General features: G+C 51.2%; 9 protein-coding genes and 1 pseudogene across 14 annotated transcripts in view; 7 read left to right on the forward strand and 3 right to left on the reverse strand.

Moving 5' to 3' along the window:
• Lcn15 (lipocalin 15) overlaps positions 1 to 577 on the reverse strand; it is a 2,555-nt gene extending 1,978 nt beyond the window's left edge. Inside the window, exons 1-2 of the mRNA XM_045134617.1 lie at positions 482 to 577; positions 5 to 144 (exon numbers count right to left, since the gene is read on the reverse strand). Of these exons, the coding sequence (XP_044990552.1) occupies positions 5 to 144; positions 482 to 577 (236 nt within the window). The remainder of the gene's footprint in view (positions 1 to 4; positions 145 to 481) is intronic.
• A 14,413-nt stretch (positions 578 to 14,990) lies between these two features.
• LOC101607524 (ficolin-1-like) lies at positions 14,991 to 18,233 on the forward strand. Its single transcript, XM_004654095.2, has 10 exons — positions 14,991 to 15,091; positions 15,286 to 15,399; positions 15,486 to 15,539; positions 15,822 to 15,857; positions 16,209 to 16,244; positions 16,678 to 16,713; positions 16,869 to 16,996; positions 17,479 to 17,608; positions 17,726 to 17,860; positions 17,986 to 18,233. The coding sequence occupies exons 1-10, from the start codon at positions 15,004 to 15,006 to the stop codon at positions 18,231 to 18,233; spliced, it is 1,005 nt and encodes a 334-aa protein (XP_004654152.1). The 5' UTR covers positions 14,991 to 15,003.
• A 3,824-nt stretch (positions 18,234 to 22,057) lies between these two features.
• On the forward strand, positions 22,058 to 24,220 carry Tmem141 (transmembrane protein 141). 2 transcript variants are annotated; one of them, XM_045159683.1, is made up of 5 exons: positions 22,058 to 22,174; positions 22,373 to 22,499; positions 22,685 to 22,768; positions 23,198 to 23,305; positions 23,852 to 24,220. In XM_045159683.1, the coding sequence occupies exons 2-5, from the start codon at positions 22,472 to 22,474 to the stop codon at positions 23,863 to 23,865; spliced, it is 234 nt and encodes a 77-aa protein (XP_045015618.1). In that variant the 5' UTR covers positions 22,058 to 22,174; positions 22,373 to 22,471; the 3' UTR covers positions 23,866 to 24,220. The 2 variants fall into 2 exon arrangements, with proteins under 2 accessions (XP_045015618.1, XP_045015614.1); XM_045159679.1 differs by having other exon boundaries at positions 22,433 to 22,499.
• A 5,717-nt stretch (positions 24,221 to 29,937) lies between these two features.
• On the reverse strand, positions 29,938 to 30,451 carry LOC101610407 (annotated as a pseudogene).
• A 1,629-nt stretch (positions 30,452 to 32,080) lies between these two features.
• Ccdc183 (coiled-coil domain containing 183) lies at positions 32,081 to 41,344 on the forward strand. Its single transcript, XM_004654096.2, has 14 exons — positions 32,081 to 32,150; positions 33,058 to 33,179; positions 33,576 to 33,653; positions 33,868 to 34,035; positions 34,500 to 34,604; positions 35,852 to 35,974; positions 37,315 to 37,440; positions 37,523 to 37,577; positions 38,021 to 38,121; positions 38,774 to 38,934; positions 39,149 to 39,317; positions 39,403 to 39,513; positions 39,587 to 39,683; positions 41,119 to 41,344. Exons 1-14 carry the CDS (start codon positions 32,081 to 32,083, stop codon positions 41,235 to 41,237), a joined length of 1,605 nt encoding a protein of 534 aa, XP_004654153.2. The 3' UTR covers positions 41,238 to 41,344.
• An 80-nt stretch (positions 41,345 to 41,424) lies between these two features.
• On the forward strand, positions 41,425 to 76,444 carry Rabl6 (RAB, member RAS oncogene family like 6). Of its 4 annotated transcripts, none has more exons than XM_045147137.1 (15): positions 41,425 to 41,792; positions 55,019 to 55,153; positions 56,108 to 56,155; positions 59,885 to 59,937; positions 61,034 to 61,125; positions 64,690 to 64,830; positions 65,146 to 65,251; positions 70,801 to 70,904; positions 71,955 to 72,289; positions 72,526 to 72,673; positions 73,470 to 73,676; positions 73,768 to 74,038; positions 74,355 to 74,541; positions 75,344 to 75,402; positions 75,518 to 76,444. In XM_045147137.1, the coding sequence occupies exons 1-15, from the start codon at positions 41,663 to 41,665 to the stop codon at positions 75,713 to 75,715; spliced, it is 2,214 nt and encodes a 737-aa protein (XP_045003072.1). In that variant the 5' UTR covers positions 41,425 to 41,662; the 3' UTR covers positions 75,716 to 76,444. The 4 variants fall into 4 exon arrangements, with proteins under 4 accessions (XP_045003072.1, XP_004654154.1, XP_045004229.1 ...); XM_004654097.2 differs by having other exon boundaries at positions 74,370 to 74,541; XM_045148294.1 differs by having other exon boundaries at positions 41,656 to 41,792; positions 55,024 to 55,153.
• A 144-nt stretch (positions 76,445 to 76,588) lies between these two features.
• On the forward strand, positions 76,589 to 84,155 carry Ajm1 (apical junction component 1 homolog). 2 transcript variants are annotated; one of them, XM_045146083.1, is made up of 3 exons: positions 76,589 to 77,893; positions 79,378 to 79,461; positions 79,547 to 84,155. In XM_045146083.1, exon 3 carries the CDS (start codon positions 79,605 to 79,607, stop codon positions 82,533 to 82,535), a length of 2,931 nt encoding a protein of 976 aa, XP_045002018.1. In that variant the 5' UTR covers positions 76,589 to 77,893; positions 79,378 to 79,461; positions 79,547 to 79,604; the 3' UTR covers positions 82,536 to 84,155. The 2 variants fall into 2 exon arrangements, with proteins under 2 accessions (XP_045002018.1, XP_045002424.1); XM_045146489.1 differs by lacking the exon at positions 76,589 to 77,893 and adding an exon at positions 79,041 to 79,159.
• A 474-nt stretch (positions 84,156 to 84,629) lies between these two features.
• Positions 84,630 to 86,955, forward strand: Phpt1 (phosphohistidine phosphatase 1). The gene is made up of 3 exons (XM_004654099.3): positions 84,630 to 84,867; positions 85,445 to 85,569; positions 86,703 to 86,955. The coding sequence occupies exons 1-3, from the start codon at positions 84,708 to 84,710 to the stop codon at positions 86,793 to 86,795; spliced, it is 378 nt and encodes a 125-aa protein (XP_004654156.1). The 5' UTR covers positions 84,630 to 84,707; the 3' UTR covers positions 86,796 to 86,955.
• Positions 86,956 to 88,361: 1,406 nt separating this feature from the next.
• On the forward strand, positions 88,362 to 97,684 carry Mamdc4 (MAM domain containing 4). The gene is made up of 29 exons (XM_045137036.1): positions 88,362 to 88,494; positions 89,034 to 89,144; positions 89,214 to 89,387; positions 89,481 to 89,606; positions 89,795 to 89,925; positions 90,009 to 90,093; positions 90,224 to 90,349; positions 90,566 to 90,703; positions 90,790 to 90,878; positions 90,972 to 91,145; positions 91,379 to 91,463; positions 91,547 to 91,735; positions 91,855 to 91,983; positions 92,081 to 92,212; positions 92,312 to 92,436; positions 93,427 to 93,538; positions 93,652 to 93,768; positions 93,844 to 93,978; positions 94,080 to 94,216; positions 94,282 to 94,501; positions 94,572 to 94,709; positions 94,798 to 94,916; positions 95,002 to 95,092; positions 95,252 to 95,398; positions 95,567 to 95,701; positions 95,817 to 95,944; positions 96,019 to 96,127; positions 97,205 to 97,380; positions 97,498 to 97,684. Exons 1-29 carry the CDS (start codon positions 88,449 to 88,451, stop codon positions 97,543 to 97,545), a joined length of 3,672 nt encoding a protein of 1,223 aa, XP_044992971.1. The 5' UTR covers positions 88,362 to 88,448; the 3' UTR covers positions 97,546 to 97,684.
• Positions 97,685 to 98,839: 1,155 nt separating this feature from the next.
• On the reverse strand, positions 98,840 to 103,944 carry Edf1 (endothelial differentiation related factor 1). Its single transcript, XM_004654101.3, has 5 exons — positions 103,797 to 103,944; positions 100,673 to 100,724; positions 100,157 to 100,317; positions 99,823 to 99,916; positions 98,840 to 99,065 (listed from the first exon to the last, which is right to left on the reverse strand). The coding sequence occupies exons 1-5, from the start codon at positions 103,872 to 103,874 to the stop codon at positions 99,004 to 99,006; spliced, it is 447 nt and encodes a 148-aa protein (XP_004654158.1). The 5' UTR covers positions 103,875 to 103,944; the 3' UTR covers positions 98,840 to 99,003.
• Positions 103,945 to 119,459: the final 15,515 nt, after the last annotated feature.

A 119,459-nucleotide genomic window follows, 5' to 3' on the forward strand; every position in this document is an offset into this window, starting at 1 on the left:
TGACCCTGGAAACTCCATGTGGACATTGAGGTCACCCTCCGCAGTGGCATTGACAGCCCTGGTGGACATCAGCATGTGATCCTTCTTGCCCAGGAAGACTTTGCAGTCCGACACGATGGCCCCAACATACCAGAGGCCTGAGAACTGCAGGATAAACTCTGTGACCACAGGCCAGCCGCCAGCAGCTGGACCTCCTTGCCCAGAAATCCCAGGGGTAAGCCAAGAGCCTGAGAAGCATTCTCCTGGTCAAGGTCACACAGTGAAGGTCTGCTTTGGGATGGACAGAGATCTCTTTTTCCCCACTTTGGAGTGGGCCTTGTGATAACCTATTTCAGGACCTAATGGGCAGTGGGTCTAAAGCATTCCCCTGCTGGACCCACAGCAAGCCCAACACAGACAGTGGCGATTCCTATTCCCAGCCAGTGTGTTTCCAGCTAGGACATAGCCCTTCCCCACTAGGGCACGGCAGGCGGCCCGGTACCTTCTGAGCATCAAAGTCAGGCTGCAGCAAGACCTCGACTGGAGCCGCAGGCGCCCAGAGCATCACCAGGACCCAGCTCAGCAGTACTGGCCCCATCCTGACACCCGCCCTGCAGTCCACACACCCAAGTCTCCAAGCCCCAGTAGCACGGGCTTTATATAAACCAGCACAGCCCTAGGCTTCGGGTTGAAAAGCAAGGAGGAAGGCACGTTGGAAACCCAGCAACCCCCCCCCCCCGCTTTGTCCATTGTGTGGCACAATCTCTTATGTGTTCCCTCTGGCTCCAGGGGTCACTTCCTGGAGGGCTCCAGACACGCAGGCTCTCACCTGACACACTAGCAGAGGAGTTGAGCCCCAAACGTGCTGAGCACATCACGAGGCCCAGGTCCAGCCTAGATGGCTGCTGAGCATGGCAGAAGCTTCCTCGCGTTGTCAGACCTCACACTCCGCCGTCCGGCCTACCCCGGGGCTGAGGCTCAGTATCTTGGTGTGCTTCTGGGACACGGACAGGCTTGGCTCTGCCCTGGCCAGCAGCTCCCCACCCCTGAGGCATGGGGGAACCCACCAGTCCTCCTTCCCTCTGATGCCAACTCAAGGCTACGGTCACCACGGGCCAGGTGTCTGGCCCTCATTCAGGGGAGCCTGTGACAGCATGACTTTGAGAGTCCTGGACACCCTCTCTCTAGACCCTTCCATCCCCCACAAGCACCCCCCACAACACGAACACACACACGCACAAACACACACACACAGCCACCAGCTGGGCCTCCTACAGGAGGGGCTGGGCGGCACTCAAAGTGGATTATGATATCACTGGCCACCTTATCACCAGTTTCGGAAGTCTGCAGGTAGGAATGACGCCAGGGAGGCGCCAGGGCTGGTGGAGCCAGGAGCCAGGGAAAGTCCCTCCAGGTGACCTCTGCCAGGGACCCTGAGCCAGGAGCAGTGCACGGCCTCCAGGCATATCATCTAGACCCCTCTGGTCAAGGGTGAGGGCCCATGGAAGGGGGCCAGCACCACAGGTCCTCCAGAGTGGAAAGGCCACTGAGTCAGAGAAAGACCCCCGACCCCAAGTGGGGAGGTAGGGACTGCTCATCCGTGTCACAGGATTGAAAGCAGTGAAAACCTTTCAGAAAGGCTAATGGACTTGAGTCAGACTCTATGAAGACCTCTCAAGACTCAAAAAACAAGCAACCCAAAGACTAGAGATATGGCTCAGTGACTAAAGTGCTTACCTGCAAAGCTTACTGACCCGAGTTAGATTCCCCAGTATGCATCTGGGGTTTGTTCGCATGTGATTTGAGAAGACCTTTCACCAAAGAAGACATCCAAATAGAAAATAAATTACCTGAAGGGCTGGAGAGATGGCTTAGTGGTTAAGTGCTCACCTGTGAAGCCTAAGGACCCTGGTTCGAGGCTCGATTCCCCAGGACCTACGTTAGCCAGATGCACAAGGGGGCGCACGCGTCTGGAGTTCGTCTGCCATGGCTGGAGGCTCTGGCGCGCCCATTCTCTCTCTCTCTCTCTCTCTCTCTCTCTCTCTCTCTCTCTCTCTCTCTCGCTCTCTTTCTCTCTCTGCCTCTTTCTCTCTCTGTGTCTGTCACTCTCAAAATAAATAAATAAACATTAAAAAATCAACTGAAGAGGCACCCAACACCATTGTTCACTGGGGACACGTAAGTTGTCACCATGTTGAGACCCAGCTGCACAGCCATCAGAATGGCTAAAAATAAAAAATTTAGATACTGTCGGTGCCCATTGGGGGTGGTACGAAGAACAACTAGAGGAGAACAGGAGCCCGCGGTCTGGAAACATGCCGGTGGTCCTCCGAGAGGCCCCAGTGCTCACCCTGGATAAATGAGAATTTATGGTTACCCCCAACCTGCACACGGCCGTCTGCAATCACTACAATCTACAGGAGCCAAATGCCGTCCACATCCAGCACGCCTCAGCCCATCCCAGGCAAATGAAACTCCTTGGGAATAAACACATGGACCACTGGATCCCACGGCAGGGTCAGGAAGTCATTTTTTCTACTTGTCTGAGGCTGAGTCACCGGGATGATGGGGCCGTCGATGACTGACAAGTGGCGGTTCTGTGACCCCGTGCCTGCCTGTCCCTGAGCAGCTATGTACCGCGGTGGGCGAATCCTACTGCCTAGGAACGGCACCATGTTTGTAAAGCGTCTGTCTTCGTGTGCCGTGTAGTAATCATGAAGCAATCACGTCTGAGCATGTTAAGTGAAATTCCAGAGCTAAGCACCTTGCCTGTGTTAAATCGTGCACTGTTCTGCATTACTATGATGACTTCCCACAAGGTGTCAATGCACCCAACCCAGCACGTGCATCTCCCCTTCTCAGGGTAGCCACGCTGTATATGCTACCGCCCAAGTCAGCGCCAGCTTTGGACTGTAGCAGGAACATGGTGTTTTGTTTTTCAATAACTTTCATTTTACTAAACATCGTCCCCAGTTTCGAGAGTGGTGGTGCTGAGACAGCTTATTGCAGTGCATCTTTACCGCATTTGCTCTATTTCATTACTAATTGTTAATTTCTTGCTGTTCCTAGCTTATAAATTAAATGTATATAAATATAAGTAAAGGAGAAACTACATTTTATAAGGGACTTAACACTGTGGTTTCAGGCATCCACTGGGGAGTCTCAGAACATGTCCCCTGTGGACAAGGGGAACTGTATATAAGCACTCTCCCCTCCTCCTTCTTCCTCCTCTCTCCCACCTCTCTTTCTCTCTCTCTGTCTCCCTATCTCTTGCCTTAACCATGAAACCATTTCTCCAGTCCTCTTCCTCTAGCCTCCCTCCCTCTCTCTCTCTCTATCTCTATCTCTCTCTCTCTCTCTCTCTACACACACACACACACACACACACACACACACAACCCTAGTCAGGTATAGAGGCATACATCTATAATCCCAGCATTTGGGAAGCCAAATTCAAGTTCAAGACTGACCTGCTTTATAGAGAAAGAACCTGTCTCAAAAACAACTACCAGGGCTGGAGAGGTGGCTTAGCAGTTAAGGCACTTGCCTACAAAGCCAAAGGACCCAGGTTCGATTCCCCAGAACCCACATAAGCCAGATGCACAAGGTGACACATGCATCTGAAATTTGTTTGCAGTGGCTGAAGGCCCTGGCTTGTCCATTCTCTATCTGCCCCCCTCTCTCTCCAAAATAAATAATAACTTTTTTAAAATGCCAAAAAACAAAGAGCCATATCCTTAGTTCAGGGTCAGAGAGGTCCAAAGGCTAGAGGCACGGTAGCTCTTAAGGACAGCATTGAGAGGTCAAGTCCATGACCACGTCACAGGTCTTTTGAGAGCTACAGCACCCAAGGTCACGACCTCCAGTGACAGGACTGTTCCCCATGAGATCAAAGCTTCAGGAGAGAGAGAACTCACATCGTCAAAGACAAAGGTCAGACAGCAGCAGCTACAGAGGTAGCAAGTGCCACTGAGCCTGGATCCAACCCTGAGAGTTGTAGGGAGAGCTCCCAGCTAGCAGAATTACTGCACCCCAGAGCATCGCTGGCCTTGGTTTGAGGAGCTCCCACCAGGAATCTTCAATGCAGTACTGTCATCTCTTCTTTGGCTTCTCCACCCCATGCTGATCTCCAAAACTCCATTCTTCTCTCAGTGATGGGCGGGAGCCTCACACAGCATTCATCTAGTGCAGCTCTGTTTTAAAACCGCTTGGTTATCGTAGCAGCAAGCAGAGAGCCCCACCCACATCTCCAGCCCCTTTCTCCTGCCCACCAGCCCTCTGTCCCTTCCACCCTCTCCCAGTGCCTTCTGTTCAGTGTGCTACTTCTCTCCTGCAGGCTCCTCCTGAAAGCCGCGTCTTAGAAGCAGGATTCCCAGGCCCCCAAACTCTGCGTGCCCACTCTGTTTCCCGGCCAGCACGGGGCATCAGCTGGAATTACCTCCTTCCTGTGTGTAGCACCTGTGTGTGTGTGCACTTGCACACACATGTGTGCGTGCATGCACACGCTATGAACTGTAAGTACACTTTTGTTTCCCCAGCCCCTAACCTGGAAATGTGGAAAATGGTCCCTTACCATCCACTGGAAGAATGAATAATGGATGGATGGTGACTTGTTATCACTAAAGCCTAGAGTCTCCATAGCATGGCAGCACTCGCAGCTCGTGTGGCAGCGTCTGGCCTGGTCCACAATAACATCTGGTGCTCCAGGACCTGGACCCTGTCATTCAGAGCCCACACCCTGCCCTCGGTATATAGCACAGGGCAGGGCCTCCATCACGTCCTGGTGGTCGCAGCTCGCTCCCTGACAGGCAGCATAGACCAGCGCACTCCCGGCTGCATCCTCAGGAAGCAGGTAGGCAGAGCTTGGGACCAGCAATAGAAACAAGTCCTTTGGCACAGTGCTTACACCTGGACCTGGGAGAATGGCTGGCAGGTGCAGTCCCTAAAATGACCTCAGGGTGGCAGCATAGTGCCTCCCATAGATTCCATCAGGGGATTGAGGGAGGTTACCATTCGTGGGAGGGTATGGTGTTCTGCCTCCCATGTCTCCAAGCTATGCTGTGTGGGGGCGGAGGGGAAGCACCCAGGGATAAGCAATGATGACCTATGCATCCTTCAGTCCAATCAGAGGTGTGAATCCACAGGAACAATATGAGGCCGAGGAGGTAGCTCAGAGGACAAAGTGCTGTCCACAAAAGCATGAGTGCTTGAGTCTGGATCCCAAGAACCAGGAAAAAGCTGGACACATAGCAGGTACCTGTAGTCCCAGTGCAACCTACAGAGAGATGGAAGGCGACCATGGTAGGATAAGTGGAAGACCACAGGCCCCTAGTGATGAGAGACCTTGCTTTAAACAATGTGCAAGGTGATGAATGTATGTGGAACTATGGCAAGTATTGAGTGAGACTCCTTAGGGCAGGAGAGGCTGCTGCTTCTAGACTGAAACGACTCCAGGGAAATACCTCCACACGCAACATCCAGGTCTCTGTTGGGGAAGATGTATGTGGCTGTGATGCCTCAGTGTCCGGAAGGCTTGGTTCAAGACAAACTAGCTGGACTTGGTATCAAATACCATGTGGTACTGAAGGCCATGGGATATGGCATTCCATGAGGTACAGCGAGCCACAGGGCTTGTCACCAGCCAGGCCCCAACACACAGAAACCAAAGAAAATCGCCAGCCTAAGGAACTCTGTCTCTGCCAGCTGCCACCAGCGCCCTCTGCTGACCATAAAGAGACAGACAGTAGCTGCCTTGGCCATGCTGGGCTTCCTTCCTGCTGCCCTCCAGTCTGTGTGAGATCCCCACTCCTCTGCCTGGGGAGCTCTCTCTGCCTCTCAGTACGTGCTCATCATTTGCTAGCAAATCAGGAAGGAACAGATACAAACCACGTGTCTTTAGACTCAGTTGTGGCTGTATGAACCACAGTGGGAATTTGTCTGAACACTCCTCTCCTGCAAAGTAGGTCTGTGTTCCTCTCCCAGCAGCATGCTCCAAGAGGTCTGGACACTTCCACCTTACTCCAGTATTCTTTTCTTCTGTCTTGTAGCTTAGACTGCCACTTAGAAAGCCCAAGGAGGGACTGGAGAGATAGCTTAGCGATTAAGGTGCTTGCTCACTTGCCTGAGAAACCTAAGGACCCATGTTCAACTCTCCAGATGCCACGTGAGCCAGACTTACAAAGGCGAGGCAAGTGCAAGGTCGCACATGTCCACTAGGTGGCACAAGTGTCTGGAGTGCAATTGCAATGGCTGAGGCCCTGGAGCTCCAATTCTCCTCTCTCTCTCTCTCTCTCTCTCTCTCTCTCTCTTTTCTCTAAAAAAGAAAAAATTTTTAAAAGCCCAAAGGGTACTGTTGCAGTTAACTTCTCGTTGTTGGGACAAAACACCTACCCAGAAGCAACTTATGGGTTTATTTTGGCTTACAGTTTTGAGAAGTTTCACCATGGCTGGGAAAAGGAAGCTGAGTGACCACATCTTGCCCAGAAGCTTGCAATAGTAAATGGAACCAATAGAACTTAAGTGGGAAGGAATTTCTCCTGACTTACAGGTTTTCAAAAATATTTTTTAATATTTTATTTATTTATTTATTTGACAAAGAGGGAGAGAGAGAGAATGGGCATGCCAGGGCCTCCAGCCACTGCATACGAACTCCAGACATGTGTGTCCCCTTGTGCATCTGGCTAATGTGGGTCCTGGGGAATCGAACATGAGTCCTTTGGCTTTGCAGGCAAACACCTTAACTGCTAAGCCATCCCTCCAGCCCCCAAAATAGTTTTATTTATTTATTGTGAGGGGAGAGAGGGTAGGGGGGGTGCCAGGGTCTTTTGTCTCTGCAAATGAACTCCAGACACATGTGCCATTTTGTGCATCCAGCTTTACTTAGAAACTGGAGAATCAGACCTGAGCCAGCAGACCTTGCAAAAAAGTACACATTTAGGGCTGGAGAGATGGCTTAGCAGTTAAGGTACTTGCCTGCAAATCCAAAGGATCCAGGTTCAATTCCCCAGGACCCATGTAAGCCAGATACACAAGGAGCACATGCAACTGGAGTTTGTTTGCAGTGGCTACAGGTCCTGATGCACCCATTCTCTCTGTCTGTCTCTCTTCTCTGTATCTCTTTCTCTCTCTCTCTGCTTGCAAATAAATAAATAAATAATTTTTTTAAATATTTAAAAGAAAGAAAGTGCATATTTAACTGCTGAGCCATCTCCCTGGCCCTAAAGTTTTTATTTTATTTTATTTTACTTTTCTTTATTTTATTTTATTTTAACAATGGTAGGGACAGAACCTAGGGCCCCATGCATACTAGGCAAGAAATTCTACAATTGAGCCACATCCCCAGCTCAGTTTAAAAATTAAAAAATAAAATTTAAAAATATTTTTTGGGAGCTAGGGAGATGGCTTAGCAGCTAAGGCACTTGCCTGCATAAGCCTAAGGACCCATGTTCCAGATCCCACATAAGCCAGACACACAAAGGTGAGGCAAGAACAAGATTGCACATACCCACTAGGTGGCACAAGCATCTGGAATTCGATTTCATTGGCTGAGGCCCTGGCGTGCCAATTCTTTCTCTGCCTGTCACTCTCTCTAAAAGAAAGAGCTTTTGGTTTTGGTTTTCTGTTTGTTTGTTTTTGATATAAGTGTGTGTGTGTGTGTTTCTCTCTCTCACATAAAGAAATAAACTTTTTTTTTTTTCCTTTGGTTTTTCAAGGTAGGGTCTTGCTCTAGCCCAGGCTGACCTGGAATTCACTATGTAGTCTCGGGGTGGCCTTGAATTCATGGCAATCCTCTTACCTCTGCCTCCCTAGTGCTGGGATTAAAGGTATGCACCACCATGCACAGCTAAGAAATAAAATACTTTTAGAGACTAGAGAAATGGCTTAGTGGTTAAGACACTTGCCTACAAAGCCTAAGAACACAGGTTCGATTCTCCAGGTCCCATGTAAGCCAGATGCATAAGGTGGTGCATACATCTGGAGTTCATTGCCAGTGGCTAAAGGCCCTAGAGTGCCCATTCTCCCTCTCTCTTTCTCTCCCTCTCTGCCTCAAATAAAAATAAAAATTTTTAAATAAAATGTTTCTAAAATGTAAGTGTGCATAGCTATAAAGAGTTCACACAAACATGCACTCCCAGTGGGAAGTCTACCAGATTTTTATCTTAATGCAGAGTCCAATGTCTTATTATGTTTAGTCAGAGTTTGCCTACACATTCATGTGATTGGCCAATCTTTGGCTTCAAAGGCTGTTGACTCAAGAAGGGATTTCCACTAAATGACATCCTCTAGAGATGAGTTTCCTCATCTTCTCTAACCCCTTGATCAACAAAGACAGACTATAGTTCATATTTCTCACACTGGGGAGGTACAGTCTTCCTGATGTTCTGATACAACCCCTACCCAAGCTTCTTCAGTGTCTCTGTTTAGCTGACTTCAGTTCTGATTCTTGTTTTTTTGTTTTTTGTTTTTTTTTTTTTTTTTTGAAGACAGGAAGTTTTTTATCTATATCTTGGGGCTTTGATATCTACAGATCCAGGCACACACTGAGTTGCTTCACAGCCTATAAATCTCCGCTCTGGACAGAGAAATCGAAATGGCAGGTGTTCACTACCTCTGGTTTGTTAAACCCAAGTCTTTTATTTTATATTGTTATTTTGGTTTAGTTATTTGAGAGAGAGAGAGATGTGAACTTTTCCCTGAAAAGTGCTATATCTGCCTCCCCTACTTCTAACAAGGCACAATGGACTGATAAAAGCTACTGTGTTTACCGAGATGGAATGTTGCAAGACCAAAGCCAAATTGCCTTGGACTATCTTTAGCCCCTCAATAGCCATGTATTGGCCACCTCTGTGTCTGACCTAACATCCACGTGACTATCGGCTGATCAGGTGTGACCTTTAGGGGATGTACCATGTAAGCCAGACCCACAAGGTGATGCAAGCATGCTAGGTTGCACATACACGCAAGGTGGCACATGTGTCTGGAGTTCCATTGCAGTGGCTGGAGGCCCTGGTGCACCAATTCTCTCTCTCTCTCTCATTAAAAATAATAATAATAATAACCAGGCGTGGTGGCGCACGCCTTTAATCCCAGCACTCGGCAGAGGCAGCGGTAGGAGGATCATCATGAGTTTGAGGCCACCCTGAGACTACATAGAGAATTCCAGGTCAGCCTGAGCTAAAGAGAGACCCTAACTCAAAAAAGAAAAAAATACAAAGAGAAAGAGGACTGGCCAGCTTCACCCACTCAGCACAATGGATGGAGATATCCTAGCCTCCCAAACTCCCCGTGGGGCTGGCCAAGGGGTCTATCTAGTGCTCTGTCCACACTTGTTTCTTTGCCGTTCTGACCATCCATCTGTCCCGAGCCCACCCCCTCACAAATATTCCTTACACTACACTGTATATTGGAGCCAGTGGCCTGGACCCCAACCCAAGAGAGTCCATGTCTGAAACCCTACAGGAAACGCGGAAGCTCAGAGGGGTGGTTTGGGGAGTGTCTCAGAGAAGAAAGTGAAGCTGGACATTCTGCAAAAAGTGGGGATTCCTGCTAGACAGCGCTGACCCCTGGGGGCCAGAGGAGCATGCGGGGAGGCATATCCGCCCGACCGACCAGCAGAGAGGGAGCACGACAGGACTACACACAGAGATTGCAACGGGGACAGCAAGGCTCCCCAGAGAGCAGCCAGGCGGCCAGGCTTGATGGAGGAGGTGAGAGAGGGCTTATCAGCCATGGGGACCTGACTGGCGGAGAGTAAAGCACGGTGTGCCTGGAAGAAGCGTGACTGACAGCTGGCAAGATGGCACTCGTCAACCAACTGATCCGTGAGAAGAATCAAGACTGGGGGCCCAGAGCAGTGACCCCCCCCCTTCTAGAACTCACTACTGAGCTGTCTGTGGACACTGAGCCATTGTCCAGGCCTTCCCTCCTCAGGGATCCCAGCTCTCAGAGAGCTCTGCTGTGGTCCTGGACTCCACTGCCACCCATGAGACCAAGGGTGCTCAGCCTGAGCCTTACCCAGGGTTTCCAAACACTTAGCTGGAATTTGGGGTCTGGGAGGAAGCTATTAGCAAGCCTGGGAAGTTTTTTTTTTTTTCTCTTTTTTCTTCTTTTGAGGTGTGTGTGTGTGTGTGTGTGTGTGTTGCATTCATGTGTATGTGCCTATGTGATGCCCCAGGCACTTGCCTGTAGAGGAGTGCTTTCACCTATGGTGGCCCGAGAGGAACACTACGTATCTTCTTACTTGAACCAGAGTCTCTAATTGATCCAGATCTTGCCAGGTTTGGAGTTGGGTTTTTTGGTTGGTTTGTTGGTTTGTTTGTTTTGGAGTTGATTTTTGTTGTTTTGTTTTTGCAAGCGCCAACAATTCTCTGACCTCTGCTACCCACTGGACTAGGGTGACTGGTGTGTGTGGCCCCGCCCAGCTGTTTATATGGGTCCCAGGGATCAAATCTGAGCAGTCTCTTGGGCATTCTCCTGCCACAAGAAGTGCTCTTGGGCTGGAGAGATGGGTTAGCAGTTAAGCGCTTGCCTATGAAGCCTAAGGACCCCGGTTCGAGGCTCAATTACCCAGGACCCACGTTAGCCAGATGCACAAGGGGGCACACACATCTGGAGTTCATTTGCAGTGGCTGGAGGCCCTGGCACACCCATTCTCTCTCTCTCTCCCCCCCCACCCCTTCTCTCTCTGTCTGTCACTCTCAAATAAACAAAACAAAGAAAAAGAAAAAGAAGTACTCTTAACCACTAAGATGGCTCCAACAAAGATGCTTGCTTTTCTGATGACTTTAAGGGATCAGCTGTGGGGCAGGAAAAGTCACAATCAGCAGGAAGCTTGCTCTGAGAGCAGGCGCCAGTGGGGACAAAGAAGAGGGAAGTGGACTCTTCCAGGCTGAGGACAAAGGTGAGAGAATCTAGGGCACAGGCAGGAGTCACCCAGAAGTCACTGGATACGGCTCACCCCCAGGAGGAGGCGGTGATGGGGCCCCAGCAGGAAGGAGCCTCGGGACCCCCTACTTCCCTTTATGTTTTCATCACCCACTGTGGCCATGCCTTGCTCTTGAAAATATAACTTCCAGTTTTAAAAACTGTTTGTGGGCTGGAGAGATAGCTTAGCACTTAAGGCACTCACCTGCAAAGCCTAAGGAGCCATGTTCAACTCTCCAGATCCCACATAATCCAGACACACAAAGGTGAGGCAGGAGAGATGGCTTAGCGGTTAAGGCATTTGCCTGCAAAGCCAAAGGATCCTGTCTCATTTCTCCAGGACTATGTAAGCCAGATGCACAAGGAGGTGCGTGCATCTGGAATTCCTTTACAGTGGCTGGAGGCTTTGATGTGCCCATTCTCTCTCTCTCTCTCTCTCTCTCTCTCTCTCTCTCTCTCTCTCTCTCTCTCTCTCTCCCTCCCTCTTTCTCTCTCTCAAATAAATAAATAAAATATATGTTTTTTAAAAAAGAGTCTGTTTTGCCGGGCATGGTGGCGCACGCCTTTAATCCCAGCACTCGGGAGGCAGAGGTAGGAGGATCACCGTGAGTTCGAGGCCACCCTGAGACTCCATAGTGAATTCCAGGTCAGCCTGGGCTAGAATGAGACCCTACCTTGAAAAAGAAAAAGAAAAAGAAAAAAAAAAGAGTGTTTTGTAGGGTGTGGTGGCATACATTTTTAATCCCAGCACTCAGGTAGGAAGATCACCATAAATTCGAGGGCACCCTGAGACTAAATAGTGAATTTCAGGTCAGCCTGAGCTAGATGAAACCCTACTTCAGGGGGGAAAAAAAGGGTGAGGCAAGCGCAAGATCGCACATGCCCACTAACTGGTGCAAGTGTCCGGAGTTCAATTGCAGTTCAATTGGTTGAGGCCCTGATGCACCAATTCTCTCTCTCTCCCCCTCTCTGGCTCTCCCTCGTGTGCTCTCTGTAAAAAAAAAAAAAATGCTTAAAAAAAAAAAAAATGAGGGCCAGGTGTGGTGGCACACACCTTTAATCCCAGCACTTGGGAGGCAGAGGTAGGAGGATCTCCATGAGTTCAAGGCCACCCTGAGAATACAAAGTGAACTCCAGGTCAGCCTGGGCTAGAGTGCGACCCTATCTCAAAAAAATAATTTTTTATGTTGTTTTTGTTTGAGAAAGAGAGAGAGAATGGGCATGTCAGGGCCTCTAGCCACTGAAACAAACACCAGACACATGTGCCATCCTGCGCATCTGGCTTACATGGGTACTGGGCAATCAAAACTGGGTCCATAGGATTTGCTGGCAAATTCCTTAACTGCTAAGCCGTCTCTCCAGCCCCAAAATATAACTTCTGTTATAAGTGACGGTGTCGGCAGTGAGGAGCTCTGGGCAGGGCTCTGGGTCAGTCCGCAGATGGGCGCTCAGTACAGGTGTCATGCTTTGGAGAGCACTGTCCCTGGAGCAAACAAGCATTGTCACCTTCGTCAGAAATAGCTATGACTAGCCAGGCGTGGTAGTGCACGCCTTTAATCCCAGCACTCGGGAGGCAGAGGTAGGAGGATTGCCATGAGTTCAAGGCCACCCTGAGATGACAGAGTTAATTCCAGGTCAGCCTGGACCAGAGTGAGACCCTGCCTCGAAAAACCAAAAAAAAAGAAATAGCTATGACTAGCAAGAGACCCTCAAGACTGTGCCTGTGAACACCCCTTCATAGAAGGGGGGGATTTGGAGAGTCATTGGACACCCACCTGAGGTCTTGACCATGCCCTCGGAAGCCTCCTTCCAAGCTGTACGTAATTCTGCCCCTGTGGCGTGTGGTCTCGTGACCTCAGAATGTGCTAGGCTATAGAAGATGTGTGTGGAAGGTTAACTGAAGAGGGAACTCAATCGATGCAGCTATGAGGAGGTCAGGTGCTACAATTACTTTGGGGCCACCTATGTTCCTGTAACGAATCCCTCACCCCTGATCTGTAAGGACGCCCAATAAACCCACTGGTGCCAGTTGTGGTGGCACCCAGCAGGAAATTGGTGACGAGGAGGAGGCAGGAGGATCAGGAGTTTGAGGCCAGCCTTGGCTACACGTTAAACAGCAACAACAGTGGCTCACTAGGTTAAACTCTGGTAAAATCGTATTTCATCTGTCTGTTTGGAAGGAAGAGGGCCTTGTCAGCATTTCTCCAGAAGAGGCTTACCACACCGGAGTCCCACACATGTGCACCCCACAGGTGCGGTTATCTCTGTTGTTTTCTCTCACTCGGAGACAAAGGCACTCTCTAGAAGTCACACGGCAAATGAGGGACCCTCTGAAGGTCAAATAAGTGGCTGAGGAGACTGGGGCTCTAATCCTGTTCTGGCCCCTTCCCAGGCTGCAGGGGCCCAAAGCCTCCCCAGGTGGCTGGCACACAGGGCTGGAAACAAGAAGTGAAAAGTGTTGTGCCAAGACCCCTGACCAGGAGCCAAGTCCCCCGGTCACCCAGGAGTCACCCAGGGAACCGCCACAGAAGCCGAGACACTCGAATGCAAAAGCAACAGGTTTCTTTATTGTAAGCCTAGGCCTGGGCTCCGTCCCCACAGTCCGGCACAGTGGTAATGAGGGAGAGAGCCCCTTTCTTTTGGGGGAAGGGGTTCATATAGGAATTCGAACAAAGAAGTAGGGGATAGATACATGATTGGTTGATTTAAACAGTTCTGGTTGGCTTGGGGTTTAGGGCAAAGTTGGGGGCAGGAGCTAGGGACACTCCAGGCAGATGAAGTCAACTCCACTGTCCTTGAAGTGGAGATTCCTCAGTTTCTTATCTAAGCAGGTGGCCAAGGCCTGAGGGCCCCCCACAGTGGAGTGTTTCTGCAAAGTCCTTGAAGTGGAGATTCCTCAGAAACATTAGGGGGAAAGGCAGCAATTAAGCAAGCAAAGTTTACAGAAGCAAAAGGTCAGCACATTGGCCAGCTAGTTCTCTATCTAAGTCAGGCCTGGGCCTTTTTTTAAAATGGTTATATTTGGTCTCATAAAAAGCACTCGGACAAAAGTCACCATATCTGAGCACAGGTCCTCCAAGGGATCTCCAGACACCGTAACTGCCCAGAGGCCAATAGAGAGCAAGCTGGCTGGCTAGGAAGCCAGGCACTAGAGCCAGACAGTTTTGAGGCTACAGGTCAGCACCCAGGCTGCAAAAAGAATTAATACTAAGAGGTGGAGAAGTAACTCTTGTGTGAACTCCACACCCCAGCTGCATAAGCTACCAGATGGCATCCTCTCTGGCCCCCTGTTACCAGTTTCTCAACCACTCCTGCCTCTCAGGTCCCTGTGTGCACCCTGCTCACTAGTGACAGCCACTGTGACCCTGCCATCCCCACCCCAGACAGGCCAGGCCCAGCCCCTGCAGTGAGAGAGCTTTGAGCCACGTGCCTAAAGTATGCAGGGCAGTCAGAATGGGGGATACGCCAGCTTGGGGGTCCAAACCCAGCTCCCAATATGCATAATAGACAACCAGTGCTTCACACCACCTAAGCTGGGGGCTGCATCTATCTGCTGTGCACACTGGAGGGGAGGCCGGGAGCTCTCAGCGCAGCCTGGTTTCTTGGGCGTCTTTGCAGGTGGCAGTATTTCCCAAGCACCCTGTTTCCTAAGCTTCCAAGGAGGCTGCTGTCTGCCCCTGTCTTCCCGAGCTAGTCTTCCCATTGCCGGGTCTCCAAATTTGTTGAGGGCAGCAGCCCCCACTACAAATGAGAGGCAAAAGAGGAAGGTGACGAAGGAAGAGGAAGTCAGAGGAGGAAGAAACATAGATGGTGGCATCCTCACACCCTCAAGTCCCCAGCGCTGGCTAGGCCAGCATCACACCCACCTGCACGTGGTTCCTGGGAGGCAGAGTGGGTGGGGGTTCTGTCCACTTGCTGGAGGGTACTGGATGATGACGCCTAGGAAGTGCTTTGCCTGCCCTTGACTTGGGTCTCCTGATTGGGAGAAGCTGAGCTGTGAGGAACCCAAAGAGGAAGGGACCTACACCTCACACCTCATTCTAGCACAGAGGACCCAGCTCTGGAACCAGGGAGACAGGGAGCAGCTACTCTGCCCAAGGAATGGGGTGGCCTGTCCTGTGGGCCCTTGGGGCTCTCTTGTGCCTTTGTGCCTCCCAGATCTTGGGTCAGGAGGGAAGCACCTGTCCAGGTGAAGGGGCACACATGAGCACACACACACACACACACACACACACACACACACACCCCTGCACATGCCTTCAGTGGGGCAGATGGAAAGAGCTAGTTTGGGCTGGTACCATATAGCCTTGGGGTGTAAGTAGCTGCAGGAAGAGGTGCTTTGCAGTGCTGTCCCAAAGCTGCACTCACTTTTGCTCTGTGCAGATGTCAAGATCTTGGGTCTTGGGGCCCAGGACAAGATGGCCATCATTCAAAGTTGCCCTGGCTTTCCTGGCCCACCAGGGTCCAAAGGGGAGCCTGGCAGCCCTTCTGGAAGAGGTGAGAACCTGGATGGGCAGTGTACTTCCAGCACCTCTTCAACCCCACCCATGGGATGGGGTCCAGTTCAGTCTTTGTGCTTGCAGGAGACCGAGGACCCCAGGGCAGCCCAGGAAAAATGGGGCCTCCTGGCAACAAAGGTAAGAGGGACCCTTCCCACAGGTCTGTCTGCCATAGAGGCAGCATCAGTGACACCTTATCCCCTGTATTCTCCTCCCTGTGCTCTGCCCAACTCCATTCCTGCACCTCCTAGAGGGCTGGGTGCTCAGGACTCCCAGAAACTAACTAACTAACTCTCTCTCCCTCTCCCTCTCTCTCTCTCTCTCTCTCTCTCTCTCTCTCACACACACACACACACACACACACACACACTCCCTTTTTTGTGGAAGCCAGCACTATGAAAATGTACCTTCTATTCACAGGAGAGCCTGGAGCCAGAGGCACCCCTGGAGTCAAAGGTGAGCCTGGTGACCAAGGCCATCTTGGGAGGGGACAGGAGTGGCAGCTCCAGGTGAGACAATCTAAACCTAGGGTCTCGCTGGTTCCAATGAGAGCCTTAAGCACAGAGAATGGAGGCAGGGAAGCAGTGCCTAGCAACAACACCCCAGAACTTCCTAATGGGCACTCCTGGGAGGGGCCTGTAGTTCTCTGTCCCCACCATACATACCTAGGTCTCGTTCTGGGGGCCAGAGTGTTGGGAGCCCACAGCCCAGAGGCAAGGCTGAATGCAGCTGCAAGGGGCACAGGGCAGAGGGCATGAGTGGAGCTCGAGCTCTGAGACAAGGCTATCACTCTGTACCTCTCTCCAGGGGAGAAAGGTGACCAGGGGGCCACAGGATCCCTGGGTGAGTACATCCCAAGTCTCCCCAAAGACTTGCAGCACCCTTACCCTGCAGCTGTGAGCTACAGGGAGACCTGAAAGCAGAGGTGGGACACTGGTATCGATGACGGCAGAAAGACCCCAACACTGAGGAGAGATAATTCATCCCCCACCTGCCCACCCTCCCTACTTCAGGGACTAAACCAGCCTGGGGAGTCCCATAGCCCCAGTCAGCCTCCTGGCCAGCAGCTGGACCTATTCTGACTCTGGACGGGGTCAGAGAGGACAAAGCCCAGAGGGCCCTGAAGGATCATGAGCTAACAGGGGTGAGGATGGGTGTGCTAGGGTCCGCAGCGCTAGACATGCCACAAGGATTACGGGCTTTGGGGTACTAGGGGGAATATATCTGTGCTGGGGAGGGGCCCAGGAAGATAAAGATGCTCATGTCTCGTGCCCAGGTGAGAAGGAGCTGGAGAACACGCTGTGCCAAACGGGTGAGTGGCCTCTGGGCCTGCCCTCCCACCCTCGCCAGTGGAAATACAGGGCGGGACCCCACAGTACTGCCGCAAGTTGGATCCTCCAACTTGCACGCCTGCCCCTGGAGAACACCCCAGGTGGAGGCCAACCCTCTCCCTGGCCCACGGCACAGGGGCCCGGAGCTGCAAGGATGTGCTGACCCGGGGGGTCTTCCTGACCGGCTGGTACACCATCTACCTCCCCGATTGCCGGCCACTCACCGTGCTCTGTGACATGGATGTAGACGGTGGCGGCTGGACCGTGAGTAAACAGCCTTGGTGTGGGGCGTATGGGGTTTGCTCATGGAAGCCTTGCTCAAAAAAGAAAAGAGAAAAAAGAAAAAAAAAAAAGGCAGAAGCCAGGGAGATGGCAGAGTGGCCAGAGAAAAATGTACTTCCACAAGGGGAATCCTGGATATTCATAGACCAGAATGTAACACTACATAGTGGGTGGTGAGTGGAGGGGAGGTAGAGGGTAGCAGAACTGGGTCATGACAGGTGCATCAAAACACCTGAAAACCAAAAAAAAAAACAACAACAAAAAACACCTGAAAACGCATCCCACACTGGGCTACTAATGCCCATTCATCACCTGTACATTCACCGGAGCCACCTATCTCCTCACCCTCTGCCCTCACCCACTAGCCGTCCCTCTGTGGGAACAAAGAACCAGGGCATGGACAGGGCCCTGGGTTCCTGCTCCCCAGGTGCTCACACTCACAGGCTGCCCTGCCCGCTGCACAGGTTTTCCAGCGACGAGTAGATGGCTCTGTCAATTTCTTTCGAAACTGGGAATCCTATAAAAATGGCTTCGGCAATCTAGGCACTGAGTTCTGGCTGGGCAATGATTACCTGCACCTGCTTACAGCCAATGGTGAGGAAACTGACCCTGCGCCAGCCCTGGCTCCCACCAGCCAGCCTGGGCTAAGCCCTTCCCCTCCCTCCCTCCCTCCCTCCCTTCCTCCCTTCCTTTCTTCTACCATGTGACTAGGAAACCAGGAACTTCGGATCGACCTGCAGGATTTCCAAGGTAAAGCCACTTTCGCCAAGTACAGCTCATTCCAGGTGTCTGGAGAACAGGAGAAATACAAGCTGATCCTGGGGCAGTTTCTCGGGGGCACTGCAGGTAGGTCCCACAGACAGCTGGAGGCCCTTGTCCAGAATATGCATGGGCCCCTGTAAGCTGACCCCTTGCCACCCAGAATGGGCTCTTCCTGAACCTTGGGAACTGACAGATGGCAGCCTTTCCAGGAGACTCTCTAACGAAACATGGGGACATGCCATTCTCAACCCACGACCAGGACAATGACAAGAACAATGGAAACTGCGCATCTTTGTTCCATGGGGCCTGGTGGTATCATGACTGTCACCAGTCCAACCTCAATGGACACTATCTGCTTGGTTCCCACGAGAGCTACGCAAATGGCATCAACTGGCTATCTGGCAAGGGTCACCGCTACTCCTACAAGGTGGCTGAGATGAAATTCCGGGCATCCTAGGCCACGGGGGTGGGGGTGGGGGGAGGTGCGTGGTGCTGGTGGCTGGTCCCACCCCCACTACTACAGCAATGCCCAGGCCAGGTGGGGAGAATGAGGGAAGAAGTCGTGTGAAAATGAAACCCACTTCCATCTCTTTCTTTCCCCCTGCCCCTCCCCTCTCCCGTGTACTCCCACTCCTTTCTGGACAATGCCCGGCACGTGGCCAGAGTGTGAGAACTACTGATGAATACCTGACACTAATAAAGGTCAAAGAATAAACCAGACATGGTGGCGCACGCCTTTACTCCCAATACCTGGGAGGCAGAGGTGGGAAGATTGCCATGAGTTTGAGGCCACCCTGAGACTACATAGTGGATTTTAGGTCAGCCTGAGCTTTCAGAGCAAAACCTTACCTTGAAAAACCAAAATAATAATAATAATAATAAAATTAAGGTCAAAGAAGCAGAGCTGGTAGCCTAAGAACCCCTCAGAGGGTCTGCTGGAGTGAAGGGCATCAGGTAAGGGAGGCTCTCACATATCCCTGACAGCCTTGAGGCTAAAACCCAGGGAGCCTTTTTGTTGGGTTGGTTGATTGGTTTGGGTGTTTTGTTTGTTTGTTTGTTTTGGTTTTTTGTTTTTTTGTTGTTGTTGTTGTTGTTGTTTTTTGAGTTAGGGTCTCACTCTAGCCCAGGCTGACCTGGAATTCACTATGGAGTCTCAGGGTGGCCTCGAACTCACGGCAATCCTACCTCTGCCTCCCGAGGGCTGGGATTAAAGGCATGCGCCACCACACCCGGCTTAGTTTGGTTTTTTGATGTAGGGTCTTGCTGTAGCCCAGGCTGACCTGGAATTGACTATGTAGTCTCAGGGTGGCTTTGAGCTGCCTCTGCCTCCTGAGTGATGGGAGGAAAGGCTGTGCCACCATGCCCAGCTTGCCAGGGAGACTTTAAGACGAGCTTGACCTCTGGGCAACTTGCCAGAGCACCAGAGAAGTAAAAGCAGAGCCTTCCTTCCGGGGCTCACTTCCAGGAGCAACCCCACTGCGGAGCGGGAGGCCTGAGGGAGACCAAATCAGCTCCTGCTACAGCCCAACGCCCACCTTAGAGAGAGGAGCCCAGCGAGGGCCACATGAGGCTAGGGGTGTCCTTCCCTCAGCAGCTCCATGCCCTCCCCTGAAGTCATGGGGGTCACAAGGCAGAAGGGCCAGTGCCAGATATAGCCTCAGAATGCCAAGGGCAGGCAGATGGGGAAGGGTGACCCCAAAAAACAAGCGTGGAAAACAGGTTGTCAGGGGCCATGCAAATGGGCCAAGGGAAGCTATAGATGTATGGAAATCAGCCAAACAAACAACAAAAAAAATTAAAGGCCACTGAGCAGACTCTCAGCTGAGCCAGAACCTAGAGGCCACTCCCCTGAAAGAGGCCCTGGGGATCCATCCCTTTTCCCATGTCCATTCTCCAGCTTGTGTTCCAACCCGAACCCTCAATATTCACCAGTGACTCTAACTACTGACAGTACTTCTCCAGGAAGCCCTGACCCTCCATTCCCTCTCATACCCTGCTTCTCTCTAGAAGGTGAGCTCCCTTGTGCCGAGACCCCTCTGTCTGTGTCTGAATTATGCCCCTACCACATTCATGCTTAAGTCCTAACCTCTGGAACCCCAAAATATGACTGCATTTGAAGATGGGGCTTTTAAAGAATTCATTCATGTGCAATAGGGTTACTGAGGGACCCTAATATCCATGTGACTGATGTCTTTAAGATGTTAAGACACAGATGGCAGAGTGTCCCCAGAATTTACTATCTTTCAGCTCTGACCCAGATGTGGGTTTTCCTTGCCAGGTTAAAACCCAAGACAGGGCCCTAAACATTTCTTCCCAGGCACTTTCTGAGCAGTTTCTTGTTTTTTCTTTTTTAAAAAATGTTTTATTTTTATTCATTTGACAGAAAGAGAGAGAGAAAATGGGTGTGCCAGGGGCCTCTAGCCACTGCACACGTACTCCAGATGCATTTGCCACCTTGTACATCTGTCTTATGTAGATCTGGAGAATGGAACCAAGGTCTTTAGGCTTTGTAGGCAAGCTCCTTAACTGCTAAGCCATCTCTCCAGCCCCCCTGAAGGCACCATGGGCTTCCCCAACAGCCCTCTGGCTTTCATGTTACCATCTCCTAGAGATTTCCTGTTTAGCAAGTCCACAGTCCCTCCATCCCCTCAACAGCAAAGGTGGCTACGCACTTCAGCCTCGTGCCCTTCCCCCGGCCCCCGCTTTGTGTCTTTGTAGAGGCTCTGGTCCTGGACACCTCACCTCCAGCCTCACTTATATCAACGTGCCATCTCACTCACTAAGGGTCTCCCATCCCCCACCCTTGACCTGGCACGTCTGAGACTGAAAGCCAGAAAAAACCTACTACCCCTTTTCCCTCTCTCTCCTCCACTCCCCCAGGGTGTTAACTTTAGCTCAGATTGGTGTCCAACTCAATACCTGACTGTGGACACCTTCCAGCGGTGTTTGGATAAACGTGAAATGAACACACATCAGGCAAAATATGATTTAAATGGAGGGTCAGGGGGTGCACTGTAGTGCTCCCCAAACTGACTGTACTCGCAGCTTCTATTTAGATTCAGGCCGTCAAAGCAGTGGGGAGTCAGGGCATAAGACAGATCACGAGTTATTTGTTTAGGTTTATTTCATCAGGAAATCTTTGGAAAAGCTGTGAGCTCCCCATCTTCAAGAAGCTCCACCCAAGGCTTAGCCCGTACAGAGATTATCCTTTCCAATTAACTTGATCTTCACGTCGGACTGTCTCCACCTTCCCCAGTGTTGAAATTACCAGCACACACACACTACAGCTGGTAACTCGCCACACTTCTCATACAGACATGCTCACCCCAAACTGTAGCCCTATTTAAATCTGCAATGGTCTCTTAAACCCAGCCCACACAGCTGAGCACCACCAAAGACAACCGCTGGGCTGCGCTCCCCGGGGGACTTCTAAATCTAGGCTGGGACATCACCAGGCGAGCTCCCCATACGCCACTGAACCCTTAGCAACCCTCCCACTTCTGTTTGCTGCTCCTCACCCTTCACTGGCAAACTAGGTCTCGAATGCACCACCGGTGTCCTTGCATTCTGCATGCTGAAGAAATGTCTTTGCTCCTTCCAGCCTCTGGAACAAGCCCTCCACTCCTGGTTCAAACTTTTGGGGCCCCTCAGCCCACAGGCTCCCCTCTGGGAGCCAACTGGAGGTCCCATGTCCTAGCCTTTTCCTATCCTGCGAGCACCTTCGGCCGGAGTGTAGGCAATCAGCCCAGCTCTCAAGGGGCTCGGACTCCTCCGTGGGACCCCACCCCTAACACTGATTGGCACCTTTGGAATGTGCGAAATAATTCCCAATGTCACTACTCCGTTGTTCACTTTCAAGAGACAACCATTGACTGCGTGCGATCTTAAAGCAAAGCCCCATCCCAACAATGCAATCACTGCGCTCTGTGGGTGTGCAAAGTGAGGCGGGGTTAGGGAGGCCAGGGCTGCGGGGCGCAACTCGTACCTTCCGCCAGCCTGCTGGGGAACCCAAGGTCAAGAACGCCCAGCTGCCGATGTGCGACCCATACTAGGAACTGCAAGATAGAGCTCCTGCTCCTATAAGCCCCGCCACCTCCCAGTAGATCACCCCAGATCCCCCCCCTTGCCCCGCGGGCTTGGGCAAGCCCACACTGGGCACCACGCCCCCCCAGACCCCGCCCCTCTCCGCTGCGCTCTGCGCAGGCCCACACCTTAGGCCCCGCCCCCGCCCCGCCCCGCCTCCCTGCGCTGCGCCTTGCGCAAGCCCGCTGCCTAGGACACGCCCCGTCCCAGACACCGCCCTCTGCCCGGCCCTGCTCCCCGGCTCCCCTAACCTGTCCAACCATGGTGAACCTGGGCCTGTCCCGGGTGGACGACGCTGTGGCTGCCAAGCACACGGTGAGAAGTCCAGGCTTGGACACTGAGCCCCAGGCCTCAGAAGCTGACCTGGACGAGGCAGGAGTCTGGGGTGTCCTATGAGGGAGCAGGGCTTGAAGGGGAGGGGAGACTCTCCCACCATGAGGATGGGCCACTCTGGGTGGGTTTAGGGGGAGGCGGGACATGTCCAGTCACCAGGACCTCACTTCTCATGGCCAGGGTGCAGGGACCGAGGGAATGGAGAGAGGAACTTAGCCACGAACCCCTCCCCTATCCCAGGGACTCGAGGAATATGCCGCGTGCCAGTCGAACGCCTTCATGAAGGGTGTGTTCACCTTTGTCACAGGTAAACTGGGTCCAGGTCTCAAGGGGCGAAGAAATGACGCACCCCAAGGTGGAAAAGAAAACACGCCCTCTCTTGTTCTTCCCTGTCTCCCCAGCAGGTGGCGCCAAAGTCACCTGCTTTGAGGTGCAATTGGCACCCTGATGGTCACATTGCTGGCTAACTAATGAGACCTTGGTTCTTGACAGGCACCGGTGCGACTTTTGGCCTGCAGATGTTCATTCAGAGAAAGTTTCCATATCCTGTGCAGTGGAGACTGTTGGTGGCCGCGGGTGGGTACACCAGGATGGGGTGCCTGGGTTCTGCAGTGCGTTTGTGTTACCATCCCAGACTGACTTCTGCAAGGATGGTTTTTGTTGTTGTTTTTGTTTTGTTGTTTTGGCTTTTGTTTTTGTTTTTTTTTTTCCGAGGTAGGGGTCTCACTCTAGCCCAGGCTGACCTGGAATTCACTAGTCTCAGGGTGGCCTCGAACTCGCCTCGAGCTCTCGGTGATCCTCCTACCTCTGCCTCCCAACTGCTGGGATTAAAGGCGTGCACCACCGCGACACACTAAGGTTTTGTTAAGGAGCAGGCTGTGGTGCTAGCGCTCTGCCTCTGGAAGTTTGGGGTGGAGCCCACTCACCGTGTCTGCCCAGTAGCCTGTGCCAGGTTCCCTTCTGTGAAGTCCCCAGCCCACCTCCTTTCTGTTCTCTGCTCCCTAGTTGCAGGCTCTGTGGCCAGCTATGGGGTAACTAGAGTGGAGACTCAGAAATGCAGCAACCTCTGGCTCTTCCTGGAGACAGGGCAGCTCCCCAAAGACATGAACACAGGTGAGAGGACCCCTGGGGCATTAAGAAGTGTGAGCCTATGTTCCAGTGCCTGGAATTTCGGGCAGGCAAGCCTGGGACACCCAAATGATAGAGTGGAGCCTGCCATGCAGTCTCTGCTTCCTAACTGGGGGGCTGGGGATAGGATTGGACCCAGCAGACCAGGCTTGTGTGCTGCAGATCAGGGGGTGGGCAGTAAGGTGATCCTAGGACAGAGGAAAGAACAGAGTGAGGAGTATGGGCAGGGCACAGTAGCTACATGGGCACTCCAAAGAGTGCCTCGGACTGAGACCCAGCATCTGATACCAAGCTGGTGACCCCAAACCCACTGCACCTGTTACAGGACCTGGGGTTGGTGTTGAGACAAGATTTCATGTAGCACAGCCGATCTTGAAGACGCCATCCTCCTGCCTCTGTCTCATAAGTTCTGGGATTACAGGCATGTGCTCCTGTAACTGTCAGGACTCAGTTTTTGCTAGGATAGAAGAGAGTCAGGGACCCTAAGCAACTTTGGACATGAGTCCAGCCATCTCCCTTTGCCTCTTACAGATCGTCACAGCTAGGAGAGAGCTCCATCTGCTGGGGTGTGGAGTCCTGGACCGCCCAACTCCTGACTGTCCCTCCCCACCTCCCCTCCACACCTTTAAGCGCCCTCTATCCTCTACACATAGGCATGGTCAGGGCTGGCCCAAACCCAGGACCTGCCCAGCAGGCCAGCTCAGAAAGGCCTGAAAGGGACGTCTCCTCCAGGGAAGTAAGAAGCCAGGCCATCACTGTGATCCAGAGAGGGGCGTGTCCCGTTGCAGGCAACTGGCAGAAGGGATCTGTGTGCCCTGCTGGCTTTATTCCCAAGTCCAAGGAGACATCGGGTACTGCAGGTGTGGTGCTAATAAACAGCTTGTCCTTTTTCCCACTGAACTCAAAAGCAATTAAGAAACAAGGCAGGGGGTAAGAAGATATGGTCAGACACCTTTGTGACCATACAGCCGACATTGGAGGACGTACAGGGGAAGTTCCTAACAGAACTAGACATTCCTACCAGTCCTGTGAGCCACATGGGACCAACCAAGGCCTCCCCTCGTAGGGTCTTCAGCTATACAGCATGGCTGGAGGAACAGAGAAGTGGGAGACAGCCTGGGCAAGGGTGCCAGTTCTACGCATCTGCTTAGCATTAGTAAAGCCCCACCCCACCCCCAGGGAGGAGCAGAGCAGCAGAGTTCTCTCCACCAGAAGAATGAAAGCCCCCGAGCAAGCCAGACTACTCGCTCGGCCCAGCCCCTGAAGAGGTCAGTCCCAACCCTGGTGTCCCCGTAGCTGGCTGGCCCACCACTCAAGTCTGTGCTCAGCCCTGGTTAGCCTCTGCTGATCATTCAGAAGGATGTCTACAAGCACCTGACGTGTTTGTTCTCAAAGTTGGTGGGGAGGCAGCATGGCAGTGGGTCGTCGCTTGGGCAAGCTAGTTTTACTCCTTGTAAAAGTCCAGGGGGCAAGCCGGGCGTGGTGGTGCATGCCTGTAATCCCAACACTAGGGAGGCAGAGGTAGGAGGATCGCTGTGAGTTCAAGGCCACCCTGAGAGTACATAGTGAATTCTAGGTCAGCCTGAGCTAGAGTGAGACCCTACCTCAACCAACCAACCAACCAACCAACCAACCAACAAACAAACAAAAAAGTCCAGGGGTAGTGTGGTGTATGAGTCTATGCTCTGCTGCCAACAGCATGCCGCAGGCTTGGGGGAGTGATTAAGTGTTTGGAGCCACACATGGTGGTGCATGCCTTTAATCCCAGAACTCGGGAGGCAGAGGTAGGAGGATCACTGTGAGTTTGAGGCCAGCCTGAGACTCTAGAGTGAGTTCCAGGTCAGCCTGGGCTAGAGTGAGACCCTACCTTAAAAGAGAGAGGAGGCAGAGGGAGGACGAGGAAGAGGAAAGGGAGGAGGAAGAAGAAGGAGAAGAAAGAAGGTGTTTGGGGCTGAGGAGATGGCTCACTTAGTAAAGCGCTAAAGAACTTGCCATGCAGGTGTGATGACCTGGGTTCGGATTCCCAGGCATAGCAGCATGTGTCTGTAACCCCATCCCTGGGAAGTCAGAGACAGGAGAATCCCTGGCACTTGCTGAATAACTAGTCTATCCAAAACACCTAGTTCTAGGTTCAATGAGAGACCCTGACTCAATACACAGGGTGGAAAGCAATTGAGAAAGATGCCCACTATCAACCTCTGCCCCCTTACACAAAAAGATGTTTAAGGCATTTATTTCAGCCCATGGTTCTGAAGGCCCAGGGCCACATCTAATAACTGTGTTTCTGGTGAAGGCCAGAAGCAGCAGCACAGGGCATCACGTGGCATGAGAAGGAGCACAAGTCTCTGCTACGAAGCCACTAGGATGTGATTTTGGGGGCTACACCCTAATGACTTGAGTCACTTCCCAGAAGCCCCACCTCTAAATGGCACCTTTTCACCTTCTACCCTCTTAATATCTCACCATGGGCCTTAAAAATCCTGCATGAATTTTGGAGAACAAACCCTGCAGTGGTCCAGGGTTGTTCTAGAGTTAGACGTAGGCCCCCTTTTCAGTCTGTTCCTGGCTATAACGGCTCCTATTTCCAAATCTGCCTCATGGTTCTAGGTGGCTCCATCTGCTCCAGCCCTTGTCTTCATCCCATTTCACAAGAAGAAAAAGGGGGAGGAGGGCAGTTCACCCACCACTGCTCACACACGAGGAAGTCAGCCTTGTCTTGACAGCCCTGTGTCCCACAAAAATTCAGGGGTTCTATTTTTTTTTCATTTTTAAACACTCATCTTTATTGATAAATTAGGCTCCTATTCATATCGTATTTTCAGACATAAGTTTACAGTTCTATTTAAAAAAGAAACAGGTACGGAAAACTGTTGCCAAAAACAAAGTAAATGTCTCTCAGCATTTATGACCTTGAAATTATATCCAAGCAAGAAGTCAATAAGTTAACTTATTTGTTTATAAAAATAATTATCAAGTAATGTCTTATAATAGAGCTGCCACAGACTTAATATTAACTGTGTAGCTTATTTTCTTTCTTGCCTGAGATAAAACTATGTGGAAGAATGTGTCATTAAATTAGGGGAACAGACGGGTGTGGTGGGGCACACCTTTAATCCCAGCACTCAAGAGACAGGTAGGAGGATCACCATGAGTTCAAGGCCACCCTGAGACTACATAGTGAATTCCAGGTCAGCCTGAGCTACAGTGAGACCCTACCTCAAAAAGCCAAAAAACAAAACAAAAACTCCTTTGGGCTGGAGGGATGGCTTAGTGGTTAAGGCACTTGCCTGCAAAGCCAAAGAACCCAGGTTCAATTCCCCAGGACCCATGTTAGCCAGATGCACAAGGGGGCTCACATGTCTGGAGTTCATTTGTACAGGGGCTGGAGGCCCTGGAACGCCCATATTCTCCCTCCCTCCCCCCCCCCTCTCTCTTTCTCTGTCAAATAAACAAATAAATAATTTTTTTTAATTTGGGGAACATTTCTAAAACCAACAGAAAAATCTTAAAAATAAAAAAAAACACCTCACTTATAAAAAATTAGTTAAGGCCTCTGAATGAGGAACCTTTAATGTCTGGGCTATTCACCCTTTCCTGATTATCCCCATCCACCCACACTCATCCTCAACTGAAGCTATAGAAAATTTCTGAAGTGAAAAAGTAGTTTGAGTTTACCAGTACATAAAATTATATGTAAAAATCAATAACATATATACTCAAAACTATTTGTGCTAAGTTTAACATATAATTAATATAAATATAAGATGTGTAATCATGTTTGGTACTCGGCCTTCTAATCACTACAAAATAAGGAAAATTTAGGCTTTAAGTTGGTATTAAAGCAGATCTCTGGGGCTGGAGAGATGGCTTAGCGGTTAAGCGCTTGCCTGTGAAGCCTAAGGACCCCGGTTCGAGGCTCGGTTCCCCAGGGCCCACGTTAGCCAGATGCAAGAGGGCGCACGCGTCTGGAGTTCGTTTGCAGAGGCTGGAAGCCCTGGACCGCCCATTCTCTCTCTCTCCCTCTATCTGTCTTTCTCTCTGTGTCTGTCGCTCTCAAATAAATAAATACATAATTTTTAAAAAAAAAAAGCAGATCTCTGTATCTGGTGGCATTTTTAAAACACATGTTATAAATATAACATGTTTAAATTCAATTTTATTTATTTGACAGAAAAAGAGGGAGAGAAAGGGGGAGAGAGAGAGAATGAGTGCACCAGAGCCTCCAGCTACTGAAAACGAACTCCAGACACATGCACCACCTTGTGCATCTGGCTAACATGGGTCCTGTGGAATCAAACCTGGGTCCTTTGGCTTTGCAGGCAAATGTCTTAACTGCTAGGCCATCCCTCCAGCCCATATATATCATTTTTAAAACAAAACAAACACTTGTAGATCCATAGATTTTCACCCCCTTTCTGAATGAAAGATTGTAAGGGAAAACCTTACATGTTATGAGAATCAGAGCAACTAAAATAAATCCCAGACCTTATTTTAATATTTGAATCTAGTTTTTAGGTATTTCAAGAGTAATTTAAAAATAAGATTCCTTGATCCAGAGAAATTCAAAATTTGAGATGAACATACCTCTCTTGCTATATCAACATTTCAACTCTGTCAGCTGAATGAACGGTACTCTATCCTTAACTATCAGTAAACAAAAGGAGTAAAAGCTTGTATTCATTATTAGCCAAGAACCAAAATTCATTCTTTCAAGTAGTTTAACCTATTAAATGTGTCTATTATAAGATTCTGTTTCTTAGAAAGTAATATTTCTTCTCTTTCATTCCTGAAATATTTCATACTCAAGCAAGTCATAGGTAATCATTGGTAAGTTAGCTATAATTAAATACCTCTTTTGTTGTGCATATAAAACATTCCTATAGCCTTTAAAACTAAATTGTCTTTGACAAAGAGTTTAAATTAATGGGAAAGTAGTTGGAGTCTCATGGTACATAAGCTCTTTACTGAATGACACCAAACAGGAAGGGTAAAATGTAGAATGAGAAACTTCTGCTCACAAAACCATGGCAGAAGCTTATATTTTAAAATATGGATAATACAGCCAGGCGTGGTGGCACACGCCTTTAATCCCAGTACTTGGGAGGCAGAAGTAAGAGGATTGCCATGAGTTTGAGGCCACCCTGAGACTCCATAGTGAATTCCAGGTCAGCCTGGACCAGAGTGAGACTCTACCTCAGAAAACAAAACAACAACAACAAAAAAACATATATACATATATTAGATAGATAGATGATAGATAGATAGATAGATAGATAGATAGATAGATAGATAGATACATACATACATACATACATACATACATACATACATACATACATACATACTAAGCAAGCACCTTTAACCTCAGAGCCATCTTCCCAGCCCCTTAAGTTTGGATGACTTTATGCATTCCCCGAGATTTACTGGGAGTGTCAAAGTCTGTTTATGAATCACTCAGAAATCCCACAGCACTGCTCAAGGTGTTGCACAGTCATGGAAAACTTTTTGCTTGTTCACCTTCAAGCAGCTCAGCCTCTATATCTCAGGTATGTTTGGCAGTATATTTTATGACCAGTACATTTTTCGGTTGTGATTTCTTTTTTGGTTTTTCGAGGTAGAGTTTCACTCTAGCTCAGGCTGACCTGGAATTCACTATGTAGTCTCAGGGTGGCCTCGAACTCATGGCGATCCTCCTACCTCTGCCTCACGAATGCTGGGATTAAAGGCGTGTGCCACCTCGCCCGGCTGGTTGTGATGTCTTAGCCAGTGCACTTGTACACACTACAGTGGGGGAAAGTGTTGACTGAAACGGTTTTTTGTTCATTTATTCATGCACTTGGGCCAGTCCTGGTGACCATGTGGAGCCATGCTCAAAGCTAGGAGCTCCAGACCTGGCAGCCATTCAGCTGCCAGACTCAGGTTGCTGTTGATCACTAGTGCTAATAAAGACAGGCTCTCTGATGCATCATCCTTCCTGAGGCTCAAAAATGATTCTGGAGTTATTCAGAGGATTTCTCTCAAGCCTTTATTTTCTTGTTCAAGTTGGAATATTTGCTCCTGTTCCTTGCAGCACTACTGCTCTTCAATTTCAATATCCTTCTGAAGGGTTAATAGCTTTCCCTGAAAACCAGAGGGAACTGAAGAGTTAATAACTATCCCTAAGACTAGAAGGCCTTAAAGAAACATCAGAGGCATTCAGTCCCACACAGGCCTGACAACTCCCTGATTGATGTACTTCCCTTAGCTCAGAAGGCCTTGAAGGAACAGAAACCATCTGGGGTATCCTCCCTTAGACAGTCCTTGCCGAGAAAGGCCAATTATGAACAAAGACACAAATAGCTACAAGTTCCTTATCTACTTCCTTTGGACCTGCCTGTGGTCCAGTCTGTTTTCCTTAGGATTCTCCTTATAAGCCTGAACCCCAGCATAGCTCAGTACTTCAGCATCCATCCTGCAGGAAGGCTGCTGCCCCTTATCACTGTACTTCAGTCAACAGTCTGGCTGTTGAGATCAAGTCCGGTGTTGGCTTTTCTCCTTACACCTACTTACTATCCTTACACCTTCCTCGTTACGGCTGCCATTTCAGATATCTGGTCAACATGTGCTTGTAACTCATTCTAGTCAGCTTGCAAATGTCTTCTCTCCAGTCCAAGCTGAGTGCTTTAAGGCTGTCAAGATTCATCAAGGAAGAACCCTTTGGAGCTATTGCGATGCCCCATGTCAATCTTGGAGTGTTTGTTCTTTTAACTTCAGTGTTATACCTGGATCATCTTTCTTGCTAGCCATCAGCAATGTAAACATATGTTCCCCATACTTGCTCATTCTGAGTTCCAAGGCTGGCTGACTGATGCTTCTTCCAGGGGTGTGCGGAGTTCTTTATCCTCTGGCTGCAGTTCTCTGATTTGTCTGTTTTCTTGCTGGATCCCCATAACTAATATGGATCGTGGGTGATGTCTTGCAACTTCATTAAGTTCTTGAATTTCTTCCTGACACTGCTTTATTGCTTCTACCTGCTTGTTGAGAGCTGTGGTCTGCTCAGTGAGAGATTCTGCTGTGTTGCCATGATCTCTCAGCCTTTCAACAAGGGCTTTACTTAGCATCAGCAAGTGCCTCCTCAATTGTGCAACTCATCCGGCAAAGGTTAGTCAGCAGAAATCCCATAGGCCAGAAATAAATGGAATGATGTAGTCCAAGTCTTGACAGAAAGTAACTGCTAACCAAGATTACCATAGCCAGCAGTTATCTCGGCTTCCCGCTTCCGTCCCTCACTGGCACCGAGGACACACGGCTTTCAGCCGCCCCCGGGGAACCTGAGACTCTGCGTCCTAGTTCCGCCTCTTCAGCCAGCACACGCGAAAAAGGAACAGATGGCCGCACTGCGCCCCCCCCCCCCCCCCCCCCCCCCCCCCCCCCGCCTCAGGGAAACCTCCACTCATCATACACCCAGGGCTTCTATTTTTGAGGGGGAAAGAAGAGTTGATTTTGAGAGGACAGAAACCAAGTTAGTCAGAAACCAAGCTGAGCCAACAAGAACTAGAGAGGTAAGCAGGCCATGGCAGGTCCTTCCAGCCATCTGAGAGTGAGGCCCGGGGCTGGAACAGAGAGAAGGGATGAATTTGGAGTTTAGGATGGACAGGAAAGTGGCCAAAAGGCAAGGATCAATGTGAGAGATGGGAGGAAAATGAGTGGTAACATAGCCAGCATTATACACATAGTCTGATTGTGTCCCCCAAATTCACAGACTGAAGTCCTTACCCCAGAACCTCAGAAGGCGACTATTTGGAGACATGCCCTTAATGAAGTGATTAGTACTAAATGACGTCATGAGGAACCTAATCTAATCTTACTGGTGTCCTTATAAGAAGAGATTAGAACACAGGCACAGAGGGACAACCACATGAGGTCACAGGAGCAGACAGTGTCTGCAAGCTGATGAGAGAAGCCTGAGGGACCAGCTGAAACACCCTGACCCCAGTCTTTGGCTCCAGGACTAAGGAAGACAAGCATGTGGAGTAAACCATCCCTCTGGTACTTTGTTCCGGCAGCAGATTCATGCAGATAAGGTTGGGAAAGGGTCCCATCTCACCCCACCAGATTACAGGCTATTGAGTGTTCCTGTCACCTGCTCTAGGGGGAGAGGCAGGGTGTAGAGGCATTAAGCTGTGCACCCCCTTCTCAATATAAGTAACTTGTGAACCAAGACCCAGGGTGCCAAGGGAGGCAAGAGCCAAGCAGGCTGGGCTCTGGGCAGCCTGGGACAGGTCAGAAGTTGGAAGAGATGGGGTAGTAATGGGCAGAAGATAGGGTGGGACACCAGATCACCCAGAGTATAGACTTTGAACTGGGGACATGGGGTGGAAGACTGAAGTTACGCCAAACAGTGACAGTGGAGATGGGTATCGTAGACTCAGCCCAGCTCTCTTTGAGTTTGGGAACAGGGAAAGAAAGGAACAAGGAGGTGCAGGGGTAGGGTGCTGTGCCAAATCATCACAAATAATCCACCAAGAAAAGAGGTCCCGTGCCCAGCAGAGCTCCTGAACAAGGAGGAACCATGCTTGGAAGACTCATTTTCCTTAGAACTGAGCTCTAAGAGGTACCCCTGAGCCTGGATGGAACTGGAATTCCAGTGTTCCCTGGGCATTGAGAACCTCTGCCCCCATCACAATGGACCGAAATTCCAGGGACAATCTGAACCTGGGCGGGCAACGCACAGGGAGGGTGGGGAGTACGTAGGACCCCTGGAGGAGCCTTAGGCCCACCATGAAGGTGCACAATGAGGCAGCCGTGGAGGGACAGATTCAGGAGCTGAGGACCATCACTCGGCTCCAGGGTGAGCCCCACAGGACATCTCTGCCCTGTCCTTCCAATGACCAGGGGTTCCTGGGTGCAGGTCTCTTGGCTTTGTTTGCTTAGCAGTGCTGAGGATGGAACTCAGGGCCTCCGGCATGAACCAGTGACCCACGGTCCCAGGACTTAAGGGTTTGTGTGTGTGTGCATGCACGGGTGTACATGTGTGGGTACCATGTGTGTGTGTGTGCATGTGGAAGCCAGAGGTTGACATGTCTTTTTCAATGGCTTTCCATTTTATTTTTCTGAGACAAGATCTCACTGAACCTGGAGCTCACCAATTTGGCTAGACTAACTAGATCTTCCTGCCCCTGACTCCCCAGTGCTGGAATTCCAGACGTACACTGCCATGTCCCACTTTTACATGGGTTCTGGAGGCCCAAATGCAGGTCCTTCATGCTTGCATGCACTCCATCAACTGAACCATCTCCCCAAGTTCTGACTTTGGGGGTTTCAATACGGCATGAAGGGGCAATTTACCATCCTACTGCCTCCCCCAGGTGCCCACCCAAAGTTGCGAAAAGGCATCAAGTGGAACTGCCGTGAGAGAGGACAAGATGAAAAGGGGCGGGGGGAGCTTCAAGAAGACCTGTAAGCTTAAGTGAAATAAGGGGCTCAGTGATGGAGGGGACAAGAAGATCTTTGTGCTTCTTTGAGCAGCTCTGGAAGGGAAAAGGGTGCCCCAGTCCTGGCCTTGACTTCACTGTGGTCAGCACTGGTCCCTTAAACTCCCTGACAGAGCAGCTCTTCCAGCAGCGCAGCCAGCGTCCCCCATTCAGGGTGGAAGGAGAGAAGTGATGGCAGAGGCAGAGTTCTCCTTCCTACAGACCACCTGGGGTTGGCAGACAGTCCCTCAGTCTGGTGGTCCTGTTTCCTCCCGCCCCTAACAGAGCAATGTCGGACTCTCCAGATTTTGGGAGAGAAAGAGAGGACCGCGCAGAACAAGGCTACAATTGGCCTCTTGCGCAGCCACATCCGACGTGGGGCCCAGGAGTGGGCTCAAGCCAAGAAGGTGCATGGGCCCCACCCACTCCCCCGAACGTGGGAATGAGGGCGGGGGGAGGGGGACTGACGCTCACTGAACACCCGCGGCGCCCTCTCTCCTGAGCACGGATTGATGGGCTCCGCTGTCACCGTGCCCTGTGCGGGTCCCCCAACACCCACACGGCATCTGCGAGCGCATGTTTTGTAACAGGGGCCCCTCAGGCGCTCTGACCAGCTAGGGAACATCTGGCCCGCTTCTCTGGACCCCATCACTCCACAGCTGGGGTGGCCCTGGCAAGGTCCTGCAGCCCTCCGGCTTCAGGGTTGCCTCTGCCGGGCTAAGAGGGCCTGAGGGATGCCAGGGTCGGCGGCTGGGGAGCAGGAGAAGGGCCCGGCGCCGGGCTCAGCCGCTGCCGCTCCACAGTACGACCAATGGACCATCTCCAAGGCCTGCGCGAAGGATGCATCCACGAGGCTGGCACACTGCCGCAGCACTATGGAGGTATCCAGGCTGGCGGGGCCCGAGGGGATCCCTCGTCCCGCCCAACTTGCAGCTTCCGAGGCCCGCCTCCGCTAAGCAGCATCGCGGAGCCGACCGAGGGCAAAGCGAGTTCCCACTTGTGGGTTCCCGTGGGATTCCCGCCGACCCGCCGCCTTGCCGGGGTCCCCGCGGCGCTCCCTCACGCACCCACGCGCGGGCACCCTCCCGGACCCAGGTGGCACGGGAGAGACTGCGCAAGTACGTCTTCGACCGCGTGAACGCGCACAACGTGCTGATCCACCTGGCGCGGCGGCGCGGACAGAAGCTGGAGAGCCTGCAGCTGCAGCTGGCCAGCCTGCGCAGCCAGCCCGACGCCACCAAGGAGGAGCTGCGGCAGCAGCAGGTGCGCGGGGCCTGGGCGGTGGGGGCGGGGCCTGGGCGGTGGGGCGGGGCCTGCGTGGTGGGGCGGGGCTTCCGTGTAGGAGGGGCGGGACTCAGCAGGCTCGCAGCGGCGCTCTAGAAGGGCACGTCTCAGCGGCTGGTGGGGTGGATCTTTGCAGATGGAGGCCTCTTGGTAGGAAAGAGACTTAGCAGATGGAGGAGCGAGGAGAGAGTGGGGAGAGAGCCGGGGTTCTGTAGGAAAGGTGGGCTTTTGGGGGAGAAGAGACTCATCATATAGGACAAGGGTGGGTCTACATTAGAGGGATGTGATGGGAGTGGCCCTGTAGCAGGGACAGGACCTACTTGGGACAAAGACCAGGTTCCCGTACCCTCCTGGATAGGACTCAGTCCCTCCTGTTTCCTGGGGTTTTGGGGTGTTGTCATCAAGAACTCCCATTAGGCTTTTTACCCACACCCACACACCAGATTATCCGTCAGCTGGAGAACAACATTGAAAAGACCATGCTCAAGATTGACACCAGTAACAAGATCCACCTGCTGTATGTGAACCTGCTAGATTACCTGAAGAAGGTGAGCCCTTCAACCCACTGACCCGAGGGAGCCAGATTTACAGCTCCTGCAGGTGGACAACAGCGACCCTGGAGTATGCAGGGGCATTCCTTTGAGAATTTCATTGTTGCTAATCCGCAGACACTTCTTGTGGGGTGTACCAGTTATTTGGACTTAAGCATGGCGTAGTGGGAGTTGCATCAAGCGCTCAGGAGACTGAGGCAGGCGATTTGCATATTCAAAGCCAGCCTGGCTCATAATGAAACCCTGTCTCAAAAATAAATGAAAGGGGAGGGGAGGAATACAAGTAAGCTATTTAAATTTTATTTAGTTAGTTTTTTTTTTCGAGGTAGGATCTCACTCTAGCCCAGGCTAACCTGGAATTCACTGTGTAGTCTCAGGGTGGCCTTGAACTCACGTGATCCTCCTACCTCTGCCTCCCAAGTGCTGGGATTAAAGGTATGCACCACCACACCCAGATATTTATTTATTTTTATATTTTTATTTGAGAAAGAGAGAGAGAGAGAGAAGGACACACCAGAGCCTCCAACCACTGCAGACAAACTCCAGATGCATGTGCCACCTTGTGCATCTGGCTTACGTGGGACCTGGGGAACCGAGCCTCGAACCGGGGTCCTTAGGCTTCACAGGCAAGCACCTTAACCGCTAAGCCATCTTTCTAGCCCAGCATGTGGTGTAATTTTTAACAGCAAAATACCAATTGCTAAGCTACCTTAGACATTGATGTGTCATTCATTCTGGTAGCAACCTTCTGAAAAAGCTGATATCACGCTGTTACAAACAGTCACTCGAAAAGGTTAGGTAGCTTTCCCAAAGTCACAGTGCTGGTTAGAAGTACTCTTTGCTTTGAGTCCCAACTCTAGCTCCACACCCAGGTTTAAAGGCCCTCTGTTCCACTTCAGACCAATAATCCACCTCCAACCCTGCAACCCTCAAGCAAAACCTCCTGTGTTTCAGAGTCAGTCTTCCCTGGGGTAACACACTTAATCGTCATATCCTCTTGGCCTCGGCAGTGACTGCCCATACTGTAACACTTCTTTCCCCTGTTCTGTGCCCGGCCAGAGACTGGCCACAGACACAGTTCCATCCTTATCCTCGGAGCTTACCTAGCCTGGGGGTAGAGGGTGGGTACAGTCTACTCTGTGCCTGCCACAAGACAATCAGGGCTTAGGGAAGCTGGCATGGACTGTGGTGGCACTGAAGGAGCTCATGCCCCATGCCCACCTGCCCTTTCCCCATTCACACAGGTGCTGGCAGAATATCCCACAGAGCTAGACAAGCTACAGAACCTGGTAGTCAGCTACTGCTCAGAGTTGTCGGATATGACCACCATGTCCCAAGAGGCAATGATGATTACAGATGAGGTCAAGGTAAGCTCAGGTCCCAGGGCTACGGGTCCCCCCCCTCCCCACAGTTGATTCTCTGGACTTGTCTGGCCCAAAACCTGTAAGGACAACCGCTGCCCACACCACACGGAAGTCATCTATTGGCCCAGTCTGTGCAAGGCCTCTGTGGGGCTCAGTGGGAGGGGACAGGATTGGGGCCAGCAGGTCCTTCCTGTCTACCTGAAGTGAGCACTGTGAAGAGGACCTTGTTCATCTTGTAGTTCATATGGCACAGTGCCTGTGCCAGTGTGGCAAAGAGAGGTATAAGGTTTATAGGTGGCTTTCCAAGGAGATGATGCTTGAGTGCATTCTGAAAGACCAGAAAAATCCAAGGATATTGGAACTTTGGAAGAGAAGGTACAGAAAGGCCAAGGCTGTGGCTGGGAGAGAAGGTTGGTTTACTGAAAGCTATCAGGCTGCTCTGCATGAGTAGGTGGAGGTGGTAGGTCACCAAGGTCTAAAGCCTGGGAACAGACGGAGGGACATAGGATATGATTTGTGCTTCACGATGATGTGTGTGGACTGCAGGCACCAGAAAGTGCCAGAACAGAAATTCTGGCTACTTGGGCAGACCAGTAGTTGAGTGGGAGATGGCCAGAAAAAGTAGAGCCAGGACCATCTTTAAAAAGAGATTACCAGGATGGAGAGATAGCTTAGTGGTTAATGTGCTTGCCTGCAAAGCCTAAGGACTCAAGTACAACTCTCCAGGTCTGACATAAGCCAGACACACAAAAGTGAGGCAACCACAAGGTCACACATGCCCACTAGGTGGCGGAAGCATCTGGAGTTCAAGTGCAGTGGCTGAGGCCCTGGCATGCCAATTGTCTCTCTCTCTCTGTTTCTCTAAAATAATAATTAATTAATTAAAAAGAGATTATCCCATTATGTAAAGTGGGCTTTACAGCTGGGAGCTGTGGGAAAGGGAGCAAAAGCAGAGTAGGAGGAAAGATCATTTTAGCCACCCAAGCAGAATGCAGAGAAGACCAGGGTTGGGAGGGAAGATGATGAATTAGTTTTTGGATATGTTGAGTCTACTTTAATGAGTTCTGAGTGGAGCAAGCTAAGAGGTAGCTGGAAGCAAGGGACCTGCATGACAGAAAAGAATCTGGGCTAGAGAGGAAAAAAAAAAAAATCTTTAGGCATGTGTCATCCAGGGGTCCCTGAGCCTATAGAGGCTTGGCAGGAGGCAGTGAGCATGAGCCTTGTAGGAAGAAGGGCATGGGCAACAGTCTAGTAAGATGAGGACTGAGAACTAGCTTCGGGCTTTAGAACCCAGGAAGGGTCCTTGGTGAGATAGCACCTCCATTGCATCCCTGTGTCCCCAGAGGAACATGAGGCAAAAAGAGGCGACCTTCATTGAGGAACGCAGGGCACGGGAAAACCGGCTTAATCAACAAAAGAAACTCATCGACAAAATCCACACCAAAGAGACTAGTGAGAAGTTTCGCAGGGTACGTCTTGGGCCAGGCCGTGCAGCACCCCAGCTGTTGTGGGGAGAGCTCGAGGATCACTTGCTTCTCTTTCTCCCGTCAGGGCCAGCAGGACTTGGACTTCCCCTCCAATATAATGAGTTTGGAGACCTTGAGGGGTGAGAATCAGCTCCCTGACTGGCCCAGCCAGGGTCTCCATCAACCAGCACTGGCTGGGAACACCCAGTTAGGATACCATGAGGCCAGCTGTAACCTGTGATCACTAGGATGAAGAAGACAAGCAACCCCTGTCTCCTCCTGGCTGTCCCTGCAAAGGCTAAGAGCTGGTGGCCCAATATGGCTATATAGGCGCTGTCCCCAGCACCCAGTATTCAAGGGCCCAGTGCCATCTCAGAACCCCACTGAGTGACATGGTACCATGCTCCTCTTGGTCCTTATCTGTCCTAGTGTCCCCTGGGGGGTACCAGCTCAGAAGAACATGCACAGGTGACATGAGGGGCACCTAACATCTTGGGTGGCTTCCTTAAAGGTTGAGTGCTTGCAGAGCCATCTAATGGTCATTCCTGTACACTAACTACATCTTCTACTCTACTCTGCCCAGTAAGGAAAAGAGAGACTTCCATAGCAGATATGGAATATCAGACAGAAGTAACTACCTTGGTAGAAAGAGTCAAGTCTGCTGTGCAGTGCTCCCACCTCTGGGTAAGGCTTCCTGGCACTCCAGGGGCATGGCTGGGAGGGTGGCAGAGCTGGGCCCAGGGCTGCGGGTACCCTGGAAAGGACACAGAAAGCGTCAGTCCTTTGGAGGTCCCTAAACATGCTGTACCTGGAAGGAGTCTGGAGCTTGTAAATGGTGGCTCAGAATAGAGGGTACCCCCAAAACATAGCTGGTACATCCTAGCTATATTCCGGGCATATCCCAAAGCCTGTCCAGAACCTGACAGCCAAGATGCTAATAGCACAGACTTTCTTCCCAACCTGACAGCCGCAGTGAGCAACTGCTTCTTGCTCAGCCTCCTTTTTATTGTAATCTCACCTGTTGATTGCTATCTGGCCTTGAACTCCCATCCACAGCCCTAAGATGGGCATGTTCATTATTAGAAAAGTGGCTGGCTCAAAATGACTTGTGGTCCTCTAGCTATAAGTGAGTTGTCACCCTCTGTTATGAAGGTATGCCACGCATCACACACAAGAGGCTGTCCCTGTGTCTGGCCTCATAACCCTTGGTGCCCAATGGCACTCTGTACTGAACACCAAGTAAGAGCCCTACACTAGCCACTGGAAGGGGCTCAGAAGAAACTGGGGCAGCTTAGTCTGGGTTCATAGCTGCTTCTCGTTGTCCTGCACTGACCAGGACATAGCTGGCCGCTTCCTGGCCCAGAGGAACACGGAAGAGAACCTGGAGTTGCAGATGGAGGACTGTGAGGAGCGACGAGCACAGTTGGAAGCCCTGATGAAGAAACTGGAGCTTGAGGAGGCTCTGCTCAGGTTCCACCAGACACCCAGCTCCATCAGGTATATGGCTTCTGAGGCTGCTGGGAGGCCCCACGGGCACTAACCTGGAACTGCAGCATATCCACAGCCAGCAAGCCTGGGCATCTGCACAGGAGCTGGGGAACCACCTATCTGCAGCTGAGTTCATAAGCCCCTAAAGTTGGCTCAGGACCAGCCAGCTTCCTTGCACATCTGTGGGCTCTGTGCCACACTTGCCACTGTGCCCCCTCTGCAGCTTTAGTTCCATAGAGCAGAAGATGAAGAACTTGCTGGAAGAGGAAGAAACAAGGCTCCAGTTGGCCCTTAACAACATGACCAAGAGTCAGCAGCTGCTGCTAACCATACAGACAGGCATCGACAACCTCTACATCCGGCTCATTGGCATCTCCTTGCCAGCCACCCAGGTACTGGGCCCTGGGGGAGGAGCAGCCATTCACAAGGTCCCCAGCTGAAGACAGAAAGAAGACAAGCTGCTCCTCTGGCCTACAGAAAGAAGTGGCAGTGTTGGACACCCTTGACGGGTACAGCAAACTCGCTTACTGTGAGGGGAAGCTCACATACTTGGCTGAACGCATGCAGATGCTGTCCAGATCTGAGGAGGTAGTCCTGGGCCATGGAGGGGCACCCACACAGTCCACATCACCTCCAAGCTGATGATGGCACTGCCCTGCAGGTCGACACAAAGGTGAGGGATGCTCTGGAGACGTCAACTCTTAAGGAGAAACACAATACCAGGCTCACCTTTGAGGACCAAGAGGAAGACATGATAGGTGAGGCTCTGGATGCCAGCCACAGGGAAGAGGGTGAGGGGCGGGAATTGGGCTGCAGCTGGAACCAGATACGAGTCTGAGCTACAAAGATGGAGTGTTGCCAACTCCTTTGTAGGATATCCTGGCCAGACAGTTGGGGCTGCTGGGACAGGTTTTTTTTTTTTAATATTTTACTTATTTTTATTTATTTGAGAGAGGGCAAGAGGCAGAGTGAGAGAGAGAGAGAGAGAGAATGGGTGTCCAAGGGCTTCCAGCTACTGCTAAGGAACTCCAGATGCATGCGCCACCTTGTTCATCTGGCATATGTGGGTCCTGGGGAATAGAGCCTTGAACCAGGGTCCTTAGGCTTCACAGGCAAGTGCTTAATTGCTAAGCCATCTCTCCAGCCCAAGAGTGAAAATTTTTTACCTTTAATTCTAAGAGAGAGAATTGGCAGAAAGAATTGGCACAACAGGGCCTTAACCACTGCCAATGGACTCCCTATGCATTTGCCACCTTGTGTGCATGCTTCACCTTGTGCATTTGGCTTACATGGGTTCTAGGAAGTTGAACCTGGGTCCTTAGGCTTTGCAGGCAAGCGCCTTAACCATTAAGCCATCTCTGCAGCCCTTTTTTTGGGACAGGTATTTGTTTGTTTGTTTGTTTGAGGTAGGGTCTCACTGTAGCCCAGGCTGACCTGGAATTCACTAAGGAGTCTCAGGGTGGCCTCAAACCCACGGCGATCCTCCTACCTCTGCCTCCCAAGTGCTGGGATTAAAGGTGTGTGCCACCACGCCCAGCTTTTTTTTTTTTTTAAAGAGGGAGAAATAGGCGGAGGGAGAGATAGAGAGGGAAGGAGAGAATGGGTATGTCAGGGCCTCCAGCCACTGCCAACAAACTCCAGATGCATGCGCCCCCTTGTGCATCTGGCTTACGTGGGTCCTGGAGAATTGAGCCGGGATCCTTTGGCTTTGCAGGCAAATGTGTTAACCGCTAAGCCATCTCTCCAGCCCCTGGGACAGGTTTTAATTGGCAAAGGTGACAAGGAGAGGTCAAAGCCATTGAAAGAATTTATTTGCCTGAGACAAAGGAGTACACTATCAGGGGTGGAGGAGCCCAAGTCAGGGCCTTTGCTAGTTTCTGCTGCAAAGAGGAGCAAGGTGAACAGTTTAGGACTGGCTAGTGTGTGGGATGCCCTGCACGTCCTGGTTGGCTGGTAGCTGGCCCTGGGTGACAGCAGAGTAGGGGAGTGTTGGTTTGTTGGAGTAAGATTAGGGAGGGGCTCCAGTTGGCAGTCCATCCCTGGGAGCTCCTGAGCCAGGACGGGCCAGATCTGGTAAAGTAACTCCCATCTAGCCAATGCTATACAGCAGAGATAGGACAGGGCAGAGAATGCAATGGGGTGAGGTGAGAAGGTGGGAACATGCTACCAGCCTCTCCCTTCCCGCCTGTGCAGAAACCTTTCAGTTTGCGGACGTGGACCACAGCTATGTCCCTTCGCGGGCCGAGATAAAGAAACAAGGCCAGCAGCTAATCGAGGGGAAGCTCAAGGCGCCCAAGAAGAAGAAGAAGTAATTCCGCAATAGCTTTATTACACAAATAAACATTTTTCCAGGACTTTCTGGGGCGCGGGGAAAACCGGGACCTGGACTTAGAGGGGAGGCGGGCCTTGAGCGGAGGGGGTGGAGCTAGGCGCTCAGCTCGCCACGCACGCGGCGTCGGCGTGTCCCTCTGGGCGCCCCGTAGCCACGCCGGCGCCAAGATGGCGGCGCTGACGAGTGCTTGGTGTCCGGGCCGGTGGCCGCGGGGTCTCGAGCGGAGTCGCCGCGGCTGAAGTCCCCAGGTACCATTCGAAGCCGCGCGTGCCCGTCGGAGCCCCGGTGTACAGCCACGCCGGTTCCGGCTTCGGGGGTACCCCGGGCCGACAGGATATGGTGCGAAGCGTGCTGCTCCGCCGCTGAACTCGCGGGCCGCGCCCGGCTCGGACGTCCATCTGGAAGATGTTCTCGGCGCTGAAGAAGCTGGTGGGGTCGGAGCAGACCCCCGGCCGGGACAAGAACATCCCCGCCGGGCTGCAGTCCATGAACCAGGCGCTGCAGAGGCGCTTCGCTAAGGGGGTGCAGTACAACAGTGAGTGTGGGCCGTGCCGTCGGGCAGGCGGGGAGCGGGAGGTGGGGGGGACTCGAGGGCCAGGCTGGACCAGGATTGCCGGTCCTTATACGGTGGATCGCTCCAGACAGGAGTCTTGCCAGAGAAGTGCTGTGCCCCCGAGCCGCCAAGGGTACCCTGATTGGAGTGGGACCATTCATTACATAACGCGGGGGGGGGGGGCACGCAAAGGATGTGCTGTGATCCGGGGTGCAGTCGTCTCCCCTGCAGTTCTCCTGGAGGCGCGTGAAATCCCGCCGCCTCTGGGGTTTGAGTCGTGGGAATTCTTTGTTCACTTTCGGACCCAGTTTGAAGACAAAATATCCGCTACGCCACACATCCTCTCCCTCCTCCCCCGCCCACTTCTCTCTTTTGTTTAAGACGCGTTTGTTAAGAGATGTATTTAGGAAAGCTCCGGTGATTGTAGGGAAGCATCTCTGGCCCGGTGGGAAGGCAGCGTTATGTACTGTCCGGTGCCCACTCCATCCTGTTATAAATTATGCAAATTGTGTATCTCCTAGAAGCAGACGGTCTTCTTGACCTCTTCGGAGTTTTTCCATTTGCAGGATCTTTCTAATAGTTCCCTGTCCCAGCTATCTCCCTCAACTATGTTCCTATATTGCTAGATTTTTGTTGCACTCCCCCGACACACACACACTCATTGCTCGTTTTTAAGAGGTGCCTTACAGAGTCCATGATATTTCGGTAATATAGTAAGAAATTCTGGGGGAAGACTGCAGGTTTCGAAGCAAACTTGTCTGAGATGTGTTAAATTTAAAATCGTGTATTTCTCATATTTACAGAAGAGAATAAAGTCAAAATACATGTGTGTCTTTAGATTCTGCATTTGGGGTTTTTATTTTATTTAGTGTTACTTGAAACCCGATCCCACTCCTTTGAAAATTAGATCTGAATCAGAAACTTCTCACTTTCCAAACCTGCTCCCAAATGTACCTGCCCCCTGGTGGTCCTGAGTTAGGAGAAACCTTAAAAAGACCCGGGGAGTTGATCCAGAATAGATAATCCAGCCTCCAGCATTTGTGGGCGAGATGGGTTTTGATCTCCCAGAACTAAATTTAGGGTGGTGGGGTTAAGAGAAATTTGAATTTGTATCTGAATTGCATTAGAGTGAAATGATGTCCGTGTGGTTGATTAATAGGCAGTTTTGAAACTTTTTCACTTGCTGTGTATAATAGAAAGTTTCTAATATTTATATTCTCTAGTGTTTTAAGGAGAAACAAACCAGCAATATAATAGATACAAGTTCAGGATTCTTGTGGGTTGGGTAGGAGTAACAATTAATTGTTTATGCTTTCCAAGGGTTTGAATTGTCCCTTAGGGAATGCATTCTTCCAGGGGCATAAAAGTTGCTTTCTTTTAAATATGTTAGGTGGGCAGGGAGATGGCTTAGCAGTTAAAGCACATACCTGAGAAGCCTAAGGACCCAGGTTTGATTCTCCATGTCCCATGTAAGCCAGATACACAGTGGCATGTGCGTCTGGAGTTCATTTGCAGTGGCTAGAGGCCCTGGCACGTCCATTCTCACTCTGTCTCTCTCTTCCTTTCTCTCTGTCTCAAATAAATAAATCAAATTAAATATGTTAGGTTAGTACGTCATCCCACACATATGTACAGTGCCAGCCTACTCATTAAATTAGAATCAAATTCTCATGATAAGTTGGACTGTATTCTCATTGTTGGAAGTCATTTTCATACAAACCAGAAGAAAGAATATGACCTCGAGTGGTCAGTCTCTTTCTACTGCAAATGAGAAAAGCTGCCATAATTGAACTCTTAATATTGACCTTGAGGTTCCTGGATAGAGAACTTCCTGAAGTGGAAAACCTGTGTAATCAACTGGTGACGTATCCTAGTAACTTGGTGGAAAAGAGCTTATCTGTGGGAGAAAGGTGTGACCAAGCAGAGTCCAGAACACATCCAGACTAGTTTCAGAAGGAAATAAATAATGGAATCAAGACAATTTTCAAGAATTCACTCAATGTATAAAACTCCCAAGTCCATCCAGTGTGTTACAAACATCTATAGTTGACATTGTGACATTGTGAGTTTTCAGAACTTAAAAGGCAAAACAGAAAAAAATAAAATAAAAAAGCAAAATGAGGTGCTGGGGAAATGGCTTAGCAGTTAAGGCATTTGCCTGCGAAGCCTAAGGACCCCGGTTCAATTCCGCAGGACCCATGTGAGCCAGATGCACAGGGAGTGCATGTGTCTGGAGTTCGTTTGCAGTGGCTAGAGGCCCTGGCATGTCCATTCTCTCTTTCTCTCTGACCCTTCCACCCCCTTAATAAATAAATAAAATATTTAATAAAAAAGCAAACGGGGCTGAGAGATAGCTCAGTGGTTAAAGGCACTGCACTTGATTGCAATGCCTGACAACCCTGGGTTTGATTCCTCGGTACCCACTTAAAGCCAAATGCACAAACTGGCACATGTGTCGAGTTCATTTGCAGTGGCATGAGGCCCTTGCATACCCATTCTCGTTTTCTTTCTCTCTCTCCCTCTCTCAAATAAATAAAAATATTTTTTAAAAAGCAAAAAGGAGCTGGGTGTGGTGGCTCATGGCTTTAATCTCAACACTTGGGAGGCAGAGGTAGAAGGATCACTGTGAGTTCAAGGCCACCCTGAGAATACATAGTGAATTCCAGTCAGCCAGGACTAGAGCGAGAGACTACATTCAACACCCAAAAACAGAAACAAAAAAAGCAAAAAGGAAATCTTCATATGCAGAGACTGACAACTGACCTGATGCCCCAGGAGTCTGGGAAAACCATGGTCAGCCTGAGATTACACACCTTACCCAGCACTGATACCATGAAAATATAGCTAAATTCATCTTCAATTTAAGATTGAGTGTTTACTGATAAAATTTTGGAGAAGTGATACTGAAGGATGATCCAGGTAGAAATTAAGCTGAAAAGATAGGTGTTTTTTTGTTTGTTTGTTTGTTTGTTTTTTTGAGGTAGGGTCTCACTGTAGCCCAGGCTGACTGGAATTCACTATGTAGTCTCAGGGTCCTGCCTCTACCTCCACAATACTGTGATTAAAGGCCTGCTCCACCATGCCCAGCAAGTGTGGTATTTGAAAGGCTAAGGTAAGCAGAAGAATGGGAAAAGGCAAGGTGAAATCTAAGTAAGCATTGGATATGTAAATCACTGGTGATACCGACCTTTATAGGGAATACAAAAGAAGAAGCAGAAACAGCTGGAGTCAACACATGACCCTGGAAGGAGCTGGTTGGAGTTGACGTATTCAAAAGTTTTGGTGTTGTTTATGGAAAAGATTAAGAATTTTGTCAACTTTGCACTATATTACAGTGAACATGAAAGCTAAATTTAAAAATTACTGTTAAGCCAGGAATAATGGCGCACACCTTTAATTGCAGCACTCAGAAGGCAGAGGTATGAGGGTCATTGTGAGTTCAAGACCACCCTGAGAATACAAAGTGAATTCCAGGTCAGCCTGAGCTAGTGTGAGACCCTACTTCGAAAAACTAAAATATATAAATAAATAAAAATTACTGTTCAAATAATAGGAATAGGTTGCAGCTTGCAGGGCATGGTGGTGCACGCCTTTAATCTCAGCACTTGGGAGGCAGAGGTAGGAGGGTTGCCATGAGTTTGAGGCCGCCCTGAGACTACATAGTGAATTACAAGTCACCCTGGGCTAGAGTGAGAGACTACTCTTACCTTGATAAACCAAAAAAAAAAAAAAAAAAAAAAAAAATGAATGATGTTGCAGCTTGTCCATAGAAATGCCAGGCAAATTTAAGGGGGTAAAGCCTTGCCCAATTTAGTAAAAGACATAAAGGCTAGGCTGGAGAGGTGGCTCTTGCCTGTAAAGCCTAATGACCTGAGTTTGATTCTCTAGTACCCATGTAAAGCCAGATGCACAAAGCGGCCCATGCATCTGGAGGTTTTTTTTTTTCTTTTCTACAGTGTCTAGACACCCTGCTGTGTCTATTCTCTCTCTGGTAGCACACACCTTTAATCTCAGCACTCAGGAGGCCAAGGTAGGAGGATCACTGTGAGTTTGAGACTAGCCTGAGACTTAGTTTGAGCTGATGCACAAAGTGGCGATACTTATGGAGATTATTTGCAGTGACAGAAGGCTCTGGTGCACTCATTCTTTATATGATTGCAAATAAATATTTTTAAAAAGCTGGACATGGGGGCTGTAGAGATGGTTTAGCGGTTAAGCACTTGCCTGTGAAGCCTAAGGACCCTGGTTGGAGGCTCAACTCCCCAGGACCCACGTTAGCCAGTTGCACAAGGGGTGCTTGCATCTGGAGTTTGTTTGCAATGGCTGGAGACCCTGGAGTGCCCATTCTCTATCTGCCGCTTCCTCTCTCTGCCACTTTCAAATAAATAAATAAAAATAAAAGTAAATTTAAAATAATAATAATAATAATAAAACTTTTTTAAAAAGCTTGTTATGGGGGTGCACGCCCTTAATGCCAGCACTGGGGAGGCAGGCAGAGGTAGAAGGTTCACCATGAATTCAAGGCCACCCTGAGACTACATAGTGAATTCCATGTCAGCCTAGGCCAGAGTGAGGCCCTACCACGAAAAAAAAATCATGCACACACACAAAAGAAGTGAATTCTAGGTCAGCCTGGGCTAAAGCAAGATCCTACCTCGAAAAAAGCAAAACAAAACAAAGGGACAGTAAAGGCTAAGAGGAAATCGGGAATCAGCATAATAATTAAAATTTTATGCCTTTAATCCCAGTACCCAGGAGGCAGAGGTAGGAGGATCCCCGTGAGTTCGAGACCACCCTGAGACTACATAGTGAATTCGAGGTCAGTCTGGGCTAAAGTAAGACCCTACCTCCAAAAACAAAAACAAAATTAAATGAAGTGGTAGGAATAACTCCATTTCTATCAGCAAGACTGAACAGTTCAAAGTAAGAAGAATGTGGGGGCTAGAAAGATGGCTTAATGGTTAAGGTGCTTGCCGGAAAAGCAAAAGGACCCAGGTCTGATTGCCTAGGACCCATGTAAGCCAGATGCACAAGGTAGCACATGCATCTGGAGTTTGTTTGCAGAGGCTAAAGGCTCTGGTGTGCCCATTCTCTGCCTCTCTGTTTCTCTTAAATAAATAAAATAAATATTTTATTTTTGTTTTCTTTTTGAGGTAGGGTCTCACTCTAGCCCAAGGTGGCCTTGAACTCACGGTGATCCTCCTACTTAAAGGTGTGCACCACCATGCTCTTGTGCACCAGTCTTCATTTAAAATTTTTTAAATTATTATCCTGATTCCTGATTTCCTCTTAGCATGGTAGGAGGATTGCCATGAGTTCGAGGCCACCCTGAAACTATATAGTGACTTCCAGGTCAGCCTGGGCTAGAGTGAGACCCTACATTGAAAAAACAACAACAACAACAACAATAATAATAATATGTTTAAAATAAGAATATGAAATTGGATTGATTTTTTTTTCTGTAATATGAGCATATGGTCTTAGACACATTTAGAACATAACAGCAAAGGATAAAGGCAGGAAAAAGATACTGAGTAAGACTTGGAGCCATGGCCTTGTCAGTCACAATAACATGCAAAGCATACTTGGAGGTGAAGAAAAGGTGTAGAATAAGGAGGGTGCCACTTATTCAGAGAAACAAGTTATCTGTCCATCTGACTGTGATCTTCACCATCCATTCAAACCAAGGGACAACCATAAAAAACTGATAATCCCAACATACCAGGACCATATTCTGTGACCCAGTAAGTGATTAGTGTTAGTGTGCACAGTTTGGTTTGATTTTTGACATAGAGTCTCACTTGCCTAGGTTAGTCTTGAACTTGTGAGCTCAAATCCTCCTGCTTCAGTGGCCTAAGTAGCTGGGACTAAACTAAGGTGCCTCCAACCACACCTGGCTTTTAGCTTTCGTTTTGAAACTTAAAAGCACTTAATCTGTTAGTAAGCTTTCCATTGCTATAATCAATTTATAAAAAGGAAAGTTGCTGGGCCTAGTGGCACACACCTGTAATCCCAGCATTCAGGAAGTAGAGATAGGAGGATAGCTGTGCGTTCAAGGCCAACCTGAGACTACATAGTGAATTCCAGGTTAGCCTGGGTTAGAATGAGACCCTACCTCAAACAAACTTTAAAAAAAAGGGGGGGGGGAATGGGTGTGGTGCCACATACCTTTAATCCCAGCACTTGGGAGGTAGAGGTAGGAGGATAACCGTGAGTTCAAGGCCACCCTGAGACTCCATAGTGAATTCCAGGTCAGCCTGGGCTAGAGTGAGACCCTACCTCGAAAAACCCAAAAAGTGGGGGGGAGGTCTTGTTTTGGCTCACAGTTTTAGAGGTTCCAAGCCATGCTGGGGGCATAATAGTTCAGTGATAGATTATTTGTCTTATATCTGTCAGGCCTTGGGTTAGATCCCTAGCACTGCAAAAGATTAAGAAAATAATAAAAGGAGAGAAAAAGCTGGCAACTTCAATTCATGGCCAATTGGTCCTGCTGCTCTGAACCTGTGGCATCATGTCACATTGGGAATTCATGGTGAAGCAAAGCCCCTCAACCCGGCCAGGAAGCTGTGTGGTAGAGAAGGATTCAGTTCCCACATTCCCTTCAAGGGCATTGCCCCTAAGTAACTAACTTCCTATTAGGCCCCCTTCAAGGTTTCATGACATCCCAACAGTACCACGAGGGACCAGACCTTTATTTATTTGTCTTAGGAGGACATTTAGGATCCTAATGGGAGCAGTTTCCAAATAATGTGTGAGCTAATGAAGAAATCACATGGAAATAAGGAAGTATTTACAACTCAGTGATCATGGCTGATGCATATAACTTGTGAAAGTTGCTGATACAATAGAATAATTTGAAATCCTATACTAACAAAAACTCTGAGAGTAGAAAGAGGGGAAAAGGTAGAAAAAAAAAATCAGTTGGGACATTGAACAGAATATACAGGGTATGTGTGTGTAATGGCTTAATAAAATAATAAAAGCAAAACAAGTGAGTCATAAAGAATATACATCTATAAACACAAAAGTTTTAAAATATATTAATAACGTGTACTAATAAATTGAAACCCTAGAAACTGACTGACTAAAAGTGACTTTAAGAAATACAGATCACCGGGGAGTGTGGGGTTGGGGAAATAGCTTAGTGGTTAAAGGTGCTTGTTGCAAAGCATGCTGGCCTGGGTCCAATTCCCCAGTACCTATGTAGAGCCAGATGTACAAAGTGGCTGTGCATCTGGAGTTTATTTGCAGTGGCAGGAGGCTCTGGTATACTTATACTTTCTTTCTCTGGTTGCAAATATTTTTAAAAAGCCTAGCATGGTGGTGCATGCCTTTAATCCCAGCACTCGGGAGGCAGAGGTAGAAGGATCACCATGAGTTCAAGGTCACCCTGAGACTACATAGCTAATTCCAGGTCAGCCTAGGCCAGAGTGAGACCCTACCTTGAAAAACAAAACAAAACAAACATAAATATAAATATATATATATGTATATCTATATCTATATATATCACACACAACAGAACACTTACCAGGGCCAGGTATAGTGGATCTCATTTATAATCCCATCCCCAGGATGCTGACATAGGATCACTGTGAGTTCAAGACCAGCTCTATTCCCTTCAGGGTTTATTGTCCCTTGAAAGGAAAGAAAAAATGGTCAGTTGGTGAGTTCCAGGTCAGTCTGAGTTAAGTGAGACTTTGCCTAAAAGAAAAAAAGAAAAGAAAAATGAAGTACACATCAGAGTGGACCAGACAGCAGTACAGAAGGCAGCAGCTGCTGCCTTGGAGGCTTAGCATCCCTGATCCAGAACAGACACGACCAATGTGGAAAAGAAGGGCTGGAGAGATGGCTTAGCAGTAATAGCGCTTGCCTGCAAAGCATAAGGACCTATGTTGGGCTCTCCAGATCCCATAGAAGCCACATGCACAAAGGTAAGGCAACTGCAAGGTCGCACAGGCCCACTAGGTGGTGCAAGCATCTGGAGTTCAATTACAGTGGCTGAGACCCTGGAGTGCCAATTCTCTCTTTTTCTCTGTCTCAAAAAAAAAAAAAAAATTAAGCTAAAAAAATTTAAAAAAGAAAAATAACTGTCTCGTCCTCACCCAGGAACAAGTTGTGAAGAAATAGCAAAAGATTAGAAAGTTGAGTCTAGAAAACTATTTAAAAAAATAACAGATTATTACATTGTGGTTAAGTAGGATTGCCTTCAGAGTATAAGGATTGCTCAATAGTTAATATATATGAGCTGAGTGTGGTGGCACACACCTTTAATGCCAGCACTGGGGAGGCAGAGGTAGGAGGATTGCTGTGAGTTTGAAGTCACCCTGAGACTACATAGTTAATTTTAGGTCAGCCTGGGTCAGAGTGAGAACCTACCTCCAAAAAAAAAAAAAAAAAAAAAAGAAAGAAAAGAAAATGTGTGTGAGGGCTAGAGAAGTGGCTTAGCAGTTAAGGTGCTTGCCTGTTAAGCCAAAGGACCCAGGTTCAATTCTCCAGTACCCACGTAAAGCCAGATGTATAAGGTGGCACAAGAATCTGGAGTTTGTTTGCAGTGGATAGAGGCCCTGGTGTACCCATTCTCTCTACATCTGTCTCTCCTTCTCTCAGGTAAATATTTTAAAAAGAAAATAAATATGATTTATTAGCAGGCCAATAAGAATAAGCACACTTAAGTATAAAAGATAATAAAGTTCAACCCTCATTCATAATTTTAAAAAAATCCCCAAAACACTTCCTAACAGACTAGACTTGTCAGATGGTATCTACTAAAACTTGTGCATCATGATGAAATGTGAGAACCATTCCTTTCAAAATCTGGACCAACACAAGCATGCCCATTTTCACCGAATTCTGCCTTGTTCTACAAAAGCCAGCACAAGATAAGTAAAGTAGGAAGCATGAAGGGAGAGGGGAGGTTATCCCTTCTTAACACAATTAACATAAAATCAGCAGAACACATATTCTTATGTTAGAATGTGGTCACAGTAGGAGCCAGCCTCCGTCTGGCAGTGTTCATGATCAACTGAACAACCTGACCCCTAAAGCAATTTAAGAAGTGTAAATGAAACGCTTAAAAAATTCATGTATCTCCTTTGTCTTGAACTTGGATGAAGGCTACACAGCTGTTCATCACTGTTCCCTGAAACCAGAGTTCATTCTGAAGAAGGCAAGCTCTGTGGCTGCCTTTCTGTACAATAGCTACCCAGCCCTGGAGAGTGCTCCTTCTTGATGGTGTAGCTGTAAGAGGATTGGGTTGCTATGAGACCTCTACACAAAGCTGGTACTGGTAGAGGGGGCGTTGTCTGCTAGCAAGAAAGAAACTCACGGTGTAAACCCAGATGAAAGAAGGCAGGGAATCCAGGATTAGGACAGCATACCACAGCAAGCCAGAAAGCTCTAGGAAAAGCAACTTCGAAAAAACATTTTCTGAGCCAGGCGTGGTGACACACGCCTTTAATCCCAGCACTTGGGAAACAGTGGTAGGATGATGGCCATGAATTTGAAACTACCCAGAGACTACATAGTACATTCCAGGTCAGCCTGGGGTAGAGTGAGAACCTGCCTCCCCCCCCAAAAAAAGTTCTGGGTTGGAGATGTGGCTCAGTGGTTAAGATATTTGCCTGCAAAGCCTAACAACCCAGGTTCAATTCCCCAGTACACATGTAAAGCCAGGTGCACAAAGTAGCACATGCATTTGGAGTTTGCAGTGGCTAGAGGCACTGGCATATCCCATATATTCTCATTTTCTCACTGTGTGTGTCTGCTTGAAAGAAAAAAAAAATTTTAAAGAAAACACTTTCTGGGTGTGTGTGGCTTTCAACTCCAGGGTTCCGTACATGCCCATTCTCTTGCTCACTCACTCTATTTCTCAAATAAATAAATTATTTTTAGTAAATTTTTAAAAATTTATTTATTTACTTGAGAGAGGGATGGAGAGAATGGGTGCTCCAGGGCCTTCAGCCACTGCAAATGAACTCCAGGTGCATGCACCCCCTTGTGTATCTGAGGAATCAAACCGGGGTCCTTTGGCTTTGCAGACAAACGCCTTTACTGCTGAGACATCTCTCCAGCCCAGTTTTATTTTTATTTTTATTTTTGGTTTTTCGAGGTAAGGTTTCACTCTAGCCCAGGCTGACCTGGAATTCACTGGAGGCTCAGGGTGGCCTGAAACTCACGGCGATCCTCCTACCTCTGCCTCCCAAGTGCTGGGATTAAAGGTGTGCGCCACCACGCCCGGCTCAGCCCAGTATTTTTTTAAAAAATATATTTCATAGAATCCGTATCCTGCTCCTTTCTCTAAAATTGATGATGAATGATAAAAAAATTTTTAATCTTAGGTTTGGAAATCAAGTGACACACCTTTAACAGAAGAAATAAGAAACTACTTAGAACTACATAACAAATACTACATAACAGAAATACCACATATCAGACCTTGAAGGATGTGTGTGGGCATCGTGAGATGCTTACCTTGCATCACTGAAAAAGAAAAGCTAGAAGGCAAAAAGTGGAGTGAACCCAAGGGGAGTAGCTGGGAAGATGGTGGCAACCAGAGCAGAAATGGAGGAGCGTGTCCACAGAAGAGAGGCCTGAGCAAGAGGTCGTTTTCTGAAAAGACCTCTGCCAAGTGTTCACTAACATTAAAGATAGAGAATTTTTTATATATGTATGTATATGTTGCCCCATTCTAGGGACTCTTGCCCCTACAAATAGCACAAGTTTGAGCCACTTTCTGTATCTGGCTTACATGAACAGCTTGGGAGTCGAACCAGGCCAGCAAGCTTTACAAGCAAGAACCTCTAGCCAGTGAACCAACGTCCTAGCCAAAAAGAAAGCTTTAATTAAATGTCATGTGAGCACATTTCAAAAAATTGGATATCATGGATCAATCCTTAGAAAAAGAAAACTGGGCAAGAAGCCGAATTCCTGTAACCATGATGACCCTGAGCTCCTGCTTTGTAGGGGAGTGGCCCTTGCCCTCATATCTGACCCTCCTGCTGCCCATCGCTCTGGAGGATTCCCACTTGTTTACCTTTCACATCCTTTGAACGATTTGGAGACTGACTCACTGGTCTCATCCTCATGGAAAGGGGAGACAGATGAGGGCCCCTTACATTTCCTTGGGGGCCTTCTTCAGGCTAGAGCTCTGCCAAACCAGCAGGAGAGGTCTGTGGCTTCACATTCCCTTTACAGGGGCTGGGTCGGAATCACAGACCCACGATGCTCCCCAGAGCACATTGTAGCACAGAAGCCTGACTGGTCGGAATCAGCATGGCCTGCCACCTTGGGTGAAGGCTCTTGTGCTTTCTGGTGAAATAAGGACTGGGGGAGGGTCCCTGAGATCCAAGAACAACTCATACTTCCATGGGCTGGAAGTGGGACTTTGGGGAACACGGAGTGGGGTGAGGAAATTAACTTAGTGAAGAAGTGTCGAGGTAGAAGGGCTGAGTGTCAGAACAGAGGTGCCTTGAAGTAAGAGTGAAGAGAAAGAAGCCAGGTGGACTAAAGAGCATCCCAGGAGTCCCACAGAGCTGAGGCAAGGTGGCTCTCACCTTTTGGTACCACAACAAGATTTGAGAAAAGAAGGGAACTTGACAACCTTTCAGCCTCTTCCCCAGACAGTCTGAGGAAAAGAAGTCCTTTGCTCTTAAATTTTTATATGAGCACACATGTGCCATAGCACACATATGGAGGTCAGAGGACAACTTCAACATGTCATTCCTTGCTGTTCGCCTTGATTGAGACAGGATCTCTTGTAAGTATATGGCCTGTGAAGACTGTCTCCCATTACAGTAGGCACTGGGATTGCAGACACATGTACTGCTTGCTTACTTCAGGGTTTATAGAGGTTCTGGACCCAAACTCTTGAGTGTCGGAGTCATGTAGCAAGTGCTTTGAACGACTGAACCATCTCCAACCCTAAAATGTGTTTTGACCATGTACTCCCCCCCATTACCCTGCCTTTTGTTTTGTTTTGTGTTGTTTTGTTTTGTTTTTCAAGGTAGGGTCTCACTTTAGCCCAGGCTGACCTGGAATTCACTCACTCTGTAGTCCTAGGCTGGCCTTGAACTCACAGTGATCCTCCTATGTGCTGGGTTTAAAGGTGTGTGCCACCACGCCTGGCTTCTCATTACATTGTGTGTGTGACAGTTTAGTTTGGGTTGCTTGCATGAGTGTGAAAGGGGGGTTATTTACTGAAGTGTGAGCACCTTATCAGTGGCTATACCACTGAAAAAATGACACCCTCTCCCTCAGCATTCACAATTTTATTCTCAACGTTGCTTCCAAAGTTGTCACTCTTCCTGCAAGCCAGAGGTCAGACCCACTTCTTTCTTTTTTTGTTGTTGTTGTTGTTTATTTTTATTTATTTATTTGAGAGCGACAGAGAGAGAGAGAGGAGAGAATGGGCGCGCCAGGGCTTCTAGCCACTACAAATGAACTCAAGCTGTATGCGCCCCCTTGTGCATCTGTCTAATGTGGGTCCTGGGGAATCAAGCCTTGAACCGGGGTCCTTAGGCTTCACAGGCAAGTGCTTAACCACTAGGCCATCTCTCCAGCCCCCACTTCTTTCTTTTCCATGCTTCTCCCAGCTTTGCTGACCTTCAAACTACTCTCCTGCATTTCCTTTCCAAAACACTTGATGGTGACACATCTGATACCCATCCCAGTCACAGAGCCAGCAGACCCTCCCAGGCATAGGCCTAGTACCCATAGGGCTGAGTGAGTTAAGTAGGATCTAGCTTTCTGCAATATTATGCATTGAAAACACCGTATTGTGGGAAAGATAGGGTAAGGAAAACCAGATGAACCCCAGGCTTTGCTCTGCATTTAGGCAGGGCAAGGTTCTGAACAGGCCACCTCTGACCCTTGAGAGTCTCCAGAGCATCTTGTCCCCTAAGTAGAAAGCCAGACCTAGAGGTGCTGCCTCCCTCCACCACCTGCAGCCCTGGTGCCTATCCTTAGTGCTGCCTCCCTGCTCGCTGCCTAGTGCCCTTGTGCTTTGGGAGAATGTCCTGCCTGGCCATCATTGGCATCTTGGGAAGCTGCTGGCACCCTCACCTATTCTTCCCCTACATACCATTCACCTGAGCCTGTTTGCCACAGAAAAAATACGAGTGCTGGAGTGGAGCAGGCACAGTCTTCAAAATTACTTTGTGAAGTTGACTGATTCATCTTCCTTTCTCTTTGCTCCTCCTTTGTCCCAGTGAAGATTGTGATCCGGGGGGACAGGAACACAGGCAAAACCGCTCTGTGGCACCGGCTTCAAGGCAAGAAGTTCGTGGAGGAATACATCCCTACACAGGAGATTCAAGTCACCAGCATCCACTGGAATTACAAAAGTGAGTTCAAGGCCCATGGAGCTCGGTGCCTCTTTCCTCCTTGCATAGCGTGGCACAGTGCCCTTGGCTCTGTACCTGATTTTGAATCACCCCATCTGGGATTTGAATCTGGAGTTCCCTCTCATATTGGCATCTCAAGCCCAGAGCAGCAATAACTGCTGGTGGCCAGGACAGAAAACACCTCGAAAGAGTTCCCCAGACACTTCTGGGGCAGCCACACAACTGACGGTATGCACAGGCTCCATGGGCCTGGCAGGTGCTCAGCCGCAGTTGGTAGGGTGTACTCCTCATCTCTGGTTCTCCCGTTCCTCGGGATCCTGGGGTCCCCACCGTCCCTTTAGCCCCTTTCTCCCCAGCACATCTCAGAATAGAGGATTGCTGCTGAAGAGGGGTAAAGAGATTATAGGAACTCAGAAAATGGTCTGCTTTCTCGTGAGGCAACTCAGGGGACTTGGCAGCACCCAAGAAAGCCTGAGGAGGCTCCAGAATGGGTGGCCAGGTGGCTGAGCTACAGTCACCTGGGCATGCTTAGATGACTCAGCAGCAGAGCTCTGGCCTCACACTAAGCAGCATTCGTGCATCTTGCTTCCCTCAATGATCAGTGGCCAATTAGGGAAAGAAGTAGAGTCGGGCAGGTGTGACTCAGGCAGCTACACCGTATTCGAGTATGTCCAGGTGGGACCATTGTTCCTGCGCTTGGAGCAGCCCAGGGGCCGGCAGGATACACAGAGTAAAGGGTGCTGTGCAGTGGTTTTGCCTCTGGGCCAGTAGATGCAGTATTCACACCAGGGCCTGGAGGATCAGCCATGCAGACTGCTAGGAAGCAGCAGTGTGCAAGGCAGTGTGTTTTGCAGAGGTCCCAGGGAGCTAGTGACACCAGAATACCCATGACTATTTGGGAGCCCAAAAGGCATCCTACTGCTGGGCTCTAATCTGGGGGTTTCTTTGTTTCAGCGACTGATGATGTGGTGAAAGTTGAAGTCTGGGATGTAGTTGACAAAGGTAAGGTGCATCTTTTCTCTTTAATGCTGTTTGCTCCAAATAAAGGAGCCCTCCCCCTCCTCATTCCTGTGGCCCTGTGCTCATTACCTCAAGTCTGGGCTACTCTCCCGTGGGTCCTTTGTTCTACTTAGCCCTGCCACACAGATCCAGGCATGGCCCAAAGACATGGCCTTAACACCAGCTGCGTCAGCACAGGGGTGTAGGAGGTTTGGATTTGCTGCCGGCTGCTTGTGTCTATATTCTGGGTCCCTGTCTGGCCCTCTCCAGCATAGTCTAGGTTTTGGGTCCCCCTCTGGCCCCTCCCAGCCTCATACAGGTCCCAAGTCCTGGCCACTTGCCTCCCGTCTGGTAAGTGGGGAGGACATGCAATAGTGGACCTGTCATCTCTGTACACTGCTGCTTTGGGTATCACCACCCCAGTGGGGGAGGGGGGTATGCCTCAAACTCTGTGGCTTACTTGGAGCTGTTCAAGTAACCCCACTTCCCATGTAGTTCTCCTGGTGTTGGTCCAGCACTTGAAGCCATAAAGACTCCAGGCCTTGAGGAGCTGGCAGCAATGCCCTAAGGAAAACAAAAAGGTAGCCTGGGTACCCACAGGGGACTACTCACAAGATACCTCTTTCACTGGGTGATGGCTTAATGCCTAGTTATTTGACCATCTCTAGAAACCCCATTCATGGGAACTTGTTTGCACTGGCAGAGACCCTCTGTTGCTGGGCTTTGCTGGTTATTGAGATGGAGGCACAGGTGCAGAGCCCCATCACAGCAGGACAGTGCAAGGGGTGAGTGAGGCAGAAGCAAAGACTTGGGCAGAGAGAACGTGTGCACGCCCTGGGTCAACACTTCTGTTGGGGCCAGGGTGTCAGTCGAACAGATTTCCCACAGAAGTTCTAATTGCGTTAGATCAGTAGGCTGGAGTAGCATGTGGTCACAGCAGCTTATCTGTTCTGTGTGATATAGAGGTCAACAAGCTGTGTATAGCATTCCTTAGAGAGGGGTCATCAGGCAAAAACTTATGTAGGTAGGCCCAGGAGGGACCAAAGGAGCTTTGAACTTGCTTCTGTCCTGAGAAAGTTCACTTGTACCCAGGATAGAGTCTGAGATTATGTAGGTGACACAGATTCATTCTAGCTTCCCAGAGTTCTGTGTCCACAGCTGAGCACCCAGCTCCTCCACTTCTCAGTTGACCCACAAAGAGACCTACCCACAACCCAACCTGGAGAGGGGGTGGCAGGGCTCCCCGTTGTACACTTGTGACAGCATCTCATCTCAATCCTATCTTCTCATGCTAGGTCACAAGTTTCTCTGTGATCTGCAGGGTGAGAGCTCATGACCCTCTCTGGTGCTACCATTGCTCATGTGTGTGCATGTGTGTGCACATGTGTGGTGTTGAGCAGTGTGACCTCTCATATTCAGCCTCTGCCTAATGGACAGTGTCACCTGCTTAGGCTGTAACCTAACAGGCATGACCTGACCCCTCTCACTCAGCCACTGACTTCACAGATGCACCTCTGTCTGACCTGACCCATGTAGTCTCTGACCTCACCAGCATGGCTGTTAGTGTGTGTCCCTCAGTTCTAGGGCTTTGCTAGGAGCTATGTCTCCATGGCTATAGTTTCTGGCTTGAGGTGCGCTTGTTTCCTCCTTGGCTGTGTCTATTTGGGTGGCAGGGTCAAGTGGAAATGTCAGCTGGTTGAGAAAGTAGAAGCTACTGTTCCCACTGCTCAGCTGAAGCACAGCCCAGTTGAACCCAGCCTATGGGTCCTGTGTTGACTGTTTCATACACCTCTGCATACTTGGGTGCACATTTCTGGAGCGTTCAGTAGGTGGTTTGCCATCCAGTCCCTTTGCTGTATATCCACTGTGAGGGCTAATGTCACATCCACATGCTGCCACCAGCTTGCTCAGGCCACCTCCACAAGCCATGACCCCATCCTAGTCAGATAAGGAGGAGGTACTTGTTATTGCCCCATGGAGGGGCCACAGCCTTGGGACTGCAGTGACTTCTCAAGCCCTTGTCTCAGTTCTGGTGTCCAAATCTATGCACCTGCTGGAGTGGGATATGCTGTCCTGTAGAGTTTCCCAGAGTGAGGTCAGGGCTTAGGACCACATGTCAAACGGGAATATAGCAGGCTTAGCCTTACTGAGAACCTTCCAGGTGGTCCACTATGCCCTCAGCTGGCCCAGAGCCCATGAACTAGAGTCTGACACCTCCTTGCTCAGGAGCCCATGGAGCACTCTTCCTCCTGCTTGTGCTAGGCTCAAATACCACATACAAGGAGAGGTTGAGGGAGTCTCTAGGGCCGTCCTCATACCCACTTTCTGTCTTGCACCCAGAGAGCCTCCACAACTCAGTTAACACCAGGCTAGCCCCCAAAGGGAGAGGTCCTGTCTCAGGGAACACCTGTGTCTTCATTCACCACAGGAGAAACATGTTCGATGAGAAGGAAGGAAGGAAAGAAGGGAGTGTCCACAGCAACAGGGCCTTCAGGTGTGAGAGCAGTTGAAGGAGCTAAGGGCCCAAGGGCCAACAGATGGGTTCCTGAGAAGAATGAGTAGATATGAGTAGATAGCTGAGCTTTCACAAGCTTGACCTGAGTGGAGATAGAGCTCACAAGTACTTTTGAGAAGCTTCTAGAAGGGATGATGACAAGAAACAGCCTCAGCAAGTTTTCACTTCCTCTGGTCTCCCAGTCCTACCAATCAAGTCCCAGGGTTTTGTCCAGCCCTTCCTTTCTGCCCTGAGAATTGGTCCCTCAGATGCAGTGAACAACCTGCCAGAAGATGCTGGTTGTACTAGAGACTTCTTGACGTAGAGAGGGAGTGGCTGGGCTCCCCATTGCACACTTGTGACAGCATCTCATCTCATTCCTGTCTTCTCATGGGATGGGAGTAGGCCTGTCTGCCACTCAGCAGTGCTTGTACCCGTGAGGGCAGGCCCAGTATCCAGCCATCTGGGTCAGACTGAAACGTCCACTGCACCTTGCAGGGGTGCTGGGGAACACTGACCAGAGCATGGCAGGAAGTTCAGAAATGAGTTCAAGATTGATGTGAAGGTTGTTGTTTTCTACCTTTGTTTTCCATGGGATTCACAGGGTGTTAAGCAGCCCAGCTGCCTAGGTGGACATCCTGGAGATGAAAAGGGAGGTGGTGATCTTGTTACTATGCCAGAACTACAGAGCTCAGTGTCAGGCCCAAGCAGGACCTGACCCATCACTATCTCCCCAATCAGAGAGCTTTGATATCCCTGAAAGCCAGTACCCAAACTGGGCTGGCCTCCCTCACCTCTTCCTACCCACCCCCACCCAGTGTACCAGCATCAGGGTGTCACCAGGGGCTCTGGTCTCCCCCAGCTTTAGCCTAGTAAGGGCCTCTCACCTCACACCATGTCGCCTATGCCCCCTTCTGCTCTGGACTTGGCTGTGGGGGCTGGGCCATCAGGGGAAGCCCCTTCCCACAAAACAGACCTGGACTAGGCATCAGCCTGAACCCTATACGGCCTTCCCTTGCATCTCTCCAGCTCTGCTACCTGGCTTCTCCAGGCACTTCAGTCCAGCCTCAGGGCCCATCCCCTATCGAGGGATCTGTAGTTCTCAGATCAACAGCTGAGATGGACAGAGTCTAACATGGCACTATTGGGGGCAGATTAGAACCAAGGAGGGGTGCTCCTCTACTAAGGCAAATCCTGGGCACAGAAACTCCACCCCCTAATGTATGTTTGCCTTTAAGGAAAGTGCAAAAAACGAGGTGATGGCTTGAAGACAGAGAACGACCCCCAGGAGGTGAGCCACATTGTCAGGTGGGTCTGTGCCAGTGTCCTGCAAGGTACCTGTGGTCACTTAGGGTGGTCTCCATCCCTTCAGATCATGCCTGCTGTACATCCTGAGGTCCTGAGCGTCCCAGTTACACTGTGGACACAGTGGTCACTGTGCCCAGCTATCCATGGGACACTGTGCTGCGGGTTTTAGGGTGGCTGCCTACTTGGGCTGCTGCCCCGTGTGAGTGATGCCTGCTGTGCTTCATGCAGCAGACGCCACATTGGACGGCCTCCACTCTGAGCTGAACATCGTATTTTGTATCCCGACACAGTGGGCTCAGCCCTAGGAAGTGCTGACCTACTGTAGGTGCAGGCCATGGTGCTCAGGGCTTCATCCCTGGACCGTGGCACAAGATACCTGCCTACGTGGTCTCCTGGCACTCCTTCCCAGTTCTGGAGTACTTTGTGCTTTCTTCTCTCTCTCTGGGTAGAACATCTCTACCCTCTTCAAGACAGGCAGGAAGGTGCTGCACACACCCATCTGGCCATTAGTTCACTGTAAAGGTTCTGAAGCCCTTCCTTTCATTTCTTTCCTCCCTCTCTCCCTTCCTTTTTCTTTACTTGTTTTTTTCTTTGTCCTCTCCTTCTATCCCTCCATTTATTTATTTTTGTAGAACCCGTCTTATAGATCACTGGTAACTCCAGCGCTTGCTTCTGTGTGAACCCTGGGGCGGATGCTGTTCATGGCTCATGGGATCCCAAGCAAGGCTGATATCATTCCTACAGCTAACCTTTTTTTTTTTTTTTTTCTGGTTTTCTGAGGTAGCTCACTCTAGCTCAGGCTAACCTGGAGTTCACTATGTAGTCTCAGGGTGGCCTCGAACTCTTGGTGATCCTACTCCCTCTGCCTCCCAAGTGCTGGGGTTAAGGTGTGTGCCACCATGCCCGGCTCCTACAGCTAATCTTGTATGCACCCAAAGTGTCCATTTTTCCCAAATGAGATGACTTAGATTTTCTTAGTATAAAAAGCCTACTCTGCCTTTTTCAGCTTAGCTGAGGGTCCACATGGGTGGGTCTTGGCTCAGGGCATGGTCTTAATACCTGTTTTCTTTTATTCTCAGGCGGAGTCTGAAATGGCCCTGGATGCTGAGTTTCTGGATGTGTACAAGAACTGTAATGGGGTAGTCATGATGTTTGACATCACCAAGCAGTGGTAAGAGGGCAAGGTGGTTGGCTGTGGCCGTACACCTTTACATGGCACCACATGACCTCACAGGCCAGCAGCATCCTTTTACTGGTGTGGAATCTTCTGCAAGGCCAGCTGTGGCTATGCAATCAGAACCAAAGCATGTGTGCCACTGGATGGAGGGTGGGCCCGTGATCATGCCCGCACAGACAGTGGGATGAGAAGGGATGACTCACGCTAGTGGCAGAGTGGTAGAGGTTATGGGCTACCTCCCACAGTCCCATGCAGCTTGCATCTTTCCAGATTTGTCAGAATCTCATGGCCCACTGTGTTTGGGGACTCCCAGAGATCTCCCACATTCAGTTACACAGTAGCAGGACTTGGCTGGGATCATGTCAGCAAAGGACAAAGAGCAAAGGGAGCAGTAGGCCGAGGTGCAGAGACCAGGTGTAAGCTGCAGAGCTCCACCGGGGTCCACGAGACCCACATAACTCTTCCACCTTTTAGATGTGCCCAAGGATTACGTGATGCACACTATCATGAGACTGGGAACCCACCTGTCACCAGCCACAGGAGAAACACCCAAAGAAGCTCCTTAATACCCATCCAGGGCTGCCCTGAAGTTTTGCCTGCTCTTCATATACTGAAAATAAGACTCTTAAAAAATGCTAAAGGATGGGCTGGAGAGATGGCTTAGTGGTTAAGTGCTTGCCTGTGAAGCCTAAGGACCCTGGTTTGAGGCTCAATTCCCCAGGACCCATGTTAGCCAGATGCACAAGGGGGCACATGCATCTGGAGTTTGTTTGCAGTGGCTGGAGGCCCTGGCCCACCCATATTCCCTCCCCCTCCCTCCCTCCCTCCCTCTCCCTCTTTCTCTCTCTTTCTCTGTCACTCTCAAATAAATAAATAAATGCTAAAGGGCCGGGCGTGATGGCTCACGCCTTTAATCTCAGCACTTGGGAGGCAGAGGTAGGAGGATCACTGTGAGTTTGAGGCCACCCTGAGACTCCAAAGTGAATTCCAGGTCAACCTGAGCTAGAGTGAGACCCTACCTCGAAAAACAAAAACAAAAAAAAAATGCTAAAGGAGGGGGCTGGACAGAGGGCTGAGCTGTTAGGGCACTTATCTGTGAAGCCTAAGGACCCAGGTTTGATTGTCAGCACTCAAGTAAAGCCAGATGCACAAGGTGGCACATGCATCTAGAGTTCATTTATAGTGGCAAGAGGCCCTACCACGCCAGTCTTTCTCTGTATATGCCTCTTTCTCTCCCTCCCTCCCTCCCTCTCTCTCTCTCAAATAAGTAAATGCTGAAGGAGGGGCTAGAGAGATGGCTCAGCAGTTAAGGTACTTGCCTGCAAAGCCTAAACATCCCAGGTTCTATTCCCCAGTATCCATGTAAAGCCACATGTACAGCAACACATGTACCTGGAGTTCATTTGCAGCAGCTGGAGACCCTGGCATGCCATTTCTCTTCCTCTCTCTCTCTCCCCCGCCGCCACCCCCCCCCCCCCCGTCTCTGCTTACAAATAAAATTTTTTAAAAATGCTGAAGGAAGGAAGGGATGACACATTTTAGAAGTAGCCTTTTACTCATTTTAAAGTTCTGTTATTGCTGTATGTGTAATCTGTGTTCATCACAGAAAATTGGAGCAAACAGGAGAGATCTGTCCCATCCTGTGAGTCAGTCGCTAATGACTGGTGGTGGTCCCGTCAGGCTTCTAACATCACATATGCACGATGGCCTTACTACATCTGTTTAGGTAGTCTGTTTCCTTCTGTTACTTAAGAACACAGCCACACACACTTGAGTGCACTAGCCTTCCACAGAGGCACATGCTAAGCTTTGGTAGCACATGCCTGACTCAGGTCAGGGTTCTGAGCCCACAGATCCTTGGCAGCCATGGTCTGAGTTGCTCCAGCCTTTGCACAGCATATGCAAGCCTAGACCCAACCTCCCTGCCAGCATGGACCCACACAACTCTAGTATAGTGTGATAGTCTGACTGCTAGCACATGTAAGAGGCCTCTAAGGGCTTTGGGGGTACACTAGACGTAGCCTGGGCTCTAGTTAGCAGTGCACATGTGTCATAGATACCCTTGGGCAAAGCTGTGCTCCCACCTCAGGTACAGAGCAAGTAGACAAGCATTTTCCTTTTGTGGGTGGTAATGGTGGTAGTCTGTTGGCCTGGTAATCAGGAAGTGGCTTTGCCCTTATGACACTGCATCTAGCTACTAAGGAATCACCTGAACTCCACTGAAGTGTCCTATGGTCTTTGCAAACCAACTTCACAAGACTGCCACTTCCAGGGGTCCATAATTGGAGGGACCAGGAGTGTCCTGAAAGCCAGTGAGGACCCAACAGCTGGGCTGAACATAGGGACATAAGTAGAGTGTCCTAAGGCTGCAGTGTGAAGAGTGGGCAGGAGGCTGGGCAGCTAGGGAAAGAAATTCCTGTCTGGGGGCCATTAGACTACTTTGGGGTTGAGCTCACAAAATGCCACTTGGGCAAAACATGAGAGCTACAGTCATTCATCAGCCCTGAGACCCCTGAACATGGTTGGCTCAGGTAATTCCTGAGTGGCAACAGACATTATCCAGAGCCTTGGCACCAAATATGAAGGGTGGAAAACACTGGGGCTCATATACTGGCCAGCGAGCTCACTCCAGTTGTCTCGTGGGCTAAAAGACACAGGAAAGGCCCACGGAGGGCTGGGAAAGCTGCTGCAGGCATAGGCCTGTAGTCTTCCGGGGAAGCTGGGTCACGCTCATTACTGGCTTTAGGGAAGTTTTTGTGAAGGTCTCTATGTAGCTCAGGCTGGTCTAGAACTCACTGTGTAGCCCAGGCTGGTCTTGAACTCAGCCCTTTTGCTTCAGCTTCTCAAGTGCTGGGATTATAGGCATTCACTGCCATGGTCAGCTTGTGTCATTTTTTTCTCTTTGGGGTGGGAAGATACTGGAGAGTGAACCTGGGGTGCCACGCATGCTAGGAAAGTGCTCTACCACTGAGCCATTGCCCCAACCCTGGTTGCCTTCACAAGCCATCTGGAAACCTTTGGGAGGATTCATGATTTGGAGCTATCAGGCAAGCACCACGTTAACTAGATCCTGGAGAGACCTGCTATACTTGTGGACAGTGTTTTTCTTTGCAGAATAAGGATGGCCCTGGAGACAGTGCCCTCATCTCCAGGGACACCTCACCATCACCAGGGACACTTCAGTGATAGAACCCCTGAGGCAAAAGCCAACAAGCAGGGTCAAGTAAATTAACTGCAGCCCTGGCTTCTGCATAACGTTGCTGAGGGACAAGTCACCCCAGGATATGTTCAGTTCAGAGCATTGCTGGAAACAGGCAAGACAAAAGCATCTCTCTAGGGACATAGACATATGGCACACCAATGCAAGGCAGGCAGGAGAGCGGAACGCCTGGATTTGGAGTGGGGAGGGAGATAGATGGGGCTCCACTTCAGAGGTTGCAGCACTTGTTCTGAACCCTGGTGAAGTGACAAGAGTCTTAGACACAGAAAGCAGCCCCTGCGCAGACAGCTTCATGGGGGTTGCACAGCAAAGGCTAAAATGCCCCTCCTCCTCCAAAGGACCTTCAACTATGTCCTCCGGGAGCTTCCCAAAGTGCCAACCCACGTGCCGGTATGCGTGCTGGGCAACTACCGCGACATGGGTGAGCACCGAGTCATCCTGCCAGATGATGTGCGTGACTTCATCGACCACCTGGACAGGTGGGTGCCCCCAACCCTGTTTCTGTGAGAGGCCTCATGCTGTGCTCGGGCAGAACAAAGACAGGACTCAGCCTGTTGGAGATGAGGCAGTAGCCCTGGCCCAGAGCAGGGGTTGTAACCCTTAGCGAAGGGAGGGAGGCCTGTCCCACCCCGCTCCCTGGAGCCCATTGCATCGCAGGTCTGTATGAGACGGCAGTGCTGCCAAGGGGTCCGCTGCAGGAAGGAAGCCGAGTGAATGAGCAGCCTCGGGCTCAGGTGCGACCAAGCCACACTGTCCACCAAGGGCTCTTCTGTTTTATCTTTCTTTGGAAACAGACCTCCAGGCTCCTCCTATTTCCGCTATGCCGAGTCCTCCATGAAGAACAGCTTTGGCCTGAAGTATCTGCATAAATTCTTCAACATCCCATTTCTACAGTTGCAGGTAAGTCTCCACCTGGTGCAGCACACAAGCACATGACTTGTTACTCCTGTGTGTCCGCACAAAGAGGGCCTTCTCCCTATGCCCTTTGTGGAGCCAGCCTGAAAGCTGACTAGCAGAAGCTCCTAGTGTGGCCTGGACCTGGTACACACAACATTCAGCAGGAGACAGGAATGGCATTACACCCCTTTCTGCCCTAAGGAGTGTACCCTGAAGTCCTTCCCAACATATGGAGTCCTTATTCCTCTAGGGACACTGATGGTACAAACCCCTTTTACTAGACACACTGATGGATATGGAGGTGCCAGTCACACACAGGTGCCTTTTATCAAGGGGAAGGTGTTAGACTTGTAGCTCGTGTGACTGTAACTCATAACTTTATGTGCTAGTCTGGACCGGGGTCCTCTAGCCATCTTGCTACTTTCAGAAAGCAAACCTGTGCTCCTGCCTGAAGCATCCAGCCTCCCTGGTACAGATGAGACAAGTGGAGTGACCCACTAAGGCAAGGAACTGCCCCTGTCCTGCTTTTTTACTGTGCATTCATCCTGGAACCTTTTTACATGTATGGAAGTTGCAGAGACCAAGCATGGGAACACACATCTTTCATTTCAACATTTAGGAGGTTGAGACAGGAGAATCACTATGAGTCTGAGGACTGTCAGACTGGGCTGTAGTGGGAGACTGTCTCAAAAAAAAAAAAAAAAAAAAGCCGGGCATGGTGATGCATACCTTTAATCCTAGCACTTTGGGAGGCAGAGGTAGAAGGATTGTCATGAGTTCAAGGCCACCCTGAGACTACATATTGAATTCCAGGTCAACCTGGACTATAGCGAGACCCTACCAGGCATGGTGGCACACACCAAGAATCCCAACACTAAGGAGGTAGAGGCAGGAGGTTTGGAAATTCAAGGTCTCTTCAGCTACATGTTAGAGATCAACCTGAGCTACATGAGACCCTGTCTCAAAAAGCAAAAACAAACAAAAATGCTGCAGAGATGTTATTAGATCCCCATATCTTCACCTAGTCCTAGTGCCTGTATTTTGTATTTCCATAATGCTTTTGTTGAGCTAAGGAACCAGAGTCACTCAGTAAACTCAAGGCTCTGTCTGGACCAACCCAGGGTCCCTGAGTTCCCCATTCTTCATAAGCTATCACCCTGTATTAGGGTTCTCTAGAGGAACAGAAGTGATAAAAATGAATATTATAAAAGGAATTTAATAGATAAGCTTGCAAGATACAGAATGAGCAGTCCAATAATAGCTGTCTGCAGACTGGAGAGTTGCAGAACCTGGTAGCTGTTCAGACCATGAGGCTGGATGCTTCAGCAGTCCCATTCTGGTGCCGAAGTTCTGGAGGATTCCTGGAGGGCAGCTGTCTTCAGTCTGCTTTGGAAGGCTGATTAAGCTGGGTTCTGGTATCTGTGAAGGATAGCAGCAACAAGGGAGATGCATGCACCAGCTGATCACATTGACAGTAGAATTTAGCCATCACACTCCAGCTTGCTCTTCCTTGGGGTGTGATCTTGTTTGTTGTAGGCCTGGGCAGGCAGCTTGTCGACAGCCCCTTATTTGGATGCAACTGACTTTTTTCTTAGCTAGGTGGTAGTTTGGGTTTACAAGACCACAAACATGAGATGCTCTTACAGTGTGGGCTGTGGTGTGCACGTGCTTTGTCATGGGGTCAGGAAGGCACCAAACTCCACAAGAGCTCTTGGGCTTCTTGAATCTGCTGTGGCCACAGCTTCACAAGGAGTGGTTAGGAGCCTTAGCCACCATCCCAGTCCCAGGACACCAGGCACTAAATGGCACGTAGGCCTGATGTCATTTTCTCTGGTCATGACATATGCTGTGGCTTCACAGAACCAGAAGAGCAACAGAGTGGGTAGAAGATGGGACAGGGCTCTGGGCTCTAAGCATGGGGACAGAGGACTCATGTCTATTTTGGGACTAGGGACCCAAGCAGCTGTAGAAAACCTGGTAAAGCTGGGCATGGTGGCACATGCCTTTGATCCCAGCACACAGGAGGCTAAGGTAGGAGAATCACTGAGTTTGAGGCCAGACTGGAACTTCAGAGTAAGTTCCAGGTTAGTCTGGGCTAGGGTGAGACCCTACCTCAAAAAAAATCAAAAGCAGGGCTGGAGAGATGGCTTACTGGTTAAGGTACTTGCCTACAAAGCCGAAGGACCCATATTCAACTCTCCAGATTCCACATAAGCCAGATGCACAAAGGCGAGGCAAACACAAGGTCGCACATGCCCACTAGGTGGCACAAACATCTGGAGTTTGATTCCAGTGGCTGAGGCCCTGGCGTGCCAAATTTCTTTCTCACTCTCTCTCAAAAAAAAAAGAGAAAAAATTTTAACTAAAAAATAAATTGAGCCGGGTGTGGTGGAGTACACCTTTAATCACAGCACTCGGGAGGCAGAGGTAGGAGGATTGCCGTGAGTTCGAGGCCACCCTGAGACTCCATAGTGAATTCCAGGTCAGCCTGGGCTAGAGTGAGACCTTACCTCGAAAAACAAAAACTAAAATAAAATAAAATAAATTGAAAGGAAAAAGAAAGCCTGGTATTATGAAGAGAGGAGGGCTAAGCAAGCCCGGACCACCATGGGTCTGGACACTTGTGGCCTCCCCTCCCCTTTCCTCACCTCTGTCTCCTTTTGAGAAACATGAGACTCCTGTAGGCAGGACTGTACTTGGGAGCACTTAGTTAGGAAGAAGGCCAGGACTTCAGGGTTCTAAGGATCCTCTGCTCTCCCCTCGCCACTGCTTGGCTGCTCCATTCCATGAAGGCTTTGCCACTGGCTTCCAGAGCAGCCAAGGAAAAGTATACGATGCCAGGACAAGCATTTGAGTGGCCAGAGTGGTACATGCATCTGGAATTCAGTTGCAGAAACAAGAGGCCCTGGCACACCCATCCATATTCTCTCTCTAGTTCTCTCTAAAAAATAAACAAGTCTCTTGGGGCTGGAGATGTAGCTCAATTGGAAGAGTGCTTGCTTAGCATGCATAGCACCCTAGGTATGATTTCAGGTGCATAATCTGGGTGTTGTGGCATGTGCCTATAACTTCAGTACTAAGTGGTGGTGGCAAGAACATCACAAGTTCAAAGTCGTCTTTGGCTACATCCTTCAAGGCAGACCTGGGCTATGAGGTCCTTTGGGGTTTGGAAAATTGCTCAATGGTTAATGACTAGTGTTAATATACTTAGAACACACATAAAGCCAAACACAATGGTTTATGCATCTTTCATTCCAGCATACCTACAACAGTGAAAGACGGGGTCAGGAAAATCCCAGGGTTGTGAACCAGCTAGTCTGGTGTTTGCAACACCTAAACAAGAGACACCTGTCTCAAGCAAAGTAGAAGGCAAGGAATGCACCCCTAGATTGTACTCTACGTCTACAATCTACACACACACACACACGTACATACCCCCTACATATGCACATACATAACCCTCCCCCAAAAAAAACTTGATTTTTTTGAAGCAGAGTTTTGCTCTGGCCTAGGCTGAACAGGAACTCACTCTGTAACCCAGGCTGGCCTTGAACTCAAGGCAATCCTACTTCAGCCTCTTGAGTCTTGGGATTAAGGTGTGTACTACCATGTCCAGCTAGAAAAAAAAAAATTAAATGAAAAATCAAGATTTTTTTTTAATGTACAACCACAGGCCTGGGGAAATAACTGAGTGCATAATGTGCTCACCATAGAAGTGTGGGGACCTGAGTTTGGATCCCCAGAACCCACTTAAGCTTAGCCACAGTAACACGTGCATCTGTAGTCCCAGAAGCTCCTAGGGCAGCTGGTCTGGAGACCCTGCCTCAAATAAAGTGGAGGATGAGTACTGACACCTGAGGTTGTCCTCTGACCTGACAGTGGTGTGCATGTGAACAGCACACATCCACATGAAAGATAAACACAGTAACCAAGTTCACAAGAGTTCTTCATCACTTAATAGGTCCATGCGCAGATTAAAGTCTAGGTACACTTCACACAGTGTGTTTGGTTGATGGGTCTCTAGGGGGAATTTTTTGTTTTGTTTTTTTGTAAATCACATCTTAATTTTAGAATGGGACCCTTCTCTGCCTATTGTCATGTGTCTGCTTATTTTCTCAGTGTCCTACATCATTCCCATGGATCCTTCTCTTTTCTTTTTTCCAGGGTAGGGTCTCACTCTAGCCCAGGCTGACCTGGAATTCACTATGCCATCTCAGGGAAACCTCGAACTCATGGTGCTCCTCCCACCTCTGCCTCCCGAGTGCTGGGATTAAAGGCGTGCACCACCACATGGATCCTTCTTGTCCTATCAAAGTAGAACAAATCTCAGGTTTCAGTTTTTCGTTACTCACAGTTTTTCTATGTGGTTTGCACTGTGGTAAAAACACTCCCAGCAGGCATGGTGGCGCATGCCTTTAATCTCAGCATTTGGGAGGCAGAGGTAGGAGGATCTCCATGAGTTCAAGGCCACCCTGAGACTAACTACATAGTGAATTCCAGATCAGCCTGGGCTAGAGTGAGATCGTACCTCAAAAAAAAAAAACCACTCCCAATGGAGAAGTCCCACACCAGGGCCATACATTTTCTGTGCTAGCAGTATGTGCCCAGCAGTGCCTCCACCACATGAACATACACAGCCCTTTCTCTCTCTTTCTCCCTCTCTCTGTCTCAAAAATATACTGATTTAAAACAAAAATAAAAATGCTAAGGGCTAGAGAGATGGCTTAGCAGTTAAGGCACTTGCCTGAGGACCCAGGTTGATTGTCCAGATTCCACATAAGCCAGGTGTACCTGTGTCTGGAGTTCCTTTGTAGTGGTTACAGGCCCTGGTGCACCCATTCTCTTTCTCTCCCTCCCTAGCTCAAATAAAAATAAATAAATTTAAGCTGGATGTGGTGGCGCACGCCTTTAATCCCAGCACTCGGGAGGCAGAGGTGGGAGGATCACCATGAGTTCGAGGCCTCCCTGAGATGGCATAGTGAATTCCAGGTCAGCCTGGACTAGAGTGAAACCCTACCTCGAAATAAATAGATAAATAAGTAAATTTAAAACAAAAACGTAAGAATTGAAATGCCCAGCCCTACTGCTCAGCACACCTCACACATGTGGCCTGGAACCCTCAGCATAGCTGCTGTAACTGAGGATGTGACATCTGATTATACATCTGAATCAAATACAAGAAGCCATGTGTACTGGCAGCCCTGGTGGCAATGTGACCCAGGGGGTTGGCCTTCAGGTCTGAAGAGCTATGGCTGAATGAACCTTTCTCCTGGGATTACCCTCGTTAGGCACAGGCAAGTACGGTCCTGTGGCCTTAAAGATTGTTACAGCCAACATGGGAGCAGGAGAAACTGCCACTAAGGTGCTAGCAGAGACCTCCTGAAGCATGTTGTAGAAATGGACAGGGAGGGCTTTCTGGTGTGGATCCATATGACTGACCTTTGTCCACCAAGGCATGCAGCCTGACCCTGCAGGCAGCTGGGCTATACGCCTTTATGAGAGGTGGCGGGATAAGGAGGCGTGTTGCTCAGCTGTGTCCATTTTCTCTTTAGAGGGAGACGCTGCTGCGGCAGCTGGAGACAAACCAGCTGGACATTGATGCCACACTAGAGGAACTGTCGGTGCAGCAGGAAACCGAGGACCAAAACTACAGCATGTATGTGAGCCAGCGTCTGGGACATAGAGCCCTGCTCTAGCCCTCACAGTGGGAGTGGGCTGTAACCTCCACAGACATGTGCCAGGTGCCAGACCTTGGCATACGCCAGTGAGGCTACAGAGAAAGCACCGTGCACATGGGCCAGGCCAGTCAGCTTGAGAGTCCCTCGGCCGAGACTGGTAGTGCTAAGTGCAGGAAGGAGTGAGTGACAACCACGGCTCGGCCTTCTGGGACAGGTGTCCCATGCTGTCACCTGCAGCTCCTCCTACCCTGTTGAGGTTTCAAATTATCAAATGTGTAGTAATAAAGATAGACCAGCATGTGTTTAGAACAAGTGAGTTAACATCAAGTGGCGCTTCGCTTGCCTAGAAAGCAACCCCAACTTCTCCACAGCCCCTGCTTCCTTGAGACAAGTGAGGGGCAGATGCTCCTGAGAGTAGATGTGGCCCAGTGAGGCCACACACTACACCCTCAAATGCTTACACACCCACTCACAGCTCTGCTCAGCAGTCCACCAGACAGCCCATTAAGGAAGTCTTACAACTGGAACGTAGAGTCAAAGACAGCAGCCCCATAGGCAGTGGGATGGAGATTCAGCAGCGCACAGGTGGCTGCCAGTATAATCCACACTTGGCAGACCAGCATGCACAGTGGTGCAGGCAAATGAATACAGCAGCTGCCCGGGTGGAATTGTCAAGTCAGTTCCACTAACTAGAAGAGGCCACCCCTCTTGGGTCATCAGTGTTTGACCACAGTACTGACAGCCACACACCACCAGACCTACTGGCCCTGGTGGATTGTGAACATGTATCCTTGTGCTGTGGGGCTCTGCCTAGTTTTGGGGGTGTCCAGTGCTGAGGAGAGGGAGGAAGAGCAAAGTTATCTGAATGGTCTGGCTGCTGGGCTGTGGTGTAGGTGGCAGGCAGGCAGCCTCTTATCTTCTGCCCCTCAGTTCAATTGCAAGCTTAGACAGTGATGTCTGAGGGCCTTGGAGAAGAGGCAAGGGGAGGCCAGACTCCTCATTCCCTACCCTTCTGCCTATCCCTCTAGTTTCCTTGAGATGATGGAGGCCCGCAGCCGTGGTCATGTATCCCCGCTGGCAGCCAATGGGCAGAGCCCATCCTCGGGTTCCCAGTCACCAGTTGTACCTCCAAGTGCTGTATCCACAGGGAGCTCAAGTCCCAGCACACCGCAGCCTGCCCCCCAACTGCCCTTCAACGCCCCCACAGCCTGCCCTTCAGCATCATCCACATCCCCTGCACCCCCCTTGGAGTCCCTATCCCCAGCTGCACAGCCCTCAGCCCCAGCTCCAGCTCAGCGTCGCAGTATCATCTCTAGGCTGTTTGGAACCTCGCCAGCTGCTGATGTGACTCCTTCACCTCCAGGTAGACCTGAGAGGAGCTCTCTTACCAGGTGTACTTGCGGGCCAGTTCCTGGCACATTAGACAGGGAAGGGGTTTCCCTGTGCCCCTAGCAAACTTCATTTCCTCCTGGGCAGCCAGCCCCATGGTCCAGCTCTAGAGACAGCCACCCACCTCACTTCTCTATGGGCATGACTCTGGCTGAGGGTTGCCTGGACTGGAGGCAGTGGCCACATGAGAAGGCTGGAATCTCTTCACAGAGACAGCTTCAGAGGTTCCATCCAGAGTCCAGAATGTTGAGGATTTTGTCCCTGAAGATGGCCTTGACCGCAGCTTCCTGGAAGATGCTGCTCTACCTAAAGATGAAAAGAAAATCGGATCCAAAGTTCCCCAGCAAGATAGTGACAGGTAAACATTGGTGTGACAGAACATAAAACAGAAGCAGAGTTGGCTAGAGGAATTGAGGGAGGAGCTCAGGCCATGTCTCAAAGGCCTGTTCTGACTAAGCACCATCCTGGGGCACTTGAGCAGTAAGCCCATGCTGCAGAGGAGCAGTGGTGGTGGCTACATCAGACTACAGAACATCAGGCTGGAGTCCTCCTAGGATAGCAAGAAACTTGGCAAATGACCTAATAGGGGGACTCTGGGCATAACCCTGGCCCTGTATGTATGTAGGACATAGGGAATGCCACCTGGGCCCTGTCGGGTTCAGGAGCTAGGCCCTGAGTCTCTCCACATGGACCCAGGTAGGCCCTGAAAAGCGGAGAGGCCAGGCTATGCTTTCTGCCACTTAGCCCCAGATCTGGGCACTTGGCTCTTTATCTTGCTGGGTCTGACCTAAAACTAACCCTTCCTGGTACTCTCTCTGCCTGCTGATGATAGATACCTCAAGTCCTGTCTGTAGCTAAGCCCAAAGTTCACTCCTGTCAGCAGATCCCATCTTAGGTGGCTGTTAGCATCTCCAGCATTACCAGGTTTCATAGAATAAAGCCTAGAGAGCTGGGCCTCTCTGCATCTGATCGCTCACTGGCCAGTCCTCGCTTCTCACTCACAGCTCTGCTTAGCAGTCCACCGGACAGCCCATTAAGGAAGTCTTACCACTAGAACGTAATGCCAAAGACAGCAGCCCCATAGGCAGTGGGATGGAGATTCAGCAGCACACAGTCCCCCTCAAGACCTCTGACCACCCAACCCTTCTTTGCAGTGATGACGGGGAGGCCCTGGGAGGGAACCCAATGGTGGCAGGTTTTCAGGATGATGTGGACCTTGAAGACCAGCCACGTGGCAAACTGCTGCCTTCAGGCCCCATCCCCAGTAAGAACATCAGTCTCTCCAGTGAGGAGGAAGCTGAAGGGATGGCAGGTCCCCCCAGAGTGGCTCTTCAGCAGTGCTCAGAGCCAGAAACAAAACGGTACGGGCTGGGGTCCCCAGGGTGTGGCCAGCTGTGGGTAGGGGCAGACCAGGGTGATGTCAGAACCCTTGACATTTCTTCTTATGTGAAGGTCCTCCAACAAAGCCTCATGGCCACAGAAGAAGGCAGCTCCCACAGAAGCCACAGCACCCCCCTGGCCAGGTGGTCTTGCTGCTCGCTCAGGACCTGAGCTCGGCAGCACAAAGCCCCTTACTGAGGGCTCTCATAGAACCCAGGAAGCAAAGGACAAGCAGGTATCATCAGAAAGTGATCCTGAGGGGCCCATTGCTGCCCAAATGCTGTCCTTTGTCATGGATGACCCTGACTTCGAGAGTGATGAGTCGGACACACAGCGGAGAGTGGTAAGACAGGATGCTACTTAAGAGGCTTGGCCTCCATTCCCCCCCCCCCCCCCGAGATGGGGGCAATCAGGAAGGATAGAGCTTGAGGAAGGGCAGAAGAGTGCCAACTGGCTCCAGCGTCCTCAGAGTCGCAGTCCTAGCCTCATGCTGTCGTAATGCTGAGATTGGCTGGAGTCAGTGTTCAGAAGCCCACAGGAGGTGTCCTGTTGTCCACCTGCAGGCCTTGCTGTTCTCTGAATCTGGGTTTGGGTTTAGGCCCCTCTCCCCACAGTAGCCCCTGGAATGGGGACTTGTGACCATGCTTTGGCCCTACCAGGTTCTCCCTCTCCAGGGTGAGTTCCCCGTGAGAGAAGACCTCTCTGATGTGACTGATGAGGATACGGGCCCTGCTCAGCCACCTCCACCCTCCAAGCCCCCAGTCCCCTCCTTCAAACTGAAGAATGACTCAGATCTCTTTGGGCTGGGCCTGGAGGAGATGGGACCTAAGGAGAGCAGTGATGAAGGTAAGAAGGCTTGGAGCTGTCTGCCTCCATGGAGCCAGTGTGTTTCAGGTGGTCCTCATCTATGATGGCCCAGGGGCTGTTTAGAAAAGCCAGCCTTCCTGTGGCTTCTTTCTTCATTTACTATTGGCTGTGAAAGTCTGCAGAGTGGAGAGGCCATGCGCCTCTTGGCTTTGCCCAGGGCCAAAGCAGCCACTTGTTCAGTCTGCACTGTGGCTCAGGGACTTGTCTAGCCAGAAAGGCCATCTAAGGCCAGTGTCTTGAAAAAGAACCCTGTCACCCTATTAAGAGTTCCCTGTGGGCCCAAGAGCTGAGCCATTCATCCCCACCTACATGTGCCAACTACTCTGCCAATGTCCTAAGCTTTAGGATGTCAGGGCTTTGGGCCAGGACTACTATGGAAGAGTGGACAGCTATGGGTGCCTGAGCAAATGTTCACATAAGAGGTGTTGAAGTGTCCACTTTACTGAGAGCTGCTTTCCTCTGAATTCAGACCTATGTTTGGAGCTGGCTTATCTGCACGCGTGGGCATGTGCAGGATTCACATGCTAGCCTGGTGCCCATTCCTTATTCTCCTGCTGGCAGCAACCAGCCTGACTAGTAGCTTAACTCAGTATCAGTAGGTTCTCGGCCTGAAAGGGAGGAAGGGATTTCCTCCCTAACTGGTTCAAGGCACACCAGCACAAGAGTACTTGAGAACCCCTTGACTGCCTGATGGACCAGGCTAGGGCTAGGCATGGGGCAGCCTTTGCCTGACCTGTGCAGGGAAGCCACAGGCAGGAGCTTAGCTGTCTTTCCTGTGCAGATAAGGACAGCAAATCAACCTCTAAGGAGAAGAAGAAGAAAAAGAAGAAGGACAAAGAGGTACTCATCCTTGCCCTCTACAGTCCTCACAGCCACTTCACGCTGGGTCCTGGGAGGTGGGATGTGGCTTTGCAGGTGACCCCAGTGATTTGTGCTCCCTCTTCATGACTTCCAGGAGGAAGAAAAGGTTACAAAGAAGAAGAGCAAGCATAAGAAGAGCAAGGACAAGGAGGAGGGCAAGGAGGAGAGGAAGAAGAGGAGGAAGCCCCCTCGAAGCAAGGAGCAGAAAGCTGCCGATGAGCTAGAAGCCTTCCTGGGAGGTGGAGCCCCTGGCGGCCGCCACCCTGGAGGCGGGGACTACGAGGAGCTCTAGGCCTTCCTGGGGCAGTTGACTATCCTGAGAGGGGAGGAGGGAGACTGCTGCTGAGTGGGGAGGCTGCTGCCTGCACACGACCCCAGTACCACCCTGCCACATCCTGTCCCGCTATTGTGTCTGCCTCTATGTGGTCTGGGCCACTCTGCATTACTTCCATAATGGAGGACCAAGCCAGGCTTTGGTGGTCAGGCCCTTGGGCCAGGCGCAGCAAGTGCTGGGCCTCAACCTGGCAGGATCCTGCTCTGCAGGGAGGGAGGGGCTGCACAGCAAGGCTACCACTGGCTTGGTGGATCATCTGGCCCTCTGGGCAGAGCTGCAGCCAGTCCCCAGCATTTCTCAGGGATGTGACAGGCCGAGGAGGGACCCACGTGGGTCTGTTTACAGGGGCAGGGTGTGGGTGGGGCTGCTTGGCTTCTCTGACATCCACCACCCAGCCCCACTCCTGCTTGCCTTCCTGAGCTCTCCTGGGGCCACAGCATGGCTTGGGCTATGGACCCCCTTCCCAGTGGACCCAGAGCAGAGCACAGCCCTGTCCTGGGCAGACATGTATTCTTGGGAGGACCTGGCAGCAGCTGCAGCAGGATGGCACACCTCTCCTGGGAGAGGGGTACTAACAGCCTTCCACTGTGTGCCAGCTGCGCCTCTGTCCATAAGCACCTGCGCAGGTGAGCCTGGAGGGCTCCTCTCAGACACTCCACCCAGACTATAAAGCTCTGATTTTACTCAGTGTGTGTCTGTTGTCAACTCACTAAGCTGCTTGGGATGGGACAGCCAGGGACTCCTCCATATGATCTAGATGTTCCACATCAGGCCAAAGAGCCTTTTTTTTTTTTTTTTTCCATTTGAGGAGCTGCCCTGAGGGTCAGGTCACCCAACAATGTGACCCAAATACTGTCTGAAGATTTGCTGCCTAGCTACCCCAGCTCTCAAATATGGTCCTAACCTTGCTGTGTGGTAGCCAGGATGCACCCCACTTAGGCCAATGCTTGGTAGCTGTGCTGCGACGGTAGGTGTGGCCTCTGCACAGCCTCCCTGCCTGCTAGGGGGTGGGGATGGCGCCTGCAACCTAATCTATCTCGCCCCCACCACTGCCGCCCACTGCAGACACGTTGCCATGAGGACTCCAGAGGCAAGTGGGTGGGGTGTACGCCACTAATGACGTTGGGGGTGGGGCGTGCCACAGCACCTATTGGTGGCCAAGGCTAGCCCCCTCCCACTCCCAGGAAGCCTGCTAGGGCTCTTTGTGTTGTTAAGGCAAGAGACAGTTGGTCACAGAGCAGGTGCTGTCAAAAGGAACCTCCTGACACAGGAGCCTGGCCCTTCATCCAGTTTGGGATCTCTGATGTCGAGACTGGACTACAGAAAGTATCTAGGATAGTGCTGGGTTCTCAACATGTCCAGTGCCCAACAAAATAAGGTGGGTCTCGCCCTGGAGAACTGAGAGCATCTATGGACCCAACATTCCACTGAGGACGGAGTGAAGATGCAGACCTTCCCCAAAGGAAGTAGCAGTGCCAGCCCGCACTGGCCTGGCTGGACACGAGATTGTGGCTCCACTCCAGACTGGAGCCGGCCATCTGGTCCTAAGTACCTGCCGAGGTTTTGATGTCTCCAGTGCCAAAGATGACAGTGCCTGAGGAGAGGCCAACGGGGCAGGAAGTCGCCCATCTGCTTCTACCTGGGCCCAACCACAGACATGCATTCTGGGAAATGCCCACCACCCCCAAACCCAGTCTCTGCAGCCAGGTCAAGACTTGGGGCTTTTCCAGAGCCCTTCCTGGAGTTCTGCTACTCTGGACAAGTGTTGTTGAGGTGGAGGAGCGGGCGGGACCAGCAGATTTATATTGGTGTACGGGCCCCCTGTTCAGAATCTGAAACTTGTTCTTTGGGGATGCTGTAAGGACTAGTCACCCTGCATAGCGCACAACCCCACATCAGCTAGAAAGGCCACCACTCCCGTCCCCAGCCCCAGTGCACAGCTCCCATCTAGTACGGCCCCTTTAAGTACCAACAACCTGGCTGCCATTAGGGGCAGCACTGAGCAGTAAGGCCAGAATCAGTGCTGCTGCCTCGAAGCTTCTGCCGGTGCTGGGGACAGAGCGGTGCCAGGGACACACCAGAGCTGGCCTGAGGTTGCGCAGCCCACCTGGGCTCTGCTGGCCGAATAATACCCAGGTAAGAGGTATGCCGAACTGCCCGGCATAGGGAGCCATGGTCCATGGGCTAGGGCTGCATGAAATGATGTGGAGTCCCCGCCCCCAAGCAATGCAGGCTGGGACCCTGCGATGGCCGCTCTGGGACAGGCCAGGGCAGAGATGCAAGGTGGGGAGGGTTTCCTGGTTTCCCATGTGGTCTCTACAAAACCTGTGGTCTGAGAGCGGTCCCACCCCACCCCCATCCCACAGGGAGGGGATGTCACAGTATCCAGCTGCTGACAACTGCAGCAGCCAGAAAAGCGGGCTGTCACCTCCCTGGGGCGGAGCCTCAGACCCTGTCATCCAGCCCAGACTCTGGCCCTGCCTTGGGCATAGAATGAAATGGGTCTGATTAGAGTGGGCATGAAGCTGGGATGGTAACAAACCCTAAGACTTAGACCTAACCCCCAAAATATTAGCAGGAAAGTCCCTTATGCACCTGGAACAAGGGATTGACCGTAAAAAGCCCACCTACCTCCAAACCTGACATCCCTTAATACTCCCCAGTTTACTTTGCCTGCGGAGCGGGTGATCAGTAGGAGAAAGAGGGGCTGTCAGCATCTTCTGAACCCAGCCCCAGGCTCTAGGGACCTGATGCGCCAGTGGCCCACATCTGAATGTAAGCCTGGATCCTGCCCAGCCCACAGCTCGGGGGCTGAAGAACCACAGGTTTCCATGGAGCCTTCCGGAGCCAGAGTGGGGAGGGCCCTCCCATGGGAGGAAGGAAAGGGGGACTTTCCGGCCCTCTGCTGGCTTGCAGCCTCCTGGCCTGGTATGCTAGTGCTAGTCTGCAACTCAGGAGAAGGGCACGGTGAGCTCGTGGCTCACACGGACCCCACGTGGTCCTGCAGCTTGGACCTGGTTTCGGAGATGCCAAGCACACTGGGGGTGTCCAAGTGCAATTATACAACGCAGGCAGAGCTTGCTCTCAGCCTTATGTTGTCTGCCCCAACAAAGCTGGTGTGTTTCGGCCACCCCAAGGGAGCTGGAGCGAGAGGTTTCTACAAAGGAAGGGGCTTTGAGAATACTCTGTAGGGACATTTTTCTGACCAGGACCACACCAAGTTGAGGGCTCTCAGACTTGGGTAAAGACAACTGTCCCAAACACAAGGTCACTTGCAGCACTCTAGTAGAGGTTCTATCCTCAGCATAGTCAGCAGACGGCCCAGTGACTCGCCTGGGACTCTGCGCCTGTCAAGGGGTGACTCCACAGTGCTGCCTGGGGAGAGGCTACAGATTCCTTCCAGTAAGACAATTTTAAAGCCCATCATTCCAGCTGTGAGCACCAGAGGGCAGCAGTCCTAGAACCATATCCCTACTCTACCCATCAAGGGACCTCTCTGCCCAGCAGATATTCCCCTTGAGGGCAGAAGCGGGGGGGGGGGGGGGGGGGGGGCAGCAGGCTACAACATTTTGGTCCACCTACCCCTTGGGCTAGTCTGGACAGTCGGGTTCCTCCTACAGGTACTTCTGACATTGACATGGAGCCAACACCCACAGCCTCCGCCAAGGCCTGCAGCCAAGGCTGCTCCATCCCCTGCACGCCAGGTAAGCCGGGCCAGCGCGTGGGGTGGGGTGGGAGTAGAGGGCTTGGGGTGCAGAGGGGGCTGCCCTGACCCGCTTCTCCTCCCAGGGCAAAAGCCCCAAAAGGCCGAGTGACTGAAGCCGCCAGCCTGGGGACGTCTTTTAAGATGACCCGCACGGATCCTCCGGATTTGCTAGTGTCGACCGTGTACCAGGACATCAAAGTGGCGGCCCCAGGGCCCGCATCCAGACGCCAGCCATGTGAACAATCGGTGGCCCGACCAGCTGCGCCCGCGCCTTTCAACAAGCGCCACTGCCGCAGCTTCGACTTCTTGGAAGCCTTGGACGGGCCCGCCATGGAGAGCCTCCCAGAGCCATCACTCCCGGAGCCCGCCCCACCACGTGCCCGGACCCGCGACGGTGAGCCGCGGCGCCGCGCCCGCTCCAAGAGCGCGCCTCGTGTGCCCCAGGGTCTGGCGCCTGCGCCGGGCTCACCGCCGGTGCTGCCCCGCCGAGGCCGGGAGACCCAGCGTGCGTCGCGGACCGAGGGTTCGCCGCGCCGGGAGCCCTCGTACCCCGCGCTGCGCGCTCTCGCCAACGAGCTACACCCCATCAAGCTGCAGCCACAGCGGGGCGGCCCTGGCCGCATCGCACCACTGTGCGCCGCCCCAGGCCGCTGCGCGCCGCCGGAGCCACCCGCAGGACCCGCCCCCCACGTCCGCTGCCGTCTGGACATCAAGCCTGATGACGCAGTGCTGCAGCACGCAGCACGGGGATCACGGCCCTGTGCGACCGCCGAGGCTGCTCCTTGGGCCCGTGCCACCCAGCAGTTCCACGGCCGCACAGTTCCGGGGCCTCGCCATGTGTCGATGTCACGTACTCCCACTCCCAGTGACTTGTACTGCACAGACCCCAGGGCACTGTACTGCGATGGCCCCTTACCTGGACCCAGGGACTACGCAGATCTCCGCAATCAGCCCTTCACAACGCCTCCTGGCCCCACCCAATTCTTCTACACCGAGGAATCAGAAGGCTACACAGGTGGCTTTACTGCCAGCCCGGGCCCTCCCTTCGATGGCTACTGCTCTAGGCCCTACTTGTCCCAAGAACCTTCGGGGCCCAGTCCAAGACGTGGAGGAGGCTACTATGCAGGAGAAGTACGCACCTTCCCAATCCAAGAGCCACCCTCCCGCTCCTATTACAGGGAGGACCCCCGAGCTTACGGCCTGCCCTACGTTCCCCAGTATGTCCCCGAAGAGCCCCGGACCCACTCTGGCGCCCGCCCTTTCTACACAGAGGACTTTGGGAGGTACCGTGAGCGCGACGCGATGGCTCGGACTTACCCATACCCTCGCAGCAGCCAAGCCTGGGCGGACTGGGGTCCTCGGCCTTACCGCACCCTGCAGGTGGTCCCTCCTCCCGCCCCTGGTCCATTACTGGCCTCTTGGCATGGTGGTACTGGCACCAGCCCACCTAGGCTGGTCACCGACAGCCGCCACTACTCTCGATCCTGGGACAACATCCTGGCGCCTGGTCCGCGCCGAGAGGACCCGCTAGGACGCGGCCGCAGCTACGAGAACCTGCTGGGGCGCGAGGTGCGGGAGACCCGCGGGTCATCCCCGGAAGGCCGGCGCCCACCTGTAGTAGTGAACCTGTCAACCTCGCCCAGACGCTATGCAGCACTGTCGCTGTCCGAGACGTCGCTGACGGAGAAGGGACGCGCAGGGGACGGCCTAGGCCGCAATTGGTATGTCACGCCCGAAATCACCATCACCGACAACGACCTGCGCGCCGCGGAGCGCCCTACCCCCAGGAGCTGGGAGTTGCCCGGGAGCCGCCCTAGACAGCCTGCACCCGCGGCCCCCGAGGGCCCTGCCGCCAGCCGCCAGCGCAGCCTCGAGCAGCTGGATGAGCTCATCACCGACCTGGTCATCGACTCACGGCCACCTGCCGGCCAAACCCCTGAGCCTGCGGCTGAGGGCCTAGGCCGCCAGTTGCGCCGCCTGCTGGACTCCCGGCCTACCGGCCCAGGAGCACCAACGCTGGCGCCGCCGCGCTCGCCCCCTGCCTCTGCGGGAAGCACCGGGGAGCCCGCGGGCTCGGGAGAAGCAGCCGATGGTTCTCCGGAACCTAGCGCCGATGAGGACGACTTGATGACCTGCTCCAACGCGCGATGCCGGCGCACAGAGACCATGTTCAACGCCTGCCTCTACTTCAAGTCGTGCCACAGCTGCTACACCTACTACTGTTCGCGCCTGTGCCGCCGCGAGGATTGGGACGCGCACAAGGCGCGCTGCGTCTACGGCCGCGTGGGCAGCGTGTGCCGCCACGTGCTCCAGTTCTGCCGCGACAGTGGTCCGGTGCACCGCGCTTTCTCGCGCATTGCGCGCGTCGGTTTCCTGTCACGTGGCCGCGGCGTGCTATTCCTGGGTTTCCCGAGCCCGGGCTCTGCCGACAACTTCCTACGCTTTGGCCTGGAAGGGCTGCTGCTGTCGCCCACCTACCTGTCGCTGCGCGAGTTGGCTACCCATGCCGCGCCCCTGGGTAGTTATGCACGAGAGTTGGCGGCCGCTGGTCGTCTCTACGAACCCGCCGAGTGCTTCCTACTTAGCGTGTCCGTTGCCGTGGGCCCAGGCGCTGCACCCCCTGGAGTCGCCTCCCGGCCAGCGCCAGCACCGCGCAGCCCTGGGCCCACAGTGCGCAAGTTCGCTAAGGTGGCCTTGGCGGCTGGCAGCCCGGCCCGGCCGCCCCCTACGCGAGGCCACGATCCAGACATGGAGACACTGATCCTGACGCCGCCGCCCGGCACTGCAGGCCTAGACCAGGAGGGTGAGGCGGGCCGGCGTGCTCGCGAGGTGGCCTTCATCCACATTCAGCGTGAGCTGCGACTACGCGGTGTCTTTCTCCGCCACGAGTTCCCACGAGTCTATGAACAACTCTGTGAGTTTGTTGAAGCCAACCGACGCTTCACACCTACTACCATCTATCCTACGGACCGTCGCACTGGCCGCCCCTTCATGTGCATGATCATGGCTGCTTCTGAGCCCCGTGCGCTCGACTGGGTTGCCAGCGCCAACCTGCTGGACGACATCATGTGAGCTGCGAGGCCATCAGGCCCAGGCACTGACTGGATCCCTGCCTAACCCCCTCAGGCTCCACTGGATCCACCAGAGTCTTCCCCTAGTCTCACCCTGCTGGCTTGGGGGCCCACCTGTTCCCTTGAGGCCTGGACCAAGTCACCTACAAATTCTCTGCTCCAAGACCCGCCCACCTCACACCTCTAGCTTCATTCAGGGTCCCGCCCTTCTCCTTGCATCACACTGTTTTCCACAAACCACTTCTTTTCTCCTCCCTGCTGGAAAGCCCAGTTCCCACTTCCTGGGCTCTCCCCAAGTCAGCCTTGGGGTGGGGCTCCCCAAGAGGCTGGTCCTCGCCCTCGGTGCTCCCCGCTGGGAGGCGGGGTGGGCCTGAGGACCGCTGGGCTTTACAACTACACAGACCTCACCCTTGCAAACTCAGTCACTGTCCGTCGTAGGGCTCTCCTGGAGTCTCCTCAAACCCTAGATTCAACACACACACACACACACACACACACACACACACACAGTCTGTGTTGACCAAAGCCTAGTGTCACTTTAAACACGCCCTTGACCCACCTGCGGTATCTAGGGTGTGTCTGGCTCAGAGGCCTAGGTTCACCCGTATTCCCCTATCCTGGCAAGGTGGTGGGCAGAGTACCATTCAAGCTGCACACTCACAGTGCTGTTTGTCTTTAAGTCCCCTCACCTCAGGCTGCCTTGATCTGAGTCTTTGTCATACTGGATGTGTCCAGTGTTCAGGGCAAGACGCAAGCCACCCAGCCAGAGGGGGAAGCAGTGTATGGGTGGGGTTACAGGCCAGAGCTGAGAGCTTGCTGGGTGAGGATCCTAGCGCCAGCCCACATTCAACAACATGGTCCTAGGCAGAAGCCAGGGCAGAGCTGGAAAAGATGGAAACTCAGGCCCCAAGGTGCACAGGGAAGTCAGCTGCCAGACGTGTGTGCTTTGGAGAGGATGAGCCAGCAGGAGGCCCTCAGGGAGCAGCTCCTTCCTACCCGCTGACAGAAGGACCACCGAACTAGGGGTGTTTAGTTGGGAGCTGGTCTGAGTACAGAGCAGTGGGTGGAATCAGGTGTTAGAGAGGGCTAGCTGGCCAGGACCAAAGTCCACCCGAGGAGTGGTGCGACCTGTCCTAGAGGCAGACTTTGCACAAAAGTCCTGCGCACTCGCCTGGACTGCATCCCAAGTAGCAGGCTCGAGTAGCGCAAGCTTGACGTGCTGTAGAGAGCAGCACAGGCAGCCCCTGGCCTCGGGCCCGGCCCCGTCCTCTCCCGGAGCTCCATGGAAGAATGTGAGGCCAAGCAATGTGCAGAAGTGTTTCGGGAGCCCCCATCCCATTTAGAGCCATGTGAGGGAGCATCAAATGCAAGAACCTAGGAACCCCGCCTCTGCTCCCAGCTCTTGCTGGGACACTCCTGAGCACCCGCCTTGGCCCGCGACTTTGCACCTGCCGCGGTGCAGTGCTTGCCGCACTCGCTGCCTCTCTCTCTCTTTCTCTCTCTCTCTCTCTCTCCTTTCTCGGGCCTCTACGTTCGTTCGTACGGCAAGCTGTCAGGAACGATCCTGGGCCAATCACTTCCACAGAGCGAGTGCTTTCGAACCAAGTAAAACAGAACTTGAATGTAGCCGCTCCTGTTTCTTTGTTGGGGGGGGGGGTAGGAAGGTTCTCGGGTGTGGTGGGGCGGACCGGGAGCTCATCGAACTCGCGGTGGGGGGGGTATTCAAGGGGAGACCCTCAGACGAAACGTGGAGTTGTTGGAGAATTTGTGGTGGGTGATAGAGGGATGGGGAGAGGGAAGCCAGTGGTATCTCACTCTGTGGCCTCTTCCCCTACCCCAAGTTCACTGACAACCTGACTATCTTCCAAAGGCGCCCAATTTGTTCACAGACGCAGAGGAACTTCTCTGTCGGCTGCATTTAATCATCACGAATTTTCCTATTCCGCGTCCCCTTTAAGTACAGCCCGTAGTCCTAAAGATGCAAGGAACTGGATTGCGATTGGCTAGTCGGTACCTCAGCTCGGAGACACCATGGGCTGAGGCTCCCGGCTTCGGGGAGTATCCTCCCACAGGATTGGCTGCGGCTGCAGCACAGCCCGCCTCCCGCACGTGGCCCAGCCTCAGTTGGGTCGGGTAGGGGGCTGCAGGACTCGGGCGGTGTGCTTCGGAGACCATGGCGACGGCCGACCTCACTCAGATTCCCGATGTGGACATCGATTCGGATGGCGTCTTCAAGTATGTGCTGATTCGAGTCCACCCAGCGCCGCCCTCCGGGACTTCCGCCGAGGAATGCAAGGAAATCGTGCGCGGCTACAAATGGGCCGAGTACCACGGTGAGGGCGGGGCGGGGCCTCGGCGCCTCTTGGGGCGGGGCTTAGACGGGAGGGGAGGGGCCTCTGCCTGCAGCCAGGTGGAACTCGACTCTGATCCCCTCTGCTGGCGAGGCTGAGGGTGCTAATGGGTTATGTCTTAAACCAACACGCGTCCCGCCTGGCCTAGAGAAGTCAGGATCCAGGGCAAAATAGGATGCCATAGCAGAACCCCTTTTTTTGGCGGGGGGGGGGGGTTCGAGGTAGGGTTTCACTCTAGCCCAGGCTGACCTGGAATTCACTATGTAGTTTCACGGTGGCCTTGAACTCACAGTAATCCTCCTACCTCTGCCTCCCAAATTCTGGGATTAAAGACATGCGCCACCAGACCCGGCTTTTTTTTTTTTTTTTGGTAGCGGGAGCGTTTTTAATCCCTTCTCCCTCCCTGCAAACATCCTCCACTTCATCCCCGGTGCCAAGCGGGAATGGCTTTCTCCTAATGAGAATGACTGTCAGAGCTGGGGCTTCTAGTCCTAAGAATTTATTGTACAGCCTCCAAGACAAACCAGGGCATGTCCTAAGGCCACTCTCCCCACTGCAGCGGACATCTATGACAAAGTATCAGGCGAGCTGCAGAAGAAAGGCTATGACTGTGAGTGCCTGGGCGGCGGGCGCATCTCCCACCAGAGCCAGGACAGGAAGATCCACGTGTACGGCTACTCCATGGTGAGCCCCAGCCCCAAATCCCGGGTTCCTGGCCTGGCTGCAAGGCTTGCCCTTGGAACCTGGCCCTCTTGCCTGTGGAGTGTCCTCACCTGCTACTCAGGTCACCTCTTGGACTCTCCCAGTATGAGCTTCAGAGCTCTCACTCAAGCAAAGGCTGTGACGTTCCCACGACTCCCACATGGCACCCAGCATGGCTGGAGACCCACCTGTCTTGAACTGCAACCCCTTTCTGCTATGGCTCTTTTTGAGTCCCAAGCCCTTGGGGTTGAACTCGTACCCTGACCCTCATCCTCACAAGGGCTACCTGAAGGTGCTGAGAGATGATTCAGTGGTTAAAGTGCTTACCTTGCAAACAAGGACCTCAGTTTGGATCCCCAGCACCCACATAAAGTACAGAGTGTGGTGGGAGTGGTCAGAGTGTTGTAGGCTGCAATACAAGTGCTAGAGAGGCAAAGACAGCAGGATTCCAGGGGTTTGCTGGCCAGTTTGACCAGCTGAATCAGCAAGCTCTAGGTTCAGTGAGAAACCCGTGTCTCAAAAATAAGGTGGAAGCCGGCTGTGGTGGTGCACACCTTTAATCCCAGCACTCGGGGGGCAGAGGTAGGAGGATCGTCATGAGTTCAAGGCCACCCTGCGACTACAGAGTAAATTCCAGGTCAGCCTGGACCAGAGCGAGACCCTACTTAAAAAAAAAAAAGGTGCAGAACCAGGCATGTGGCGCATGCCTTTAATCCCAGCACTCCAGAGGGAAAGGTAGGAGGATAGCTATGAGTTCAAGGCCACCCTGAGACTACATAGTGAGTTCCAAGTCAGCCTGGGTGACCCTGCCTCAATAAAATAAAATAAATAAATAAAGTGGAGAAGCAGTGGAAGAAGAAAACCTATATTGTCTTCTGGCCTACATGTGCATACGCACCTGCACATACGTGCCTATACCCATACACACAGCACAATTTAAAACACAGACCCACTGGACCCTCAGGGCTCACCTATAAAGCCCTGCTCTTCCCTCCTTTTACCGGGGTGGTCAGGGTGGGGAATTTTACTTCCTTTCCCTTGCCTGCTATTGGTGTGATGTTAGGTGGACTCCCGAAGCAAAAGGCCAGGAAGACTAGTGTCCATCTCCTCTCTAGGGTTATGGTCGTGCCCAGCACTCTGTTTCAACTGAGAAGATCAAAGCCAAGTATCCTGATTACGAGGTCACCTGGGCAGACGATGGCTACTGAGGTCTTGTGCTCAGAAGCTAAGCGGGACTGTTCTCTTGCTGGGGTTACTGCTGAAGAGCTGACCCTGTGATCTCCTGTACTCCCAGCAACACGCCACGTGCCAGGTCTCAGAAGCCAGAGGACCTGGCCCACAGGAATTAAAGCATTGTTGTCCCTGCCAGTCCCTGACTTGCATCTTGGCTTCCCTACACTCAGGTCACCACCTGGGACACCTACTCTGTCTTGAGAGGCCCTAGGGAGTATATGTGCACACTCAGCCCTTTGGGGTCTGATAAGGGGCCCCTGGGCTGCTGCTATTTATGGCCTGATTGCTCTTCCACGGAGGTGCTATCCTGAAGGACATCTGGGAGTTGGCCCCACAAGGTCTAGTGTAAGTAGCCAGTGCCTGGCCCCTCCTGGCCAGCCAAGGCCTGGGGTGTCCACAAGCGCCCTCCTTCCTGGGGCTCATCCCAGAGTTTCCAGCAGAGAAGGGCCATAGGGAGATAATACTGTCAATCTGCTCTCAGGCCTAACACAAGGACCCTGGTATTCCTGAATGACCCGCCAGCAGAGAACAATCCTTAGGGTCCTATAGACTGCACACCAACCGCCCCGAGTCACATTCATTCAGCTCTTCAAAATTCAAGTGTGCCCTAGTCCCTGGACTCTTGTCTCTGAGTTTCAGCCTCTGTCCCAGTCTCACCTCCCTGTACAAGACAGTGAATAGGGACAAGCTCAACCCCTACCCTGGGAAGCCCTAACCACAACAGTAATGGTGGGTGCTGGGGGAACCTCTTGCCACACTCAGCCAGGAGGTACCTTTGTCAGCTCATTAGGTTCTGGAGACCACCTCTGCAAGCAGGCACGGCTGAGACCCTCTTTGTAATCCAGCAAACAGGCTTAGGTGAGACACTCCAGGATCACACTGAGGGAAATGTCAGCCTAGCTCCAGGTAACCAGTTCCTGGAAGTTTTCAGTCTTCCTACCTTGACTGGCTCTTTTCCTGGACAAACAGAGGCTCTGCCCTCACCAGGACCCTGTTCATGTCTCCAGTCACCTAGCATGTGACTGCTCAGGACAGTTTTGAAAGAGGATTACATGATGGAATGGAATCCCACAGCCTGCGTTATAGCTGGGCAAAAGGGAAGATACAAACACCCTGACTTGAGGCTTTTTTCTCCCCGGAACTTGCAGCTGTCCTTGGTCCCCTGAGCTCAGGGCAGAGGCAGCTTGTGAGCACATGCTAAGCAGTCACATGTAGCCACTAGGCAGGCTGCCCTCACCTCCTTGACCTGTACCAGAGTGGGCCTGAAGGCCCCAACAGAGACTCAGTCCTGCTGGCCGGGTCCAGGCCCTCTACATTCCAGTGGAAGCCTCCCTGAGGCAGGGCAGGGCTGGGTGGATATGCAGGATGGCCAGGACCTGACCTTTGGTCAAAAGAAGTGAAGTAGGTGGGAGCTGACCTTGAGCTGGAGGCCCCTTTCTGGGTACATTTTTACAACCGGATGCTTGGCCTGTCATCACTGGGTGGGACCCAGTCAAGGGGCTGTAGACATAAAGGAGTTGAGTCCCCTCCAGTGAGAACCAAGGCAGCCTGCAGGGCCACTGCGGGCTGATAACTGGACAAAGTCTCCACGTCTCACTATCCTTGGGCCCTGCTCCCTCCAGCCTGCCATGAGCCTGCTCAGCTACCTCTTGCCTGCCTTGGTTCTGCTCGTGGGTGAGTCTGCTGCTGCAGCTTGGGTTCCTGTTGTAGGCATTGTGGCAAGTGCAGGAGCCCACCAGATGCAAGTGTCCTGCAGTGGGGACATCCAGGACAAGTCCTCGGGGCCACAAATTATCTACCTGAGACTTCTCCTGCCTTAAATAAGAGGGCCTGAGGGGGCACCACAGATGGCCATCTGCCCATCTTCCAGCTCCTCCAGTTCCGTGCTGGGTAGCATAACGCTCCTGTGTGTTCCCTGGGGAGGGCTCCTTGTAGAGGACCCTGTTCCCCTTAAGTACTCATACCCACCCTGAAATACAGCTAGTTCTGTGAGGCCGGGTAAGCAGGGAGATGATCTGCTTGCTCCTGGCATGAAGCCCACAGTGGCAGATCTCTATAGGAGCCAGGCCCCTCCCTGCATGATTTTAGCCCTGAAGTCAGTTGACAAGTGCCCTAAGTTGTTCAACTATGGGTGTACTCAAATCGGACACTTCTGGGCAAAGGGAGATGGCCAGTCACTTTTCCCCCAGCCCACTTGGTTGTTGCTTTGCCAGCCACACTGTCCCCAGGCAAGACCTGGATCCCCAGCAACTGCAGGAGCCCCTGTGAGGCCATGTGCAATTTCGTGTGCGACTGCAGAGACTGTTCTGATGAATCTCAGTGTGGTGAGCAGGGGTCAGATGGGAATGGTAGGGCCAGTGTGAGGGCAGACTCCTGAGCACTTCTTCTCGTAGGTTTCCATGGGGCCTTGCCCACTCCAGGAGCCCCCTTCACCTGCAGCTTTGAGCAGGATGCCTGTGGCTGGCGGGACATCAGCACCTCAGGCTACAGCTGGCTCCGAGACCGGGCAGGGGCAGTGCTGGGGGGTCCTAGGCCTCATTTCGACCATACTCAGGGCACTGATCTGGGTGAGGCCCGAGGAGTCTTTGTATACCCACCCCAGCTCTCCTACCACCCCTCTGTTTTGATTTTGCCTGGCCTGACTTCTCACCCTGGGCCAGGCTGGTACATGGCTGTGGGAACCCATCGTGGAAAGGAGGCATCCACTGCGACTCTGCGCTCCCCTGTCCTGCGTGAGGCAGCTGCCACCTGTGAACTGAGGCTCTGGTACCATGCAGCCTCTGGAGGTGCATGGCCTGGCCCCCTAAGGCCTAGGGAAGGGTCTCTGTGCAGGGGCTTGGCAAAGAAGGGGGTGGCTGCAGAAACAGGAGAGTGCACCAAAGGAGGTCCAGGGCACAGCTGGCAGACTGGAGGGAGGCACTGAGGTAGGTACAAAAGGGATGCAGCTGCCACAGGACCACCCAAAATGCTGCAGATGTGGCTGAGCTACGGCTGGAGCTGACGCATGGTGTAGAGACACTGACTCTGTGGCAGAGCTCTGGACCCTGGGGTCCCGGCTGGCAGGAGTTGGCAGTGAACACTGGCCGCATCCAGGGAGACTTTCAAGTGAGTTGGATTGGATGGACTGCCCAGCCAGGAGCAGTGAGGAGGGCTTGGACCCCGACAGGCCCTGACCCTGCACTCCACAGGTGACCTTCTCTGCCACCCGAAATGCCACACACAGGGGTGCTGTTGCCTTGGATGACGTGGAGTTCTGGCACTGTGGACTGCCCAGTAAGACACCCCCTGCATCACCCTGGTGGGATCCAAGGATCAGCAGGAGCCCTGCACACCCCATCTCCCCAGCATGCCTCTCACAAGGGATCTTGGAGCCAGTGTGAAAGCTAACCCTTCCCTACTGCAGTCCCCCAGACCAGCTGCCCACTGGGGCACCACCACTGCCAGAACAAGGCTTGTGTGGCCACCCACCAGCTATGTGATGGTGAAGACAGCTGTGGGGACAGCTCTGATGAGGGACCTCTAACCTGCAGTGAGGCTGGGGCCACCTCGGGCTGGGTGGGGGCCACAGAATGAGTGGGGAAGGCTGGGTCCTGACCTTGGGGTCCTTCAAAGAACACTGGGGTTTGTCTGAGAGGGTGGGCTTGGCATGGTCATGTATGGAGTGGCCAGTGTCCCCCTGGAACTGGAGCCATATGGCTGCAGAAAACACTGCTCTGTGGCCCTGACAGCCTCACCTCCACCTTAGGCCACCATGTGGTCACTGACTTTGAGACAGGCTTGGGCCCGTGGAACCACTCAGATGGCTGGACCCTGAACCACAATGCTGGTGGCTCTGTGGGTCCTGCTTGGCCGAGCCGAGACCACAGCCACAATAGTGCACAGGGTGAGGTCTCCAGCACGTGTTTGCCATGGCCCGTCCACCCAGCACCTCCCACTGGCCCCGGCTCACACCTTCCCCTGCCCCCACAGGCTCCTTTCTGGTCTCCATGGCCAAGCCTGGCAACCTTGCTGTCCTCTCAAGCCCTGAGTTCCAAGCCTCAGACCCTTATAACTGCTCGGTGAGATGGGGAGGGGAACACAGGCAGGGTTGCCCTCCATGGCTGTCCAGGTGCCAGAGGCCCCTCACAGCTGAAGGTGCATTTCCCTTCCAGCTCATTTTCTATTACTACCTGCATGGGTCTGAGGCCAGCCGCCTCCAGTTGCTCGTGCAGGCCCTGGGGTCCAGTGACTCCCAGGCTCCTGTCCTGCTGCGGAGCCGCCATGGGGAGTTGGGGGCAGCCTGGGTCAGAGACCAGGTTGACATCCGGAGCCCCCACCCTTTCCAGGTGAGGCTCGCCAGGCAGTGACTGGGACCCAGGGGTGGGATCCAGGAAACCTTGCCCAGAATAGGGAAGGGCTTTCCCAGAGCAGAGATTTGCAAGAGGCCCTTTGAGGGAGGGAGGTTGTGATTGGCAAACTGCAAAGTGCAGTAATGAGTAGACATGGAAAGAATGCCAGAGAGGAGACCCAGGGCAGTACGGGAGGGGTTGGTCACCTCCTAAGCCCTCCCTGCCATCAGATCCTTCTGGTTGGGGAGACTGGTCCAGGAGGCGTGATAGGCCTGGATGACCTTATCCTGTCCAACTACTGCAGACTGGTTCCAGGTGACCTGCCCAAGTCCCTGTCCTGCCCTTCCCTACCCTAGAAAAGCAACCTCCCTCCAGCTGACCGCAGTTCTGTCCCACAGAGGTGTCTGTCCCGCAGTCACTGCTTCCTGGGCCCAACACCCTGGTTCCCTGGACCCAGCCATCCATCCAGGAGCCCCAGAATGTCTGCAAGCCTGGGCATCTCTCCTGCGGGGAATTATGTGTACCCCCAGAACAGCTATGTGACTTCCAGCAGCAGTGCACAGAGGGGGAGGATGAGCGGGAGTGTGGTGAGGGCAGCCAACACACGCCTGGGTCTCCCTACCTGAGACCCTGCTATGAGGAGCCAGGGAGGGCAGGGTGCTCAGTGGGCTGCATCCCCACCCTTCAGCACAGGCTGCTGTTGCAGGCACCACAGACTTCGAGTCTGCCTCTGCCGGGGGCTGGGAGGACGCCAGTGTGGGGCGGCTGCAGTGGCAGCGACTAGAAGCCAAGGACAGCAGGGAGCCTTCCAGGGACACCAGCAGGGCTTCTGATGGTAAGGTCCATGCATCCCCACAGATTACCTTTGCCAGAGAGGGTATCAGAATTAGGGATTCCTGAGCAACAAAAGAGGTGCCTCACTCTTTCCACAGGACACTTCCTATCTCTGCAGAAGGCCTGGGGTCAGCTAAGACCTGAGGCCCGGACCCACACACCCACCCTTGGCCCCTCTGGCCCCAGCTGTGAGCTCCACATGGCTTATTATTTTCACAGTCACCCCCAAGGTACCACCCATCCTTAAGGCACCAAAACCAGCCCTGAATCATCCCCTTCACGGTGGGAGGGATCTAAGGAAAACCACCCACCATAACCTCCTTGGCCAGGTTTCTTGGCACTGGTTGTGGTGGAGAGAGGCTCCCGGGAGCTGCTGTGGCAGGCTCCGAGCAGCAGCAGTGGGAAATGGACGGTGAACAAGGTTCTCCTTGGAGCACGTCCCCGGCCCTTCCAGGTGAGGACAGCCCAGGGCAGTGGGCACACACAGAGCCAGCCCTAAGAGGAGGAGGAGCAGCAGCAGCAGTAAAAATTACTTCTCGCTGGGCATGGTGGCTCATGTCTTGATCCCAGCACTTGGGAGACAGAGCTAGGAGAAATGCCGTGAATTCAAGGCCACCCTGAGCTACATAGTGAATTCCAGGTCAGCCTGAGCTAGAGTGAAACCCTACCTGGAAAAAAAAAAAAAAAAAACAGAAGTTGTATATTGTATACAAGTTATGTTTTAGGAGATGCACATGTAACTTACTTGATTTCCACAATAACTCTTTGATTTTAGTATTATTAATACTCCCCCACCCCCCAATTTAGAGATGAGGAAAGTGAGACACAAACCAATTTGCCAGGGGTCCTGTGGCTAGCAAATGATGGGGCCTGGACTCAGCCTAGATGGCTCCAGCTTCCTGTCCTTAGCCAAATTATTATACTGCATTATATTATTGTTTTTGCCTTTGTAGTTTGTGTACAAGCAGGTTATATTGTTTTGTTTTTATTTTTGTTTTTTTGAGCTAGGGTCTCACTGTAGCCCAGGCTGGCCTGGAATTCACTATGTAGTCTCAGGATGGCCTCGAATTCACAACGATCCTCTTATCTCTGCCTCCTGAATGCTGGTATTAAAGGCATGCACCACCACCCTTGGAAGAATATATTGTTTTTGCACATTTCATGATAATAGAACATTCCAAAATATATTTTATAATGAGAAGTGACACATTAGTCTGACAAGAAGGGAAAACATTGATGTAGCTGAAAATGGAGGCTAATGGGAAAAGGCAGGTCATGGAAATAAAAAAAAAAAAAAAGCAGAACAGCTAAGGGATAGACTGAGGAACAGCTCAACTATCACAGTAAAGAGTGTGGAAGTGAAAGCTGGGTGTGAGCTGGTTAGAAGGACGCCAACCTCCTTGAGAAAAGTCCTAAGTCATCTTTTCCCTTCACCTGCCTGAAGCTGGAGTTCATCGGTCTGGTGGACTTCGACAGCCCTGGCCAGCAGGGGGCTGGTGTAGACAATGTGACCTTGAGGAACTGCAACCCCACAGTGACAGCGGACAATGACCAAGGTTTTACTGCCCACCTCCTATCCCCATCCAGAGGCTCTTACCCTGCTCCCCTTCAGTTCCTCTGCCTTCTCAGAGGTGGGCAGGGTGAGGTGCTGATCCTGCCCCATCCCCAGAGGTCTCCTGTAACTTTGAACGAGATGAGTGCAGCTGGCACACAGGCCACCTCACAGATGCCCACTGGCACCGTATAAAAAGCTTTGGTCCAGGATACGACCATACTACTGGCCAAGGTAGGAGGTTTGCCAGACCTGGGAATTCTCCAACTGGGAGGCCTCGTCTGCACAGCTTAGCTTTGTCCCCTGCAGGTTTTTTCATGTTCATGGACCCCATGGACCCCCTTGCCCGTGGCCAAGGTGCCCACTTGCTCACCAGGCCCCAGATCCCAGCTGTCCCCAAGGAGTGTCTCAGCTTCTGGTACCACATGTATGGGCCCCAAATTGGTGAGAACCTCTGAGCTGCCAGGGCCTGTGGGGATATGTCTGGTACCCATCATGGGCCAGCAGTTGAAGACTGGGCCCCTATAAATGCCACTTCCCTTCAGGGACACTGCGTCTGGTCTTGAGGAGAGATGGGGAGGAAGGCACACAACTGTGGACCCGGTCAGGCACCCATGGCAACCGCTGGCACCAGGCTTGGGTCACCCTCCACCATCAGTTAGAGCCCAGCACTAAGTACCAGGTGAGTCTGGAGCCTGGCAGAGAGTGTGGGGCAGACTTCAGTCAGCTGACACCATTCACCCCCAGCTACTGTTCGAGGGCCTCCGGGATGGGTACCATGGCACAATGGCACTGGATGATGTGGCTGTGCGACCCGGTCCTTGCTGGGCCCCCAAAAGATGCTCCTTTGAGGACTCCGACTGTGGCTTCTCCCCGGGCGGCCAAAGCCTGTGGATGCGCCAGGGCAATGCATCAGGCCAAGCCCCCTGGGGTCCCTGGTCAGACCACACCACAGAGACAGTCCAAGGTACTGGCCTGGCAGGGGGTGAAGGGCAGAGGGAAGCCAGGAAAAAGTTAGCTGATGCTAGTCCCCTCAGGATACTACATGGTGGTGGACACTAGCCCGAATGCACTGCCCAAGGGCCATGTAGCCTCTCTGACTTCAGAAGAGCACCAGCCCCTGGCACAGCCTGCATGCCTCACCTTCTGGTACCACCTGAGCCTCCACAAGACAGGTGAGGTGTTGCAAGATCAGGAGGGGACGCTTATGCAGGGTTGGGGAGCCCCCCTCCAGTGGCTAATCTGCTTGGGTACTTTGTGCAGGTACTCTGCGGGTCCATGTGGAAGAGGGCACAAGGCGCCAAGTGCTCAGCATTAGTGCCCACGGTGGGTTTGCCTGGCGCCTAGGCAGTGTGAACGTGCAGGCTGAGCGGGCCTGGAGGGTGAGTGCTTGGGTGGAAGTGGGCTTCCTCATCCCCAGGGGCTGCCAGGACCAGGCTGCAGGCTGTGTGGCCCTGCACCCTTCAGGTGGTGTTTGAGGCTGTAGCCATGGGCGTGGAGCACTCCTACGTGGCTCTCGATGACCTTTTCCTCCAGGACGGGCCCTGTACACAACCAGGTAGGAGCCCTGCTATGGCCCGAGTTGAACCAGATCTGCACTCCAACTCCCTGGCTCTGGCCCCAACCTGACTTGCATACCCACTTGCCTCAGCCTAAGAGCAATGGTGCCTGGAGGTGGGCAGTAGAGCAGCTTTGTTCACCTGCCAGTTCTTTGCAGGGTCCTGTGACTTTGAATCTGGCCTGTGTGGCTGGAGTCACCTGGCCTGGCCCAGCCTGGGCAGTTACAGCTGGGACTGGAGCAGTGGAGCCACACCATCCCGCTACCTCCAGCCCACAGTGGACCACACTCTGGGCACAGAGGCAGGTAAACACTGGCTGGAGTAGGCGTGGAACTGGAAGGTGGACAGCCAGTGCACTCCACTCCAGCCGACACCGCCTGGTGATGTCCGACTCGACTGGGCTCCACCCATCCAACTTCCCTCGGGTCAGAGACCACAAGGGCCAGAACAGCTTCCCACCCTCTTGTTCCCAGGTCACTTCGCTTTCTTTGAAACCAGCGTGCTGGGCCCCGGGGGCCGGGCAGCCTGGCTGCGCAGTGAGCCACTGCCAGCCACCGAAGCCTCGTGCATCCGCTTCTGGTACTACATGGGCTTTCCTGAGCACTTCTGTGAGTGAGCTGGGTCTGCAAACGTGTCTGGGTGCTGGGGGAACAGGGGCTTAGGCTAGGCACATAGACACCTCCAGAGACCCAGAGGCTGACCTACCCTGACCCCTGCTCTCAGACAAGGGAGAGCTGAGGGTGCTCCTCAGCAGTGCCCGGGGCCAGCTGGCTGTGTGGGGCGAGGGCGGACGCCTGCAACACCAATGGCTGCAAGTACAGATCGAAGTGGCTAGCACTGAAGAATTCCAGGTGAGGCTGCACGTGGGCCGTCCTCTTTCCCCCTCCCCAACACTTCCCAGGTTCTCAGACTTCCTTCCCACCAGATTGTGTTTGAAGCAACTCTGGGTGGCCAGCCAGCCCTGGGTCCCATTGCCCTGGATGATGTTGAGTACCTGGCTGAACAGCATTGTCAGCAGCCGACACCCAGCCAAGGTAAGCACTGTGCTTCAGGCCAGAGATAGTCCAAAGAGGGCCCAGGCTGACCAGCCCTGCCATGGTTCTGATAGGCTTAGATTGGTGAATGCCAACATTCTAGACCCAGCTCAGAAGAACCAAGGCTGGGGCCCTCACTACCCTGCTCCAGAGACCCTCGGGTGCTTGAGGTAGGCTGTCCATGGGAGCTGCCAGATTTTGCTGCCCTCTCCCTGGATAAGGCCAGGTTGGGCAGAGACCACATTAGGGCCCATTTGGTGCTACTGTTGCCTATCATAATGAAGAAGTTGATCCAGGGCTGGGAATGGTGACACACAACTTTAATCCTGGCACTCAAGAAGCACAGGTGAGAGGATCACTGAGTTTGAGGCCAGCCGGGGACCAAAGAGTAAGTTCCAGGTCAGCCTGGGTTAGAATAAGGAGAGAGACCCGACCTCAAAATTATAAAAAAGCCGGGAATGATGACACAAGCCTTCAATCCTAGCACTGGATCGCTGTGAGTTCAAGGGCACCCTGAGACTACATAGTGAATCCAGACCAACCTGGGCTAGAGCAAGTCTGCCTAAAAAAATAAAATAAAGCCAGGCGTGGTGGCGCACGCCTTTAATCCCAGCCCTTGGGAGGCAGAGATAGGAGGATCACCGTGAGTTCGAGGCCACCCTGAGAATACAGAGTTAATTCCAGGTCAGCCTGAGCCAGAATGAAACCCTACCTCAAAAAACCAAAAATAAATAAATAAATAAATAAATAAAATAAAATAAAAAGCCAGGCGTGGTGGTGCACACCTCTAATCCCAGCATTCGGGAGGCAGAGGTAGGATTGCCTTGAGTTTGAGGCCACCCTGAGACTACATAGTGAACTCCTACCTCAAAAACAAAAAAAAGAAAAAGAAAAGGACTCTATCCTGCCCCCTGCAGCATTGTGTCAACACCCTGGTACCAGCAAAGGCTGAAGAGGTCAGGCAGCCACAGGCTTGCTCCTTGCCTTCAATTGTGGGTGCAGGACCCCAACACCAGGACTGGGAGTTATGTGGGTGGTTGGAGGCGGCTCAGGTTCATATGTCCTATTGGCCTACAGGGGACGTGGCACCTCCTTTGTCAGTGCCAGCCGCTGTTGGGGGCGCCCTCCTCTTCCTTGTGCTTCTCATGCTTCTGGGCCTCGGAGGCTGGCACTGGCTGCAGAGGATGGGCTGTCCCTTCCGGAGGGGCGCAGACACAGCAACCTCGGGCTTTGACAACATCCTCTTCAATGCGGTAGGATCCCCCAGGTGTGGGCAAGTGGGAGACCCTACCTCCAGACTTCATGATGGAGACCAGGCACCCCTCCTTGTCACATCAGTCATCATCACAAAGCTCCTTGCTTCCTCCTAGGATCAAGTCACCCTCCCGGCACCAGCATCTGCCACCAGCAACCCATAGACTGCACCAAATAAGGACTGGCCTCTCATGCAAACACCTTCATCACTCAGACCTCAGTGGACATCTGACCTTCTCTCAGGCTATGGGGCTTGGGAGACACTCTGAGTTTCCATGGTTTTCCCTCTTCCCCCGTCTTTGCACTGTGAATAAATGCTCTTTGCCAGTGAAGGCAGCCCAAGCTCTCAGACACAGCTTGGTGTTTTGTGATTTGCCAGCTAGCAAGTGGACAACTTTTCTCAGGGTTCAAGGTTTGACCTGAGGCAGACCTCAAGGATACAGCTCAGGAACCTCAAGTAAGACTCCCACAAAGCAGGCAGGCCACATGAAGAACCAGGGCTGGGCAGTTCTGAGGGGCAACTCAGCAGGATCCCATTACTCCAGCTTGGCACTAGCAGCCCCACGAGCCTATAGAGCAGATGGCCCCAACCCAATTTGCTGGGTGATCCTGCACCTACTGAGGATGGGTCACCTCACAGGTGCAGGAACACTGAGGGCATGTGGTGCCATACAGCTGGTCTGGTGGGGGAAAATGGCGCTACCCCACATAAACGCTGAGGAACCCACCTGGCTGCAAGTTTCCAGGTACCCAAGTAACCTCTTCAAGGTGGTCACTGGAAGGCAAGATGCCCTTTGGCTTTTGGACTGAGAGAGAGGTGACACCCCACGAAGGTCAGTAGTAGGCACCCACTGAGGATCAGATCCTAATGAAAATAAGTTGATGCCTATCCCAGGGGTGGTTTCTGAAGCTCTGATCCTCCAATGGGTCCTCAGCTTTTCTGGGTGAAGGAATGATACCCACATCCATGCAGCTAGGTGCTCCCTTCCCACCCAAGGAAAGATGCCCCATTCTAGACACATCTACCTCAAGAAGCCATGGCTGTGATCACGTGTCCTAGGACTCAACCCCAAGGGAAGGAGGCAGTGGGACATGGTAAATGCCACTCTGGGTCTTCGGGTACCATGAGGTTAGATACCTACTTGTCTGAGCAGAAAGAAAAAAGCCACCTTCAAATTCCTAGGTGGCAATGAAGTATCTGTCATGAAACTTGCCTTCCATTCCCTGCAAGTGTGATTTAAGGTAAGGAGCAGGCCGAAGGCCGCAGAGGGTACCAAGCTCTGCTTCCCTCTGGCAGGAGGGCAAAAGCTCTTAGAGTCACAGGAAAGCAAGCACTAGGTCTCCCCCCAGGCTCAAGCGACCATTATAGCAAGGCATTCATGGGACAGAAGAGGCTGGTCCTCACCTCCGACAAGGATCAGGTTGGGAGACGGGGAAAAAGAGAGTCAGGAGACAGCCTTTGCAAGGTTTTGCTTTGTTTGACAGCAGGTATGGGTGGAGGGGGCCCACAAGCCTGACCCCCATGTTCCGCTCAGCCATGAGGAGACCCACGGCAGTGCTGGTGGTCCCAGAGGACCAGCCAGAAGAGCTCAGCCGGAACCACTGGCTTCGAGGCTTTGTGTTCATTTTGCCTTCGGACCCTTCTCAATAGGCTTCCCGATGTCCTTCCCCCGAAGCTTGAGGCCTGAAAGAAGCCAAAAAGAGGCTGACCACTTGTCAGGTCCCTGTGCTCACTCACGTTCCCTAGCCTGCTCATTATCACCCACCTCCTCACAGGGTGTCCACATAGACAAGGCTGGCTTTCATGGGTAGATTAAAGCGTGTAAGCCAACCATCTGAGAATAGAAGACAAGGCTCATGCCACCACTTGGAAGGCTGAGCTAAGACGATTACTGCATGAGGCCACTCTAAACTACATAGTGTTCCAGGACAGCTTGGGCTATAATGTGAGAGCCTGTCTAAAAAAAAAAAAAAAAAAAAACGGGAAAAAAAGGGGAGAGAGGGTTGGTGGCACACACCTTTAATCCCAGCACTCTGGAGGCTGAGGTAGGAGGATCACTGTGAGCTCAAGGCCACCCTGGAACTACACAGTGAATTCCAGATGGTCAGCCTGGGCTACAGTGAGACCTTACCTTTAAAAAAAAAAAAAAGTGGGGAGTGGAAGGAAAGGACAAACATCTATACCAGAAGAGCTGGTACACTGCACTGGGCCTTGGTGGAAGCACATGTACCAGGTGACCTTCACTGGACAGTGTACTCAGGCCACAGTGAAGGACCCATTACATCATTCACTTAGGACTCTAGAGTACCCACCAGTCCCCAAACTAATGGCCCAAATCCCAGCACCGTAGCCTCAGAGGACAGGGTCCCATTGTTTCAGCCCTCACTGTCCTCCCCGGAGGCAATATCTTGCTGAAGACACTTCCAGGGAAAACACTCACCGATGGCTCTCTCAATTTTGCCCAAAACCTGGTTGTTCGGGATGGCTCTTCCACTCTCATAGTCTGCGATGACTTGCGGCTTTTCATTGATTTTCTGAAGAGGAGATGAGCCTTAGTCGCACTAGCAAAATGGGGTGCACTGCAAAAGCTAGCCACACACCCACGAGCTGCCTCTAGGGCCTTGGGTGCCTCTGGTGGAGACAATTCTTGTGCAAAAGAGAGCTATAGCCACTCTGAACTGGCTCCCCCAAAGCACCCACGTGGTAAAACCACCCTCCCTGTGCTGTCTAAGAGCCTTGCAACTGTCCCCAAGCCACAGCCATCAGAGCCTCACCGTGGCCAGGTCCTTCTGTGTCAGGCCATTGCTCTGCCGGCCCCGCTGAATCACTTTGCCCACCTCCAGGGTCACCCTGTCATGGTGCAGCTCCTCTGTCTCTCGGTCCAGCTTGGCCGTGTTCTTGGTGATGGAATGCTGCTTGTTCTGACCAGCAGCCCCTGGAGGCAGTGGGAGAAGAGCAAAGAGGGTTTGCAGTCAGCATGGGGGTGGGAGAAATGACTTCAAATGGTAACCAGACAGACAGGCTCCCAAGCACAGCCAACCTGGGAAGTCAGACTGCCCCAATTCACAGACCTAAGAGCTCTGAATCAGAGTTTGCTCACATTTGTGGGAGAACAGTCCCTGCAGACCTCATGCTGCCCAGAGCTGTCAAGTGCTGGCAAAGCCATGGACACTTCCTGGCTGCCCAGCAGTCAATGTAGGGCACCTGATAGGTCCCCTGGGCACTCTCCAACCACACCATCAGGCAGATTACCCCATGTTCATTTCCCAAGTAGAAGCACAAATACCTACATTTCTTGGATGTCTCCACATCTTCTCCTCGTCTCTGAGCTGCTAAGATGGCCTAGAAAGTTAGAAAGGGGTTTTCAATCAAAGTTAACTTTCAGGCGTCCAGACCACAAAGTAGGGTGCTGTAAGCCAATTCACATGCTGCCAACAGTACTGAAGGGCTGATATGCAAGACTAAGTTTAATAACTCAAGCTTATTACAATAGCTCCTAACTCCCTTACACCATGATCTCACTTTTCAGAGTTTCAGTTATCTGTGGTCAACCGTAGTCCAAAAACAAGATGTGGGCTGGAGAAAATAGCTTAGAGAATAAGGCACTTAGCTGCAAAGCCCAAGGACCCAGGTTCAATTCCCCAGTACCCATGTAAGACAGATGCACAAGGGAGCACATGCATCTGGAGTTCGTCTGCAGCGGCAAGAAGTGCTGGTGTCCTCCCTCCCTCCCTCTTTCTCTCTCTGTTTCTTTCTCAAATAAATAAAAACACTGGGCTAGAGAGATGGCTTAGCAGTTAAGGCATTTGCCTGTGAAGGCTAAGGACCCAGGTTCGATTCCCTAGTACCCATGTAAGCCAGATGCACAAGGTGGCACATGTGTCTGAAGTTCATTTACAGTGGCTGGAGGCCCTAGCCTGTCTATTCTCTCTCTCTCAAATAAAATTAATTTTTTTTTTTTTTTTGGTTTTTTTGAGGTAGGGTTTCACTCTAGCTCAGGCTCTCCTGGAATTCACTATGTAGTCTCAGGGTGGCCTCGAACTCACGGCGATCCTCCTACCTCTGCCTCCCGAGTGCTGGGATTAAAGGCGTGCACCACCACGCCCAGCTAAATATTTTTTAATTACCTGGAAAATTCCAGAAATAATTCCAAAGTTGCAAGTTGAACACATTCTAAGAAATGGGGTGAAGTATCACACCATCCCACCTGAGACTGACTCCCCCATCATCCACTGTGACCACAGTGTGTATGCTACCTCCCTGTTATTCCCTTAGCATCAGTCTTGGGGTTACCAGATGACTGTAAAGAGATCAGCAGAGCACAGCTTGTGTTATTAAAAAAAAAAAAAAAAAACCTGATGTAGGAGTCTAATGCTACATCACAATGCCTATGTGACTCATGTCCCTTTGTGGCACAGGGTACACAATTTATCATCTCACATCATCCCAAGACGACCGACAGTACAGTATCCCAAGACAGACCACATTCACACAACTCTTATTATAGTGAACTGTTGTTCTGTAATCAACAGCTATTGTTCCCTACTGTGCCCAACTAACCACCTTTGTTATTGGTTTGTGTGACTAGGAAAAAAAAAACATAACATATTGGGATCTAGCACTATTCATGGTTTCAGACATCTGTAAGAAGTTTAGGACATGTCCCCCCCAAAGACAGGGTACCCCACTATATACAAAAACCCTCAACGTCCAAATATCCAGGCAACACACTACACTATCACTGAAACAGCCTGCTGCTTCTGTACTACACAAGACAGGCTTGAGCCAGGATGTGATGATGCACATGCGTGATCCCAGTACTCCAGCAAATGAAGTGGGAGAATTATGCTACAAAACAAGATCCTGTCTCAAGGAAAAAAAAGGGGGGGGGGTTGGGCTGGAGAGATGGCTAGGCTACTAAGCATTTTCCTGTGAAGCCTGAGGACCCAGGTTCAATTCCCCAGTACCCATGTAAGCCAGATGCACAAGGTGGTGCATGTGTATGGAGTTCGTTTGCAGTGGATAGGGACCTTGGTGCACCCATTCTCTCTCTCTCATAACTAATAAATTTTTTTCTTCAATTTTTTTTAATTTTTAAAAATTTTATTAGCATTTTCCATGATTATTAAAAAAAAAATCCCATGGTAATTCCCTCCCTCCCCACCCCACCCCCACTTTCCCCTTTGAAATTTCATTCTCCATCATATTTCAAATTTTTATTATTAATAACTTCCATGATTATAAAAAATTCCATGGTAATACCCTCCCTCCCCCCACTTTCCCCTTTGAAGATCAAGACATCAAAATAAGACAGACTGATTGAGAGGGGGAGGAGATATGATGGAGAATGGAGTTTCAAAAAAAATATTTTTTTAATGCCAAAAAAAAGAAAAGGCTGAAGGTGTTGCTCTGTGGCATGCAACAAGTCCCTGGATTCAATCTTCGCACTTCAAAAGTTAGAATAAGGCCTGGCTAATGGATTCATTCTAAAAATTCTTATTTGGAATCAATCTTCTCTAGTAAACTCTCTTGCAAAGCAGGAAGGAGTGCCATGTTGGCCTGGCCTGGCCTGGCCTGGCTTCCTCCATGAGTGTGGCTCCTAATGAGATAGAGATGACGCATCCAACAGAACCCTGCCGTCTCCTTGGAAACAAGACCACTAGCAGAGATGCCTAAGCCATGGTCACTGAGCATTAACATAATGCTTCAGAGAAGTGGCTTGTGAAAGACTTTCTACACAGTTCCCACGTCTCCCTAGCTTATGGATTCTGAGGTTGTTTTAAAAGGAGCATGAATTTGGCTTTGACCGTACAGCAGACTCATACTCAAAACATCCCTACACATCCTTGCAGCTCAGGTAAGCAGGTTCCACCTGGGCAGAGGGACACCAGGCCACAGCAGACAACACAGGCTCCCAGACAGTACAGCACTCTTCACCCCTGGATGGGCTCCAACCCACTGGAGATGCCAGCACTAGGTGGGCACCAGATGGGGACAAAAATACTCAGCAAGGGGACATGCCGCCTTGCTCAGGCCCTGTATTTCCCCAAGTCTCTTATGCCCACTACCGATGTCCTCCATTCCCACCCCTGGTTCACCACACTCAGTGCCAGCCCAGGTTCTCTGACCTGCTCTAGCACCTGTCCTCAAACCCGGTTCCATCTCCACCCAGGCCCCGTCCTGGTCCCATCCCCCAATCCTTGACCCTTGCCCCTAGCCTTGCACAGGTCTCCTAGCCTCTGCCCCAGGCCTATTCTCGCACTCGGTCCCCACCCCAGGTCGGTCCCCACCCCAGGTCGCTGGTCACCAAGGCCCTAGCCCCAGGTCGCCGTTCTGGTCCCCGCCCACTGCCCCTATCCCACAGGACGCGGCCCAGCGAGCGCGGCGCGCGGCCCGGTACCACCGGCCAGGCACCTGTTTGGACTTGGCCTGCGCGGCCGTCGGGCCCTTCTTGCGCAGCACCGTCACGGTGTCCCAGTCGCTCTCGGCCATGGCGCGGCGGGGGCGGCGGTCCGCACGGCGGCTCTGGCAGCTGCTCAAGACCCGGCGCGGCGACGCGACGTCCCTTCGTCGCCTCCCCGCTTCCGGCGCCTGCACCGCGGCCCCACCCCTCTCTCCCATTGGTAGGAGGCTCGAGGGGGCGGAAACTTCCCGACGCTCGGAGCCAATCAGCAACTGGCTCGTGTGGCGATGCGCTGGGGCCGCCCGCGGGCGACGCGTGGAGGGCGACGTCTGAAGTGAACGCCGCCGCCTCGGGGCGTTCTGGTTGCCGCTGTGGTGGAGAGGTGGTTAGGGGGGGACGAGAGCGGGGTTTGGGAGACCTCGTGAGAAGGGTGCGGGAACCTGAGAGAAGATAGGTTCGGGGGGTGGAGGCTAAGAGGGCCGAGAGGGGAGGGTACCGTGAGAGTAGAGGTGTTGGTGGCAAGAACGAACGTGGGAAGAGGGAGTCTCCTATAGAGGGACGTGAACCCCTCTCTGCTGGCGTTGTGTGAAAATGGAGCGCTGTGCGAAGTGGGGAGAAGCGGCCCAGGGAGGTCAGATTCCCCAGAGCCTGACCCTACTGATCGCAGCTGTCTATAGGATACCACTACCAATTGGGGAACCTAGGCTAGTACCCCTTGTCACACCTTTGGGGATCTTCGCGCCCCAGTATTTGGATTTGGGCTCTGTTCATTCTGTAGCATTGCACTCTGCCCGCACTTAGAAGTTTTGCTTCTCTGGAGGTATGGTCAGGGGATGCAAAAGTGTTGACACAGTTTGTGGTCTCTAAAGCAAATGCACAAATGTTCTCTTTTTGGGAAAACAGTGCAAAACTGAAAAACAATTACAGAAATGAATGTTTTGTATAAGATGCATTTTATTTTATATTTTTTGTGTTTTTTTCGGGGTAGGGTCTTCCGTAGCCTGGGCTGACATGGAATTCACTATAATCTCAGGCTGGCTTCAAACTCACAGTGACCCTCCTACCTCAGCCTTCGAAGTGCTGGGATTAAAGGCATGTGTCACCGCGCATTTTAAGCTAAACATTTTTCACTAAGATGTTATCTGGAAGACATAACTAAATTGTATCACCAACCTCCACCCCACCTTTAAGGGTTAGGTAAGTGAATGTTCTGAAGCAGCTATGAAGGGCTGAACCAACATTAACTGACAGAAATTTTCATCTAAATTATAAAAGTATTTAAGTAAAAAAGGAAATAGTCTGGAGCGATGGTTCAGGGGTTAAAGGCACACACTTGCAAAGCCTGACTGCCAGGGGTTCCATTACCCAGTAGCCACTCAAAGCCAGTTACAGAAAATGGGACATGCATTTGCAGTTCGTTCTGACACTTCCATCTCTGTCACTCAGTTGTGGCGCAGGCTCTCTCTCCTTTAAAAATAAGAAAGGGGACAATGGAGGCTTCAGATGGAAAAGATCTCCACACTTCATGTAATGCATTCAATCTTGGCTGGAGTGTAACACAATGGAAACAAGACTATTTACTAGAAAATTTGCACTGTGCACATCTGTGCTTCAAGCACAGCCTGTTGGGCCTGCCTTGGAAGGAGCACATAGATCTCTTTGATCCAGTCTTTGTTGTATATCTGGGTATCAGCTCACGAAATGATGCAGCTGAGATCTGTCAAATAATAAAATCAAGCTATTGGGATTTATTCTTTTCCAGTGTTCATACATTTCACCACCACTCCACTTTGCTGCAGCTGCCACTGAAACCACCCGCCACCACACCTGAGCTCAACTGCAACTCCCATGACAGGCATCTATTAATTAAAAAATTTCAGGGGAGTGTTGAGTATCTAACCCAGGATCTAGTGCATGCTAGGCTAGCACTTTGTTACTAAACCATACCCAGGACAACATGTATATTTGGTATAAATGTGTAAAATGTATATGTCATTTTACACCCTGTATGCTTCTTTAAAATTTGTTTTTAAGTTGGACTAGGCCAGGCTTGATGGTACACAGCTTTAATCCCAGAACTCAGGAGGTAGAGGTAGGTGTATCTCTGTGAGTTCAAGGCCAGCCTGAGACTACACAGTGAATTCCAGGCCAGCCTGGGTTAGAGCCAGACCCTACCTTGAATCCCCCCCAAAAAATAATTTGGACTAGAGACATAGCTCAGCGGTTAAAGCACTTGCCTGCAAAGCCCAGGGTCCCAGGTTCAATTCTCCAGTACCCATGTAAGCCAGAGGCACAAGGTGACACATGCATCTGGAGTTTGTTTGTAGTGGCTTGGAGCCCTTGTGTGCCCATTCTCTTATTTTTCTGTCACTTCCTTTCTCTCCCCTCTCTCAAATAAGTAAAATAAGAAAGAAGTATAAGGGCTAGGGATATCATTCAGTTGTAGAACACTTGCCTAGTACACACAGATAAGGCCTTATGTTCAAAACCCAGCACTGCCAAATGAAATTGTATGCATCTCTTCATATTTTTGCTGATATTTTCAGCTATGATCCCTCTTATCATCTCATCATGATTTTGCAAACTTGTTTTCTAGGAAGAGTAGAGAATAGAGAGATAGCATAGACGTTTCTCAGAGATTTTGTTCATAAATATCAACATTGTCTTGGGAAAACTCAAGGCTTCTCACAGGTAAGTTCACTGCTGTAGTTACTATTACAGCTTTAGTCTCTGAACACAGGGATTTTTAAAAAAATTTTTTGGAGGTAGGGGGTCTCCCTATAGCCCAGGCTGACCTGGAATTCAGTATATAGTCTCAGACTGGGGCCCTCCTGAGTGCTGGCATTAAAGGTGTGCACCACCACACCTGGGAGAAAGAGAGAGACAGAGAATGGTGCATCAGGGCCTTTAGCCACTGCAAACAAACTCCAGTCACATGTACCACCTTGTGTGTGTGTAGCTTTACGTGGGTACTGGGGAATTGAACCTAGGTTATTTGGCTTTGCTGGCAAACTCCTTAACCACTAAGCCATCTCTCTAGCCCAACCCTCATCTCAAAAACAAACAAACAATGTCAAAGATGGTCTTGATTTTACTGAGGCCCAGCAGTTCTGATTCCAGGCAGGTATTAAATTTGCACTCCTCCTGGCTCAGTGTCCCTAACAGCAGGGGTTATAGACAGGATGGGCCATCACTTCTGGACACTATGGATTTGAACTCAAGTCCTTATGCTTAAACAGTAAGTACTTTGAAGACTGAACAATCTCTTCAGCCCCACTTATTTCTTATGGTGAAGATTTTAAAAATTGGGCAGATGAAGCTGGCAAAAGAGCTTAAATGGTTAAGATGCTTGCCTGTGAAGCTTAAGGACCTAGGTTCAATTCCCCAATACCCATGTAATCTAGATGTACAGGTGGCACATGCGTCTGGAGTTTGTGTGCAGTAGCTGGAGGTCCTGGTATGCCCATTCTCTGTCTGCCTGCACTGTCTGTCTGTCTGTCTGTCTCTCTCTCACTCTCCCCCTCCCTCCCTCTTTCAAATGAATAAATAAATATATTTTTAAAAAATTGGGCTGCTGGAACTGGTGCAATAGTGGCACGCCTTCCATGGTGGAAACCAACTGCCCTCCACTTGGACTGGAGGCCCGCTCCAAGGGAGAGAATACATCCCTGATACTGAAAACTTAAAACAGGGGTAGTCATGAGCCCTAGGGTTGTAACATCTGCTGATGTCTGGATAAGTGTATATACTATGCTTATCAAACTGCCCAGTAATCACTTCTCTTAATATTCATACCCTTATTATTAATGCTACTCTCACTTTGGATAGAGAGTCTTCTCTTTTCAGATGGCAGTGACTTTGGGATGACTCAGAAGGTATCATGGTGCTGGAAAGAAGTAACTAGAGTACCGAGTAACATCTCGATCACACCTTCCAAGGCTCAGTGCTAATGTGGAAGAGGTGGCGGAAAAATGTAAGAGCCAAAGGAAGGGTAGGACTCCTTACAACATGCTCCCTCCAGACAAAAAATTGGCCTCGATATCCATGACCTCATAGTGCCTGACACTACCTACATAAGACCATCATAAGAGGAGGGAAGGATCATGGCATCCAAATAGAGGAGAGACTTACTGAGATGGGAGTGGATGTGATAGAGAAGGAAATTTCAAAGAGGAAAAGAGGGGAGGGGGGTATTACCATGGGATATTTTGTATAATCATGGAAAATGTTTAATAAAATTGAGGAAAAAAATTGGGCTGCTGGGTGTGGTGGCACACACCTTTAATCCCAGCACTCGGGAGGCAGAGGTAGGAGGATCACTGTGAGTTCGAGGCTACCCTGAGACTCCATAGTGAATTCCAGGTCAGCCTGGGCCAGACTGTACCTTGAAAAAACAAAAAATAATAATAATAAAAAAGGCAGAAGCAGGAGGATCACCATGAGTTTGAGGCCACCCTGAGACTACATAGTGAATTCCAGATCAGCCTGGACTAGATAAAACCCTACCTTGAAGTTTCTGTGCAAGAGGTCCTGGCACTCCTATACTTTCTTTCTCTCTTCTGTCTTTCCCTTTCTTTCTTTATTTTTAAATATTTATTTTTATTTATTTATTTGGCAGAGAGAATGGGCATACCAGGGCCTCCAGCCACTGCAAATGAACTCCACATGCATGCACCTTGTGCATCTGGTTTACATGGGACCACCTGGGAAATCAAACCTGGGTCCGTAGGCTTCGTAGGCAAGCACCTTAACCACTAAGCCATCCTCCCATCCCCCCCTTTTTTGACGTAAGTCTAGCCCAGGTTGACCTGGAATTCACTATGTAGCCTCAGGGTGGCCTCCAACTCACATTGATCCTCCTACCTCTGCCTCTGGGATTAAAGCCATGAGGCATCACGCCCACCACCACACCCAGCAAGACACTCCTATCTCAGCCTCCCATGTGCTGGGATTAAAAGTGAGCACCACCACACCCAGTCAGGTAGACTCTTTAGTCCAGGTCGGTATTCCAGTGTTCTGGAGACGGCACTGCATGTTTGGAATGTCCTCAGGGGCTCCCCATCATGGGTAGGGAAGAGTTCACTTTGTCCCCGTGCCACTGGCCTGCAGTTTCTACTCGACATTCAGCTCTGCAGCAGTGGCTCGGTGCTGGGCTTCACAGAGTCTTGTCTTGCCTGGGTGCTGTCATGTGCTCAGCTGAGGACTTGCAGAGACTTCCAGGCCCTTTGGTGCAGCTCCCTCCCTCCCTCTGGCCATGCTATTCTTCCAGTTCAGCTGCCTGTGCTGCCCTAAAGCCTACATTTTCTTCAGCCCAGCAGGATTGCCACACTTTGCCTGGTTTCCACCCCGCTGTGAAGAGGTTGGGGAAAGCACAAAGCCAGAGAGAACCTGGGCAGCCTCAACGTCCTGCAGGTGGTGGTTTCCCACACTGGATCAGTTCTGTAGCTGTCTGTGGTGAACAGTCAGGGCTGTGTTTGACCTTGTGTAGCTGTTTCCTCAAGGTCAGAGATAACCATCCCCATCTTTTTTTGTTGTTGCTTTTTCCAAGGCAGGGTCTTGCTCTAGCCCAGGCTGACCTATAATTCACTATGGAGTCTCAGGATGGCCTCAGACTCACAGCAATCCTCCTACTGATGCAGGATTTTGGAGTTCAGGAGGGGTCTCCCAGAATTTATGAACTCCAAGTTTTGGGTTCTGTCCTACCTTTAATAAAGAATTGACGTGGTGGCACACGCCTTTAATCCCAGCACTCGGGAGGCAGAGGTAGGAGGATCGCCGTGAGTTTGAGGCCACCCTGAGACTCCATAGTGAATTCCAGGTCAGCCTGGGCTAGAATGAGATCAGGCTTATTAACACTCTCTCATGGAAGGAGGGGAGGCTCGCTAGGCCCCTCTCCAAGGTTCTATAAGCAATAAAGAGGTACTGGGGAGTAGTGCCATGTTTGGTGATGCACAGGAACTTCACAATCGTGGAGCCTCCTTTTTATTTTATTTTTTTGAGCTATATTTGAGTCGCCTGTGCTCCTTTAAGTAACCCCAGTAAACGCATTATTCATGAAACTGGACTTGAATAGAATCTTTTCTTTGGTCTGTCATTGTCCTCTCTCTCTGGCACAAATAAAAATAGGCTTCCGGGCTGGAGAGATGGCTTAGCGGTTAAGCGCTTGCCTGTGAAGCCTAAGGACCCCGGTTCGAGGCTCGGTTCCCCAGGTCCCACGTTAGCCAGATGCACAAGGGGGCGCACGCGTCTGGAGTTCGTTTGCAGAGGCTGGAAGCCCTGGCGCGCCCATTCTCTCTCTCTCGCTCTATCTGTCTTTCTCTCTGTGTCTGTCGCTCTCAAATAAATAAATAAAAAATAAATATTAAAAAAAAAATAGGCTTCCCAGAAGAAGTCATACACCACCTTATCATGGGTAAAAGTGGAGTTTCCAATCTGGGCTCACACCTTTAATCCCAGCACTCAGGAGGGCAGAGGTAGGAGGATTGCCTTGAGTTTGAGGCCACCTTGAGACTACACAGAGAATTCCAGGTCAGCCTGAGCTAAAGCAAGACCCTATCTCAAAAAACCACACGCAAAAAAGTTAAAAACAAAAGCATGGAAGCCAGGTGTGGTAGTGCACACCTTTGATCCCAGCTCTTGGGAGGCAAAGGTAGGAGGATCACCATGAGTTTGAGGCTACCCTGAGACTACATAGTGAACTACAGGTCAGCCTGGACTGAAGCAAGACCCTACCTCAAAAAACTAAAATATGGGCTAGAGAAATGGCTTAGCAGTTAAGGAGCTTGCCTGCGCAGCCTAAGGAGCCATGTTCAACTCTCCAGATCCCATGATAAGCCAGAAGCACAAGGCAAGGACAAAGTCACACATGCCCACTAGGTGGCGCAAGCTACAATAGCTGAGGCCCTGGCATGCTGATTCTTTCCCCCTTCATCCTCCCCACCTTTAATTCCAGCACTCAGGAGGCAGAGTTAGGAAGACCACCATGAGTTCAAGGCCATCCTGAGACTACATAGTGAACTCCAGGTTAGCCTGAGCTAGAATGAGACCCTACCATGAAAACCAAAATAATAATAATAAATTAATTTATAAAAACACTAAAATACAGAGCTGGAGAGATGGCTTAGCAGTTAAGGCATTTGCCTGCAAAGCCAAATGACTTTGGTTCAATTCCCCAGGACCTGCGTAAGCCAGATGCACAAGGTGCCACATGCATCTGGAGTTTGTCTGCAGTGGCTAGAAGCCCTGGCATGCCCATTCTCAATCTCTCTCTGCCTCTTTCTCTCTCTCAAATAAATAAATAAATAAAAACATTAGGGCTGGAAAGATGGCTTAGTGGTTAAGGCATTTGTCTGCAAAGGGGATAGACTCAGGTTCGATTCCCCAGGACCCATGTAAGCCAGATGCACAAGAGAGTACATGATTCTGGAGTTCATCTGCAGTGGCTGGAGGCCCTGGTATATCCATATTCTCTCTCTCTTTCTCTCTCAAAGAAAGAAAGAAGAAAACCCAAGCATCAAATTAACCCAAGATACAAGAATCTCTACATTATAATATGAGAAACAACAACAAAATCAAGACAATATAATTCCACCAAAAAATTATTAAAAATAAATAAAATAAAATAAAAACACTAAAATAGAAAAAAAAAAAACCTGGAGTTTTCAGGACGTTACTTTCCCAAGTGCCCTTTACTCTCACAGGAAAGCAGTTCTTTTTTTTTTTAATTATTTTTTTTTTAATTTTTTGGTTTATTTTTATTTATTTATTTGAAAGTGACAGAGAAAGAGGTAGAGAGAGAGAGAGAGAGAGAGAATGGGCGCGCCAGAGCTTCCAGTGACTGCAGACGAATTCCAGATGCGTGTGCCCCCTGTGCATCCGGCTAACATGGGGAGATGGCTCAGTGGTTAAAGGCACTTGCTTACAAAGCCTGTCAACCTGATTCCCCAGCACCCCCATAAAGCAAAGGGGTGCATGTGTGGCATGTATGCACTCCACATACACATACAAAAATAAATACATAAAAATGTAGTAGAGGATTTCATAAGGGTGTGAGTACCAGGAAATGGGGATTTCTGGGTTACCTTACAGTCTAGCTACCATGTGTACACTACCACTTCCTGTCTCCATGCCCTGTTTGTTTGTAATAGGGTCTCACTCTATGCTGACCTGGTAGTCCAAAAAAAAAAAAAAATCCAAAACGGGGGTCTGAGGAAATGGCTCAGCAGTTAAAGGCACCTTGCTTGCAAAGCCTGCCAGTACCCACATAAAGCCAGATGCTTAAAGTGGCGCATGCATCTGAAGTCATTTGCAGTGGCAAGAGGTCCTGGCGCGCATGCGCACTCACACACACACACACACACACTCTCTCTCTCTCTCTCTCTCTCTCTCTCTCTCTCTCTTTCTCTCTCTCTCTCTGAGGTAGAGCCTCACTCTAGTCCAAGCTAACCTAAAACTGATTCTGTACTCTCAGGTTGGCCTCAGACTCACAGTGATCATCCTACCACTCCCTCCCAGGTGCTGGGATCAAAGGCCACACCTGGCTTCCATGCTTTTCTTTTTAATATTTTTGTTTTTATTTATTTACTTGAGAGAGAGGAGAGGTAGAAGAGAATGGGTGCGCCAGGGCCTCCATTCGCTGCAAGGAACTCCAGATGCATGTGCCACCTTGTGCATCTGGCTTACGTGGGTCCTGGGGAATTGAACCTGGGTCCTTTGGCTTTGCGGGCAAGTGCCTTAACCACTGAGTGATCTCTTCTGCCCAATTCCTGTGATTTTTAGGTCAGCCTGGGATACAGAGTGAATTTCAGGTCAGCTTGGGCTAAAGTGAGACCCTGTCTCAGGAAAAATGAAGCAGGAGTTGCAAACGCACTTTTTGGGAATGGGGGCGTCTTGAGGAATGATTAGGCCAGGAGGGCAGAGTGGCTTGTTGGTGATGTTTCGGGAGTACATTCATTATACAGCACATAAAGTACCATCTTGGAAATGGGCAAGCCTCACCAGAGACACCTAACCTGCCCACACCTTGATTTTGGATTTCCAGCCTCCAGACCTCTAGAAAGTAATTCTCCAACCAGTCTTGAGTTTTCTTGCATAACAACACACAACAGACTGAGGTGTGCCTCATGATGTGTTCTTATGCTCTGGAATTTCTCCTACTAAGATTTGAGAACTCCTTTTGTGACCATAATGTTATCTTTTCTATTTTTAAAACTCCTTTTCTTTTGTTCTACTTTTGGGAAATTTCCTCAATATTTAACCCTTTCATGCCACTTTAAATTTGAAATCAAATTTTTATTCTTTTTGCTTGTGTTTGTGTGGTATGTGACCTATTTACTATCCTGTGAGGGGGGGAGTCACTCACCTGTGATAGCCCATTCCATTGCTCTCCTGCCTGCTCTTGATTTCATTCTTTATTTTTTCCTTTAAAAAAATTTTTTTTTTTTTTTTTTTTTGTTTTTCAAGGTAGGGTCTTATTCTAACACACGCTGACCTGGAAATTCACTATGTAATCTCAGGTTGGCCTCAAACTCATGGCGATCCTCCAACCTTTGCTTCTGGAGTGATGGAATGAAAGGCATGTGCCACCATAGCCAGCAGTTTTCTTGATTTCTTTTTAAGGTTTTTTTTTTTTTTTGAGGTACAGTCTGCTCTAGCCCAGCCTGACCTGGAATTCATTATGTAGTCTCAGGGTGACCTTGAATTCACAGCACTCCTCCTATCTCTGCCTCCCGAGAATTGGGATTAAAGCATGTGCCAACATGTCCATCTATTTATTTTATTAGGAGAGAGAGAGACAGAGAGAGAGGTAGCGCATGCCTTTAATCACAGCACTCAAGAGGCAGAGGTAGAGCCGGGTGTGGTGGCGTATGCCTTTAATCCCAGCACTTGGGAGGCAGAGGTAGGAAGATCGCCGTGAGTTTAAGGCCACCCTGAGACTCCATAGTGGATTCCAGTCAGCCTGGGATAGAATGAGACCCTACCTCAAAAAAAAAAAAAAAGAGGCAGAGGTAGGAAGATCACTGTGAGTTTGAGGCTAATCTGGGACTACAGAGTGAGTTCCAGGTCAGCCTGGGCTAGAATGAGATCCTACCTTGAAAACAAAACAAAACAAAAATACAAATTTGAGAGCTGTACAGTGTGTGTGTGTGTGCAAACATGAGAGCTTGAGACTGCCTGAGTTCAAATCTATAGATCCCACTTGGCCAGGCCCACCTGTGACCCCATTTCCACAGAGGAACAGAGACCCTAGAATTGGGGGAGCCCCACAAGCTCTGAAATCAGTAAAAGGAGACTCTGACTCAAAAAAACTGGGCTGGGAGATGGCTCAGTGGTTAACGGTGCTTGCTTGCAAAGCCTACCGGCCTGGGGTTAAATTCCCCCTCATACAAAATGGCTTATGGGTCTGGAGTTTCTGTGCAAGAGGCCCTGACAGTCCTATACTTTATTTCTCTCTTCTGTCTTTCTAAAGATTAACTTTATTTATTTATTTTACAGAAAGAGAGAGAATGGGCATGCCAGGGCCTCCAGCCACTGCAAAAGAACTCCACATGCATGTGCCTCCTATGCATCTGGCTTACGTGGGACCACCTGGGAAATTGAACCAGGGTCCTTGGGCTTTGCAGGCAAGCACCTCAACCGCTATGCCATCTCTCCAGCCCTGGCTCCACTTTTCTTTCTTTGTTGCCCTGTAAGGTTTATTCAGAACACATCCTCTTTTCACAAGCATGATGGTGCAAATGAAGCTCAGAGAGAATGATGGGCTAGGCCAAGCACCACCAGACCTTTCCACCAGCACTCTGTGAGCCAGTGCCAGCTGCACAGTGGGATGGGAGGGTTAGGGACAGGTGGGAGCGGGTGGATAGCCACAGTGGAGGGCAGTGCCAAATGAAGAGGTAGGGTTGACTGGGATGGGAGAAGCAGCAGGGACTGTGTCCAAGTGTCAGGACCAGAGGCAGAGGCCCTGTCTGGCTTGGTCTTCAGACCAGGCTGTGAGAGCTGAGAAGGTGGGAACCCTGCTGGAGAGGGCAGCAAGGTGGGGTCAGGGACACTCAGCTGTCACAGGTGAAGTGCAGCTCTTGGGACCTCCGGAGTGTTAGGATGACAAGTGTGTGCCATCATGCAGCATCCCATGCACGGGGCTGTGTGATTACAGGTGACGGGTCTAGGTATGAGCAGAGCTGGCACAGATGTATGGATCACACCACAGTGAGCTTGTTCTGTCCAGTCACGGCCACTGCTTTGCCACCAGGGTCCTGTTCATAGTCCCATCACTGTTCTTGCTCCAGTTCCCTTTCTTACTGGCAGGTGGCGCTCACTTTAGCCGTTTCTAGGGAAGGCTTCAGGGACCTGAGCTCTGACCACCATCTGCCAGCCAGCAGCAGGGGTGATGCAACTGTACCCTGGACAAGGCCAAAGGGCTCCTGTCCTAAAGGGCATCACGAAGCAGGAATGCTCTAGTTATGTCTTGTAGGGACAACAGGTGTAGGAATGGGAATCCAGGGTTACTAGGAGAGAAACGGGCTTCATCCTGAGACTCTAGAGCCCGAAGAAGGCCCAGGTAACGCCAAGCACAGGGAGTGAGGTACTTTGTGGAGTCAGAGTAGGCCTTTACAGTAAAGCCTTTGTGTGGGGTAGGGAGAGGTGAGTTTGTGTTAAGGCTGCCAGAGAGGAAACACTGAAGCAGGTTGGAATCTCAATGTTGACGGAGCTTGCTGGGGTGGAGTACATTTTCATTTCTTCTCCTCCTTCTCTTCTTCTCATTTATCCTCCTCCTCCCCGTCCTCCCTCCTTCTCCTTCTTCTTTTTCCTGAGGATCAAACCCAGTCTTACGCATGCTGGACAAATGCTCTACCACTGAGCCATATCCCCAGCCCTATCTTTGCTTTCTTTCCAGTTCTTTTCTATGTTTTCCAAAACTTCCATGTGACCTTGTGTTGGTTAAAACAGAAACTTTTGTTTTGTTTGGTTTCTCAAGGTAGCGTCTTGCCTGGAATTCACTCTGTAGTCTCAGGGTGGCCTCAAACTTATGGTGATCCTCCTACCTCTGCGTCCCAAGTGCTGGGATTAAAGGCATGTGCCGCCATGCCCAGCTTGAAACCTTTATTATTACTACTATTTATTTGCAAGCAGAGAGATACACAAAGAAGAAAGAGAGAGAGAGAATGGGCATGCCAGGGCCTCTAGCCACTGTAAAGGAACTCCAGACACATGTGTCACCTTGTGCATCTGGCTTCATGTGGGTACTGGGGAATCAAACCCTGATCATTAGGCTTTGCAGGCAATCACCTTAACTGACTTGAAACTTAAAAAAAAAGTTATTTATTTGAAAGAGAGAAAGAGACAGATAGAGAGTGAGCACATCAGGACTTCTTGCCACTACAAACAAACTCTAGACACCTATGCCACTTTACAAGGGTACTGGGGAATTGAACCCAGGTTATCAGGCTTTGTAAGCAAGCACCTTTAACCACTGAGCCATCTTTCCAGCCATTCCCCCTTTTTCATGAGACGGTGTCTCTCTATGACATAACTTATGTAGGCCTGGAACATTTCATCCTCCTGCCTCAGCCTTCTGAGCAGGTGTGATTGCAGATGTGTACCACTGTGCCTGGCAGCAGAAGCACCTTGAGACACTTGTATCCTCTGGGGCTTACAGTGTGAAAAGCTACAATGCCCCATTCCTTTCTGCCCCCTGACCACTGTTGCCACCTCTCAGGTTTACAGTAAACTTAGATGTGGGAGTCCATTTGGCCAGCCTTGTGCGCATTCACAATAGACCTGTGCCCAGGTGGCCACCCATCAGGCCTGGGCACACCATGAGCTCACATTCACAAAAGGTCTCCTGGACACAGGTGTGACTTACCTTGCAGTTCTACTATGTGGAAGGGTGACACCTGTCCCCTTCCTGCCATAAGGAGGCAGGCTATATTTAGGTTCCAAAGTGCTCACCACCAAGCAAACCTCATTGTCTACCTTTTCTCTTCATGACAGGCATCACCAGAATACCCACCCCCAAGAAACTGTTGAGGAAGGCCCTCAAATCCCCCTGATCCCCAGCCAGCCACACTAATGGCAGGGGAATTCTGGCCCTGAGCTGGTGATGGCCTTTCTGGAAAAGCTTCAATCAGATGACTGCAAAATGAAAATGAAACTGGCCTCTCTCTCTCTCATTTCTTTTAATGGCCATAGGTATTTTTAAAAAAATTTTTTAATTTATTTGAGAGTGACAAGTGCGCCCCTTTGTGCATCTGGCTTACGTGGGTCCTAGGGAATCAAGCCTTGAACCGGAGTCCTTAGGCTTCACAGGCAAGCTCTTAACCGCTAAGCCATCTCTCCAGCCCCTCATTTTATTTATTTATTTATTTATTTATTTATTTATTTATTTATTTATTTATGTTTTTGAGGTAGGATCTCACGCTAGCTCAGACTGACCTGGAATTCACTATGTAGTCTCAGGGTGGCCTCGAACTCATAGTGATCCTCCTACTTCTGCCTCCCGAGTGCTGGGATTAAAGGCGTGCTCCCTGAAACTGGCTTCTCTCAGAGCAGCAGCAAGGACTACCCTTCCAGTACCTGAGAAAAGAGAACACAGAGCGTGAGTAGGGTGAGCAGATAGACTGTGGCTCCCGGAGTTGCACTAGCCAACCTTCCTACCTCCTAGGCCTACCGAATACTTCTCTTTGTCTGAGGATTGGTTGTAAACTGTGGGCTTCCAAGGATGCAGCCTGGCCTAGGAGAGGCTGAGCTACAACCAAATATTACCCCCCCACACACACACAAGCCAGACATGATAGAGAACAGCAGAGAAAGATGGTAGGGTTGGGTTGTCCAGTGGGCTGCTGTTTGCCTTAAGGAGGATTCAGGCAGAGTGAGGTGGGGGGGCATTGAAAGCTGGCCCCCTAAGTGCTTTGAGAACAAGTGAGCAGATACCAGGCTTCACCTGCCTGACTGAGTCAAAGTACCTTTTGCGGACGATCACACATCCCTGGGGTAAACCTCCGGGCCAGGTACAGTTATGGAAGGAATGACGTTTTTAAAATTAGTGACTTTTTTGTTTGTTTTTCAAGGTAGTATCTCACTCTAGCTCAGGCTGACCTGGAGTTCACTATGTAGTCAGGGTGGCCTCGAACTCACAGCGATCCTCCTACCTCTGCCTTCCCAGTGCTGGGATTAAAGGTGTGTGCCACCATGCCCAGCTCAGGAATGACACCTATTTGAAGCTTACAGATCCAGGGGAAGTTCTATAAAGGCAGAAGCAGCTAGCCTGTTTTCACAGATCCAAACAGAGGGAAAAACCACCACCAAAAAGCAAGCAAGCACACCTCAGGCACTCCCGGCCTAGCTTAAGCACTTTGTATATCTTTAGCTGGAATTCCAAATCCATTCCCACACCTTAGGGCTGAACCCTAGGATCCACCCACAATGGCACCTCCTCCAGCCAGGTAGCTGGAAATTCAAGAAGCTTTAATAAAACTCCCGAATCTATTGGGGGACATCTATTCAAACTACCGCAGCACCAGGATGGCTGTGATTTGCAATGAAACCCACACCTCTCTCCAGAGGCCCTAGCCCCCTCAGGTCACAACGTTGGGGCCCAGGACAGCCGCTACCTCTTTTGCACCCTGGAGTATGGGGCTGATGACAAATGCGGCCACATGTCTCCAGGCCTGCTGGTCAGTGCTCTTAACTTCCCAAGACAGGGAGTGAGACAAAGCTGTGGGTCTGCCCAGGGACACCCCCAACCGCTGCCCTGCCCTCAGTGGCTGCCTTAGCTGGTGGCTTTTGCTTTCTTTTTGGCAGGAAGAAACCCACACGGGAATCCCCTGAGTTGTCCAACAACCACAGTGACTCACCCTTTCCCCAGCCAGTGAGTGAGGTGAGTCCCCAGGAAGGAGGTGTCACCCTAGTTCTGAGCTGGTGGGCAGGGCAGGATGGCCACTTCCCATTCAGGACACCACCCATCTCTCTTCCTGGTCTGACTGCATTTGCAGCATGCCAGGTAATAAGAATCAGTTTTTTGTTTTTTGCTTTTTCGAGGTAGGGTCTCACTCTAGGCCAGGCTGACCTGGAATTCACTATGTAGTCTCAGGGTGGCCTCGAACTCTTGGCGATGCTCCTACCTCTGCCTCCCGAGTGCTGGGATTAAAGGCGTGTGCCACCACTCCCAGCAAGAATCAAATTTTTTTAAAAGTGAATGTAGTAGTTCTCTGAAAACAGAAAAGTCTAAAATAAATGACATATTTGTGACGGAAGCACTGAGCAAGTAGATCAAGGTTGGCTCTGCCAGGGTACTGTCAGCCTCTAGCCCTGCAGTACGTCTGTGGGCAGCGCCTTGCTCAGGAAATCTTTTGTGGATGTGCATAGAGGTATGGTGGCCTTGAGACCAGCCTTCCTGCATGTCACCATGCTAGGTCAGGGGTCTGACACTCTCAGGAAGGGTCGCTGCCTGGAGGCTCAGGAAGCTATGAACCCTTCTCTCCCAACTAGCCTGCTGGTGTTCTCAGAACACCCTGTGGTCTCCCAGATACAGCATGGAGAGCTTGCACAGGGAGAGCTCAGTGTTTGGACTTGAAGGAAACTCTGCAGTGAGGATTCACATTGCCACTGCTGCTTGTGGCAAACAGCCTTAATGAAGCTAACTGACCCAGTAGGAATGTCTGAGCTCTAACACAGGC

Source organism: Jaculus jaculus, chromosome 1 (assembly GCF_020740685.1).
Source record: "Jaculus jaculus isolate mJacJac1 chromosome 1, mJacJac1.mat.Y.cur, whole genome shotgun sequence".
Taxonomy (NCBI): Eukaryota; Metazoa; Chordata; class Mammalia; order Rodentia; family Dipodidae; genus Jaculus; species Jaculus jaculus.

Excerpts from the sequence above, each read along its gene's own strand:
- Tmem141 (XM_045159679.1), top strand. The coding sequence starts at position 22,121 with ATGGTGAACCTGGGCCTGTCCCGGGTGGACGACGCTGTGGCTGCCAAG. Across the intron at positions 22,175-22,432 it reads CTGTGGCTGCCAAGCACACG|GGACTCGAGGAATATGCCGC; the intron begins GTGAGAAGTCCA and ends CCCCTATCCCAG. Across the intron at positions 22,500-22,684 it reads TGTGTTCACCTTTGTCACAG|GCACCGGTGCGACTTTTGGC; the intron begins GTAAACTGGGTC and ends GGTTCTTGACAG.
- Ajm1 (XM_045146083.1), top strand. The coding sequence starts at position 79,605 with ATGACCCGCACGGATCCTCCGGATTTGCTAGTGTCGACCGTGTACCAG.
- Phpt1 (XM_004654099.3), top strand. The coding sequence starts at position 84,708 with ATGGCGACGGCCGACCTCACTCAGATTCCCGATGTGGACATCGATTCG. Across the intron at positions 84,868-85,444 it reads CAAATGGGCCGAGTACCACG|CGGACATCTATGACAAAGTA; the intron begins GTGAGGGCGGGG and ends TCCCCACTGCAG. Across the intron at positions 85,570-86,702 it reads ACGTGTACGGCTACTCCATG|GGTTATGGTCGTGCCCAGCA; the intron begins GTGAGCCCCAGC and ends TCTCCTCTCTAG.
- Rabl6 (XM_045147137.1), top strand. The coding sequence starts at position 41,663 with ATGTTCTCGGCGCTGAAGAAGCTGGTGGGGTCGGAGCAGACCCCCGGC. Across the intron at positions 56,156-59,884 it reads CTGGGATGTAGTTGACAAAG|GAAAGTGCAAAAAACGAGGT; the intron begins GTAAGGTGCATC and ends TTTGCCTTTAAG. Across the intron at positions 73,677-73,767 it reads TCAGAGCCAGAAACAAAACG|GTCCTCCAACAAAGCCTCAT; the intron begins GTACGGGCTGGG and ends TCTTATGTGAAG.
- LOC101607524 (XM_004654095.2), top strand. The coding sequence starts at position 15,004 with ATGGGGTGGCCTGTCCTGTGGGCCCTTGGGGCTCTCTTGTGCCTTTGT. Across the intron at positions 15,540-15,821 it reads GGGGCCTCCTGGCAACAAAG|GAGAGCCTGGAGCCAGAGGC; the intron begins GTAAGAGGGACC and ends TTCTATTCACAG. Across the intron at positions 17,609-17,725 it reads GCACCTGCTTACAGCCAATG|GAAACCAGGAACTTCGGATC; the intron begins GTGAGGAAACTG and ends CCATGTGACTAG.
- Edf1 (XM_004654101.3), bottom strand. The coding sequence starts at position 103,874 with ATGGCCGAGAGCGACTGGGACACCGTGACGGTGCTGCGCAAGAAGGGC. Across the intron at positions 99,917-100,156 it reads CACAGAAGGACCTGGCCACG|AAAATCAATGAAAAGCCGCA; the intron begins GTGAGGCTCTGA and ends TCTCCTCTTCAG. Across the intron at positions 99,066-99,822 it reads CAAAATTGAGAGAGCCATCG|GCCTCAAGCTTCGGGGGAAG; the intron begins GTGAGTGTTTTC and ends GGCTTCTTTCAG.
- Mamdc4 (XM_045137036.1), top strand. The coding sequence starts at position 88,449 with ATGAGCCTGCTCAGCTACCTCTTGCCTGCCTTGGTTCTGCTCGTGG. Across the intron at positions 94,502-94,571 it reads CACCACAGAGACAGTCCAAG|GATACTACATGGTGGTGGAC; the intron begins GTACTGGCCTGG and ends TAGTCCCCTCAG. Across the intron at positions 95,093-95,251 it reads CGGGCCCTGTACACAACCAG|GGTCCTGTGACTTTGAATCT; the intron begins GTAGGAGCCCTG and ends AGTTCTTTGCAG.
- Ccdc183 (XM_004654096.2), top strand. The coding sequence starts at position 32,081 with ATGAAGGTGCACAATGAGGCAGCCGTGGAGGGACAGATTCAGGAGCTG. Across the intron at positions 34,605-35,851 it reads TGCTAGATTACCTGAAGAAG|GTGCTGGCAGAATATCCCAC; the intron begins GTGAGCCCTTCA and ends CCATTCACACAG. Across the intron at positions 37,441-37,522 it reads CTAGTGAGAAGTTTCGCAGG|GGCCAGCAGGACTTGGACTT; the intron begins GTACGTCTTGGG and ends TTCTCCCGTCAG.